The sequence below is a fragment of the Paramormyrops kingsleyae genome, chromosome 1 (genome assembly GCF_048594095.1).
Source record: "Paramormyrops kingsleyae isolate MSU_618 chromosome 1, PKINGS_0.4, whole genome shotgun sequence".
Classification (NCBI taxonomy): Eukaryota; Metazoa; Chordata; class Actinopteri; order Osteoglossiformes; family Mormyridae; genus Paramormyrops; species Paramormyrops kingsleyae.
In genome coordinates, this window is record NC_132797.1 from 60,590,927 (window position 1) to 60,725,597 (window position 134,671).

Sequence of the window (134,671 nt, forward strand, 5' to 3'; positions counted from 1 at the left end):
TCTGACCATGTCCATCCCTTTATGACCACCATGTACCCATCCTCTGATGGCTACTTCCAGCAGGATAATGCACCATGTCACAAAGCTCGAATCATTTCAAATTGGTTTCTTGAAAATGAAAATGAGTTCACTGTACTACAATGACCCCCACAGTCACCAGATCTCAACCCAATAGAGCATCTTTGGGATGTGGTGGAACGGGAGCTTCGTGCCCTGGATGTGCATCCCACAAATCTCCATCAACTGCAAGATGCTATCCTATCAATATGGGCCAACATTTCTAAAGAATGCTTTCAGCACCTTGTTGAATCAATGCCACGTAGAATTAAGGCAGTTCTGAAGGCGAAAGGGGGTCAAACACCGTATTGGTATGGTGTTCCTAATAATCCTTTAGGTGAGTGTACAAGACTCATTATCCCGCTAACTCAAACAAAATCATGTCATTTTGGTACACCTTACAAATTAACAAAAAAAATCTATCAGATAATGTAAAATATAATGTCAGATGACATAATTCAACAGATTACATGGCATGAATAGTAAAATCGCGGAATGTCGTCCGACGGAACGATCTTTTGGGAATCTGTTCCCACACGACGAACGTTCTTTGAGACAACGCTAAACTAAGCGAGACAGTGAGCCTGGGCCCGAGCAGACTTGTTCGGAGGTGCAAGTTACCATGGCAGCTCAGCGAGGATTCATTTAAGACACGTTTATGGAACGGAACTCTCACTTAAATAAGACAGACTTATAGAAATAAGGCAGACTTTCCCTTAATCCTGCTTCATGGAATACCCCCCAGGGCAACTAATAAAAGAAACCCAAACAAAAACCCTGTTCAATAACCATAAAACAGTGGCTGGTCTGGTCCTTTGCAGGAATGCTTAATGCCCTCGCAGCACAGTAAGACCAAGAAGACGCGTTCCAATGCTACAGATACAAAGAAACATAATCAACAAAGAAACAAACATAGACCTTGCTAAATCCCCCAATATAACCCAAGTTACCAGAGCCTCAATGTCTGTAGCCCAGCAGCTCGTTGGAGATCCAAACAACCAGAAACAGCTGATCACATGGGGATCCCACACGAGGTTAACATGGGGGCGTGGCACACGGAAGGTGCGGACGATCGGGGCGGGACAGGGGTAATGTTGGGATAAGATCTTTATCGTTTTGGAAGCCTTTAAGAAAAAAATGCTCTTCTTGTTTTATCCTGTTCATTTTGTGTTTAAATGCAAAAAAAAAAAAAAAAAAAACGGATTTAGGTGTAATTTTGGGGGGCCGGGAACCAATTAATTGGTTTTCCATTATTTCTTATGGGGAAAATTCGATTAGAACTGGAACTTTTTAGGATTCGATCCGGAGTCTGGAACGGATTAAGTTCGAGAACCGAGGTACCACTGTACTTAAAAAGTACTATTTCACAAAAAAAGGAAAAACTACTCTATTGCAGTAACGTGAATAAGTTAACTCCCCTGCGACCCTGTATAGGTCAAGTGGGAATGAAACAGGGATGAAGTGATTATCGCTTTGACATAAAAGCATTGCTGTAAGATGAATAAACAAGTTATAAAATGGTAATATTTCCATTTAAGTTTAAAATAAATACATAAAAGGCAGTCAAAAAACACAGCAAAATTGGTGTGACAAGCAAAACAGTAACATAAGACATCCTCTAATGCAGAGGAAAACTCTGATGAAATAGGAACAGCCACTGTTGTTAGCAAGACGTGCTTTCCTTTATGTGATTGCTAATCCAAGCTACTCTGAACTGCTCTCCAGAGAAACAGAGTATTCCCAGTTACAGCAGAGCCCTGATACCAATAGCACAGCAGAAATACCACCTCGATGGGGGGGGGCAGGATTACGCAGACCGGGACATGGTTATTTTAACAGCTGGTGGGTCGGCTTCAGAGCGAGTACAGAGCAGGTGACGGCAGGGGGGCAGCATTCCGTGATCAGGTTTGAGTACATCAACCAGCAGATTGGCATTTCAGCCACTGAAGGCTGCTGGGATTGCTGCACTGAGAGAGAGTGGTGTAACTAGATTGGAAAAGGACAGTTGCTCCTGAGCTTTGCTAGGTTGCCAGTCAGAGCTGGGAGGACATTTTCCACTTTTTCCCGCTCCAGCAGTAGTCTGTAAGGCAGGGGTGCCCAATCTTTTCCGCAAAGGGCCGGTGTGTATGCAGGTTTTCGCTCCAACTCCCTAATTAGATTACTAATTAGAGGACTAATTGGCTGAAGAGTCCTCACACCTGGGTTTGAACAGCTGACCTACAGGTTATCCCAAAAACCTGCATACACACCGGCCCTTTGCGGATAAGATTGGGCACCCCTGCTCAGGGACGGATTACGGACCGGGCCAGCAGGGCCACTGCCCAGGGGCCCCTGACCCTATAGGGCCTCTGATGGAAACATGGAGCGAACGTTTTGCCCAGGGGCCCACACAACCCATAATCTGTCCCTGCCCCTGCTGTAAGGGTTTTGTGGTTTTTCAGTCCCCCAAGAGCAACTTTGCTTCATTTTAGCTTTACATGGTTCAGTAGGAAGTTATTCTCTGGTAAGTAATAGTGAATTTGGTTATTTTAAAGGTTTAATTTTAAAGGTTTTATCTCTCTGACCCTATCAGATAATTAAAAAGTTCTGTTTCAACATAAGTTTTATTGTATTCTATTTAATTGCTTTATTGTACTCAGCACTTACGTTAATGAAATCAAGTAAAAGTTAAATACTTTATATAAGCTGGGAGTAAGGGACGGTGTTATAGTGAAATAGTTATGGGGCCAGCTCAGTGTTGTGATTGCAAGATGTTTGCCCTTCTGGATGCTTGTGTTCAGTCGGACTTCATCAGCGAGCGATGTCAACTGGTGGACTCACTCATGGTTAGTGTTCGTGACCTTGAGGAGCAACTGCCTTTCATACGACACAACAGTTAGAAGAGATAATAATACCCATTTTAGCAAGATAGTGTGTACACCACAAGCGGGGAGGGCGGAGAATGAAAAACAGAGAGGTCGAGAGAGCTGGGTGTCCGTATATCATAGAACAGGGGTGGCGAACCCGCGGCTCGCGAGCCGCTTGCGGCTCTTTCACTGCTCGCCTGCGGCTCTTCAATCTATCCATATGTTCTGTGTTTATGTCACGTTCGGCGGGTGAGCGAGCGGGTAAGCAGGCGAGTGGAGCCGGACTGACAGGCAAACGGGGTTTTTAATAGGGAAGAGGCAGACATCCATGAACACAATACGTCACAATACAATGCCGGATCTGGCAAACAGGGGGAGACGCGGACTAATATACACGAAACAAGCCGAAATAACAGGGAACAGCTGGCCACAATCGGGGAAGCACACGTGGATAATGAGGGGGCGTGGCACACTCGAGGATCGAACGGAGCCGGGCGTGACAGTTTACACTTGCAAATTATTTTTAAAATGTCAAAACATAAATTTTCAATAAAGGGGTATGTATTTAAATGATTTTTTTTTTTACACAACCTCTCGCGCGATTTAACATAGACTAACACGATTGACGTGAAGTTCGTTAGTAGCCTGTCAATCATCATGGCAGAGTCAGGGAAGCGTACAGCTAAGCGCAAATACGAAGATGAGCACAGAACATTTTTATCTGAATGGGAGGATTTATATTTTTTTTGTTGAAAGAAACGGAAAACCATTATGCCTGATATGCCAGACTTTGTCGTCGCATTTTAAGGCTTCAAATCTTGAGCGCCATTTCACTTCACTCCATTCTACCGTAGCATTCTACTTTTTTCGACACTGAAACAAGTGAAATCAAAGCATCGCTCTGTTCTTACTGACACACATGTAAAAGAGTTACTACGAGTAGCCACAACTGAATACAAGCCAGACCTAAAAAAGATTGTGGAAACCAAGGACTGTCAGGTGTCCCACTGAGTCAAATAAAAGGAGGTAGGCTGAATAAAATCCATGAAAACAATTCTGTTATGTAATTAAGTGTATAATTTGTGATACTGTTGTTTGCACATCTGTTGTGTGGCTCTTTGCAGCGATAAAGATTTTTTTTTGTCTCATTATGGCAGACAGGTTCGCCACCCCTGTCATAGACGTAAGAAAGGGTATACATACTTTACAGAGGTGGCATCACCAGAACCAGCTGTGTCAAACTGCTTTCAGGTGCTTCCAACCTAAGAGCCAGAAGAGACATGAGGAGGCAGGTGGGCACTTGGGTACCGAAGAATCCCCCCAGAAAGACAGAAGTTGTGGTAGTGGGGAATTCAATTACTCTAGGTATAGACAATTATGTGTGCCTATGTGATAGTGGGTACCGTACTGTGTCTTGCCTACCTGGTGACCAGGTAGGAGACCTTCTGGATCGATCGTGTGCACAGGCTTTTGACCTCAGCCTGGGTGGATCCAATAGTCATGGTGCATGTTGGTACCAACTACATAAGCAAGGATAGGAGGGCTATTCTGCAGGATAAATTTATAGAAGTCACAGATAAGCTTAGAAGCAGAATGTCCACCGTGGTATTCTCTTAAATACTTCCCATGCCACACACAAGCCAGTCTAAGTTGGCTGAGATAAGGAGATTAAACGCATAGCTAAAAGGGGTTCAGGTTTATGGGGCACTGGGGACCTGTTCAAGTCGGACGGGTTGCATCTGAACAGAGGGGAATCAGTGTATTGGGGAGGCATATCTGTAGATTAGTTAAGGAGTGTTTAAACTAGGGACTTGGGGGGCAAGGATACAAAAAACCCCAAATTATAATGAAAGTAGGCAAGGATAGGAAAGGCCTATCCTTTCCTGTCTGTACTTAAACCCTGGGAGAATTAGAAACTAAATTCATGATTTAGAGGCTTTTATTTAATCAGGTTCTTATGACATTATAGGAACAGCATAATGGCTGAGTGACAATGATGTGAAGAATATAATATGGATGGTTGCTGTAAATTAACTTTATATAGTGGAATTGGTACAGGATTGCTTTTTTTGCGAAAACCCCTACCACGTGAGAAGCCATTCTCAATCTTATTTTCTGTCATAACCAGGATAGCATTGGAAAATTTGAGGTTTTAGAACCACTTGACAGTAGTGATCATAACATGGTTAAATTCAAGCTTAATTTTAGTGTGCGAAGAGCAAAGTGTAAAACAAAAATATACAATGTCAACTTTAATGGCTAACTTTAATGGTATGAGAATTAGAAATGGAATTAGAAACTGTAAACTGGATGGAGTTAAACAACAGAACCGCTAAAGAAGCATGGGATTTTGCCACTTTATTGCAAGCGCAAGATGACTTCTAAGCAGATTCAAAGCAAAACTAAATGTAGGAAACTGCAACCATGGTGGTTCGCTACAGAAATTAAGAATACAGTCAGGAGGAAAAGGGCTCTGCTCCACATATGGAAAATAACTAATGATGTCGGAATAAAGCAGGACTATTTAATTCTACAGGTTGACGTAAAAAATACTATTAGACTTGTCAAGAGGAATGTCAAAAGGAAGATTACATCAGATAACAAAGTTTCTTTCAATATTTACCTCCAAAAGAGCTCTTAAAGCTGAAATCACTAATCTGCAGGATAATCATGGTCTTATAATTGAAAATTAAATTAATATTGTCAGGTTCAGCACCTGTCTGCCCGAGTCTTTCATGTTCTTCTCCCCATTTGGATAGCAGATGTTTCTGGTCAACCTGTCCTCGCCATTTTCAAAGTCTTCAGTGTGTTTCACCTACCCCCTCCAAATAATTACATGGCTCAATGAGCTGACTGTGTGGTTACCTGTAAACCCCTCAGTTGTGTGTTCAAATCCTGTCTCCTCTGTTTTTGTATTTTGTTCCTTAGTGTTTCATTTGTATCAGTTTTTCTAGTGTTTTGGTGACTTGTATTCTGTTTTAGTTTTTTGCTTTGTGCCTTGGTTTTGTTTTACCTGCCATCATTATTTTCCCAGTGTTAGATTCTGTTTCATTGTTAGTTTCTTAGTTTCCCTGATGATCTCACAGTTCTTTGACTTAATAATTAGTTTCACCTGTTGCTTGTTTCTCTTGTGCCAGTCCTTGTGTCTTCAACCTGATTGGTTGTTGCCCTGCACCCTCCCTGATTGACTGATTGTTTCCTGTCTCATTCCTCCTGTGTCGTTACCTGGTTCTGTTGTGTATTTAGGTTTCCTGCCTTAGTGGGTCATTATATTTCAGATGTGTATTGCAGAATGTTAGAAGTTACCTTATGTTGTTTTATTTTTGCACTTTGTCCCCTGCATACTCCTTGTTGCCTTGTTCCTGGACCTTGTTCCCTTGACTTTTTTTGTAGTTAGTCTTTGTTTATCCTATTTTGCTTTTTTACCCCTTGTGTTTCCTTTGTTTTGTAGTATTCCCAGTGTTTTAGTTCTTGTAATAAACCCCCCTGTTTCTCAGACCCACCAGTGAATCATCACCTCATTTACCCATGTGCACCATGCCTTGCCCCCTGAGTTTGTGACAGATATAGTTAATGAGTTTAATGATTGTTTGCACAGGTGTTCCCTGTAGGGGACACAAGTAACATACCGACTCTTATTCCTAATCCAGGATTGTCTATGAATAATATACACTCACCTAAAGGATTATTAGGAACACCTGTTCAATTTCTCATTAATGCAATTATCTAATCAACCAATCACATGGCAGTTGCTTCAATGCATTTAGGTGTGTGGTCCTGGTCAAGACAATCTCCTGAACTCCAAACTGAATGTCAGAATGGGAAAGAAAGGTGATTTAAGCAATTTTGAGCGTGGCATGGTTGTTGGTGCCAGACGGGCCGGTCTGAGTATTTCACAATCTGCTCAGTTACTGGGATTTTCACGCACAACCATTTCTAGGGTTTACAAAGAATGGTGTGCAAAGGGAAAAACATCCAGTATGCGGCAGTCCTGTGGGCGAAAATGCCTTGTTGATGCTAGAGGTCAGAGGAGAATGGGCCGACTGATTCAAGCTGATAGAAGAGCAACTTTGACTGAAATAACCACTCGTTACAACCGAGGTATGCAGCAAAGCATTTGTGAAGCCACAACACGCACAACCTTGAGGCGGATGGGCTACAACAGCAGAAGACCCCACCGGGTACCACTCATCTCCACTACAAATAGGAAAAAGAGGCTACAATTTGCACGAGCTCACCAAAATTGGACAGTTGAAGACTGGAAAAATGTTGCCTGGTCTGATGAGTCCCGATTTCTGTTGAGACATTCAAATGGTAGAGTCAGAATTTGGCATAAACAGAATAACATGGATCCATCATGCCTTGTTACCACTTTGCAGGCTGTTGGTGGTGGTGTAATAGTGTGGGGGATGTTTTCTTGGCACACTTTAGGCCCCTTAGTGCCAATTGGGCATCGTTTAAATGCCACGGCCTACCTGAGCATTGTTTGTGACCATGTCCATCCCTTTATGACCACCATGTACCCATCCTCTGATGGCTACTTCCAGCAGGATAATGCACCATGTCACAAAGCTCGAATCATTTCAAATTGGTTTCTTGAACATGACAATGAGTTCACTGCACTAAAATGGCCCCCACAGTCACCAGATCTCAACCCAATAGAGCATCTTTGGGATGTGGTGGAACGGGAGCTTCGTGCCCTGGATGTGCATCCCACAAATCTCCATCAACTGCAAGATGCTATCCTATCAATATGGGCCAACATTTCTAAAGAATGCCTTCAGCAGCTTGTTGAATCAATGCCACGTAGAATTAAGGCAGTTCTGAAGGCGAAAGGGGGTCAAACACCGTATTAGTATGGTGTTCCTAATAATCCTTTAGGTGAGTGTATGTATAACTGAAACTGATGTGATACAAAGCCTAGCTAAGTTCAAAATAAATAAATAAATCGCAGGGCCCTGAAGGCATTTTACCTATAGGTTTAAAAGAAATGAGGGATATTATTTGCTGACCTTTAACTTCACTAGTTCAGAAATCTGTATCTGCTGGTGTGGTACCTTCTGATTGGAAGCATGCTAATATAACACCAATATTCAAAAAGTGGGATAGAAGTAATCCATCAAACTATAGGCCAATCAGTTTAACTTGCATAACTGGAAAATGTAATAGAAGCTATAATCCAAGCAAAAATGGTAGATTACCTGGATTCAAATAACACTCTGAGGGATAGGCAACATGGATTTAATCTACTTGAGTTCTTTGAGGAAACTACAAGAGAAATTGATGTCAAAAAGGCCTACGATGTGATCTACTTTGATGACCATTAATGTTGATTTTGTCTCCCACAAACAGCTCCTGCTTAAGATCAAAGCAGCAGGGACTTTAGGAAACTAGCAGCTTGGATAGAAAACTGGTTAACAGACAGGAAGCAGCAGGTAATAGAGGCACAATGTCATAATGGGGTGCTGCAGGGTTCAATTTTAGGATCACTGTTATTCCTAATTTATGTTAACAATATTGACACCAATATATACAGTAAACTGGAAGAAACCAGAAAACACAGTGATGCAGGTAAAGGGTCATCTTAAAAACCTGGATTTCCTGAACTCCAGCTTATTATTCAATTTACACATCTAAACTGCACTTAAACCACTTGACTTAAACTAAACTGAACTGGACACTGCACATAGAAAAATGTATAAATGGAAAGTCCACACAGATAAGGGTGACAAGCAGTCAGCAATGACTGGGCATGAATTGCTGCCGGTAAACCAGTGCTGCAACATTGAAGCAATTTCAGCATTTTCAAAAAGGGAGAATATTAATGGTCCAGAATGACAGGGCCACATTGTAATATAACACAAAGTAAGAATTTAAACTATTGCAGCATGAAAAACAGCTTTTCCACATTTTTGTCACTGAAAAAATAAATACTGGAACACTGGGAGTCCAAGTGAAAAACATTGTGGTAAAATCATGATGTTATCACTATGCACAATTTTAAGTAGGTCTACTTCTCGAAAAAAAAAAAAAATAACAGGGAAACTGAGAGGCGGCCGAAAGCTGTCCCATCTGAGGCCTATCTGGCCTATAGGATTCAGCTCACACCTGGCACAACCATCCTTAACAGCAGAGCCACTCAGTAGCCAAGACACATAATTTCTTTAGCACTATTACATTTTAACAGACAGATATGGGGCCTAAGAGGAAGATGTCCCTCCAGAGTGTCTAATTTCCCCAGTGTCTGTGTCAACGTCCTTCCTGCATTTGTGCTGTTCCAAGCTGAGATTGGCCCCCGGTGTTTCCTGAGCGACCAGCCGTAGTGACAGACATCCCTGACCCCGGAAGGGACGCCCAAGGCTTATCGGCCTCTCTGCAGGCCTCGTCAGGGGGAAGTGTTGTGTGAGTGGAGAAACCACACAAGGAAAGGCAGAGAGGAGATGGCCATGGCTGCATAAAGTGTCACTTAAGTCATGCTGCATTTTACTGCTCTCACCACAAACTGGCATCTCAGAAATAGCCTCCTTTCAGTGATAAGACATCAGCTCAAGTAAAATATACTATTTTTTCTTTTTGGTTACAAAACTGTCATAATTTTGCAGTTGGGGATTAAGCAACCCATCTCAACTGGCCCCACCATGAGTGCCTCCTATAAACCTCTCAACCATATTCAGCTTAGCGGTTGCCAGCAGTTGCACCACAGGGGGGCAATTCTTAAAGAATCTCTCACTGGACCAGCACAACAGTGCAATATTATCGGTATTTGGAGAACCCTGTGTAGTTGTATTTATTATGAGAAATCAAACATCTACCAGGCAGGAATTATGTTGGAATATAGAGAAAAGCATGACATGCAACAAGCTGTTGTGAACATTAATCAAGATAGAGGAATGGGAGTTCTATAGAGCACATAATCACACTTCCACTGAAATCAGTAAGTATTTATCATCTCTGAACTACAAACACAATTCAAACTTTCACTGGGGTTTTGAAACGGGATTGTCCCAACAGTTTGCATTCAGAGCTAGTCATCAGTTACCCTGATATGCTACATTCCATATGGCTGAAACACCGTCTGACAGAGATATTCCCACTGATGCACAGTGTGTGCTTTTATATGAGCTCAGCCCATCTATAAGACAGAGCAGTACAGTGAGAAACAGTGCGAGGAAGGCAGAGATATAGCCCCTATATTCACACCCAAAACCCAAAGCTACCCTACTGGAGGAAAGCCTTCTTAGAGGCATGGCTTGGTTTGGATTCAACCATATGGGCTGTGCTCTTCCCATTTTGAAAATATGAGCAAAAATTATCATCATGTTTTTTTCTGAAAGTAGCTGTATAAACAATCGCAATTTTGTATTTATATTGCAAAACATATTTCAACAACTATTGAATTCGAATGGGCAGCTAGAGTCATCCGATGGTGGGACCAAATCATTGCATGTTTGTGTTTTGAAGGATTTCGTATGGCTAACATGTGCCTTTCTGGAGTGTGTGGGTGGTTTGAAATGGATTATTGCACCGACATTGCGTCATCGAGTGTGCACGAGTAGTGTGACTATGGAGGTACACCATCAGCTAGTCTGTCTCCCCTTTGTAAAGGTAGCCCTGCCTAGTCGTGACTGATTTCTTTCATTGTTTTGTGGAGATCTGCTTTTGTTTTGGGGGTCTGTAATTTTGTATTTAAGTTTTATCTGGTTGTTTATAAAGAATATTGTCATTTTGTATTTTGTGTTTTTAGATCTTGTGTTATTATTCTGTCATTTTTCTGATTTATGTAATTAAATGTGTGTAAGAGAATAAACACCTGCTGCTTAGTGCATTGGACTTGTGTGGGTGATCAACTGGAAATAGTCATGTTGTCCCCGGGGGGGTGGGGGGTTATGCTAACCGGCCTCAGGGGTGGCATAGTCGGGCTATTTGTGGGGGGGAGAATCATAGCGCCCCCCTTCTCCTTGTTGCTTTGCCACACTACTGAACATGATATATCCTTAATTTCACTACACACACACACACACACACACATTTGCAAGCATCACGATTACAATATTCCAGAATTTTAATCATTAAAAATTTATCATTAAAATTTAAAATGCCTAAAATAGTCAGTTTTACCACATGTACTATTTGACATTATCACCCATGGCCACACACACCACACCGTGGACCCCATCCGAGGCACAGCATAAGACATTGGCTTGCCCATGTCTGTCCTCATGCGCACTCTCACCCTGACTGTGTTAACTTTTATTCAGACAATTAGTTTACCTAGAAATCATTGATAAACCTGCTTTTTTCTGGATTACAAAGCTCATCCATAATACCAATCAATATTGCAATTTCACACAACATCTGACAATGAAGAAGATTAAACTGTGAAAAATCAGTTTGCAGTTCACATTTGCATGGTTAAATACAGATCTTGCACCATTTGCATGCTGCTTAAATTCAGATTCAGCTATATAGGTATAGTGACCTGCACCCAATCTGCTAGGAGAATATAAGAGGGAAAGTTAATACAGAAAGCCATATTCCACCCACCTTTTCCTTGGTTGAAATGCATACATACACATTTATGTAGCTATTAGCTTTTCCCACAGAAAGCTAACCTAAGTGGCCTGACTTTCCAAAGCACTAATATATACCCCTCAGAGCATTGTGATTAAAAGCTGTAGGCACAGTCTCTTTGGGTCAACTTACTCGCTTTGCTCTTCAGCTGTGAAGTACCTTGGCTCAGCTTCAGCCAAATGAAAGCCACATTGAGAACAAATAAAACTATTCTTTGTAATTTTGTATCATTTTACCTATTGGGGAAACACAGAAACACTTTTCAGTTGTAGGGATAACCCTTACCAAGAATATTAGGCTACCTGTCAAAGACTTCATTAATAACCTGTTTCCATAAAATGTCTGTAATTAAAATGGCAGAGGACAGGACCACCACCAAGCCAGGTTGTGGCATGGTGGTGAATAAACGTTACATATGACCAGAAGGATGCATGTTGAAGTGCCAGGAGGGGATCTGTCCTCATCACTGAACTAGTTCATTATTTCATAATATTTACCTGAATGTTTTTACTGATACTTCAGGGGGTTAAAGTGCAGAAAGTCAACCATGTCAGAGTGCATGTTTGTGTAGAACCACTACAAAGTCTAAGAACATGGGAGGGTTTGTTTTGGTACTTAACATCAAATGGTCTGCACATGATAGGTCCCCAGATCCTGGAGACTACTGATATCCTGATTTTTGTTCCAATCCATGGCACAGTATCATCACTGGTAAAATAAAAACAGCTGGTTTTATTTGCTATAAAAATTAAAACTCACTCATTTATGACTGATCATCTAATCCCTGCAAAGAACAATTTTCTTAATGTAAATTAATGTTACTAAAATCTTTATTACATTGTGTCACGCCCACGAGGGAGGTGTCAAGCAGGTGTAACACCACAGCCCAGGATTAGCTCTTCCTTAAAAGAAGAGCTCAGCCACCTTCTACTCGCAAAGTATTGAGCCGATGCAAAGAAGCCGAACCAAGCGTTTTTTTGTCTTTCGTCTCCCTGCTTTCCCGTACCTTACCTATTTGCCTTTTGTTGCGCCCTCACCTTTTGTGCCTTCCCTCCTCAGTCCCGATCCCGTTCCTGATCATCCTGCCCTGCTGAGTCTAGTACCTCCTGTCCTCCTCTCCTCTTGTGCTCCAGTCCCATGTTTCTCCGTTGGACTGACCCTCTGGCTGACGACCCACGCACCCGTACTATGACGACGATCCACGCCTACCGATTTCAAACCTGTTTGCCCGAGTGACATCTCTAGAGCTCCCTCCGGGGCTCTGTGTTATTGCTGAACACCCATGCTTACCTGTCAGCTTCATTAAAGCTCTGTTTATCCCGCATTACTGGATCTGTGCCTCTTTCACCAGCTCAGTGTAACACATTGAAATAAGCAAAAATGAAAAATATCTAGTTTTTTACAGATTGCCATGATATTCCAAACCACACTCAGTCAATCCAGTGATATCTAATTAGTCAGGAACGTATCATGAATGGAGGATTACAGGGCTGCATAAGGAGGAGGCTTCTTCAACCACACTGGTATCTCAGTCAGGGAGAGTACAGAGTTCACCTTGCTGGACGATAGGCATCATAACGGGCAGCACCGTGTGCTTGGGGCCCACTGCAGATATTATTTTTCAAGTGATGTTATCTCAACATTGGTACATGCTATACATACCTTTCAGAACAGGCCCCTCTTTGTAAGATGCATCTTCTCAAATCAAGTCAAATTACAGCAATAAGAATGACAGAAAAACATTCTGAGCATCTCCAAGGCTGCAGTCCTGTTGGACAAACCCCATGCTGGAAAAGAGCCCTTACCATACCCCTTGTTTATTGGAAAGATCTCAGACCTATAATCTGAGCTCTTGTCCCAAACAATACAGCATGGGGCTGATAAATGTTTTTCTCTCCAAACCGCAGCATCTATGTTTCACTGGTTGCCCTCTTTGCTGTTCTCCCTTGGCAGACTGTAACGACAACTTGACCGTTTGTGTAAACTTCCCTCTGCAGCCTGTTTACGACCTCCCACAGCACACCTAATGGGAAACAGCAGAGAATGCTACCTTCGCCAGCGTGGGTGGCCCAATGCCCACACTGCGTACAGTGTTGGTATGTCATGTTCAAAGATATTCAGAGACTCTTTTTTTAATTTGTGAAGTGTCCAAATGTGAAATCAGGTATGTCAGTGTAGAGCTTGTTTTGGGGAACATTGCCCTCTGTACTGCCTCAGAGATTAAGGCACAGCAATGTAGAATGATGCCCTGACCACTGCCAGGCTCTCTAAATCAATGACATGGATTCTCAGTTTTCAAAGGCCCACATTTCCTCTTCTCTTTGGAAAGTCTCACTTGTCACACAGACGTTTGAAGCTGTTTAGGTTTCATTTGTGAAGGAATCCACATTTTAAATGAAAGACCAAAATAGTTAAACTCTCTGAAATTCACAAAGACAAAGTGTTGGCTGAAATTACACTGATAGGTAATTCAGAACCTGTTTCAGTAACTTTTGTAAAGATATGTCAGCCCAGATTTCATTCTGTGCAAACTGTGCAGGCAAACCTGAGTTTCAGTTCCAATAGCATCACCTACTGGCATGCAACTCCTCAAGTTCAAAAACATAATCCTTTTTTAACTTAATGACTACTCACTAAATGGTATATGCACAAATAACCAATGAACACAATGTTTTAAATATTATACAACATAAATATTTGGCCTGAAGCACTATAAATTTGCAATGTATGTTTTGTATTAAAGCATAACATATGAGTTTTCAAATAACAAAACTTACCACATCAAAACAATAAATACCACAATTTCACGTAACAATCAGCATACCTTCCTGAACTTTGCTGACTTTTCTGTCTATGAGCAGCGCTGCTCTATAGTAGCAGTGTCAGAGTGGTGCGTGCATACAGTCACAGAAGCTCCCTGGGTGGCCTCCTTTAAAATGTTGTTTTCAGCCAACTGGCGGTGGTGACTTTAGTGGCCAAATTGCTCATTTTTGCATAGTAATTCACCCTGTATAAAGTGACCCCATACCCTGCAACTAATCAGGTGCTGACTTAGGCCTACAGAAGTAACTGCTTTCAGGTCCATGTTTGATTTACATTCATTCATAGAGAAATTACAGCACTATATACGATTTTAAATTCTGTGTGTGTTTGTGTGTGTGTGTGTTCATGTATATCAGAGCATGTGAGCGGAGTGGAGCGGAGCGTGAGCGAGGAGCGGAGCGGGCGAAATTTGGTCAGAGCACGGAGCGGTTTTTTAATTAAGGCTGGAGCGGTCGCTCTGTCTCGCTCCAATTTCGCTCCGATACAGCTCACACTACGACTCTGAGGCGTGCGCAAATCTTCCCAGAATTCATCTATACAACTATCAAGATTTAGATCCGCTTTGGAATCTAAAAAGACCTTTCTCGGAAACATGAGTGTGCTACGCGAACACGCGGAGGCCAGAGCAAAACTTGAGCAAGTTTTATATGGTTGTAGCATATTAAGTCTATAAAGTAAATAAAAGTATAAAAACCTATAATTTGGTAATCAAATAAATTAGTTTGTCATTCAAATTAGGTCTAATAGGATTTTTTAAATTCACGTAACGCTGTCAGTGAAATTTTATTTTATAGAGAGAGACGCAGCAGCAGCATCAACAGAAAATAACTGAGGAATTTAAAACGTGGATGCGCTTAGCCTGTATATTCTTTAGGCTATTAAGCCCACTGATTCCTTTATTTTTAAGCCTATTTTGTGTGGAATGCCATTGCCAAACCTGTCCATCGTTGCCTATATGTTGTTTAAAAATAAATATTTTCTGTTCTGAGTGCCGTTGCTCACATTTCTTTATGATATAAGGCATCGGTTTAAGGTGATATTTGTTAGGCATTCAGATTATTTGTCCCTCTTTTAAATTGGAGCGAGCGCGGAGCGATTTGACTGGAGCGGGTGGAAATTTTAGTGGAGCGAGGAGCGGTGTGGAGCGGAGCGACTTAGTGAGAATTAGAGCGGAGGAGCGGGCGGAGCCAACAGCCTCGTGAGCAGGAGCGGAAATTCTCATCGCTCCACTCCGCTCACATGCTCTGATGTATATATTACATTGTGGAGACTAAATGTCCCCACAATGTGATAAAAACCTGTTATTTTGACATTCTGGGGACCATGTATTCAGTCCCCACAATGAGAGACTCAATTTTATAAAAATCTGTGACTGCAATCAAAAAACTAAAAATGCCAAAAGTCTTGTATTTTATTTGGTTACTTGTGGTTAAGGTTTTCATTGTTGGAATGAAGATTTTTGTCATAGATATGAATGGATGGTCCCCACAAAGATATGAATACGAACATGTGTCTGATTATATATAATATTATGTGTACATATCTGCATACCAAAGGACTCCAGTGTTCTGGTCACTGGATAGGGTCCATGTCTTGCAGCCATACAGCAAGACAGGGAGTACCAGGATTATAAGGACTTGGGCCTTCGTCCTCTTACAAAGAGATCGGGAACGCCACATACTCCTTTCCAGCGATCTCAAGACCCCCCTAGCTCTCCCAATCTGTCTACTGACTTAACCAGAGTCATCAGACACATGAATGTCACTGCTGACATACAAGGTTGACAGACAGACAGACACAAATGTTGACAGCTGTGTCCAAGAGGTCATTAAAGGCCAGAATTTTAACTTTGATCCAGGACACTCGCAAACCCAGACACTAAGACTCCTCGCTCAGTCTCTGGAAAGCCCTGATCAGAGCCTGTTACGTGTGGAGCCTGTAGCTGCGCTCAATGTGCGGGTGTGTATCTGTCTGCGTGGGCTGTGCGCTCATTTTAACAGGGGACGGTCCTTAATTGTCTGGCAGCCAATCATCTCCAGCTCACTTTTATCGACCAATCATCGCGTTCATCTGATGACATCGTGCGTCTCCATCAGCCAACCATCGTGCTGGAGAGGAGGAGCTGCCGTTCTCTTCTTTTTGCGTGTGTTTTGTATTTGGTTAGTTTTCTGCCAGGTATTTCCGGTGAAATAAATGTCCTGTATTTACTTCCTGGCTGCAGAACTGAGTATGTGTGTGTGGACTATCTGTTTGGGGAGCACCTCCTACTGTCCGTCACTTAAGTGTTATTGATGCCCCTCCATCGCTAGATGTTATTCCAAGAGGGCTCGTAACAGAGCCTCCGTAAAAATCACACCATCATCAGCAAAGTCAAGATTAGTAAATATTTCAAGGACCCTGACCTTTTGCAAAGTCAACGAACATGAAGCCACTTTCATGGTTGCCAGATCTGAGTGATTTTGACAAGGGGCAATTTGTGATAGCTAGACTACTAGGTCAGATCATCTCCAAAATGGCTGGTCTTGTGGGGTGGTTCGAGTTTGCAGTGGTCAGTACCTACCAAAAAAGGTCCAAGGAAGGCCAACCATTAAACCGGTGATGTCATTGGTACGCAAGTCTCATTGATGTGCATTGGGTGCAAAGACTAGCCCATCTGGTTTGATCCCACTCCTGTATACACATTTCTGAAAAAGTTAATGCTGGCTATGAATAGATAGGTTTCAGAACAGTACATTGCAGCTTGCTACACATAGGGCTGCTTAGCCACAGACCAGTCAGAGTGCCTATGCTGGTCCCTGTCTACTGCTGAATGCACCTACAATGGGCACATGAGCATCAAAACTGGACTATGGAGCAATGGAAGAAGGTCTGATGAGTCACATTTTTTATTACATCATGTGGATGGCCAGGTCTGACAATAAAATGCCCACAGTTTAGGCTGGTTTAAATGAAATTTTTATTCCGGTACACATAATGTAAGAGTACACATACTGTAAATCAGTAAAGCCCACTTTCAACATTGAGGTAAAATTCAAGGATAAATGAGCAATATTTTGTGTTGATAATTATTTCAGCTAATTAAGGTAGTTAAGTAAGTTCTTAGGCTTACTCATGTCTGATTTTAGGGTGTCTACATAACCCATTAGCTTACAGTGGCCACATAAGCTATAGTTTGCATAATATTTACCTTGTGAATGCCTATATACATTCAAAATGAAAGTTAGCTTACAGCTTAAAATATAAGGTTAGCCTGAAACACAACAGTTCAGAATGATTCAGGCAGACATTTAGCCTACCAACCACATATCAGACTTTTCAAAAGTGTTTGACATTAGTGTTGTGCATGTGCTGAATGCCACTGGGATGAAACTGCTGTTCTGGAAATGCTGTTGTAAAACTGTGGCTGAGCTATCATTGGCGTGTGTGCGTCATTTACCTGGGGAAGAGATGGCACCAGGGTGTACACTGGGAAGAAGGCAAGCCGGCAGAGGCAGCGTGATGCATAAGCAATGTTCTGCTGGTAAACCTCGAGTCCTGGCATTCATATGGATGTTACTTTGACACTTGCCACCTACTTAAACATTCATGGCAATCGTATTCCCCAATAGCAGTAGTCTCTTTCAGCAAGATAATGGGCCCTGCTACACTGGAAAAATTGTTCAGGAATGGTTTGAGGAACATGAAAAAGAGTTCAAGATGTTGACTTGGCCTCCAATCGAGAATCTTTGGGATATGCTGGACAAAAAAGTATGATCCACTGAGGCCCTTCATACAGATTATAAAGTCAAGTAGGCTCACAAGAACATAAGAAAATTTCTATGCTCACAAGAACATAAGAAATTTACAAATGAGAGGAGGCCACTCGACCCATCAAGCTCGTTTGGGGAGAACTCAACTAATAGCTCATAGTTGTTAAAATCTTATCTAGCTCAGATATAAAGGAACCCAAGGTTTTAGCTTGCACTACACTAACAGGAAGACTATTCCACTATTCTACTCTAACTACACGCTGTGTAAAAAAATGCTTTCTTAAATACATTTTAAAATGTTCTCCCGCTAATTTCCACCTATGGCTACGAGTTCAGGTATTTAAACTAATATTGAATTAGCCATTTGGGTGAACAGCATCCAGACTGGTTAGACTCTTATATACCTGGATCATGTCCGTCCCCCCCCCCCTTAGTCTCCTTTGCTCAAGGCTTAACAGATTCAGCTCAGCTAACCTCTCCTAAGACATTCCTAAGTTGTTCCAGTTTGCAGTGGTCAGTACCTTCCTCAGTGGCATGAAATAACATCCTCTGTGCTTTTCTTTGAGTAACATTCAAACGCATAGCCATGAATATGTGTTGTAAATGTACTTCTTTAATGCATCTCCCATAGATGTCAAGTTTCTTTTACCATAATGGATTGTGTATTTGAATGCTCATAGTAATCTCACAGATGTAAGAAGTAAATCTCATGCTCCCCAACCAAATTACGACATGCTGCATTGTAGACGTGAAAATATCTGGTATGTCAGGTTTAAGATGAATCTGCCTCAAGGTGAATAATTCTGTTATTTGCATTTTTAGTGATAGATTTCAGGATAGACAAAGTTGTAATGGAGCACTTTGAGACTTCACACTACCTAGCTTTCTTTTCAAAATGGCCTAGTGATAACGAATGTTGCCCTGTCAAGTAAACTGGCGCAAAGTAATCTAACAGACAGCAAAAACAGTGCAAAGATACAAGACTAATATTACATCTCCAGTGTCTTTGATACTATCCCGCTAGAGTGGTAGACAAATTGTGAACAGACGTGGAATACAGTTAAACAAACACATGCAAAAACTCTGAACTAACCTTATCCGAAGAGGGAATGGTTAAGCTACTTAAAGTGTTAGCCTAGGCCCCCCTGAGAAATTAGTTCGCCCCTATCAATAAGATATTCAGTCGGCACCGGGATCACAGTAACTCTACTTGGGATATGGTGAAATGGATGGATGGATCATAGCCAGCTGTACCAGACTTTACTTAGCACTGGGTAAAAGCCTCCTTTCCACCCAGAGATTCATTTTGTTGTGTTTTGCAAAACACTGTGGAGAAACACTGTAAATAATGAGAGCTGGATGTAGGATCATGAGGAAAATGCAGACTTATTCTTCCTGAAAGAATTTGGCCCACAGAATTCCTTGTGAGGGAGGAAAGGGAACCAAAGGCTTTAGAAGACTTAAAGTTATCAGCACACCAGCTGAAATGTTCAGAGTGGAACACATAGAAAAACAGTAGGGCCTTAAGTTCAGGCTCACTCTTAATAATCAGTGCAAACACTGTGGTCTATACTGTTGTCTGCTGAGTAGCAGCTGGACAGTTCTTGGACTACTTTCATTTTTTGTACTCAGTGCAGATGATTATGGATACAGAGTACATCACAATTGACACATGTGAAACATTTAATATTTGTAATTACAGACGTTTCTTGACCCTGTACTGGATAAGCAGTTGAAAGATGAATAGAAGGAATTGCAGAAGTTACACAATGTCATTTTATGCAGTGAGTGAAATGGAATTATCCATGTGATATTTGACCTACCGTAACTTCCACACATTAGCAAACTGATTATGTTTTTACATCCATCCATCCATCCATTTTCTGTGCCCGCTCTTCCTATTAACTGGCATTAATTTAAAATAAGATCCAAGGTTTGGTTGAGCTTAAATAGTGAAAAAATCATTTAGCCAACAACTAATGAAAGCTCAGTCATCAGGAATGAAAACCAGTATGAACTGCAGACTCCTGACTGATACAAGACAAAGCTGTTTATATAAACAATTACCTACATATAGCAGTAGCTGTGCAAGGCAAAATGAAATTTTATGAGATACATTTTCAAAAGCAATTATCAAAAATATCAGTTAGTAACATGTATTATCCATAAAAATCACCTAAAATTCTGGGCTATAGGTCAAAATTCAAAAAGCTCAGCCAATTCACAATGTGCACCTGAGGCTGAAGCTGTACCAGCCAAACAATGTATCATAATTACACTGTATGAATCTGCTCATTTCTCTGTCCCAAACTATATCTAAGCAAGGTCATCATCTTAGAATGGTCCAGCAAAACATTAAACTTTTACAAAGGGGACAAGACATTAGACAAAAGGATTGCTAAAATAAATATAAAAAAATAAAAATTATTTAAAAAATAAAGGTAAAAAGATTTGTGTGAAGGCTCTCCTCAGGCCTCCAGGGGGGGCAGTAGCTCCTCCATCACATCTCCCTGGCACCTGTAGAGCGCCAGAACCACAACATTAGCCATCTTCTCGCTGCCTACTCCGAATATGATCTCCCTCATCTTCTTCTCTGCAGTTGGTTGTGCCCTTATATTGCTAGCCATCTCTGAATGGAGGAGACCTGTCTCAATAAGCTCATCCACAATCCTGTCCACGTTTTTCACATTTTTAACAAGCTTACTGATATGGGCCTTCAGGAATTCCCATTTATCTGAAAATAAAAATAAAAAAAACACATTATCAGTTAGTAAAATGTTTGTGTATATGAGAACATTGTGTGGGTCTGCATGGTCTGTTAAATACAGCCACTGACTGGGTATGGATGCAGCCCACTCTTCAGCTGACTTTGGTGAACCTGAGGACAAATGGCAGAGTGTTATAATTTGTTAAGTTGAAATTGCTGTAACTTTTTTAATTTGTTACCATTATGTATAAAATATTTTTCCTTAATGAGAACCTTGAAATTTTTTGTAATTATCTTTGATGAACCACTCTGGAGTTTTCTTTGGCAGACCTGAAGATAAAAAGTGATTTCGGTTCCATGGTTTGTGACTAGTTAATGATTGAAACACTAACAAACAGACATCTTGGCCACTTTAAAACATTAAAGAATAATTCTTGAAACACACCAAACACACTGTCAAAAAATTGTGATAGGAGATTTTAAATAAATACCTTGAGCTTCTGATGAGCCTGACTCCATTTTAATGTTTACACTGACACCATCAGATACATTTGCATGGTTAAAGACAGGGGCAAAAACGTTGCTTCCCCTAATGGCTCTCACACTTGAAGTGATGCCAGGCTGCACCTGCACAGAATCTGGAGGAAAGGCAGAGACAACACTCATGGAATCACTGTCTGCAGTCCTGCACATGACATGTGACCACATCCAGAGCACGTATACAATGAACAGCACAGCCTAGCGCATCCTGTAAACCTTGCATGCAACTGAAACTTACATGGTGGGGCTGTCTGTCCGCATGCTGAGTTATTCTGTGATTTCTGAGCATCCAATTGGTCTGAAGCCTTCAGGTCAGTGGGGGTTCTCAGGGTTACGTCCATGTTGAAAGGTCCAGTGTTGATATGGGAAACCAAGGGGGCGACCACATTACTTCCTTCTTCTGCACACACAAACTGGTAGCACTGTTCTGTTGACAGGTCAGAATAATGTAGAAACCCCAGACTTGAGGGCTGTACTGGAATTGGGTAAAGTAGTAATACTGTGGATATCAGTGGTAATTGATTTTGAATACAGAAGTAAATAAACATTTTCCCTGTGGTAACAGCGGGAATGGAGATGATCTTTACAGTATTCCCACGGGGAAGGTAATAAAATGTATTGTAAAACCACGGTAATGGTAATGAAATTGCTTGTTTATGCACATTTTTATCTGTGCTATTTTAATTATCCTTTAGTTCTGTTCAATTATTTGTTCTCACCCCAACACCACTTGGCAGTGTCAAGTGAGTAATTTAAGCACTGAGATACTTAAAGGAAAACACGCATGTTTTATACTGTATTGTTGGTATGAAGGTAGGGATGGTTTAGATGTTTTTGGGGACGGATGGAGATGGGGACAGATATTGTCCACGAGTAGCTCTCTATGCCAGACTTTTAATTAATAGCCACACAGATTTTAGCAAAGCTTACCTTGGCTGCTGGACTGGAGCAGCTTGGTAATTAGAGGACAGTGCTGCTGCATGATCTGAACAAACTCCTTACATTCTTCACTTGATTTTCTAATTATGGTGTTCAAGAGATTTCTGATCCGCACACTGTCATCTGTGACACCAATCAAAGTCTTGTATTCCCTTACAGTTAATATGCCTTCTGCCTTGTCTATGATGGTAAATGCGACATCAGAGAGCTGCTGACAAAGAACTTCCTTATTCTGCTTTAGCCACTGGCGAAGATCTTGATGATTCTGCTGCAACAGGTCCATTTGTCCTAAGAGGTTATAGTGAGATGAGTGAGACTCAGGCAGGCACGGTTGGGAAAAAGTCAGTACGCAATGCAGCTCACTTAAATTTACCAACAGACAGTTTTTGTTGTTTCAGGACGTTAGACTGAAGAGAAACGTTCACACGGAAGAGAGTGAGCTCTATATCGCAGAGATACACTGTCCGGTATGGACGGAACTACCGTATCAACTCTCCGGTCCCAAAAAACTGCCCACATACGAACATGCGTTTTTAAGTAACCACATGACATTACGAGAATAGCATCCAGATATATCCCGTGTATATTACATTTCATTTGCAGCTGTAAACCGACGTGGGGATTAAGAACAGCTGAATTTAACGATTAAAAGTTAATTAAAAGTGAATGCTATAGTTGAAAACTCACGAAGCAGCCACATTTACTGACATTAATACTAAATTTAAATTAAACTGGATTTAAAGAAGGAGGGGGAAATTACCGAGTGGCTTCTTGTCAATGAACAGTTTCACTTTTAAACTTAAAGAAAAAGGGCGGAAGTATGGCGTAAGACTTAACCATTTCCGACAAATGAGGTTGAAGTTGGCTCCTTATTCGCAGCTCCTTATTCGGATTTTCCGGTCCACCTTAAATGCTGAGCAGCCCAATGCAATGACGCGATTACGCCTGTAGGGGGCTCATTTAGCGAGGCTTACCCTCAGAACTTCATTTGGCTTTCGATTCGTATTAATTGAACACGATTCTACTGACTTGTTACCACTTTGAGGAAAGTACATATCTGGGCAGTTTCAGTAATAGTATGTGTGTATTTTATCAGAAAATGAGATAAACGCAAACGTCTTTCCACTCCTAATTAGGCCCGGGAAAATGCCCATGCACAATTGCAATCGGGCAAATATGAACTTCTCAGTACACGTCAGGTATCCCACAATATAGAAAAGGTGACATTGTCCTGGCCCAGACTGATTTAATACTTTAAAAATCAGATGGAAACAATACATGTCATACTATAGCACACAAAGGTATGAATGAGAAGCCAGGTTTCCATGCCCATTTTAATACCTTAAACCTCTCTGGGCCAGGCAAATATCAACTTCTCAGTACACACCAGGTAGCCAACTATATAGAAAAAGTGACATTGTCCTGGCCCAGACTGATTTAATGCTTTATAAATCAGATGCAAACAAGACATGTCATACTATAGCGCACAAAGGTGTGAATGAGAAGCCAGGTTTCCATATTTTATTTGAGTATTCAATTGTACCATATATATCTTTTTATAACATTACTATTTAAGACAGTGAAGTAACTAAACATTGAAGCAGATTACTTACATTACTCAAACAGGTTAAATAACAACTTAAAAATATACTTAAAACGGAAGTATCTGAAACACTGCTTAATTCCAGTAATACGAGTAATTCTAATTCATTACATGCACTCCCTATGCACAGAAAAAAAAAATATTTGGGTCATTTTTTCTACTTATACAATTCAATTATAAGAAATAACTTTCCATCAAACTAAATCGTATAAATACAAATAATATTAATAATTTAATATGCATATTAAGATTTACAAAATTTAAGACTTAAGTTGATTCAAATAAATCTTAATAAACCTAAACACTTAAACAAGCTGTCTTCATAAATCATAAATTAATGAAATGTATAAGCTTTAATTATGAAGACAGCTTAAGTGTTTAAAAAAATTAAGTTGATTAGTCAATATCCATCCATCCATTTACTTCCACTTATCCAAGGTCGGGTCGCGGGGGCAGCATTCTCAGCTGGGAAACCCAGACTTCCCTCTCCCCGGCCACTTCCTCCAGCTCCTCTGGGGGAATCCCGAGGCTTTCCCATGCCAGCCAAGAGACATAGTCCCTCTAGCGTGTCTTGGGTCTTCCCTGGGGCCTCCTCCCAGTGGGACTTGCCCGGAACACCTCACCAGGGAGGCGTCCAGGAGGCATCCTAAGCAGATGCCCGAGCCACCTCATCTGGCTCCTCTCAATGCAGAGGATCAGCGGCTCTACTCTGAGTCCCTCCCGAATGACCGAGCTCCTCACCCTCTCTCTAAAGGAGAGCCCAGTCACCCTGTGGAGAAAACTCATTTCGGCCAGTTGCACTCGTGATCTCGTTCTTTCGGTCACTACCCACTACCCACGTGACCATAGGTGAGGGTAGGAACATAGATCGACTGGTAAATCAAGAACTTTGCCTTTTGGCTCAGCTCCATCTTCACTATGACAGACCGATGCAGCGCCCGCATGACTGCTGACGCCGCACCGATCCGCCTGTCGATTTCCTCACTCATGAACAAGACCCCGAGATACTTAAACTCCTTCACTTGGGGAAGGACCTCCTCCCCGACCCGGAGAGAGCACTCCACCCTTTTCCGGCTGAGGACCATGGTCTTGGATTTAGAGGTGCTGATTTTCATTCCAGCCACTTCACGCTCAGCTGCGAACTGCTCCAGTGAGAGCCGAAGGTCACAGTCTGATGAGGCCAACAGAACCACATCATCTGCAAAAAGCAGAGACCTAATCCTGAGGTCACCAAACCGGATACCCTCAACGCCTTGGCTGCATAGGGGATTCCGCCAGATGTTCCCAGTAGACCCGCACTATATGCTTGGGTCTGCCAAGTCTGACCGGCTTCCTCCCCCACCCCTATGGCCCCTCCTACAGGTGGCCAACCAGGCCCCATGGGTGCAGGCCTGGCCACCAGACACTCTCCATCGAGCCCCACCCCCAGGCCTGGCTCCAGGGGGAGGCCCGGTGACCCGCATCCAGGCAAGGGAAATCGTGGATCCAATATTTTGTTCATCATTAGGGGTCTTGCGAGCTGCACTTCGTCTGGTTCCTCATCCAGGACCTGTTTGCCTTGGGTGACCCTACCAGGGGCATAAAGCCCCGGGCAACTTAGCTCCTGGGATCATTGGAACATGCAAACCCCTCCACCACGATAAGGTGTCGGCTCCAGGAGAGGTGATTAGTCAATATAAAAAATGTAAACTGCAAAAAGGTGACAACCATTGTCAAAAATTTTAAATGCACACCAGAACATTCAACACGGACAAGAACATTTAACTCAGCGTACGCTGTAACATATAGCCACTAATGTGACTCTGCTGACATGATTTAGTGCTCTTTGTGTCTACCAGCGCCTACTGCCCTGTTTGAAACACATCAGAGGTAATCTCTCATGGTATCTTCCACTTCTTTTTCAGAAGCTCTGGATGCTTTGAGGATGGCCTATGAAAACAATTAATATTACAGATATAAATCTGCAAAACACAAAATTACTTAGTGGGTGGTAATATACTGGTTGGTTTGCAATTGAAAGAGGACCTCCTCATCACACAGCAAGTTGCAGCTGTCCAGCACAACCTGTGATCACCCTGGAAACTGGCATGCTAGTCAGTCTCAGGGGAATGGCATGGAAGCACCTCATTTGGCAAAATGCGGGCAAAGAAATACACCGTCACGCTCCGCTCGTCCGCTCCTTCCGTATGCCATGCCCCCTCATCTACCCCGTGTGGATTCCCTGTGTTTACCAGCTGTTTCTTGTTGCTGTCATTAGTCTAATGTGTTTAAGTCTGCATTAGGTATGTTTTCCCCAGTTCGGTCATTAACGTTGTTTCCTGACTTTCCGACTCCTGTGCCTGATTCCATGGTTCGTGAGCGATTGTACATGACATACACCACCTGGGTGATGGGGTCAGTGGCCACACTAGCCATCCAGGAAATGGACCTGAGTTGACCCCACGCTTTCCCCTATAGGTAAAAACAGACAACAAACACATGATGCTCTCTCCTTCATCCCCCCACCACATGCCACCTCTTATCTCAGCTTAACTGCAATGTGTAGCAGTACCTTGCTGTGTTGCATTGTGAATAAGTAATAAAGGACTCTGGACACTCACGACCGATGGAGTGGCAATTTATTCTCTGTACAGGGCAGGTCAGGTCAGGTTGGAGAGCAGCGTGTTGCCGTACCCACCACACGGCAAAACTCCTTGGGATCCCGGCAGACCACAGTCCAGTCCCACCCTCTGAAAATGGCCATCCATCTGCCGCAGCCAGGTGTTACGTTGGTGTCCCTTTGGCCTTGTCCAGCCGTTTGGGTCCTCAGCAATGAGGATCCTGTGAGCCAGATCACTCTCAGGGAAATGCGTCACAATGCCATAGTGCCGTAACTGACGCTCTCTCACAATGCAGGTAATGTGCCTCATTTGGGACTCCTCTAGCAAACGCTCATTCGACACAAAGTCAAACCAGCGGTATCCAAGGATTCTCCAAAGAGACACAGTACTGAAGGATTCCAGTCTTCATCTCAGCTCACTGGATAGAATCACACAGTCATACTGCAAGACAGGGAGCACCAGGACTGCCCAGCTGTCATTTTGTGTACACTGTAACACATAGTCACTAAAGTGACTCTGCTGACATGATTTAGTGCTCATTGGAGATTTAGACCTTCATTCTCTTGCAAAGATATCAGGAGTGCCACACACCCCTTTCCAGTGACCTCATGACCCCCCATACTGTTCCAATCCATCTGCTGACTTCATAGGAAGAGTCACTAGAGACATCTGATCACCGCATTGTCAGCAAAGTCAAGATCAGTAAATCTTTCTTCACCAATGGACGCCCCACAGCTGCTGGACCCCACGACCCTGCCCAACACCCAGTCCATACAAGCACTGAACAGAGTAGGAGCAAGAACACACCCCTGGCGAACCCCAGAATCAACTGGGAAGAACGCAGAGGTTCTCCCTCCACTTTGCACAGCACTCATAGTACCGGTGTACAGGCTGGTCATGACGTCCAGAAACTTCTCAGGACGTCCCACAGGACAACTTGAACAATTGAGTCAAATGCGTTATGAAAATCAATAAAGGCTGCAAAGAACCTCTACTGATATTCGCTGCTGCACTCAATGTGAACCCTCAGTGCAAGGATACGGTCGATGGTAGACTTTTTAGGTATAAAATCAGACAGCTCCGGTCGCTGACAGGCAAGCAAGTGATCACGGATCCTGTTAAGGATTACCCAGGCAAGGACCTTACTTGGCACTGAAAGCAGTGTTATCCCCTTGTAGTTGCTGCAATCCAGGTGATCACTCTTCCTTTCCAGATAGGGACTATAAGTCCCATTTTCCAGTCAGTTGGGATGATGCCTGACTCCCAAATGGAAGCAAAGATAGCCTGTAATGCCAGGACGACAGCCTTACCACCAGCCTGGAGAAATTCACCCCGGACACCACAGATCCCTGCAGCCTCTCCTACCCCAAGCTGACTCCCCCCCGACTACCTGTGCAATCTCAGTGCGATTGGATGGTTCACAGCTGATCGGAGGATCAGTTTCGAGAACCGTGGACCCAGAGATGTCCAACATCCTAGCTGGAGGGTCAACTTTAAACAACTGCTCAGTCACTGGAGTGTCATCCGTAAGGACTGTTCCACAAACTATGTGTAATCACTCGTACCAGTGCAATTAAATCTTCGTACACCGACATTTTTACTGACCTATATGAATGAAATAGGAGCACTGTAGAGCCCTGATTCTGTGTCAGCAAGACAACAGTCCACCACTGTATTTACGCAGTGTGCATGTTTGTGTTTGCTGCATGAAATACACGGTCAGAGCTATTGCGTAAATGATGTTCTTTCTCGTGAAAAGTCTCCACCATAGTATTTTGCTATGACTTTGTGTCGACAAGGAATGTGTTAACCTGAACTTGAATTTCATTACCTGAATACCAGAACCTGAAATTGAATGCTTTTACCTGAACTTGAACTAAAGAATGCAAACTTGAATACATGAATTTATTGGTTGGTACATCGATGTTTTCAAGTTATTTGCACAAAATGCAATATTGCTAGTTGTTGTTCAGGTATAAAAGCAATCTGGGCCAGGATAATTTCAGTGTGTCCTTAGAATGGCCTAACTGCTGTTTACAATAAACTTCATATTTGCCTGGCCCTAGATGAATAAGATCTCCAAATACCACTTGGAATTCTGGCTTCTTATTCAAGTTAATTGCACAAAATGCAACACTGCCAGCTGTTTTTCTTCCAACCCGGGCCAGGCTAATTTCAGTGTATCCTTACAGTGGCCTAACTGCTGTTTACTATACACTTCATATTTGCCTGGCTCATGATGAATAAGACCACCAAATACCAACTGGAATTCTGGCTTCTTATTCAATTAATTGCTCAAAATACTATGTTGCCAGCTGTATTTTTTTAATTTGTATTATAAACTGTACAGCATGTTCCACTGCGAGCACATACCAGGCAATAACAAGCTTTTAACTTGGGCAGATTATGCATTGTTTGAGCAGTAGTTTTTACTGAAGGACTACCTGTTTCAAATGGCATTAAGTTGAAAAATGTACAGTGAAATATTGTTGAATACTAATAATATCTGAGAAATCAAACACACCGTACAACTCAGATTCCGATTTTAATTTATGTTATTTAAAAGACCAGCTTAATGTCAGATGGTCGTGTGACCAAAAACATGAAATGAAAAGCTGAAAGAATTTATGGAGCTTTCGGTGTATTGTACACACTGCCCTCTACAAGATTCTGTTGAAATCTCCCAGATTCTGCGAATAAGAAGCTGGCAATTAAGTAGCCAACTATTGCCTCGAGAGAAAATTTGGGTTGAGAAACAGGGAAAACATCCAGAATACTCAGAAAGCGCAAACTAGCATAGCTCTAATGGAGCATAATCCTGTCCAATCACAACCCAGCAAACAGCAATACATCCTTTGGTCACCCTTAGGATGTCCTATTTTGGTCCGATTGTCATCCTCAAAGGACATCCCATGGACATCCTAATAGAACATTAATAAGCAACGAAATACTTAAGATAAAATAATATATTTTAAATTCTATTCCTGGAAGCTGTCATAACAACTTGCTTTTGAAGGATTTCTTTATTTTTCACAGTAACACAGATGTCCTAAGGACATAATGAGGATTTTCCCAAAAAGGGGACGTATTGCAGACATACAGAGGACGTCCTCTGGCTGTCCGTTCTTTGCTGTGAAAACAGGTCACCAGTCATATGAGATGGGATTTTCTGCATCCACTACCTTAATACAGTGGCTGATAAACTCAGAAAACACTCATTCCAATAAACACATGCAAAACAAACAAAAAAATGTTGCAAATCTGGGTGGTATATCAAATGTATACAGCATATCGATATAAACCAGATAGTGACACAATACTGTTTATATGGATATACTTTTATCGTGCATTAAAATTGGGGCTCTTAAAGATTTTGAATAGGGGCTAATAGAATTCCTTCCTTCTTGTACGCAACGCGAGTGATGTGGTGGTGACGTTGCACAGAATCCTCATATTCACAACTAAAATCAAACCATTCAGTTAGTGTCTCACTCAGAAATAGATCGAGGGGATGAATCATTGTTACTTGGTTCATTGTGTTTTAATTATTGCCAAAGGGCATATCATATCATAATTTGCAATTATTGTGTTTTCTTCTGTTAAAATTAAGATTTTCCAGCTATTATGTACTCCTAAGGTTATCAGGCTTCTGTTTCAAGAGCCATTTGTGAAAAAGCTTTTAGATTTAGATTGTTTATGAACAAAGGTCTGTTGACATATTGGAGTGAAATGTTTTTAAGTTGTGGCTGCTCTATTTGACACAGACAACAGATATATGCATAATTTATTTTTTTCTTTGAGACTTCTGTTTCAAACAAAGAATATGTCTATACGGAATAGCTGTATATTTGTAAACAGGTAAGGAAGTCCTGTATTTGCATTTCGTTTTGATCACATATTGTTTTATTAAAAGTGTTTGGTTCTGATTTAAATCTGAACATTCAGCACACTTCATTGAAAATATCATTTATCTCTAATCTGCCTAAAAATAGCTAGATAATGTTTTTGGTCCATATCACCCAGTCCTATGGACCATACACCACAGATGAGGGACATGCAATTTCCCAAGGTGAACCATAGTTCTGAGTAGGGCTGAACGATTTATTGATTTCAAATCGAAATCACGATTTGAAACAAGGTTAGCAAATCACAAAGGCTGCGATTTAGGCACATCTAACATCGCAGGGCCCTGATGGCATCTTAAAAGAGATGAGGAATATTATTAGCCAACCTTTAACTTTAATATTCCAGAAATCGTTATCTGCGGGTGCGGTAGCTTCAGATTGGAAGCATGCTAATATAACACCCATATTCAAACAAGGGGATAGAAGTAATCCAGCAAACTATAGGTCAATCAGTTTAACTAGCATTACTGGAAAAATAATGGAAGCTATAATCCAAGTGAAAATGGTAGATTACCTGGATGCAAATAACATTCTGAGGGATAGCCAACATAGATTTAGGAGAGGTAGATCCTGTTTAACGAATCTACTTGACTTCTTTGAGGAAGCTACAAGTGAAATTGATCACAAAAAGGCCTACGATGTGATCTACTTAGATTTCCAGAACGCCTTTGATGTTGTCCCCCACAAACAGCTCTTGCTAAAGCTCAAAGCTGCAGGGATTTTAGGAACTGTGGCAGCTTGGATCAAAAACTGGTTAACTGACAGGAAGCAGCAAGTAGTTATTAGAGGCACAATGTCACAGTGGGCCTGCATTCATAGTGGGGTACTGCAGGGTTCAATTTTAGGACCACTATTTTTCCTAATTTACATTAATGATATTGATACCAATACATACAGTAAACTGGGTAAACTTGAAGACAACACCAAGGTGGGTGGTGTAGCAGATACTGATCTAGCAGCAGAGAGGCTACAACGGGATCTGGATTTAATTAGCGACTGGGCTGATACTTGGCAGATGAAATTTAACACAGATGAATGTAAGGTAAACCATGCAGTAAGCAGAAATATGAAGTACAGATATTTTATGGGTTCCACTGAAATAAAGGTAGCTGATTACGAGAAAGATCTCGGTGTGTATGTTGATCCTTCCATGTCCCACTCTCGCCAGTGTGGGGAAGCAATAAAAAAAGGCCAATAGAATGTTGGGTTATATCTCTAGGTGTGTGGAGTTTAAGTCAAGGGAGGTGATGTTATTTATATAATTCCTTGGTAAGACCCCACCTAGAATATTGCGTGCAGGTTTGGTCACCATACCTTAAGAAGGACATTGCTGCCTTAGAAAAGGTGCAACGGAGGGCTACAAGAATGATTCCTGGTCTTAGAGGATTGTCTTATGAGTAGAGGTTAGCTGAGCTGAATCTGTATAGCCTTGAGAAAAGGAGACTAAGGGGGGGACATGATCCAGGTCTATAAGATTCTAACAGGTCTGGATGCTGTTCAGCCAAATGGCTATTTCAATATTACTTTAAATACTAGAACTCGTGGCCATAAGTGGAAATTAGCGGGAGAACATTTTAAAACAAATTTGAGGAAGCACTTCTTTACACAGCGTGTAGTTAGAGTATGGAATAGTCTTCCTGCTAGTGTAGCGGAAGCTAAAACCCTGGATTCCTTTAAATCAGAGCTAAGATAAGAGATAAGATTTTAACAACTCTGAGCTATTAGTTAAGTTCTCCCCAAACGAGCCTGATGGGCTGAATGGCCTCTTTTCGTTTGTAAATTTCTTATGTTCTAACATATGGCTTAAAACTCTCGTGAGAACAGTTTTACACAGGGTTCTTACACCTTTTCCAACTTCAAATTCCAGCACTTTTCAAGCACTTTCAAGGTGCATTTTTATGCTTTTCCAGCACCTAACAACCGCGGTAAATTACGTTTATATATGCTGTATGTACTTTTTCACATTTAAATCCATTGTGCTATTAAAAAAAAACACAATATAACATTTCAACTTAAATTGTTGAATACTTTCGCGTGAATTACACGATCAATAACAAATTGGCAAGGAAGTGCCCTTTAGACTGTTATCGTGCATTCCATTTGCCCTAGGAACTCGGCTTCCGAGTTTCGAAGCCGGAAGTGATGACATGCGCGCTCCCATTTCTCGGAGATCCGAGAAATATCTCGGATAACGCAGAGGATCCCGAGTTCAGAATCGAAGATGGCTGCGCCCTTTATCAACAGAAGGGAAAGTTGTAGCTTTATGCTGTTTAAGCACTACTTCTCATTTGTGGCTCATTAAATCGGTCGCACACACTATATCGTCCAATTTATCTGTGGACGTGTTGCTACGGAGTTTTATACGTGAAGCACCGCGCGTAATGTGTTATCAAGTGATATTGGTAACAATGGCTACCAATTAACCGTTCTAGAATTGGATTTCATGATTAGTCGGATTATTTGTCGGATTTAAGGTAGTTCGGGCTAATTGTAAGTGAACGAAGATAAAGGCCATTTAAACTGAGGTACCTTAAATCCGACAAGTTGTCCGGCTAAGCAAAAAATCTTGCTTTTTCCATATGGATCCATGGTATTGCTACTATATCCGACTCGGTTTTCCCGAGTTTTTAGCGGATGTGACGTAATATCGAAATCCGAAAATCGGATCCCGAGGCAAATGGAATGCACGATTACACCACTACAGCCACAAGCGCGGACTCGAGCGGAGTTACGTGCAAAATGCATTTTTAGCTAAAAGGAAAACTACTCCGTAAGATAACGAATTATTATGAAAGCAATGCAATTTCAAATTCAAGCAGGTTCAAGCACATTGTCCAAAATCCAAGCACTTTTCTAACCTTGAAAACACTATATTAAAAATCAAGCATTTTCCAGGATTTCCAGCACCCGTACGAACCCTGTTTACAAATTAATGCCATGCTTCTTATATGATAGTCATTCTCACCAATCAGAAGTGCCATGCTCCTCGCCTGCAGTCATGATCACCAATCAGAAGTAGTCCCAGGCTACTGCGTATATGCCCACAAACAACAAACACCAGACTCAAGGAAAATGTTACATTCATGATGCAAAAAAATATTGATTCTGCTGCTGAGCTATAAGTGAAAAAGGCGGCGCCCACGGCCGAGGCGCAATCCCCAGCTCTGCCTCCTGAGGTTTCTGCTCCAGTTCCTGCTATGCCCCCTGAGGTTCCTGCTCTACCTTTTCAAGTCCCTGCCCCTGATCCCCCAGACCCTGCTCCCATGCCCACAGCTCTCATGACCCCAGTCCCTGAGGAGGTCCCGGACTATCAGACCACCACTCCTTCCCCCTTGGGTGGAGGAAGAGCTCGAATGGGACCCCTCAGGGATTTCCCTCCTCTGGCACCTCGTCAGTTGCCTGCCAGAGCTTCTGCTCCCTCACCCGGTGTCCCCTTCGTCTCCATCCTTGCCTTCTCCGGTGTCCCCTCCGGCTTCCTCCTCATCCCCTCTATCTTACTCCTCGCCCCTTTCAGTGTCCCCTTCGGCTCCAGCCTTGTCGTCGGCGATGGTCCCTCCTGCTCAGGTCTCACGGTCGCCCGTTGCCCCTGCAGCTTCCATCTTTTGCCTGCCGGGGTTCCCTCCAGCTCCCTGTTTCTCCTTGCCCCCTGCCTTTGTGCCCCCTGTGTTTGGTCCCCGTCCCAGTGCGCCTTTGTTCCCTTCTGGTCCCTGTCCTCCGTTCCTTGGTGTGTCCCCTGGAGTTGTTCATCCATTGTCCCTGTCCTTGGTGTCCCTGTTCGTGTCTGCCTGGTTCTCCTTGTTCCTGTGTCCCTGCTCTTCTCCGTGTTTTGTTGATGGTGTTCCTGCTATTGTTTTCCCCAGGTCCTGTGCAGTTCCCGGTCCCATCTCTTCGTTCCCATTAGGCGCACCCGGAGTGTACGGCTTTTGAGGGGGGGTTCTGTCATGCCCTTCTCATCCAACCCTCCTGTGTGCCATCCCCCCTCGTTAGAATCCCTGCATTTACCAGCTGTTTCCTGTGTATTTCAGTCCGCGGTCGAGTATGTTTCACCAGTCCTGTCATTGAAGTCTTGTGAAGTCGCTACCTGTGTTGCCTCGTGTGCCTTGCTGTTTTCCGTAAATAATTCCAAATTCTCTGTCTCCCTGCTCCTGCTTCCCCGCACCCAATGTGACAGTATAGATAAATTCAATGGAATCTGGAATAGTTAACTGCAAAACTGTCTTTACTGTGGTCACAAGATCATGTAAAATAATGATAATAATAATAATAATAATTATTAATGCTGTGAGATCTCGCGAGAGCTGTGTGTAATCCAAAATGGCAGCGTCCTACTTAAAAAAAAAAAAAAAAAAAAAAAAAAAAACTTACTTCGATAGCCAACTTAACCAAGCCAAAATATTAATAATAGTATTTATAGTACTTTATCGGATAAATAAGTTCACTCATTTACATCCTGGATGAAGAAACCTTGGAAAATTTACAGGATTACGTGGACGAGTGTTACGAACGACTCATCATGAAGAAGAACCAAGCGACTCCGTCCACGAAGAGAACCCGCTCGGACTGTACTTCAAACAGCCCCTCAAGCAGCCCTTCATCGCCGGATAAGGAATACGGAGATATCCTAGAGTCCATTAATAACAAACTTTCCAGTTTTGACGCCCGACTGGCACTTGTAGAAATCCTACACAAGGAATTTCAAGCATTACGGGAATCTCTGGAGTACAGTCAACAACAGGTGGAATCGCTAGCATCTGAAAACAAGATTCTCAGAGACTCCGTAACATCCCTCACGGAAGGTATGGCGAAACTCTCCACAGAAAATAAGTGCATGAAAGAGTCCCTGCTTGATATTCAAGCAAAAAGTATGCGGGACAATTTAGTGTTCGCCGGAATTCCGGAGCGCACAGAGGAAGACACAGAAGCTACCATCAGAAACTTCATGCAACAAGAACTTAAACTTCCTCGGGACACTGTCAACAACATCACGTTTCATCGGGTCCACCGCATAGGAGGGGTGAGGAAAGAAGCTCAGCGTCCAAGACCTATCGTGGCCAAGTTTGAACATTTCAATCAAAAGGAGCTGGTGAAAAGCCGAGGCAGGGAGCTCAGAGGAACGGACTTCAGCGTCAACGACCAATTTCCCAAAGAAATCCTGGATCGTCGCAGAATCCTGTTCCAGCTCAGGAAAAAATTCATTGCGGAGGGAGCCCGAGCTGTCATCGCAGTAGACAGACTGTATGTTAATGGACAACTATTTCACGACCAGAACACCACTGCTTGGTTCTACTGAAACCACTTCCGACTAAGGTAACACGCATTTAACAAACTAACTTTAAAGTTTGGCAGTTAATACAGGTTTTTAGCGCACGCCGCACACTAGACGGCTTTGTCTAAGGACTATTAAGGCTGGGTCACTTTATATCCCTTACTGTTCCTCAACCCCCTTGTTTAATGTCTCACTACAGTCGCAGTTGTTGTTGTTGTTGTTGTTATTGTTATGGCCATCATTGTCACTTTGGTTGTTATGGTAATTGTTGCATATCGATATTGACGCTCAAAAATGTTTTATCTGGAAGCAGTCTACTAGATACTATACACCCACACCGACACGTAGGTAGTCACACACTCGCATGCATACACGCACCCCCTCATCTTAACATCACACATGTATGCATTCATACACTCACATATACACATGCCCATTCAAGCTCAGACAGATCTCCTCACCTTAATAGCACAAATGGAGACAGTCACACATTGACATTTGCACACACACTCATCCTGAGACATTCACACTCATACACACACAGTCATTCACATACACACACAACCGTCCATTTTAACATTAGATTGTACTCAGGGGGTCTAAGTTAGGACAGCATGAACTCATTACGCTTTGTCACTTGGAACGTGCGTGGTATTGGCTCATTTGCTAAGAAACATAAAATCTTAGAATATCTAACAACATTACAGGCAGACATTGTCCTACTGCAGGAAACTCACTTAGCCAAAACAGGACAGTGTACATTAAATTCACCAGAATTTCCACACATATATACTCAGCAAAAAAAGAAACGTCCCTTTTTCAGGACTGTGTATTTCAACAATAGTGTTGTAAAAATCCAAATAACTTTACAGATCTTCATTGTAAAGGGTCTAAACAATGTTTTCCATGCATGTTCAATTAACCATAATCAATTAATTAACATGCACATCCGAATATCACACCTACGTGACAGGTACAGGATGGCCACAACAACTGCCCGAGTCACACCAGGAACACACAAGCCCTCAGTCCAGCCTCTCTCAGCCTATTGCGGACAGTCTGAGCACTGATGGAGGGATTGTGTGTTCCTGGTGTGACTCGGGCAGTTGTTGTGGCCATCCTGTACCTGTCACGCAGGTGTGATATTTGGATGTACCGATCCTGTGCAGGTGTTGTTACACGTGGTCTTCCACTGCGAGGATGATCAGCTGTCCTTCCTGTCTCCCTGTAGCGCTGTTTAGGCGTCTCACAGTGCGGACATGGCAATTTATTGCCCTAGCCACATCAGCAGTCCTCATGCCTCCCTGCAACATGCCTAATGCACGTTCACGCAGATGAGCAGGGACCCTGGGCATCTTTCTTTGGGTGTTTTTCACAGTCGGTAGACAAGTCTCTTTGTGTCCTGCGTTTTTAGAACTGTGACCTTAAATGCCTACTTTCTGTAAGCTGTTAAGGTCTTAACGACCATTCCACAGGTGCATGTTAATTAATTGATTATGGTTAATTGAACATGCATGGAAAACATTGTTTAAACCCTTTACAATGAAGATCTGTAAAGTTATTTGGATTTTTACAACATTATTGTTGAAATACACAGTCCTGAAAAAGGGACGTTTCTTTTTTTGCTGAGTATACTTAGCTAGTTATAATTCAAAGCAAAGAGGTGTAGCAATTTTAATCAACAAAAGAATATGTTTCAACTGTAAAGACACTATCGCAGACCCAGAAGGTAGATTCATAATTATTTAAATTTCAGCATATAACAAAGAGGTATGTATTGCCAATATATACGGTCCAAATAGTGATGACTCCTCCTTCTTCCACCACCTTTTTGCTGCAATATCATCACACTCGGACACAGAACTTATACTGGGAGGGGACTTCAACTTAGTACTTAATCCAGAATCTGACAGACGTAGTACAGCAGCTAGTTACCGTACTTGCCAGTCATCTGAAACAGTAAAACAATATATGAATGATTTTGGCCTATGTGATGTATGGCGTACTTTTCACACCACGCTCTGAGAATACACATCTTTCTCACCAGTCCATCATTCTTACTCCCGGATAGACTTTTTTCTTACCAGCAATACAGTTCTAAAAGATACACTCACCTAAAGGATTATTAGGAACACCTGTTCAATTTCTCATTAATGCAATTATCTAATCAACCAACCACATGGCAGTTGCTTCAATTCATTTAGGGGTGTGGTCCTGGTCAAGACAATCTCCTGAACTCCAAACTGAATGTCAGAATGGGAAAGAAAGGTGATTTAAGCAATTTTGAGCGTGGCATGGTTGTTGGTGCCAGACGGGCTGGTCTGAGTATTTCACAATCTGCTCAGTTACTGGGATTTTCATGCACAACCATTTCTAGGGTTTACAAAGAATGGTGTGCAAAGGGAAAAACATCCAGTATGCGGCAGTCCTGTGGGCGAAAATGCCTGGTTGATGCTAGAGGTCAGAGGAGAATGGGCCGACTGATTCAAGTTGATAGAAGAGCAACTTTGACTGAAATAACCACTCGTTACAACTGAGGTATGCAGCAAAGCATTTGTGAAGTCACAACACGCACAACCTTGAGGCGGATGGGCTACAACAGCAGAAGACCCGACCGGGTACCACTCATCTCCACTACTAATAGGAAAAAGAGGCTACAATTTGCACGAGCTCACCAAAATTGGACAGTTGAAGACTGGAAAAATGTTGCTTGGTCTGATGAGTCTCGATTTCTGTTGAGACATTCAAATGGTAGAGTCAGAATTTGGCGTAAACAGAATGAGAACATGGATCCATCATGCCTTGTTACCACTGTGCAGGCTGGTGGTGGTGGTGTAATGGTGTGGGGGATGTTTTCTTGGCACACTTTAGGCCCCTTAGTGCCAATTGGGCATCGTTTAAATGCCACGGCCTACCTGAGCATTTTTTCTGACCATGTCCATCCCTTTATGACCACCATGTACCCATCCTCTGATGGCTACTTTCAGCAGGATAATGCACCGTTTCACAAAGCTCGAATCATTTCAAATTGGTTTCTTGAACATGACAATGAGTTCACTGTACTACAATGGCCCCCACAGTCAACAGATCTCAACCAAATAGAGCATCTTTGGGATGTGGTGGAACGGGAGCTTCGTGCCCTGGATGTGCATCCCACAAATCTCCATCAACTGCAAGATGCTATCCTATCAATATGGGCCAACATTTCTAAAGAATGCTTTCAGCACCTTGTTGAATCAATGCCACGTAGAATTAAGGCAGTTCTGAAGGTGAAAGGGGGTCAAAAACCATATTAGAATGGTGTTCCTAATAATCCTTTAGGTGAGTGTATATGTGACACACAAATTCACCCTATAACAATCAGTGACCATGCACCTGTCACTATGACGGTCACTGTAAAAGTTAGTGCACCACCTTTTAAATGGTGGAGACTGAATACATCATTACTAACGGACTCAGAGTTTCTAGAAGTTATTAAAAAAGATTGGACAACATTTATTGAAACAAATGACCTGCCAGGTATCTCTGCGGGCATTCTCTGGGAGACAGCAAAGGCTGTAATGAGAGGCAGAATATTTTCATATTCAGTACATAAAAAGAAGAAAGAAAAAGCACTCGAAACAGAACTAGAACAGAAAATTAAAACTTTGGAATCAGCACATGTTGCCTCCCAAGAAAAACACCTTCTCAATGACATGAGAAAAAATACAATTAAATTGCAAGAATTAAGAGACAAAAAAACTTTTTTTTCTCTGTTTTATATACAGAGATTACGCTTGGACAATTTTGAACATAGTAATAAATCAAGTAAATTTTTAGCAAACCAACTAAAACAGAATAAAGAGAAAGTAGCTACCTCTTCAGTTACAGACCCCAATGGGAAGGCAACTCATAGCCTAGGAGAGATAAATAGGATATTTAGGGACTTCTATAAAAAATTATACTAACCTAATATTAATCCAACCAATTCTGAAATAGAAGAGTTCTTAAACAACATCCTACCAAAATTAAATAATGAACAAACAACGGCATTAGAGTTACCTCTCTCAATAGTGGAACTTCATGATGCACTACAATGTATGCCTAACGGGAAAGCCCCAGGTCCAGATGGATTTCCAGCAGAATTCTACAAAACATTTTGGCCTCTGCTAGCACCACTATTCCATAGAATGGTTATAGAAATTAAAGAAACTGGCAGCATCCCTCCAAATATGAATTGTGCAGACATTAACCTGCTCCTCAAACCTGACAAAGATCCTGCTCTCCCCTCTAGCTATCGACCAATATCACTTATAAATGCGGACCTAAAAATCATCAGCAAGGCACTGGCTAGTAGAATTGAAAAAGTGACACCTTATATTATACATCCAGATCAAACGGGTTTCATTAAAGGCAGACAGTCCACTAACAACATGAGGAGACTAATTGGCGTAATAGACTACTGCAACATTCAAAATAAGGAAGCCATAATCATGTCATTGGACGCAGAAAAGGCTTTTGACAGGGTCAACTGGAAATTTCTAATGGCAACCTTACTAAAATTTGGATTTCGTGAGAACTTCGTAACCTGGATTAAAATTTTATACAGTTCACCTAAAGCCTGCCTAAAAACGAATGATCAAATCTCCCCAAGCTTCATAAGAACATAAGAACATAAGAACTATACAAACGAGAGGAGGCCATTCGGCCCATTGAGCTCGCTTGGGGAGAACTTAACTAATAGCTCAGAGTTGTTAAAATCTTATCTAGCTCTGATTTAAAGGAACCCAAGGATTCAGCTTGCACTACGTTATCAGGAAGACTATTCCATACTCTGACTACACGCTGTGTAAAGAAGTGCTTCCTTAAATCCAGTTTGAAATGTTCTCCCGCTAATTTCCACCTATGGCCACGAGTTCTTGTATTTGAACTAATGCTGAAGTAACTATTTGGTTGAACAGCATCCAAACCTGTTAGAATCTTATAGACCTGGATCATGTCCCCCCTCAGTCTCCTTTGCTTGAGGCTGAACAGATGTAGCTCAACTAACCTTATGACATTCCTCTAAGACCAGGAATCATTCTTGTGGCCCTACGCTGCACCTTTTCTAAGGCCGCTATGTCCTTTTTAAGATATGGTGACCAAACCTGTACACAATATTCTAGGTGAGGTCTCACCAAGGAATTGTATAATCTTAGCATTACATCCCTTGACTTAAACTCCACACACCTGGAGATATACCCCAACATCCTATTGGCCTTTTTTATTGCTTCCCCGCACTGGCGAGAATGAGACATGGAAGCATCAACATACACACCAAGGTCTTTCTCATAATCAGCTACCTTTATTTCAGTAGGTCCCATAAAATACCTGTACTTTATATTTCTGCTCCCTACATGGAGTACCTTACATTTGTCTATGTTAAATTTCATCTGCCAGGTGTCAGCCCAGTCACTAATTAAATTAAGATCCCGCTGTAGCTACTGAGCCGCTAGTTCAGTATCTGCTACACCACCCACCTTGGTGTCATCTGCAAATTTCACCAGTTTACTGTATGTATTTGTGTCTATATCATTTATGTAAATTAGGAACAAAAGTGGTCCTAAAATTAAACCCTGCGGTACCCCACTATGAACGCAGGCCCACTGTGACATTGAGCCTCTTATAACTACTCGCTGCTTCCTATCCGTTAACCAGTTATCAATCCAGGTCGCTACAGTTCCTAAAATACCTGTCGCTTTGAGTTTAAGTGAGAGCCTCTTGTGGGGAACAACATCAAAAGCCTTTTGGAAATCTAAGTAGATGACATCATAGGCCTTCTTATCATCAACTTCCTGAGTAGCTTCCTCAAAAAACTCCAACAGATTTGTTAAACAGGATCTACCTCTCCCAAATCCATGCTGGCTATCCCTCAAAATGTTATTTGAGTCCAGGTAATCTACCATTTTCTCTTTGATTACAGCCTCCATAACTTTACCAGTTATACAAGTTAGACTGATTGGCCTATAGTTTGACAAATTACTTCTATCCCCTTTTTTGAAAATGGGCGTTATGTTGGCATGCTTCCAATCAGAAGGTACCACACCTTCAGATAAGGATTTTTGAAACAGTAATGTTAAGGGTCGGCAAATAATATCCCTCATCTCTTTTAACACTATAGGTAAGATGCCATCAGGGCCCTGTGATTTATTTATTTTGAGCTTAGCTAGGCTTTGCAAAACATCAGCTTCAGTTATATACATATTAGTTATAGACGATGTTGGATTAGTAATAAGAACTGGTAAGTTACTAGTGTCCTCAACAGTGAATACCCGTGCAAAACTATCATTGAACTCATTTACTATGTCAATGTCGTTTTCAATTATAAGACCCTTACTATCCTGCAGATTAGTAATTTCAGCTTTTAGAGCTCTTTTACAGTTAAAATACTGGAAGAAACTTTTACCGTCATCCTTAGCCTCCAATGCGGCCACTCTCAAAAGGGGCACTAGGCAAGGTTGTCCACTTTCTCCATCACTATTTGTTATATTTATTGAACCATTGGCAGCAGCAATTCGGAATAATAATAATATCAAAGGTATTCAAACAGCAAGTATAACCCATAAAATTAGTCTTTATGCAGATGATGTATTACTTTTTCTTCAAAATACACAGGGTTCCCTCACGGAGACGATAAGACTCATAGATAAGTTCTCCTCCATATCAGACTACTCTATTAATTGGAACAAGTTGACTACTCTTCCAATATCTTGAACTTCCAGTCCAATCCAACTATCCCACTTCAATCAGGGAACATTAGATATCTGGGTATTAACATTTCTGCCAAGCTGTCAGATCTGACGTGATTAAATTACAGTCCGCTGCTTAAAAAGATAGAAGATGACCTTGCACGGTGGAACAATCTACCCACATCACTTCTGGGAAGAGTAGCTACAATCAAAATGATGATCCTACCAAAAATTAACTACATGTTCTCTATGGTTCCGAGTCAACCTCCGCGGACTTGGTTTAAAATCACTGGACTCCTTAATTTCAAAATATCTATGGAAATCCAAACCACCTAGAATAAGTTTAAAAACTTTACAGAAATCCAAAAACTGTGTGGGTTTGGAGCTTCCCAATTTCTACAACTACTTTCTTGCCAATAGATTGATATATGTCCTAAAATGGACTACGCAAAATAACTTAGACCATAACTGGCTGGATATTGAGCAAACTTTCTAATGATATTTGGGTCCAGGACCTGCCATTTATCAGTCATATACTTAAATGACATTGCTGTTTTAAGAGCATCAACATCAGCACATCGCTGACAGCCTGGTGGGAATTTCTTAGAATGAACCAAACTTCAGTGGTCCCATGCAAACTGACACCCATCTGGAACAACCCTGACATCCTGTTAAATAAAAAAGTGATAAACTTCCTGGCTTGGCATAATAAAGGAATCAAGCGCCTCGAACATATAATCCAAGACAATTGCATGATATCATTTGACAAAATTACAGAAACTTATAACACTGAGAAAAACAAATACTTAGAATATCTTCAACTTAAATCAATAATACATAATAGATGGTGCCGTAAGCAATAAGATCTGGAGCTTTCACCTAAAATAACAAACTTCTTAATAACTCCAACTAAAAAACTACTGTCTAGGATTTACGTGCATCTAGCAGAATCTGACACAATGCTCTCACTCCCTACCTACAAATGGGAAAGGGATTTACTCATCAATCCAGGCACTAACTTCTGGAGGCAAATTTGCTTGAATACCTTTCGAATGAATCGGAACTCCAACCTGCAGCTATTACAGTACAAAATTTTACACAGAACACACTACACAGGGCAGAGGATGTTCCAGATGGGTATCAGAGATACTGACATATGCATAACTTGTAAGAAGGATGCACCAGATAATTACCTGCATGCTTTCTGGTATTGCACACCGGTCAACGAATTCTGGCAAAGGATTTGTGAAGACTTATCAACATACCTAGGGCATCCCATCCCACCCTCCCCCTCACTCTGCCTGCTTGGGGACCTCACTAACACTAATATGGACATGAATAAATCTTGCATGCTTCTCACAGTACTAACCATTGCTAAGAAAACAATCCTTCTGAACTGGAAGTCAAAAGAGAATTTAAACATAAATCTGTTCAAAAATCTACTCTTGGATTATGTTTCCATGGAGAGGATGTCTGCCTGTAAGAAAAATCATTTGATCGATTTGGACTCCAATAATGAATTTTTTAATGTAATGTCGTCAGGGGTGGTGGGGCCTTGCAGTCACCGTCCCGGGTTGGGGGGGCTGGGTTGTTGGGGTCCTCTGGTGTTTCTCTTGGCTGAGGGCGCGTGGTCAGTGTCTCTGGGTGGCCGCTGGCCTGGCCTGTTGGGGGCGGTGCGGGGGATGGGGGGTTCTGCCCCCGCGGGGTGGGTGGCGCGCTGGGGGGGGATCGGGGGATGGGGCCTCTGGGTTCCGCCTGGGCCGCTGCGCTGGGGTGCGTGGGTTTGGGGGCGTGGGCTCTATCTGCTGGGGCCGCTGCTCCGGCTCCCGGGCGGGTGGTCGCCCGCATGCTGGGGGGCCTGGTCTGCCCAGGCCCGTTGCCTGGTGGGGGCGGGTCGTTGTCTGCCGTTGGCGATTCCGGCGCGGGGCCCTCGGGCGCTGTGGGGTGGTTTGGGGGGGGGGGGCGGTGGGGGGAGCCTCTGCCTCGCCTGGGGGGGGGCCTGGGGTGGCCGGGGTCACCCCGCCTGGCTGGACCGGCTCCCCGTTTGCCGGGGGGGTCTGGGGTTGTCCCGTCCTTGGCTGCTAGCTGGGGTCTCATCGGGCGTGGTGGGGTGGGTCTCTCCCGGTCTGCGCCTGGGGGGGGGGGGGGTTCCCTGCTGCCGGGCTGCCTGTGGCGCCCCTGAACACCTCGGTTGGCCGTCCCTGCCGGCTGTGCGGGGTCAGGGATGGGGACTAATCGGGGCCAGTCGGGGATCTGGCTCCGGTGCCGGGGGGGGCCCACTCCTGGCACGCCCTTATTGCTCCCCTGGGCCCAACACCACATTTCACACAACACTAGGGCCTTGAGGGGCGGTGGGGAGGTGCGCCGAGACACTGCCCCTCAATTTTTACTTGCATGCTAGACACCACATGACACTAGGGCTGAGGAGGCAGGTGGGGCTCTGCAGTCTGCCAGCGGTGGGGTGCCCATGCCTCAACTGCTCGCCCACTTGTTGCACCTTAGTCATATACACTCACCTAAAGGATTAGGTAATTATCTGGTGCATCCTTCTTACAAGTTATGCATATGTCAGTATCTCTGATACCCATCTGGAACATCCTCTGCCCTGTGTAGTGTGTTCTGTGTAAATTAATTTTGACCAATCACATGGCAGTTGCTTCAATGCATTTAGGGGTGTGGTCCTGGTCAAGACAATCTCCTGAACTCCAAACTGAATGTCAGAATGGGAAAGAAAGGTGATTTAAGCAATTTTGAGCGTGGCATGGTTGTTGGTGCCAGACGGGCCGGTCTGAGTATTTCACAATCTGCTCAGTTACTGGGATTTTCGCGCACAACCATTTCTAGGGTTTACAAAGAATGGTGTGCAAAGGGAAAAACATCCAGTATGCAGCAGTCCTGTGGGCGAAAATGCCTTGTTGATGCTAGAGGTCAGAGGAGAATGGGCCGACTGATTCAAGCTGATAGAAGAGCAACTTTGACTGAAATAACCACTCGTTACAACCGAGGTATGCAGCAAAGCATTTGTGAAGCCACAACACGCACAACCTTGAGGCGGATGGGCTACAACAGCAGAAGACCCCACCGGGTACCACTCATCTCCACTACAAATAGGAAAAAGAGGCTACAATTTGCATAAGCTCACCAAAATTGGACAGTTGAAGACTGGAAAAATGTTGCTTGGTCTGATGAGTCTCGATTTCTGTTGAGACATTCAAATGGTAGAGTCAGAATTTGGCGTAAACAGAATGAGAACATGGATCCATCATGCCTTGTTACCACTGTGCAGGCTGGTGGTGGTGGTGTAATGGTGTGGGGGATGTTTTCTTGGCACACTTTAGGTCCCTTAGTGCCAATTGGGCATCGTTTAAATGCCACGGCCTACCTGAGTATTTTTTCTGACCGTGCCCATCCCTTTATGACCACCATGTACCCATCCTCTGATGGCTACTTCCAGCAGGATAATGCACCGTTTCACAAAGCTCGAATCATTTCAAATTGGTTTCTTGAACATGACAATGAGTTCACTGTACTACAATGGCCCCCACAGTCACCAGATCTCAACCAAATAGAGCATCTTTGGGATGTGGTGGAACGGGAGCTTCGTGCCCTGGATGTGCATCCCACAAATCTCCATCAACTGCAAGATGCTATCCTATCAATATGGGCCAACATTTCTAAAGAATGCTTTCAGCACCTTGTTGAATCAATGCCATGTAGAATTAAGGCAGTTCTGAAGGCAAAAGGGGGTCAAACACCGTATTAGTATGGTGTTCCTAATAATCCTTTAGGTGAGTGTATATACAAAATAATGTTATTTTACCCTGTTTTAATTACAACACAACATACCTTCAGACAGAGATGGTCCTGGTGTTTTCAGACTGTTGCAGTAATGAGATTTTTAAGGACTTGTTTTGGGAAATATGTTAAAAAATGTTTTACATTATGTGTAAATGATTTTAAATGTACCCTTAGAAACACTTCAGACCTTGTTATTAATAGCTAAAAAAGAAATTTGTTGATGCAAGTATTTTGAAAAACTTCATGTTTGAAGTCTTTGATACTAAGATTTCTTGAGAATCACCCTTCCGTGCTCGCTGCTCCACTTACTCCTAATACACATGATGGGCGCTCACTAGGGGTGGCACGGTTCACAAAACCCACGGTTCGGTTTGTATCACGGTTTTAGGGTCACGGTTTTCGGTTCTGTACGGTTCTTGTTATTTTTTCTTTTAATCTTTAACACTCCAGAAATGTACTTCAGCATATGATATATAGCTTAATTATCCACAATTTAGGATACAGTATTAAAAAAGTTATATCATGTAATCATGCATAAACTGAATTTGACTTGACTTAAAGCACATTATTAAAATTATTAAACATTATTAATCCCAGAACAGTAATAAAATAAAAGTCTTGCCTTAACATAAATGCTAAAAGAATAGATCGCTTTAATCGCTATTACAGTTGGGTATGGGCACGCGGTCTTATTTAGAAAACATACAAAAAGAGACGCATATAATGTTTAATCATTCGTTTTGTATTTGTCCGGTCCACGGGGTTAATTTAATTGGGGATCGTTAAAATGATAGATTACCTATCTCGATTAAGCCTGATTCGGTTCGTTATATATATATAAAAAATTGGTATTAATTATATTGAATGTTCTTGAGTAATCGATAAAATCAGTTTCTGTGTATGTACAAGACATCAATCTGTAATAGTGCAAAATATGTCCAGTTGATATGTCTAGTATGATCATCTGGCAATAGCCTGTAGGTCTGTGTGGTCAGACTGTGCAATAAACAGAATTTTTAGGAACATGGCAAATGTTCACATTGCAGCATGGAAGCAGGCTCACTGTTACAACGCTGACCGGGGAAGCAGAGGCGAGGAGACCTAGGATCGGGGGAATGCGGGGCTTAATGAGCAAAAGAAACACAGATGAGCGGTAAAGCAGAATTATAATATAATGACCGGACTGGAGAAAGAAACGGAAACGCGGACTAAATACAATGGAGTAATGACAAATTTGACAACAATCAGGAACAGCTGGTAAACACCGGGAATCCACACAGGGTTTAACAAAGTGCCTAACCGCACATTAAATAAAGTCACACAACAAAGGCGCACAACAGTGTTCAGATGTTGTGCTATCGGTTGGCTGAAATTTAAACGTTTTCTTCAGAGACAGGGTGGTAACGCCGAAAACACGAGCTAAACGCAGCAAACGAAAGGCTACCGGAAATTACTTAGCTGGCTGAACTTTTACCGGAACTACGTCACACCGCTCTGTGCATATAGCCTATTCTTTTTTTTTTTTTTTTTTTTTTTTATTTGTACAAACCATTATAAACAACATTATACAACCAATTACATAACATATGCCAGAAAAATAATTTCTTCTTAATCAAAAAATTGTGAATTTCTAAAAAAGTCCATAGGTCTTTATTGCTTTCTTGTTGATAATGTTTTCCAAACTGGTGCAGTAGTCCTTAATTTCTTGAAGGAAGTGACTAAAGTTAGGCTTGGATCCTGACCATTTCTTCTTATGAATGTGAAATTTTCCCAGAATAATAAGGAGTTGTACAAGTAAAATGAAGTTATTATCATTAATTTCATTAGAATAATACATGCATATATCAAAATTATTTAACATGAAAATAATATTTGTTTTCCTTCTAATAAAATTTTCCATATCCACCCAGAAAATCCTCGTGAATGCACAATTACAGAACAGATGGATAATAGATTCTTTTTCCCCCGAACAAAAATCACAAGAGTAATCAATTTCCAAATTAAATCTCTCTAATACACTTTTAGCTGGATATATACCATGTAAAATTTTAAATGTAACCTCTTTTACTTTATTGTTTAGCCAGAACATATCACAGACACGCCAGGCTTTATTCCAATCTATCTCTCCAAAGACACTGGTCCACTTTACACACTTATGAGTAATTGTATCTCCTGCTATAATATTTCTTAGAAATTTATTCGTATAACTTTGTTTAAGAATATCTATGCCTCCTAAAAAAAAACTTTCTTTAACATACATTACCTCAAAAGAATTACTTCCACAAGATCTTACAAACTGTATTACTGGGTGAGGTATGGCATCAAACACAATTGCATACTCTTTTGGAGTAACAGGAAAACCAAATTTTTCCAAAAATTCGTTATATGCTAATAAATTACCATTTGAATTCAAAAGTTGTTTAACAAACACAATATCATTTTCATACCAATTTTTATAGAAAAGAGATTCATTTTTATATTTAATACATCTATTATTCCAAATAATATATTTATTCGGGGAGAAATTGTGTTTATATACCAGCATCCAGGCCACATATAGCCTATTCTTTCGCGCGAAAGGGAAACACACTGACGTCACATACATTGCGCATGTCATGAACCGTCGAACCGTGCGACGCATGCATGCTCCGAACCGAGACAAGCGAACCGAACGGTTCGGTTTTTTTTCATGAACCGTGCCATCCCTAGCGCTCACACACACGCGCTACATACAACGATAAACATGAACCACTATACATGACATAACACACAGCACATTTATAACAAGACAAGTGACTACTAAGAACTATTTACAAAGCTGGCATCAGTCCAACATGCCGCACTGCCTGCTGGTACCTCCATGCTACAATATAATAATAATAATAATAATAATTCTATTGTAACATTATGGAGTACTCCCAATCCACTAATGCCCAGCAACAGGAATCTTAACGGTCACCCAAAGAAGGCTGGTACAAAAAAATAAAAATAATTTATTCAAGCATAAACCCTCACTAAAAGAGCATTGACAAAAGATACACTGCCTAATGACCCGCCATTATCCAACGGCCAGGCCTCAGTATCACACACACAATTAGAAGTTGTTTTGATGCAAACTTAGTCAACACACATATACAAACATCCACAACACAGCACAATATAACAACAAAAAAATACCACAAACAAATCCACAGCATTCGGTTATATTAGACAATGTTAATGGACAACATCTGATTATCTATGCCCTTGCAAAGACTATTCGCCCACCCCAAAAAAAAAGAAACGAAACAATGAAACAAAATACAAACCAACAAACTAACAATTCCCAATAAGATACAGTAGGAGATAGATTAACAAAGTGAAAAGAACAGGGGAAAAGCAGCACAATCATTCTGAAGTCTTCTGCAGTAAATCACAACCATATATCAGCACACAGACATTCCATCTTAAATTCATTATACCCCTTTCTTTTAACCCACATCATTTCATGATGTAACCAAGTAGATATAACTTTAAACATGGCTACCTTACACTACGAACTCCCATACAATGCTGTAATAGCTCCAATTACTGTCGCTCCAGAACATGGCTAGGACAAAGCGATATCACTTAGTTACACTACAGCTCAACAGATTACGCTAATAACCCCCTCCCCCCCCCGCAGATAGCATGTCGTTCAGCCAGCAAACCGCAACTACCTACCATCCGTCCACCAATATACACCCAAATACCCTCCACCAGTTAGCATAATTAAACAGCACTCACTCCGCCTGTCACGTCCTGGGCTAGCTGTAGAGAGTAAAAGTTTCGCCAGTCGTATTAGATTTTTGTCCAACTCGTAATACGATTGACTCAGCGTTCAGACTAACTTTCTCCCTTACCAACTGGACTCGCCAAACAATTTCTCCTTCCCGCTTTTATTTCCGTTTCAGTCCCCGCCCCTGCCATCCATTCCACATACTGTATGCCCCAACGGAAGTAATCCAGCTCACCTCCAGGCGAACCAGCTCCCTCTACAGGGCTGGAGTACGATAAGAACCAACCTACCTATCCTTTCTTCCATTTAAAGATGGCTATACTACACTCTGCCACACTCACCCCAGGTTTGAACACTCACCGTCCCGGTGCAGCTAACTCTCCCTCTAACTATAGCCATGGCCTGAATGCCACCTGCTGGAGGGCAATGGGGGGTGTTGGCCTACCCTCAATTAAATTAATTTGGCTCTCCTCAGCACAGGCAGTTCTCGGCAAATGGAATGGATTACCATGCTGACCTGCTGTGGCCCTTGCCGAACGCCTCACCACCATATCGCTACTCAAGGGGGGAGGGGGACTCTCTGCAATTTCCACCGGGGTTACAGCCCCGGCATCACCCTTTACCTGGGCTACAGTCCGACCAGTCACAATGGTACCTAACCTGGAGGGAGAGGGAATGGGCAGACTACCCACCACAGGTATACTTCCACCACCTTCTGCACCACATACTGATTCCACCAACATGACTCCATCCTCCTCCCTCTCCTCCACAGAATGTGCACCACTCCGTATATCGTCCCCATCTTGAGGACTCCCCCATAAACTAGTAGGTCTAATAGTAGCCGAGAAACCTGCATGTACACCAGTTGGAGTGACTCGTAGCTCGGCCCGATTGATGTTTCTTTCTGGTCCGACTCCATCCAATGGGCATATATTGTAGACCCTCCTATCTTGATCTAAAACTTTCTGTACTTTGTAAACTACTGAGTCCCAAAAATCCTGAATATTATGCTGGCCCAGAGGGTGGTTCCTTCTATGGACTAGTGTACCTGGAGTCAGAGGCTGGCTTGCAAAAGGGGCTACCTGTTGATTTCAGAGTGCCGCAGCCAAAGTCAACTGGTCCCGTGCATGTGTGTAGATCACCCTAAGGTTATCCTGATGTTGCTTCATCCAATCATGAGTGTGCACCGGTTGCATTTCATCCTCTGCATGACCCAGAAGAAAATCCACTGGCAGTCTCACCTTCTGCCCAAACATCAATTCAAAGGGAGAGTAACCAGTTGATGCATGCTGCGTGGTGTTATAAGCAAAGAGTATCTGAGGAAGTGCCTTTGGCCATTTACACTTCTGATGTGGGGGTAACGAGCGCAACAAATCATGTAATGTGCGATTAAACCTCTCACACTGCCCGTTACCCTCAGGATGATATGGGGTTGTTCTACTCTTTTCAATGTGATACAGCTGACACAACTGCTTCAAGAGATCACCCTTGAAATTTCTTCCCTGATCACTATGGAGTCACTTAGGTACCCCATATCGGTAAAACCACCCCTCTGTCAGTAGTCTAGCCACCGTGCTGGCTTTCTGATCACGGGCCGGATAGGCCTGTGTGAACTATGAAAAGACATCTGTCACAATTAGAACATTCTCATGCCCGTCTGTGGACTTCTCCAACACTGTAAAATCGATGGCTACCACATCAAGGGGGTCGAGCAGCCATCAGATTCCCCAGGAAAGCCCACACCTTCGGCCGGACAGCTTTCGCCACAACACAACGACCACACTCCTGACAATATTTCTCAATTTCTTGAGACATATCCGGCCAAAAGCACCACTCTCTAACAAGCCGGGTGGTTCGTTCTATGCCTTGATGCCCATGGTCATCATGAAGGGCGGTCAGAACTTCCTGTTTTAGGCACTGTGGCAAAAGCAGCTGAAACACCTCCCCACTTTCCCCTGGCAACCGAATGCTACGGTACAGAACCCCTTCCCGACACCGAATCCTAGACCACTCCTTAAGAAGTTTTTGAGTCCCTGGTGGCAAGAGCACCCGTTCTAATTTAGTGGGCAATGAACCTTGCTTCCAAAGATGACTAAACGGTCCAATATCCGGATCTGCCATCTGCAATACTTGCAAGTCAACCCTTGGCCGTATTGGTAAAACAGTGGTCTCTTGGCAACAAACTCTGGTTGAGGGCTCATTTGATCGCAATAGCGGGGGAGGAATAGTCAGGCCTGGGGCCACATCCTCAATGGAAACCGGATCGGGCAGCCTAGACAATGCATCCACATTTTTATTAGCAGAGCCTGGGCGATACCGAATTTCAAAATTAAACATCGCCAGCTCTGATGCCCACCGGTGCTCTGTAGCCCCCAATTTAGCTGTCTGTTGGACATATTTCTCTCAGTTGGACGCAAGCCCCTGCTAGCAAAAGCGATCGGTTTCCTATGTCCATTTTGCTCTTGGGCAAGAACAGCGCCCAGTCCACCATGGCTTGCGTCGATCTCCAAAATGAATGGTTTAGTTAAGTCCGAATAAGCCAAAACCGGTGCACAAATCAGCCGTTCATTTAAGCTTTGAAAGCTCTGCTGACACTCTGGAGTCCAGTTGTCTCCCAACATACTAGCCCAGCCTTTAGACTTAGCCTGCCCTGCCTCCAGTCTAGCAACCAATCGATGAAGTGGCGCAGCAATCCTCGCAAAACCCTCCACAAAGCGACGATAATATGAGGCAAATCCCAAAAAGGATCTCACCTCTTTTGTGGTGGTAGGTTGTTTCCATTCCTTCACTGCTCGTACTTTATCAGGATCTGTCACTACTCCGGCCGCAGATACTACGTGCCCTAAATATTTCACCTCCCCTTGGAAGAAGTGACATTTGGACAACTTCAATTTTAGATTGTTATCCTGCAACCGACTCAACACAAGTTCCAACCGTGTCAAGTGCTCCTCAAAGGAGGTGGAAAAGATAATTATATCATCCAAATACAAAAGAAGGGATTGCAAGCTTTGATCCGCAAAGATTCTCTCCATCAACCTCTGAAATGTACTTGCCACATTACAAAGGCCAAATGGCATACGATTGAACTCAAACAGCCCAAACGGTGTACAAAATGCTGTTTTATCCTTGTCAACCTCTGCCACCGGCACCTGATTGTAACCGCTCGCCAAATCCAAGGTCGAGAACCACTTTGCACCAGTCAGTGCATCCAGCGACTCTTCTATTCTAGGTAATGGGTACGCGTCCTTCCTTGTCTTAGCATTCAAGAGTCGATAATCCACACAAAGTCTCATATCCCCTCCCTTCTTTTGTACACTATAGGTGAAGAATAAGGGCTAGAACTAGACCGCACAATTCCCGCCTCCAACAACTGCTGGATATGAGTTTTCACCTGCTCATACTGGGAAGGAGGCAACCGACGATATCTCTGCCGAATGGGGACATCATCTGTGAGGTGGATTTTATGCTCCACCAAAGTGGTGCATCCTACATCACCTTCCCCTTGGCTAAAAACGTTACTGTGCTTCTGCAAAAGTACCTTTGCTCGCTGTTCCTGCTCCGCTGATAACGTAGGCCATGACAAATTAGAACAGTCAACCGAAGGGGTAGTGTGCACCTCTGCTGACTGAACGATAGCAACCTGTCCCCCACTGCCCCCATCCACAATATTCACTGAACATCCTACCGACATCACTTGGACAACATGAAGGTCACCCAAGACAGTGCGCGGTTGAAGCCATACATCTTGTGAACTTACATTAGTCACTGGTACCTCTAACACACCATTATTCACTGCCAATAGGGCCTTAGAAATCAATAACCCCATGGGCCACTGTGTTCCATCTATAGGAGGCTCTAGCAACACTGAATGCAGGGAGAGGCCAGCTGCACTAGGACAAACTAAGGGAATAAGCTTGAGGGACCCTGTAGGGATACACACTGCACTTTCCTGAACCCTAGCCTTTCCTAAATATCCTTTACTCCGAAGAGTCTCAATCGATTGACATGTGGTAAAAACCTGCCGCAGGGGTAGAATTACTTTGTTCGGGGGGCACAGCAATGTTTGCCTTTTATCCCCTCAAATATAGGAGGGCACTAAGGCATTTTCCCGTAGGTTCGGAGGGCACCAAGGCAATCAAGAATTACTGGCCAGGGCACTGAGGCAAAAAGGTATATAGCCGGACGCATTAAATATTTAGCATTCTGACATTTTCAAGGGCAATAAATGCATTAGCACCCTGTGAAATAGTGTTAGACTAGCTATTGAAAAAAAGATGCTGTTGCCTTCATTCACCTATTCAGTAATGACGAAATGTTTTATGAAAAAAAACAGAACCAGCTATTGTCAGTGATAAAAACTTTCATTTAATAAACATTTTTTTTACTGAGACATTGAACATTAACATGACTAACAGAACTTCAAAATAATGCATGAGTGACCATATTCAAGCCAACTAACTAACACTCGGCAACTGTCCCAAGCCACTCAAACACTGTCCCGAGACACTCAAACAGTCGCGAGCCACTCGCTAACTGTCCCGCCCAGTGCCGCGAGCCACTACGAACTGTCCCGCAACACTTCCGTGAGGCACTACAAACTGTCCCGTGACAGCAGCTGCAGGACAGTACAGTTTATGCTCTAACTCCTTCTCCGTTTTCACTTCAATTCAATGCACATCTGGTATCAATTATTTCAATCTTCTATGAATTATTACAGTCTATTATAAATTATTACAACATCAAGTAATGACAGATAATTTCCATAACAATAGATGCGGTATGATTGGGAAAGACATGCATAACCAGCGAAATTACCTAAAAAATGTGGTTATTTTCTGGGTCTTAGAAGCAGCGGCCGTCATCTCAGCTTGCTTTCTTTTTTTCACCCGATCTTTCGTAGGCATTTTAATTGGAACTTTGTGGCCTTATAACAGGTCCTTAAGTTTCCTTCAGATGTGAAGAGGAGACTTTCTTCAAGTTTTTAACTTTTACATGTATTCATCGATGTAAATCGATGATTGTTCACGTGCCAAAAATACCCCCAATACAGCCTCACTTTCAAAAGAACTTCTAAACCTTCTCACCCTCCCTATTCTATGAACATGTTGCTATTAGTTTCAGAGGGAGGTAAGCATCGGCTAGAATAGCCGCTCTGAATAATTTAACCATGGAGGCGTGGCTAATGTAAAATTATGGGATGCGCTTATCAACCCAGACATCATGGACATGGCGACAGAAGTAAAAAACAGAAGAACTTGTTCTTGATTTCATAAGTTTATTGACTTTATTATGATCTAAACATACACAATAGGGCACAAAGGCAGCTGAGGAAGAGGGCACTGCAAGTATCTGCCGGCAAGAACTTGTAAATATTCAGGGCAGCACGGCAAATTGCTAAGTCTTTTGCCGTCAATGCCGTCGATAAATTCGATCTCTGCTGCCGCCACACCCTACTGTCCCTTTCTCTTGGCGGTTGATCAAATATCCTCAAACAACTCTTGATAACAACCCTGGATGATATTCATCCCTAAGAGCCCAGGGACGACCTGCTTCTGTTGTCGAGTAATTGGATCAACTGGGTCACATACTACCAAAATACCCATGCTAGGAAAAGTTTTTCCCAACACAGTCACACCCACTTCCAACATAACCAGAATACGGGATTTCATAACCGTTGGCTGCCCGCAACTGCAGCCAAGTACATGGTTTAAGAGAGTCCATGCTCGATTGAAAATTTTCTAAAAAAAAAAGTTTGTTATTGTAGACACCATCGAACCTGTGTCCAAAAGACACGGAACCACCTTACCCCCCATGGAAATCTGAACCACCAGACACTGCACCACCACGCCGCCGGCAAGGGGTCAGTTGTGGGTAAATGACAAGAGCCTAGCACAGCCCCTCCTGGTGTTTGGCTCCCCACACCAGAGGGCGCTAGTTTTCCTGAGGCGGCAGAGGAGCAGACAGCTCCCCTGACTGACCATAAGTTGTAACCCTCTGCCCTAACCCCTGAATTGCTCCACTAGTCGGGCCCAAATCCATCGTACAATACTTTGCTATATGCCCAACTCGACTGCAGCGCATGCAAATTGGCTTGCCATCGTGCTGGAAACGATAACATTTAGAATTGGCCCCAACACCCCTCTGACTCACTTGTGGGCGCGATACGTTCAACTGTGACAAAATAACATCCAACTGCATCTGCTGCCGCCGGAGACATTCCTTGATCTCAGCCATTTCATTACTAGCCACCGATATTGCAGTAAAATCTGCAACTTGACCAACAACGGAAACATGCGTATCACACGAGAAAGCGCGATGTCTAGGCTTTATCACTTGCCTTCCCTCCTCCATCCATTAAATAGCTATACCACGAAGTGTAAGGAAACTAAGGCTAACTGTCTTTTTAACTCTCTTCTCAAGGTCTCATCATTAACATTTTCAGCAAACTGTTCACGCAACACTCGGTCAGAATTCCCAACTCCCCCCGGTGTTTTCTTAGCAACAACCTCCATTAAAGACTTTAATACATGAGAAAAGTCCCGCAGAGACTCCCCCTCTTTTTGATGCCGCTGAAAAAAACACAACTGTGCTGCCACATAAGACTGAGAGCAACTGAAATTTTCAACAAGGATTTAAAAAATCTTTTCAGCTGTATCTCTATCCGAAGCGTCATAAAAATCAACTTCTGCCTTTGCCCCCCCATCCAAATGGTCATACAAAAATAACACCTGTTCAGCTTGAGATGTAGGCCTTGCCGCCAAACATCTTCGGGTCTCCATAACCCATTGGTCTACAGTCAATAAATCAACTGTAAATTTAGAGCATTTACATTCTCGAGGGACATAAACATAACGTGTCTGGCCCCACGCCTCTGATGTATTACTGGGTATACCTTGTTCAACCCTAATACAGGGTTCTTGCAGGTTTCAGTAAGTTACATTTAAGACATTTTTAAGACCTTTTAAGACCATTATGAGTAAAATTTAAGACCAACACAATGTATTGCTAGAAACATTCGAATGATACCAGAAATTCTCATATTTTATGTCACCCATATCCTTAGCCCAACATCCACATATCATATGTGTTTACGAAGTGCGTTTTAATAAGTTCACATGTGTTTAAAGCATGTGGGTGGGGTATTTTAAGGCTTAACTATATATGTATTAAAAAAAAGTTTATGTATATGGTCATTCTATATCGCGGATTTTCACCTATCACTGATGGGTTTTTTTTATTATTTTTTTTTATTGTTTGTAGGTAGGTTGGTTCTTATCGTACTCCGGCCCTGTAGAGGGAGCTGGTTCGCCTGGAGGTGAGCTGGATTACTGGGCATCCAGTATGGTTTTACGCCCTTGACCCTTACGCACAGAGATTGTTCCAGATTCTCTGAATCTTCGGATGATGTTATGCACAGTTGATGATGATAACTGCAAAGTCTTTGCAATTTTTCGCTGGGTAACACCTTTCTGATATTGCTCCACTATCTTTCTGCGCAACATTGTGGGAATTGGAGATCCTCTACCCATCTTGGCTTCTGAGAGACACTGCCACTCTGAGAAGCTCTTTTTATACCCAATCATGTTGCCAATTGACCTAATTAGTGTTAATTGGTCTTCCAGCTCTTCGTTATGCTCAAATTTACTTTTTCCAGCCTCTTATTGCTACTTGTCCCAACTTTTTTGGGATTTGTTGACACCGTGAAATTTTGAATCACCATATTTTTCCCTTAAAATGATACATTTTCTCAGTTTAAACTTATGCTCCGTGATTTATGTTCTATTCTGAATAAAATATTGACATTTTCCATCTCCACATCATTGCATTCAGTTTTTATTCACAATTTGTTTAGTGTCCCAACTTTTTTGGAATCCGGTTTGTACACACACACACACATACTATATATGTTATATTCAGCCAGCAAACCACAACTACCTACCATCCGTCCACCAATTATACACCCAAATACCCTCCACCAGTTAGCATAATTAAACGGCACTCACCTCGCCTGTCACGTCCTGGGCTAGCTGTAGAGAGTAAAAGTTTCGCCAGTCGTATTAGATTTTTGTCCAACTCGTAACACAATTGACTCAGCGTTCAGACTAACTTTCTCCCTTACCAACTGGACTCGCCAAACAATTTCTCCTTTCCTCCCCTTGCGTTGATTCAGATGGCTAAATCCAGTTTAATTTATTCTTTCTCTATAATTCGTGAACCGTCCTTAATAATTGGTGATTGTCAATTTAAAGAGAAGACATGTAATAATACTTTTTTAAGGAAAACTCTCACTAAACAACTTTTCCCTTCTCAACTAAAGAGAAAACATATGTTCAGAGATTATAGCTCGAAGATTTTGACTGAATATCTTTCTTTTCCAATTTCACCCAAAGCAAAAGAAAATCACTTTAAAATTTTAAATGATATATATCCGTCCAAGGACTATCTCCACAAGACATTTATTGTAGATACGAATGCATGCACTTTCTGCAATACTGACGTTGAAACTACAGAGCATCTTTTCTATTCATGTGAATATTCCAAATCTTTTTGGGATTATTTTCAGTACTGGTTAACCTCTAAAAACATTGACTGCCCTTCTTTAACTTTTCAAGTAGCTAAATTTGGCCTACAAACAGTAAATAAAAAAATAGAATTTGGGATTAACAACTTATTCATAGTTGCAAAATTTTACATTCACAAATGCCGCTTCTTGAAGATCACTCCGTTTTTTGTTGGCTTTAAGAATGAAGTTCTCCTGTGGATGACATCATTAGACAAATGTGACTTAATTGTGACTCACACCTTACTTGAATTTTTGATGCTGCTTTTCGATTGAGGTAACGAGATTGTATGTGCGTATTTATATCCTTATATGATAGGTCACTTTATTGTACTTGTATGCTGCCTTGTGGTGTTCCTGACCTATACTATTCTTTTGATGCTTTTTTTTTTTTTTTTGACAACTGCTTTGTTCTTGGCCATTTATTCTTGTGTACTGCGATTTGTTGTATTGTAAATGCACTATATTGTTATCTTGTTTGAGAAGTTAAACAATAAAAAAAAAAAAAAGTTCAAAAAAAAAAAAAAAAAAAATTCTCCTTTCCACGTTTATTTCCGTTTCAGTCCCCGCCCCTGCCATCCATTCCACATATGCCCCAAAGGAAGTAATCCAGCTCACCTCCAGGCGAACCAGCTCCCTCTACAGGGCCGGAGTACGATAAGAACCAACCTACCTACAAACAATTAAAAAAAAAAAAAACAACCTACCTACCCTTTCTTCCATTTAAAGATGGCTATACTACACTCTGCCACACTATATTAATTCGTTTTATAGACTCAAGGGTAGGGATGGGAATTGGTAAGATTTTCACGATTCCAATTCCATTTTTGATTCTGTTTAACAATTCGATTATCGATTCTCTTATCAATTCTTATTTTTTAAAAAGGAGAACACACAGGTTGATTAGATTAGAACTTTGATTTATATCTTATCTTTGAACAAGATAGAAATTTAGGAGTAGCATGACCTTACAAAACCAACAGTGAAATCTTAAGAGATCCACAGCATACGGCTCCTCGATGGGGTGCCACGGGGTCCCCAGAAAAAAAAATTGTAAATGTAAAATAATAAAATAAATATTCTTCTGTAGCAATAACAAAGTATAACATAAATTATTCTGTGGCAATTACACAAGAATGTCCAGTAACATTTAAACTCTCCTTTTTAAAAGTATATAAATCAACTAACATAATATGCATAATATGTTAGTTGATTAGTTACCTGCCGTATTAACAGGAGAGGACGTGCAAACGTTACCGCTGCTGCTGGGTTGAGATTCACTAGTCCGGAGTGGATCAAAAACACGACATTCATTTAAGGTTATCGCGTGTTTTGTGAGCAAATGCTTTTGCATATTCGTAGTGTTTCCTCCCTTTTATGAAATATCTACTTTGCAAGTATTGCAAGTTGCCCTGTTGTCATCCTTTCTCATAAAGTATAACCAAACCTTTGAGCGTTTGTGCAACTTAGGCGCCATGTTTGTCAGGACTGTTGTGCTGCACCGGGACTGCTTCGCGTCGTACCAGCCCCTGGCCCACTCGGAGTATCCCAGCAACAGGATTGGGGGGCCCATGACCACAGGAGACTCACCGCTGCCAGGAGCACTTCCAGGACTTTATGGGGGTTCTGGGATGGATGACCCCCTGGGGGGGGTCAGTGTAGCATGGAGGTACTGGTAGAGCAGTATGGCAGGTTGGACTGATGCCAACCCTGTAAATAGTTCTCCATAGTCGTTTGTTTTGTAGGTAAATGTGCTGTTTCATGTCACGTATAGTGTTGAATGTTTGAATTGTTGTACATAGCGTGTTGGTTGGTGTGTGTGTGTGTGTGTGCGTGCCCGTCTCCCTGCTTACTCCTATAATACGCACGGTGGGCAGTGTGACATTGTCAGTACAAGTGGCATGGATGCAATAAACGCCACTTATACACTTCGTTTATCTAGTAGAGATGCGCAATTGCTTTAAATAACTTTAAATCTCTGCCTGTTCATTGCAAGCAATATGGCTTGGCGACACTTTTACAATATTAATCTAAAATTGGCTACATCAAAAGCAATGAGGTCTCATGATACTTTTAAGCCTTGTGTCAGACGTGCCTAAATCACAACCTTTGCCATTTGCTAATCGCGTTTTGATTTATTTGAAATAGATAAATCGTTCAGCCCTAATTGATATGCTTTTTGAAGAAGTAGCCAATCATAATTGATATGCTTTTTAGGGAAGGTTAGAAAAGGTATATAAACTTGTAGTTTGGTTTGTCGCCACCTTGATATGGGGAAACAGTGTTTCAATTTGAATATCTTCCAAGAATATCAGCAAGTATTCCAGTAAGGGACATTGGTCGTTTGAGTAGCTTCCACAAAAGCTATCCAATTTTAGACTGAAATGCCCCAAAACACCTCTTCATAAAAATGGGAAATCTGCTAAATCAATGCATGAATTAAGCCATGAACAAATCAGGAATTGAACCATCACCTAATGAAGTTTTGATGTTCTGAAGTGCCTGTGCTCTAGCTTGTTGTAAAACACCACAGTCGTCGACGGTGTCTTCCTGCTCCTCAAATATTTAAAGAAAAGAGAAGGAATTAAATGTCAGAATGCATTAAAACTGATCGAAGTACAAGGACAGGATTGCTGACTAAATCTACAGTGTATGATGTTTTGAACAGTGCGTATAACTCTATAGATACCTAGTTAGAAAAAAATGAAAGCAGGGCAATCACATTAAAAGCCACTCATAACAGTTTCTTGCATCACTCGCCTATTGTACAAAAGAGGGTGAGGGGCGTGTGAAAGAGCGCTGCCGCTTTTGCGAAGATTTCAGTCCTTTAGGTGTATCGGTAATGTAGTTCGGCTCCCTATCTCATCCTTTAGCGTAGTACAATAATTGACTACATTTCCCAAGATTCTTTAGGGGTAACTCGCTCTCGAAATGGACAAGGTCACCGGAGTGTTTGTTTCGCCACGTGTTTCACGTGAGCGAACCTTCGGGATCCGTCTTTCCTATATGTCTGCGGGTACACGCGTTGGCTGGTTCGCCATCCAACGGTTTATCTCTACAGACGTCGCTGCGATGTGCTTATGTTTACGTACAGTAGCTATATGCTGACATTAATTGCTGGACGACTTGTGGCTCAGTATTACATCGAAACTGTTCTGGAACTGACTATATCTACAACTGACTGATCTGCCAGCTAGGTAATATACTACTACTACTACTAATAATAAATCTTTATTCGAGGGAGAATGTTCGCATATTTGCCCTGTGCATGCATATCAGTGTTGCAGTACTTCTCTGTTAATACTAAGAACCGTTTCCTAACAATTGTCAAGTTTTCTGAAATCTGCCTTCATTTCGAGTCACACTCCCGCCGAGTCACCCTCACAACACGCCCTATGCACTTAAACTGAAGGAAATTGTCACAAGAAAGATTTGAGAGAGACTTGCCCTCGCAGCGCCTTTTTACAGTCTTCTTTACCGGAAAGAGGAAATGCATTACGTAGTGATTTGACCAAATGGATCCATCAAGAAGCTGTATTGTATTTTCTTTAATGACATATCAGTTATTTTAAAAAAGCACAAAGTTTAACTAATGCGAGAAAACGACGGCTACGTCGTCTTATTGCACTGAGTAATTTTAAAGTATGTACACGTGTCATATTCACGATTGTACAATTTATACCATAGCTAACTTAGTTTACACGCATAAAACATTACGCATTACTTCTGTACCAAATACCAGATCAGATCTGTAGAGGAAAAAAAACAGGCAAATATGAAACATAAATTGTTATTGCTGGTGTATGTGATGTTGATCGAGTTTGCGTACTAATGTTTCTTCGCGTGGTTTCTAGTTTGAAAAGTACACAAAATCTCTCGTAATCGGATCACGATAAAATCTATCTGTACTGACCAGCTACAAATAACTGCTTTCCAAATTTTTTTCTGCAGTGATGAATTATAACATGCAACATAGACTTTCTATGTGTATTTCACTGTGCTGTTAGAATCCAATTATTAAATTATCGCGCTATTCTGTTTCCTGTGCGCTAGGAATTGTGGGATATGGAAGTGGTAGTGGAATCGCGCGAGCAACCATCGTTGCTGACTCGCTAAAGGAGGGCATAATCGACCACTCCCCCTTAGCCCTTGCTGCTTTGAGACACACTTCAACATGGCGACGGGTCTCGGGAACGCGCAAACGGAGGCGGAGTGGTGAGGCGGAGTGTGTAGGGACCGGTTTGGGATTGGGCCATGGTTACACCTACCGAAAATGTAACTTCCGCTACTACGCATGCGCACGCTTGCGACTTCTGGAAGGAGGCGTGCTATTTTTACGGCATCGCGTCACATTTCATCGTCTGTTGATTTTTGATAAGATTGTCGACAGCGAGAAGAAAGAGAAGATTTAACCGGATAATGATGGAGTCCTTCGACTTTAAAAGATTTTATTTCGCATAGGCCTTTAATGCCCAATGTGCTTCAGAAGGAGCAACGTAAAATACAGGGTATGGCCATCAATTTTACAGTCAAAGGTGACATTACTTTAATGTTACCATTATGTACTACTCCCAGTTCGATGTGCTGTGAAGTTACTTAAACTAAGCCTGCTTTTTTTCTCCTTAGTCATTTCATTTCTTAATTGTATCAGTGTAATTACCATACACTCGTGTCAGTTATGGCAGCTGTGTCTTGTGGTGCTAAATAAAGCAAATTATATTTGTTTCTGACAGACGACCGATTGTTTTTTCTTGGGCCAAACCGCACTAAAGTTCTTAACTATTATTTTGGTGTGATTTTTTTTTTTTTTATTTAGAAAATGCTGTACATATATCACATCCCCTTGATAAGCAATATGGGTACACAAGATTGATATACACCCCAATTTTATTACGTTTTCTAAAGAAAAGGCATCTATTCAGCAATACCCTTGGGAAAAACCTTATGTAAGATTACTGTCAGGCACTACAAACAACGCGCACACAGATGCAAATATTACAATCGGCAAAGCAATATGGTTTAAATACCACACTAAAGTGACGGCTGAACTACAAATATAAACATCAATGACCCATCTCACAATACGTGACTAATGAATGATGATACACGACGTCCACGCTCTGAATCACGCAATCACAGTCTGCCGCAAAATGTGAATACATGCGCAGTATCGGGTTTGTTTTTATTCTCCTCTATGAGAGTTTGTATATGTTTGTATTGTGTCTTTTCTTGCAATAAAAAAAAAAAAAAACATGCGCAGTATCGGGCGTGTGGAAGTGTACATTACTCATGCGTAATAAAGAAGTGCCAGAAAATGTGGTTTCGTGGACGCATGTGTGATGAATGTGCGCATGCGTAGTAGCGGAAGTTACATTTTCGGTAGGTGTAACATTTTCGGTAGTGACAAAGGGTCCAGCTGCAGACGCCTGTATAGTGGAGAAGGGTCCAGCTGCAGACGCCTGTAGAGTGGAGCTCCACGCTGCAGACGCCGGTAGAGTGGAGCTCCACCGGAAATACGTCACCTCCACAGGAAATACGTGATTTTAAGGGGCGTAAAGTGGATCTCATCTTTACGGACGTAAAGTGGAGGTCCACAGGAATCACGTGACCAAACTGTGTGTTACAGCGGAATTTATATATATATATTAATATATATATACACTAGGGGTTGCACGGTTCACGAAACCCACGGTTCGGTTTGTATCACGGTTTTAGGGTCACGGTTTTCGGTTCTGTACGGTTCTTGTTATTTTTTCTTTTAATCTTTAACACTCCAGAAATGTACTTCAGCATATGATATATAGCTTAATTATCCACAATTTAGGATACAGTATTAAAAAAGTTATATCATGTAATCATGCATAAACTGAATTTGACTTGACTTAAAGCACATTATAAAAATTATTAAACATTATTAATCCCAGAACAGTAATAAAATAAAAGTCTTGCCTTAACATAAATGCTAAAAGAATAGATCGCTTTAATCGCTATTACAGTTGGGTATGGGCACGCGGCCTTATTTAGAAAAAATACAAAAAGAGACGCATATAATGTTTAATCATTCGTTTTGTATTTGTCCGGTCCACGGGGTTAATTTAATTGGGGATCGTTAAAATGATAGATTACCTATCTCGATTAAGCCTGATTCGGTTCGTTATATATATATAAAAAATTGGTATTAATTATATTGAATGTTCTTGAGTAATCGATAAAATCAGTTTCTGTGTATGTACAAGACATCAATCTGTAATAGTGCAAAATATGTCCAGTTGATATGTCTAGTATGATCATCTGGCAATGGTCTGTGTGGTCAGACACTGTGCAATAAACAGAATTTTTGGGAACATGGCAAATGTTCACATTGCAGCATGGAAGCAGGCTCACTGTTACAACGCCGGGAAAGCAGAGGCGAGACCTAGGATCGGGGGAATGCGGGGTTTAATGAGCAAAAGGAACACAGACGAGCGGTAAAGCAGAATTACAATATAATGACCGGACTGGAGAAAGAAACGGAAACGCGGACTAAATACAATGGAGTAATGACAAATTTGATAACAATCAGGAACAGCTGGTAAACACGGGGAATCCACACAGGGTTAACGAGGGGGCGTGGCACACGGAAAGAGCGGACGATCAAGGCATGACACTCACTGGAGTGCTTTGTCACAGATAACTTAATTTTCATTAACAAAGTGCCTAACCGCACATTAAATAAAGTCACACAACAAAGGCGCACAACAGTGTTCAGATGTTGTGCTATCGGTTGGCTGAAATTTAAACGTTTTCTTCAGAGACAGGGTGGTAACGCCGAAAACACAAGCTAAACGCAGCAAACGAAAGGCTACCGGAAATTACTTAGCTTGCTGAACTTTTACCGGAACTACGTCACACCGCTCTGTGCATATAGCCTATTCTTTCGCGCGAAAGGGAAACACACTGACGTCACATACGGGGCACGAGGCTACATTGCGCATGTCATGAACCGTCGAACCGTGCGACGTATGCATGCTCCGAACCGAAACAAGCGAACCGAACGGGTTCGGTTTTTTTTCATGAACCGTGCCATCCCTAATATATACACACACACACACACACACACACATATATCTGGTCTGATCTAGTTTGTGGAATATATATATTGGTCATAAGATGAGCAGTTATAAACATACCATACATAAGCAATTGCTATTATGTTACTTTCCATACACATTACTAATATATATATTGGTCTTGCCTTAACTGTTATAAACATACACTCACCTAAAGGATTATTAGGAACACCATACTAATACGGTGTTTGACCCCCTTTTGCCTTCAGAACTGCCTTAATTCTACGTGGCATTGATTCAACAAGGTGCTGAAAGCATTCTTTAGAAATGTTGGCCCATATTGATAGGATAGCATCTTGCAGTTGATGGAGATTTGTGGGATGCACATCCAGGGCACGAAGCTCCCGTTCCACCACATCCCAAAGATGCTCTATTGGGTTGAGATCTGGTGACTGTGGGGGCCATTGTAGTACAGTGAACTCATTGTCATGTTCAAGAAACCAATTTGAAATGATTCAAGCTTTGTGACATGGTGCATTATCCTGCTGGAAGTAGCCATCAGAGGATGGGTACATGGTGGTCATAAAGGGATGGAAATGGTCAGAAACAATGCTCAGGTAGGCCGTGGCATTTAAACGATGCCCAATTGGCACTAAGGGGCCTAAAGTGTGCCAAGAAAACATCCCCCACACCATTACACCACCACCACCAGCCTGCACAGTGGTAACAAGGCATGATGGATCCATGTTCTCATTCTGTTTACGCCAAATTCTGACTCTACCATTTGAATGTCTCAACAGAAATCGAGACTCATCAGACCAGGCAACATTTTTCCAGTCTTCAACTGTCCAATTTTGGTGAGCTCGTGCAAATTGTAGCCTCTTTTTCCTATTTGTAGTGGAGATGAGTGGTACCCGGTGGGGTCTTCTGCTGTTGTAGCCCATCCGCCTCAAGGTTGTGCGGGCTTCACAAATGCTTTGCTGCATACCTCGGTTGTAACGAGTGGTTATCAGTCAAAGTTGCTCTTCTATCAGCTTGAATCAGTCGGCCCATTCTCCTCTGACCTCTAGCATCAACAAGGCATTTTCGCCCACAGGACTGCCGCATACTGGATGTTTTTCCCTTTGCACACCATTCTTTGTAAACCCTAGAAATGGTTGTGCGTGAAAATCCCAGTAACTGAGCAGATTGTGAAATACTCAGACCGCTCAAAATTGCCTAAATCACCTTTCTTTCCCATTCTGACATTCAGTTTGGAGTTCAGGAGATTGTCTTGACCAGGACCACACCCCTAAATGCATTGAAGCAACTGCAATGTGATTGGTTGATTAGATAATTGCATTAATGAGAAATTGAACAGGTGTTCCTAATAATCCTTTAGGTGAGTGTATACTATATGTTTATGGATTTTTTATTTAATTTTGTTTTTAATGACCCGCCCCAACCCACCCCGCAAATAAAGTGAGAATTTCTTTACCCGCCCCAACCCGACCCGCGGGTTATTGTGAGATGGGTCATTTATGTTTATATTTGTAGTTCAGCCGTCACTTTATTGTGGTATTTAAACCATATTGCTTTGCCGATTGTAATATTTGCATCTGTGTGCACGTTGCATTTAGTGCCTGACAGTAATCTTGCATAAGGTTTTTCCTAATGGTATTGCTGAATAGATGCCTTTTCTTTAGAAAACGTAATAAAATTTGGATGTATATCAATCTTGTGTACCCATATTGCTTATCAAGGGGCTGTGATATATGTACAGCATTTTCTAAAAAAAAAAAAAATCACACCAAAATAATAGTTAAGAACTTTCATTTGCACAGCATAAACAATGTTTATGTAAAATGTATTTAATATTGAACAATATAAAGGGATTATGAATATGACAAAAAAGACTAAGTATATCACTTATACGTTCATTCTTTTGTTCGTCACTTACATTTGTCACTTTTGCGTTCGTAGACTTCCTTCTGGTGCCGAGAACACCCGAATGGCCGAGTACCTGGTCGTCGTGAGACACGGTTGCTGTATAAGTAAAGGGAGATACGGTCTCTAACTCGGTGACTCCAAAAAACCCGAGAATCTGTTCGATGAACGAATCGAACTTACGATTTTCAGACACTCGGTCGGTGACTAAAACGAATGGTTTGCGAATTGATCCTAAGAGCCATTGCGGCGTTCACTGCGGAAATGCTGCTATGCTGATGAATAGGGTAAAATAATCTATTGCCGATTTATGACAGCAGTAATACAATGAATGCAATCAACAATGTAAAAACAGATAATACTTAAACAAGGCATATGTCCTGTAATTATTTTATTTGTGCTATTATTATTATTATTATTATTCCTGTGGTTCAGTCACTTATACTCGCGCAAAACATGCTTGCAAATATTTTAAAAACAAATTATCACAAGTATAGGCCTATATTCTTATATTAACATAATAAAGTAATACTAAACAATAATATATAGTGACAAATAAAACACTTTTGAATTTGAATGCTTTCAAATTTATTTACATGTTTTTTCTGCAGAAATGTGGATTAATGCAGTGAAAACTTTTCGTCTTTATTATTTGGGTGCTTTTCCACATCTGCTCACGACCCCCAAAATAACTGTGCCAGTGACTCGTGACCCCTACTATCCTCGGAAGTGGTTAAAATATACAAATGTTGCTCGCAACGGTGCACATGTGCCAGTAGGCCTATCCAAACATGAGCATGACAACACAAAAGAACACAACCATATAATTTTTTTTAATAGTAATTTACTCATTTGTTTAATTTCAACAAAATATCCTATCCAAACAAGAGCATGACAACACAAAAGAACACAACGCTCTAACAACCATATAACTTTTTTAAAAATGATTTACTCATTCGTTTCATTTCAACAAAAATAATACCCTAAGCATAAAGCGATGAAAATTACCTACACGTTACGTACACATGTCGGAATGTTTAACATGGTGCTGTAAATTCTGCTGCAGCTGACGCTATTGATGTGTCGTTAAACTGTCGTAATCAGGGGTCTCGATCAAACGGAAAGAAATTTGAAAGGCTGATGGCTTTTTAATTTGCATGTTTTTTTTAAATGTAACTATTAACTAATAGTTTTTATCTTTTGTTAGTTATGGATAAAATGTTAATATAAAATGTTAAAATGTTGATAAAATGTTATTTCTAATAGTTAAAAAAAAATTATTTGATTTCTTGGAAATCATCTCGCGACCCCCCCCCCCCCCCTCAATGTCTCACGACCCCCCAGAGGGTCGCGACCCCTACTTTGGGAACCACTGCACTAAGTCATAGTCTTCCTTCATGTCCTGATGTGTTCCGAGAACGACCAAGCGCCTGATTTGTCGTGAGACTCTGTTGCTGTATTAGTCTATTGATATACGGTCTCAGCAACTCCCAGAGAACCCGTTAGAAGAACGAATCGCACTTGCGGTTTTCTGACACTCAGTGACTTGGTGAATCGATCCCAAGAACCCCCGCGGCGTTTACTGTGGAAATCAGTTACGCTGTTAAAAGGAGAAAAATAAATGCAGCTGTTCATCATTTATCACTGTGAGGAATCCACTTGCAGAGTCTCCGCAGTTTCAGCAAAATGGTGGTTTATTGAACAGTAAAAATAATATAATGTAATACAGTGTAGACATACACCAGGTACTGAAAGGCAGCTCAAATACAAATTAAGGGCAGTTCTTCACCCCCCTTTATACCCCAAAAGACCCTCCCTGCCAAGGTGCTGTGTGTAGGTGTTGTGAGTGAATTTACATATAAAGAGTGACCCCCTGGACTTTGTGGAGCCTGGGGCATGGATGGGGCAGGACAGGATGGAGACTTTCTGATCATTGTAATTCAGTCATCTTCCTTATCACCCTAGTGGTGCCGACTGGAACCCCCATTCTCTCCCTGGCTTCCCCTTTGATCATTCCCCCTTGATCATTAATAGCTAACACTGTCTGTATTCACATGATCAACCAAGAACATTGGGACATCTTTATTACTTTTCCTTAAAATCATTACAGTAAATTATTGCATTTCTGTATAATAAAAGTATATGTCTTTCATCAAAAAACAAAGATGTTTATTAACTGACGTTTACACAACAACGTATGCAAGTTTACTCATGCTCATTGTATGTGTATGTGTGATTGTATTGGTAATATTGCAGTTGTTCTTAACTGTGATGTAGTCCTTGATACTCATGCACATGAATTTGGCTTAAGTAAAGAAAATAAGAACTATATATACAAGTGTGTTTATTCAGCATCAACACCCTTTCTGCTTTTTATATATTGTTTTTTTTATTGTGAATAGTCAAGCTGAACATTTTTGTTGAACACTAGCGCCATCTTTCAGTCAAATAACATAACCTTGTTAAAAAGTGAATCATAGAATCGATTCATTACAACGGACAGTTCGAAAGAATTGAATCAGTTAATTGAGTCGAACTTCCCATCACTACACGGTGTTACTGGTCACCGTTGGTGTAGTTTTGAATTCTTCATATCTTGCCAGACTAATTCTCTGTCCTGCTGCGTTGAAAAACATGTTCCTGGCCTGTCTCCACCTGCAACTTTTGTAGCTTCTGGCAAATAAGCATGGAAGACGCAAAGGGTTGTGTGTTAAACTTAACACATAATTTTAAACAAAACAAATAGGATGAACAAGTCATTTTGTAAGTTATTAGGTAGTTATTGGGGGGGGGGGTGGTCAGGCAGGTTTCTGAAAACCTCCATCTAATAGCTGTATTTTGACAACTGTGGGTGTTTGCAAGTCGGGATAGAAGATCTAACCAGTCACCTCCACCAAGCAGCAGGTTTCACGGGTGTTTTAGTTTGTCCAGATATTCCTGGATACGCCACTTTTGCTTTGTAAAAGTATAGCTCACACTGCTGTAAAAAAGGTTGGAGACCACTGCTGTACATTGTGTTCATTTGTTTTTCCTGTAAAGCAAAATGCATATTGGGTTAAAATTAATTTTAAATGCTTGTATTTACATGGCATAGCAGATGTTCATTTTAGACAGCCTTTATGAGGGGTGACGTATTACTTCGTATGTTTTCTTGTCTTTCACAGGTGGAGATCTGCATCAGCTTGTGTCAAAGTGCATGAGGCAGTGTGAGGGTAAGCATGCCACAATGGCTTCCTGTTGCACTCCCCTGTTGTTTTGATACCACTCATAGTTTAACAGAAGCAAAATACCACCATAACCAAACCATACCACAATTATGACAATGACCCACAAGCAAAGGAGCCAGGGGAAGCAAGCCTGTTGGTGAAGTTCTCACAAATAATTGCTAGTTCTCATCTGGAAACCTAGGCAGACGAAGAACGGAACACCCCCCACTGAGGGACCCTGTTGAAAGGCCGTGGCAGTGAGCATCATGGTGGAGCTGGTATCTGGCCAGGAGGGCGGCCTACTCCCCAAAACCCAAGAGTCACAGCGATGGAGGTGGCCAGTGGCTCTGCTCTGCTTTTACGGCTTCATGGTGCAACTAAAGCCTGGGGAGCCCTTCATTACGCCCTACCTGCTCAGCCCTGAAAAGAACTTCACCCAGGAGCAGGTTATTGTTGTACCTAGTCTGTCAATTCTGGGAGGTGGATTGATCCCTCAGTGAAAGACAGGAACATCCCCAAGCAGGATATGGGATATGAGGTTTAGGGGGTGCCATAAAGAAGCCCAAGTCACCTGATCTGGTGTGATGAGAATCTTGTCCAGATGCACCCTGGGAGTTTAGTACAGTCTTCATGGGAAACTTGCATTACGTGTTTTAACTATCATCAGCACAATAAGTAAAAGTTTGTCTTTGCCCATACTATGTGATTGTGTGTTTGTCCAGGGTGTACCCCAGCCTGGTGCCTGGGACAGGCTCCAAGCCCTGACCAGGATAAGATATTGGAAGATGGGTAGATAAAATAAGCATCAGCTGGTCCAAGTTTACAAGGGAATTTTTAAGAACCAGATTATTTGTTATAACAGTGTTTTCTCCCTCCTGGCTTCCATCTAAGAGATTAGAACCTGCTTTATTGGGGCACAGTTGACATTCTCTCCCCCAGGAGACTAGTGATGATATTAAAGCCTGATAGAGTTGATCATGCTAGAAAAAAAGCATTTGACAGAACCAGTGAAATAGCAGTATGTCTCTGCTGTACTGCAATATGCCCACAATAAACAGGAGGTCATTTTAAAACATTAAAATATAATTTATGCTACTTTGGCTAACATGTATCATGCCACTCATAACTAAATTATTTCCATGCTATCATGCCAAAACCAAACCAAAATCTAAACCAGAAACTGAGCTGTACCTTGAACTGGTGGCCTGGGAGGTTCTTTTCAAACAGAAATGAGTAACATTGAGGCGACTTAAGAGGTCCTTTTCCCACCTGCAGGTGACCAATGAGATCAACCCGGTGCTGTCCTACTCCTATATGGCAGTTTTGGTTCCAGTCTTCCTGTTGACAGACTTCCTGCGCTACAAGCCGGTTCTGGTCCTGCAGAGCCTGAGTCACATTTCCATCTGGCTACTGCTGCTTCTGGGCACCACCCTGCTGCAGATGCAGTTGATGGAGTTCTTCTACGGCATCACCATGGCGGCGCGTGTAGCCTACTCCTCCTACATCTTCTCACTGGTGCCTTCTGAGTTGTACCAGCGGGTGGCGGGGTACTCGCGCTCTGCGGTCCTGCTTGGTGTCTTTTCCAGCTCAGTGCTGGGCCAGCTATGTGTATCTCTGGCCGGCCTGTCCTTCCGGACACTAAGTTCCATTTCCCTGGCCTTTGTCAGCTTCAGCCTGCTTCTGGCTGTCTCCCTCCCCTGGCCTCATCGCAGCATGTACTTCAACATGGCAAAGTGCGAAGCCAGGCCAAAGCTGGCCCCAGTGAATCCCGGCAGCCCTGCTCCTGCCTCCGCCTGCTCCCCGCTGTCATGCTTCAGGAGCTCCATGCTCTTCCAGATGCTGAAGGAGCTCCGTAATGTGGTCAGGGTGCCAGGCCTGCGACTCTGGTGCCTCTGGTGGATCTTCAATTCTACTGGGTATTACCTGGTGCTGTTTTACGCACATGTCCTGTGGAACAAGGTGTACCCGGCTACTGAGAACACGAAAGTCTACAATGGTGCGGTGGAGGCAGCCTCTACCCTGCTTGGTGGGTGCTGTGTGCTGCTGGGCAACGATCTGAGTGGATTCTGAAAAAGCCATTAGCTAGTATTTTTATTGAAAGGTAGTCCAGAGAGTGGCTGATTTACATAAGGATATTGATCAGGGATAGCTACCTCTAGCATGACAGCCATTCTGAGAAATGTCAGATGAAACCCACAGTCCGCAGGGAACATTCTGTTCCAGTCTTCACCTCTCCTGTAATGGTTTGGGTCTGTAGTATTAAGGAAGACAATGGCGATAATTGGCCATTGTGGGTAAATATATTTTAAAAGTAACTGGGAAGTGTATTTAATAGCCTGATCTCATCGTTAGAGCAACCTGTCCATCTCTTTTCAAGCTGTTTGCTGATGTTTTTGTTAACCATACAAAGAGGCTAAAATGCAAACTTTCTGGGCTCGCCCTATCACCTAGGGGCCATGACATCCTTTGTGGCCAGTTTTGTGAAGATCCGATGGAGCCTGTGGTCGGAGCTGGTGATTGGCATCATCACGGCCTTGCAGGCCAGCCTGCTGTTTCTTATGGGCACTACAGACAGTATTTGGGCCTGCTACATTGCCTACACACTCTTCAGGGGCTTCTACCAGTTCCTGGTGCCCATTGCTATGTGAGTGGGGGTCACGCAGGGCTCGGGTAATTGGGTTTAGTGGGCATGGGATCCGACCTGTGACCCAGAGGCTGCTGGTTCAGACCTGCTGTTTTCCCACTTATAATGATACTGTTTTTTGCCATTCATAAACATAGATGGACATGGGAATCCTTTGGTTTCTACATATCCCAGAATTCTCTCCTATGAGACACATACACGTACAGGTGAGCTTGGGGTCAGAGCGCAGGGTCAGGTGATTTTATGGTGCCCTGGAACAGTTTTTTTTTGGAGGCTTGCTCAAGGGCCCACAGTGAAATAATTAGAAGCCATAGGATATGAACCAGCAACCTTCTGGCCATATGGTTCCCAGGCTTGTAAGCCTCTCACTGTCTCTGCAGCTTCCAAATCGCCTCAGCTCTCTCCAAAGAGCTGTGTGCCCTAGTGTTTGGAGTGAACACCTTTCTGGGAACCATCTTGAAGACCATCATCACCATCATCGTGGTGGACAAGCGGGGGCTTGGACTGGCTGTTCATCCCCAGGTATGGCCACTACCCCCTCTCTTGGTAACAGTGATGAGATGCTTGTTAACTTGCTCAAAAGTGGAAAATTTAGCTATTACATCTTCTCCACACAGAAAATCATGATTAAAACATTCTAATGGTCTCCTTCTTGTTTGCAGTTCATGGTTTATTTTTTTTACTTCGCCCTACTCACCTTGGTCTACTTGACCTGTGCTGCCTGGGTCATTGCCAAACACAAATGTGAGTGGAGAGAGGGCAGGGCCACTGCTGAGGCCATGCCCACTGAGCTGACCCCCATGGAGACCATTGCCATAGACTAAGATCCACTGCCCAGTGTGCCGAAGAACCGAGACGCCTGGGGATCCAGTGGATAGTGATCTCAATTGCCTTAAGAGTACTATTGCCCACAGGATATCGCTGATAAGTTTTTAAGGTTAATCCTTGAATAACCTGTAAAAAGCACTGCTCTTGTCAACAGAAACATAATCTAAGAGTAGTACAAAGTGTTCAGCTGACAGGTTGAAATAACTAGATAGTGTAGTATAAAAGTGTTAAGGAGTGTTGTGTCTCCTCCTGTTACTTAGTTATAAAAATGAAATCAGATTAGGTTTATAATGCAACATCTATGCTTTTGATGTGTGGGGATTAAAATCAGTAATGAAAGTGACATTTTGAATGTTATTTTATTGTAGTATGTTTTACCTTGTGAATACTTGGAGCTGGCAGTACAGTTCACCTTGCTTGCATCGGCCGAGAGAATTTCACAAACCGTGATACTCAGCACCATGTACCAAGGACCATGTACAGTGACAACCCTGATGCGCAAACTGGAATCTTTGGCCAAATTCTAGGTCATCATGCTTATCCATTTCATTTGACAGCTGTTGCTAATAGTACACATTAGTTGAATATATGTTATGAGCCATTGGAGGGACATTTCTGCTAATATTCAAGCTGCTGGCTGAACCTGTACTACTGTAGGTCACCAGAAATGAGCAATTAGAAGTATTCTTAGAGACGGTGTTTGGTTCTGACTTGCTCAGCCCTGATGATACAGCAAGTGTCAAAGGACAGTGGACACCTGTACTGAGGTGCCCACTATAGTGTGATCGTGCTATCAGCAGAAAGGTATATATTACTGTGTGAGCAATTGGAAAGCTGCTGGGTACGCTGACAGAGAGCTTTCTCAATTTTATGGTTTTAAAATGTTTCTGCACTCATAAATAACGAACCACTTCTGCTGTTTTTTTTATAATTTGGTGTGACAAATAAAATATATTTTTTCCAGTAAATCAGAACTTCAGGAGTCTATTTCAGATTACCAAACACAGAAATGTTGTAAACAGAGAGCCTCTGCTCTTGGATTTAGTGAGTATGTCACTGCTATGAGATGCAGTCTGTGACAGATGGCTGCAATATATGAACACTGCTTCATCCATACACACTTCCACCTTAATTGTGAATCTATACTTAATAGTGGTGCAACGGATCACTGTTGATCCTTGATCCGAACCGATCCCCCTCCATGGTTCGGCACGCACGTGATCCGAAGATTCGGGGGAAAAAAGTTCCACCGTATGGTGCGTGTGGTCAGTCTGTCAAGCGATGGTCATGGCCAGCGGTAGCGGTCCAAGTGGAGGAGCAGAGGAGCTCGAGAAACCTCCAGCATCACTTAAATCTCATGTGTGGGAGCATTTTGGCTTCCCCGTTAAATATATTGATGGGAAAAGGGTGGTGGATAAAACCACCACAGTTTGTCGACAGTGTGGCACGAGGAAGCCCTTTGAGACTGGCAACACATCGGGCATGGCTGCTCATTTGAAACGACATCACCCTTGTGTGACAGGAGCTAAGACAAAGACTGCGCAACAACCGCTGATATCCGCGGCATTTAAGCAGCTCTTTGCTGCCCAATCCGACCGGGCTAAAGCTATTACAAAAGCTATTGGGGTGTTTATAGCTGTTACAAGCTCACGTCTGCTTTGCTTTCTTTCTTCTTTTTTGATGATGTGGACATAAGCTAGTTTTTGTTTCATTCTCCATGTTCAAAGTAAGAAGCAATGATACCTTAAACTGCATTTTAAGTTGTTTTTGATTGTGTCCACATTAAAGGAAATAATTATCATGGCCTACTGTATATTGCACCTTAATTTGTTTTTATATAATTGCATGGAATGAGTCTTGAGTTGAATGTTTTTTAATGGGCAAAAAATACTTAAATAAATAAATGGAGAGTTAAATTTGTCTTGTCTTTTCTTTTTTTGCTGATCCGAAAATTGATCCGATCCGTGACTTAAAACCATGATCCGAACCGTGAGTTTTTTGATCCATTGCACCACTAGTACTTAACACGGTGGCAGTAAAAGTGCCTGTTTTCTACACAGCTATGGTCATTCTTTATTGAAAGAGGGAGAAATGCACAAGCAGTAAAGTCATCTTCTGCACCTCTTTAAAATCACAACCCCAGTAACTTTAAAAGCAAATTTATTCTGTGCCTTGTAAACTCAGTACATGTAAAAGTAATAGCGATCCACAAGTTCTGACCGGATCAGTAACACATGAGTAACCCTGAATTAATCAGAATTTCAGTCAAGGAGGCCCCCACAGTCATAAGCTCTTTGAGTAAAACGTATTGTAAATCCAGCCGAGGCTTGACCCACGGCCCGTCCTGGTGTTCAGCTGCCATTAGCACTATGCTCAGTTAGTGGTGGGGGGGCTCATACCCACTTAGTGCTGATCTCCAGATGCCATTAAACCAGTGCCTCCCCAACAGCAGATGGAGTGGGAGGTTAAAATGCCCTAGGTCTGTCAGCATCTGACATCACATTGTAAATCATGCATATACGTTAAAATTAAAGATGTGTCAAACTTTTTGTTTTAATGTAATATTTCTTAATATTAAGTTAAATATGTTATCCTCACCGTGTCTGATCAGAACATTGTTCTGTCATGTCTTTGAATTGCTACATTTTTATCGTGTAACAACACTCCTGTGTAGTCGGACAAGATAATCCTTCATTTGGAAACTTATCTCAAACTTGGAAAAAAAAAAAATGAAAATGGAAAAATATTTGAATTGAAATAAAAATATCTGAAAGGTTGCAACAGTCAATATTCCACAGTTCATGGTGGGATTAACTTACAAAAGATTGGTTAAATGAATGCGGTTGGTTAAATCTGGCAATTATGATGACATTTTTTGGCTTTATAGATGGGGAGGAAGCTATTCTGCATGCCATGAGGCACATACTTTCTAAAAGGGGCACAATACCGTCTTAAAGGGACACTCCTCCTTTTCGTGGAGTGTTGTATGTAGGTTATACTGAAAGTACCAAGTGAGCGAGGCCCCTTGTCTATCTCTTAGCCTGCGGCACATAGCTGTTCTCCATGCACAGCACTAAATAAGAGCTAGAGCAGCTGGTGGGGACCTGCTGGAGAAGCTCCCCCACCAACAGAGACGAAGCCATGCCCACGGCCTCCTGGGCATCCGTCCTCCAGGAGTCACAGTAGCTGTCTTCCTGCCGCTGGCCCTGAGCATTTGAGCCATGCCACACCATCTTGTTGGGCCTTGGTGACCAATCAGGAAATGGTGGTCATGCAAAGCTTCCTCAGTTCACAAATCGACAGTATATTGCAGCATATATGTGTAAGGGCTCAGAGTGACTTACCAAGCCGAGTCCCTGAGGATGTCCCGACCGTCAAAGGAGTAAATGGGCACACCGTCTTTCACCTTTGACTCAGAGTCGCCAAAGAGAGATTCCCAGCTGTCAAACAGTACTTGGTCCTAGAAAGTATCAAGTCAATAAAATCCTGACACTGAAAAGCACAGAGAAGCTTAAAACGTCAAGGAGGTACAGGACAGTTTTAAGCCAAAAGGTGCCAAATTCAAAATTAAGCAGCAACAAAAGTGCATTTGGTTTAGGGTTGAGTCTCAGTGATGGTCCTTTGGATTTCAACTATTTGACCCCCAAGCTAGGTAACATGATTTCAGAATCAGCAGATGCAGAGGTAGGTTCAAAACCCCATGCTTTGAGCATTCTGAAAGTCTGAGGTTGGATGCACTAGTGCGGGAGCAATGCAAACACACCTTGATGTTGATTATGGCCAGACTGTCCCTGTCAGACTTGCGCACAATACTGTGGATGTCCTGAAGCCTAGACGACAAGAAGGCCCGGAAGGTTCCCTGGAGCCCTGCAGCCTGGGCTTGCTGGAAGCACAGGAGATCAATCCCCCTGATGCCATGCATGTTGCCCCTTTGTGGCGCATTGAGGGCGACCAAGTGTAGCTGGGGAACAGAGCCACCACATGTCTTTATGAAAATCTTTAAAACAACAATTAATTTAAAAACAGTCCATTTTCAGTTACACTTGAGTATGTTACTTGGCATCTGCATTTGGTTCATTTCACAGAAAGTGCATTCACACCGCAGGAACTTCTTTCAGGGACCACAACCTTTTTCCAGAACCAGGGACTTTTGTTGTGTTCACACCACAGTAAATCAACCTAATTGTAGTTCCTCGGAAGCTGTTTCTGAACCCTTTTGAGTACCTACTCCAGACTAGGTACTTTTGTTTGAACGCGAACTACTGGGGAGGCACTTACAGTGATAGCTTACTGATCGGTTGACCACAAGCACCACAGCTAACTTGGAAGTTATGCAGAAGTGCAGAAAAAAAGACAGAAGTAGCGGAGCAGAACTTGAGCAGATGGAATTACTTTTGTACTTCAATTACATTAAATGCATCAATTAATATATTTTTGGCTTAAGTCTCAATATTTCTGCATTCTGAATATTCTGGAGAATTGGACTGATAACCATTATACACCGGTGCTGGCGGTGAAACTTGCCAGTGCTTATTAGGATTACGTTAAATCATTTTTTTATTCAGTGGAAAAAGAAAACTCAGTGTGCTGGTCAGATTTAATAAGAACCAAATGTGTCACAGGTTGTATACGTAAACTATAATAAAGGCCACGTCCCATTTTGATCATGATCAATCCCCCCAATAACTAACAAAATGACTTATTTATCCTGTCATTGTTTTGGTGTGGTGGTGTGGTTTTGTATGAAATTATGAGTGAAATTTCACCTATGAGCTTTTTGCATCTCACATGCTTATTTAGCGTAAAGGTCTCAGTTCCTGTTGTCTGGTGTGAAGGTGACACACGAAACTAGCCAAGAGTTTCAAAAGTTCCAGGTCAAGACAGCTTTTGAGCTTGTAAACCAGGACCATGTCCCAGAACTTCGGTGTGAAAGTGCCTAAAAGCATCCCTGGACATACAAAAGCACTTGATACAGACAGCTAAGCAGAAAAGACAGCTCCCCATAACTGACATCTTACTCTTACCCCCGGTCCTGACATATGGGCGTGACTCGGGACAGGCTGAGATATTGGATGACTGGGATACCGCTGAGGTGTGCTGGGGTACCGACTGTCAGGCCAGACTGCATAGCGGGGGTCTAGTGGGACGTGATAATGGTTGTCAGGCAGCCCCGGGTGGTATCTGGAATCAGGCTTCCAACTGTCCGGCTGTGTGGACTCCACAGCTGTGTGGGTAGAGCGTCCTGGAGAGGACTGAACATCTGTGGTGGTCTGGGTTGCTGCCAGGTCATTGTCCTGCATAGCAGTATAGATCAATAGTGAGATTAGCACAGTGTCACAAGGATATCAGAGATGACACCGAATATTACTCACCTGGTCTCTGTAGATTGGCCTGTACTCGCCCAGCTGGAAGTAGACAAGAGGGAGTTTTGGAGGTTAGACAGAGGTCTGGTCAAATATTCAAATCATAAAACAGTATTAAATGATATCTGCACTGCAGACTGAGAGAGTCTCACTGTATGGAGTATGCACAACAGTGAGGTAGAGCTGTAAATCCACATTGTCTAGATAGGAAAATGCCCTGTAATTCCCCATTTCCTGTGTGCAGTCCATTCATCTTAATTCATGGAATGGACCAGAAGCCTTTTTCATGTTCTACCATGACTTGGCGGAAGCCGGCCCCGACTCGAACATAGAGGTCAGTCTGATCCATAAGGTATACAAGTGTTCCCTCTGGACGCTGCTGTGCAGATGACACCATTGCATCATATGACCTCATCACAGTCACCTGTGGTGTCAACAAAAGGATTCCAAAGGTCATACTAATAAAATTCACACAGCATAAAAATACATTACAGTACATCTTAAAATTTAAACCATATACAATAACTAGTAATCCCCTTCATCCAATAGTGCCAGTCAGCACTTGTCATGGACTCAGGAGGTTCTGGCACGGGGGCAAGGCATCGTGCAGGCGGCTCACAGGACGAACAGGGTTTATTAACAGAACTGAAAACACTGGGAACACTAGTAAACAAACAAACAGACCACGAGGGGTCAAAAAGCAAAATAGGGAAAAGCAAAGACTAACTACAAATGGGTCAGGGCAACAAGGAGCGAAGAGGCAGGCAAAGTACAAATAATACAACACAGGGTAAGACTCTGAAACACCTAAATGAGATAACAAGACATCCAACAATGACCCACTGGGGAACTGAACTAAGGCAGGAACAAGAATAACGCAGGATACGTGAAAACAATTAACAAGAGCTGGGAAAACAGGCAACAGGTGATTCTAATAAAACTAAACCATGAAACTCAAACTAGGAAATAGAATCTATCATAAGGGGAATAACAAAGACAGGTAAAACACAACCACGGACACAAAGCAAAAAAACAAAAACCAAACACAGGAACTAGAAAAACTGATGCAAATGAAACACTAGAAAACAAAATCTACAAAAAAACAGTGGAGGCAGGACTTGAACGCACAACAGAGGAGGGAGTGGCCACACACTCAGCTCACTGAGCCATGCAGGGGAAACACACAAAGGACTTTGACAACAGGGAGGACAGGATGGTCAGCGACACCTGCTGGCCAAACAGGGAGAAGACACTAAAGACTTGGACAGACGGGTGCTGACCCTGACAGCACTTACCCCAGAGGGTACTCCAGGACGTCCAGGGGGACCAGGGGGGCCTGGGGGCCCAGGTTGCCCTAGGATATTGAAAACACAGAAGGGGCAGCCAAACTTAAACTTCCTGCCACAGCTCTTGGTTTGTGGGTTTAAATCTCGCCTTAACTCTGCATATGCAATAAGCCGTTAGAAGATGTATAGATGGATGAATGGATGCTATATATATATATATATATATATATATATATATATATATATATATATATATATATACACACACACATATGAAATATACAGTATGTGTGTATGGTGTGTGTGTGCGTGTGTATGCATGCATATACACCCACATGTGTGTCTAGGGGTTATGTACATATATTGTGGGGATATTTGGTCCCAACAATGTGACAAGAACCTGTTATTAAGACATTTTGCGGACTGAATTTCATGGTTAAAATTAGGGCCGTTTCTTGGTCCCGATATGGGAAAACTCTATTTTATAAAAATCTGTGACTGCAATGAAAACACTAAAAATGCAAAAACTCTTGCATTTTGTTTGGTTACTTATGGTTATGGTTAGGGCTGGGTAGCGGTTAAGGTTGTCATAGTTAGCATTAGCATTTTTCCCATAGAAATAAGTGAGCTGTCCCCAAAAAGATGTGATTACACGACTCTGTGTGCGTGTGTGTGTGTGTGTGTGTGTTTGGATAACTGGCTTCTGAAGAACAAATGCTTTGGGCCAAATAAATGACTCACCATGTATAGGTCTGTAAGCCCCTGGCAATGACAGGGATCCTGGTGGTCCGGGGAGACCTGGAGGCCCAGGATATCCAGGTGGCCCATTATGGCCGATTCCAGGTGCCCCTGGTGGACCCTCAGGACCAGGGGGCCCTCTGATAGATTCTCCTTCTGGCCCCTTTCAAACAGTAAAAATGATAGAGAACTCAGGGCGTGGAGCCGGTTGCACAAAGCACTTCAATTTTTCCCTTAAGTGTAACACTTAAGGTTTAACTTATACTTAGTAGAGTGATTTATTTAAGGGTGTTACAAAGAACAAAGAATCCTTTAAAATGTTTTCTTAGTTAAGAAAAAACCTTAAGGGATTTACTGCATTGAAAGATTTTATTTACAGCAGTAAAATTTTAATTTTTAATTTTATTGGACTTGCACCTGCTTGTGTTACTTATTGCCTCACATAGTTGGCCAATAGTAAAAAACAAAAAAAGGGAAGAAAAGAAGACAATAAAACCAAATTAAGAACATAAGAAAGAACATAAATTTACAAATGAAAAGAGGCCATTCTGCCTATCAAGCTTCTTTGGGGAGAACTCAACTAATAGCTCAGAGTTCTTAAAATCTTATCTAGCTCTGATTTAAGGGAACCCAAGGTTTTAGCTTGCACTACACTAATAGGAATACTTTTCCATACTCTAAGTACACGCTGTGTAAATATTTGCTTTTTCAAATCAATTTTTAAATGTTCTCCCGCTAATTTCCACCTATGGCTACGAGTTCATGTATTCAAGCTAATATTGAAGTAAGTACTTGTAACAACACAATATTCTAGGTGGGGTCTTACCACGGAATTGTAATATCTTAGCATCACCTCCTTTGACTTAAACTCCACACACCTAGAGATGTAACCCAACATCCTATTGGCCTTTTTAATTGCTTCCCCACACTGGTGAGAGTGGCACATGGAAGTGTCAACATACACACCGAGGTATTTCTCATAATCCGCTACCTTTATTTCAATGGAACCCATAAAAGATCTCTACTTTGAGAGGTCACGTGACCCGGAGCAAGACACTTGAAGGTTTGCTCCGCTCAGGGCATTAACCAAACTTGAACTTTTCTTCAAATTGCTTAGGCATTGTCACTTAAAACGTGTTAGTAATATGTCTAATATGTTCACAAAGAGACAAGCATTTTCCACTTTTCTCATCAACCCGCTCCCAATCTGGGAAGAAAATTACAACGCCGCAAGTAGTTAATGAGATCCAAGCTACCGAGGATAATTCAGCGCAGACAACTAGCCTAGCAACCTTGGAGCAAATTTTGTCGGAAGTCAAGTCTGTGGCTAGTCGTCTAAGCTGCATGGAAGAATCTGTTGCTACTCGTCTAGACAGCATAGACGGCTCCCTAAACGACATAAAAACTTCGGTTTCCTCATTGGAAAACTCCTTCTCAAATCTACAAAACCAAGTGACCGATGTAGAGACGTGCATAGAGGAAGCCAAGAGCAGAATTTCCTGCATGGAGGATAACTGCGACTGTGGTAACTTATGAATAAATAAACCACAAATGAAACAAGGAAATCCGAGAAACTCTTTTATCTATAAATAATCCTAGCAAAATCAAACGGGCTGCGCAGAGCCAGAAAGCACATGCTCTATACTAGAAAACTCAGGCGTTCCTCTCTACCATAGAAGAAGCACACACCCATTCTCTTTAAGGCACAGGAGCACCCCCTAGCGGTAAATGCCAAACAACTTTACTTTTAACATTAACATTATAACAGCGACCACCACAATATCCAGCTAACTACCATGCAGAAAACGAGCTGCTGTTAAAAGTTGATAACCTAGAGAATCGGGGATACCACAAGAATTTGAAGATTATCAATCTTGATGAGAAAGCCGAAAGTACTACGCCTCTCGTGGAATTTCTTAAATCAATGATTCCGACCTGGGTCGGACTCCTGGCATAGTTCCCCCTGCTTGAAATCGAACAAGCACATCGAATCCTGGCTCCCACACCGACTCCGAATCGGCCACCATGTAGGATCATTGTGCGCTTTGTACGTTTCACTCGAGAGGCCGTTCTTAGAGCAGCGCTGAAAAAGCATGACATCGTTCATGTAGGATCTAAACTTCGTTTCTTCCCAGATCTGTCTGCAGGTGTTGTAGGGAGGAAAAACGATTTCGACAGCGTGGGTAAGGCGATGATTCGTATGAACATCTACCAGGGCTTGGCCTACCCTGCACGTCTCAGGTGCCTTCATGATGGTCGGATCCGTCTTTTTGACACTCCCGAATCTGCAGCGGCTTTTCTAGAAACGATTAAGTGACTTGCCTCGTTTGCTTTCGTAAGTTGATATGGAGAACGCTGTGTTTGCATTGTGCCCTAATGGCTCGTTACTTACTATTTTTCTGCACTATTACATTTATTGTATAGTTTATTTTTGGGACAAAAGAAAAGAAAAGTGGCTATTTTGCTCACAGAGTTGGATCGACCTCGGGCAACCAGATTGTAGTTGTGGGTTGTCCTACTTTGTTAGAAGAGTTCCTGTTTAAGTGTTTAGGTGATGTCATTTGGGTTTTTACTACCCTGTTATTTGGGAACAAGGTCAACTTGATTTTACACACTCAATGTTTGATTTTATTGTGAATATTTGGAGGTACAATGGTTCCTCGGTTCTCAAACTCACTAGAACTCGAATTTCTTGAAAGCCAAACAAACCAGTTTGACCTAGAACTCGATTTGAATATCAGAAGTTGAACCGTGAACGCTGACCTAATATAAATTGTACGTGCCAGGAAATGAGTCATACTACAATGCAATTCTTACTTGAATGCCTTCTTCACAGACTGGACGATTAACCAAATAAAGCAGCGCAACATTACAGTAAACAATAAATAAACCACTAACTTACGTGTACTATTAGAGCATTTATTTTACCAGGTAAATTAACTGAAAACCAGTTCTCACTGCTTTACGTGATATTCGGGAGAAATAGCAGATTATGCATCAAAACTGCCTGGGATACAAACGTCATGCGTGTAACTAAACTCTTCAGCCAATAAGGGCAAAGGTGTGTCGTCACGGAGACGGTTCCAGTTTGTGCAGCCGGGTGAGAGGTCGCAATGCATCTAACCGTAATGCATTGCATCAGGATCAGAATGAGTTGCTTTAAGCCAGCGCTGTAAACAAGTCGAACACACCCAATGACCGGACTGGGGAAACAAACTGAAACTTAATATAGAGGACTAATGACAACAACCAGAAACAGCTGATCATATGGGGATCCCACATGAGGTTATTAAGCCATTAAGAAAAAAATGCTCTTCTTGTTTTAGGGGATTGATAATGTAATAAAAAGGAAAAAGATTTTAACTAATCTGAAAAAGCAAAAGATAGCTATAGCATTTCCCCAGGAAACTAGGTTATCAAATGTTGAACATTTAAAGCTTAAAAGAGATTGGGTTGGCCAAATTTACTTTTCTTCGCATAAACAAAACAAGAAGGGCACAGCCATTCTTATACATAAAAACTTCCCCTTTGTTCTGTAAAAGGAAGAGAAAGATCCAGAAGGAAGATTTATTTTGATTACTGGCTCAATCTTTAGTCAATATATGTAGTCAATAACAATGTTGAACGTGTATGCACCTACTGTAATTGTGATTCACCTAAATTTGCGATTTGCCTGTTCAAGCTTGTTTTATGCTTCTCAACATATAGATGTTCAAATATCTGTGAAAATCTACTTCAGTTTTGGCTTGATAATCAATATTCTCCAGTAACCATATGGGATGCAGTTAAGGCCACTCTACGTGGCCATCTTATTTCTTGCATTTCGTATCAGAAAAAAGTTTTGGAAAGTAATAGGAAAGCTCTTGAAAACGAAGTAAAGAGGTTTGTACAACTGCATAAACAATTACCTACTACAGCAAGTTTCAAATTATTAATAAATGCTAGGACTAAACTAAATTTGGACCATACTCGCCATACCCAGTAATTATAACTTTTTTTTCAGACAAAAATATTATGAATTTGGTAACCAATCTAGCCGCCTACTTGTCTACCAGCTTAGGAATCAGAGCAGGAGTAGTTCCATTACTATGATAAAGACACCTCAAGGGGATATATCTTACGACCCATTGACCATTAATAAAATATTTAGAGATTTCTATCAATCTCTTTATAGCTCCGATATATCAGACTCTTGGAAAATATGCGTCAGTAAGTTTATTATTAAAGAAAGATAAAAATCCCATGTAGACTATAAAATAGTTACAAAAGTATTAACCCGTAGACTGGAGACTTTGCTTCCTAACATAATTAAGCCAGACCAAACTGGTTTTGTGAGGTCAAGATACGGTACTGATAATGTACGTCGAGCACTCAATGTAATTCAATACCTTAATACTCACAAAAGCCCAGCTTTAATAGTTTCATTAGATGCTGAAAAAGCATTTGATCATGTAGAATGGCCTTTTTTTATTTGCAGTATTAGAAAAAATTGGTCTTGGCCCAAATTTCATCCATATAGTTAAAACACTCTATTCCAACCCAGTCGCAACTGTTAATACAAATGGCCTTATGTCTGAGTTTTGTTCTGTACATAGAGGCTGTAGTAGAGCTGGGCGGTATGACCAAAAATTTAATCACGGTATTTCTCAAAGTTATATCGGTTTCACGGTATGTGGAGGTATTTTTTTTTAAAGTATGATTGGGTGTTTACCACATTTTATACAATTTTACAGGACACATTTTTGTTTTACATTTTTGCATTGTTCCCACATTAACTATATTATTTTATTATTAGCCACTGTGCCTATCCACTACATTAATGATAGCATACGGCTAACGTGTTTGTTGGCTAACTGCTTATAGATCAGGGGTGGCGAACCTGTTTGCCATAATGAGCCAAAAAAAAATCTTTATCGCTGCAAAGAGCCACACAACAGATGTGCAAACAACAGTATCACAAATTATACACTTAATTACATAACAGAATTGTTTTCATGGATTTTATTCAGCCTACCTCCTTTTATTTGACTCAGTGGGACACCTGACAGTCCTTGGTTTCCACAATCTTTTTTAGGTCTGGCTTGTATTCAGTTGTGGCTACTCGTAGTAACTGTTTTACATGTGTGTCAGTAAGAACAGAGCGATGCTTTGATTTCACTTGTTTCAGTGTCGAAAAAAGTAGAATGCTACGGTAGAATGGAGTGAAGTGAAATGAGGCTCAAGATTTGAAGCCATAAAATGCGACAACAAAGTCTGGCATATCAAGAAGAATGGCTTTCCGTTTCTTTCAACAAAAAAAATATAAATCCTCCCATTCAGATAAAAATGTTCTGTGCTCATCTTCGTATTTGCGCTTAGCTGTACGCTTCCCTGACTCTGCCATGATGATTGACAGGCTACTAACGAACTTCACGTCAATCGTGTTAGTCTATGTTAAATCGCGCGAGAGGTTGTGTAAAAAAAAATCATTTAAATACATACCCCTTTATTGAAAATTTATGTTTTGACATTTTAAAAATAGTTTGCAAGTGTAAACTGTCACGCCCGGCTCCGTTCGATCCTCGAGTGTGCCACGCCCCCTCATTATCCACGTGTGCTTCCCCGATTGTGCCAAGCTGTTCCCTGTTATTTCGGCTTTTTTCGTGTATATTAGTCCGCGTCTCCCCCTGTTTGCCAGATTCGGCATTGTATTGTGATGTATTGTGTTCATGGATATCTGCCTCTTCCCTATTAAAAACCCCGTTTGCCTGTCAGTCCGGCTCCACTCGCCTGCTTACCCGCTCGCTCACCCGCCGAACGTGACATAAACATAGAACATGTGGATATATTGAAGAGCCGCAGGCGAGCAGTGAAAGAGCCGCAAGCGGCTCGCGAGCCGCGGGTTCGCCACCCCTGTATTGGAGCCTCTGCAGGCTCTTGCTAGGAATCCGAAAGAAAAATGCATTACAGTAGTCCAGTCTAGAGGAGATAAAGGCATCTGATAGGGAAAGAATGGGGCAAAGTTTGGAAATATTACGAAAATGGTAGAAGGAGGTCTTACAGAGGTGGTTGATATGGGGTTCAAAGGTGAGTTGGGGATCCATTTTTACACCAAGATTTGTGACTATTGATGAGAGAGATATTAGAGCCAGAAAAGATGATGCTGGTTATGCGTGATAATTTGGTCTGGTGAGGAGTGCCGACTAGGATGGCCTCGGTTTTGGAGCTGTTGAGGTGAAGGAAATTGTGTTCCATCCATACCTTTATCTCCTCCAGACAGATGGTGAGCTGAGAGGGGGATGATGGTGATGATGAGAGTGGTGTTGTAGCTGTAGCATTTACATAGAGCTGTGTGTCATCAGCGTAGCAGTGGAAGGAAAATACATAGCGGCTGATGACCTGACCGAGAGGAGTAAGGTAGAGGATGAAGAGCATGGGGCCAAGAACTGACCCCTGGGCAACGCCACAGGAGACTGTGTGTGGATTTGAGGTGGAGTCATCCATAGCAAGGTATTCTATTTGTAAGGTATGATTGGAACCAACTGAGGGCAACGTCAGTGAGTCCAACGGTGGAATGGAGCCAGTTTAATAAGATGTCATGATCAACTGTATCAAATGCAGCAGATATGTCCAGGAGGATAAGCAAGCAGGGAGAGCCAGCATCGGATGACATCAGAAGATCATTTGTGACTCTTACGATGGCCTCCTCTCGTTTGTAAATTTCTTATGTTCTTATGTTCTTACGAGTGCAGTTTCTGTGCTGTGAGTTGACCGGAAACCAGACTGGAATTTTTCATAGAGGTTGTTAAGTTTTAGGTGGTTCTGCAGCTGGATGGGAACTACTTTCTCAAGCACTTTGGATATGAAGGGGAGATTGGAGATGGACCTATAATTGGAAAGGACTTCTGGGTCAAGGTTGTGTTTTTTGTGAAGTGGTCTTATAATGGCTTTCGTTAAGACAGAAGGGATGTGACCAGTTTGAAGAGAGTGATTTATAACAGAGGTGATAAGGGGACTTAAGATAGTGATATAGGTCTGCACCAGGGAGGTTGTAAAAGAGTCTAAGGCACAGGTGGAGGGTTTCATCTTCCTGATGATGTTCTGTACCTCTTCTGACGAAGCCAGAGAAAAGCAGTTTAGAGGCTGAGAGATAGCACATGTTGAGGGAATGGTTTAGATCTGAGGAGGGGAAAGGGCAGAGTGAATGTGTGTAATCTTGGAAGTGAAATAATCCATGAAATGATTGCACTGCTCTGCTGTGGTGCCAGTAAGTGGGAGGAGGGGTTGTGGTTTGAGAAGATGGTTAACAGTGGAGAAAAGCTGTTTGGATTTTCTGATGGCATTAGAGAAAAATTGCGACCTTGCCTCTATAAGAGGCTTTGAATATTTTTGTTGGTGCTCCCGGTAGGCTTTCTTGTGAACAATAAGGCCAGATGTTTTATAGTGCCGCTCAAGGACCTGCCCTGCTGTCTTAATTTTCCGAAGCCCATCTGTGAACCAGGGCGCTGTGCATGAGAAGGTCATAGCTCTGGTTTTAACAGGGGCATGGTGGTCCAGGAGGCTACTCAAATGGCTGTTGTAGTAGTCCACTGCTTCATCGGCTGATGAGAAATGTGTGGAAAGATGTTGAAAGTCTGCTGTCAAGTGTTCTGGGTTAATGTTTTTGAGGTTTCTAAAGCAGATATAGCGTTTAGGCTAGGAGAGGCTAAAAGAGGATGGCAACTCCATAGAAATGGCCTAGGTCATACACCTGCAGATTGGTGAGATAAGCATAGTTTGTGATGACCAGGTCCAAGGTGTGCCCCCTGATGTGTGTAGGGACATCGACAAGTTGTTTTAAATTAAAGCAGTTGAGCAATTGAAGAAATTCAGCAGGAAAGCAACAAGGGGGGTGTCAGCATGGATGTTCATATCACCTAAAATGACAAATGATCTGTCGATATCATTTGATCATGATATAGTCGTGTATAAGGCAAGATTTGTTTGTGATAGAATTAACAGTTCAATTTTGCTGCTGGATGAAGCAACAAATCTTTGCAGTGGTCGTAGCAGAGTGGAATCCACACCACGTTTTCCGTCTGTCTCCCAGAGAGGTGTTGTCATAGAGACGCCCAAACTACTTATCCAGTAGGGGACACTGCTCTGATGACGTGTGTGAGGAGGGACAGGTCGCGTGGTTGACCAGAGAGCCGGGATGGTGGAATTTGTCTGTGAGTAGAGGAACTTTCTTCGGGAACTTCTGTGGATATAACGCGGTCGGCGAAGAAGTCCAAGTTGTTTAATCACTCTTATGCATGGTGGAATGAAGAAACTGTTGAGATTCATCAGCTGGTTGGCAAAGTAACTCAACATAGTGGTAGCAGCAGTGGCATGAAAGGAAAATGCACAGCAAATTGTTTTTCGTTGCATGGCTGCTTGCCCGAAATACAACACGGACTTTCAGCTATGCAACTGCGATGGCGATGAGTGGCAACAAGCTACTGATACAGATCAAGGGAGTCTCCAGGCGATGTTGCGCTATCAGCAACAGATAGACAAAGACAACTCAGGAGCTCAAACATGACTATTTTTCCCACTGGTCTTAGGGCTGGGCAATATGATATCTATATTATATCGCGCATGCGCAATAATCACTAGGGCTTCAGATGACAGGCGCACAATTTGGCCATGCGCAAGCTTTTCGGTGCTATATGGACATTTATTCACGCTCACAATTTAAGCAGTTTAGTAGTATGGCTAAAATATTAATGAGGCTTTGTATGACGTCCAAAAGTCATTATTAGTATAAATACGGCATATCCTTATGTTTAATAAATGTGTCAGACTTTGAATTGCAAAAAGTACCACCACAGCGCCGACGTCTTTTTACGTTGTTTATCCACAAGATCTCCTCTTTTAAAAACACTGACCCAAATCGATATTGGATCAGATCGGAACAGATTGGATCGAATCGTGATAATCGATTCTAAATCTTGAGAATCGGAATAGAATCAATTCTTGAAATTTGAATCAATACCCAGCACTAACCAGCAGATAAGGATTTCTAAACTAGTGAAGTTAAAGGTCAGCAAATAATATCCCTCATCTCTTTTAAAACTATAATTAAGATGCCATCAGGGCCCTGCAATTTATTAATTTTGAGCTTAGTTAGGCTTTATAGCACATCAGCCTCAGTTATACATATATTGGTCATAGACAACACTGGATTAGTATTAAGAGTTTGTAAGATACTTGTGTCCACTATAGTGAATACCTGTGTAAAACAACCATTAAAGTCATTTACTATATCAACTTAATTTTCAATTATAAGACCCTTACTGATTTCAGCTTTTAGAGCTATTTTGGAGATAAAATATTGGAAGAAACTTTTAATGTCATTCTTAGCCTCCAATGCAGTCTTCCTTTCAACATTCCTCTTAGCGAGTCTAATGTTACTTTTTAACTGAACCTGTAGACTTAGATACTCCTGCTTTATTCCAAAATCATTGGTTATTTTCCATTTCTGGAACAGAGCCATTTTCCTCTTGACTTTATTCTTTATTCTTAGAATACCACCGTGGACGTTCTGCTTCTAAGCGTATGTGTGACTTCTATAATTTTTTCCTGCAGAACAGCCGTCATTGGTGCCAACATGTACCAGGACCACTGGATCCACCCCAGCTGGGGCCAAAAGCCTGTGCAGTCGATCCGGAAGGTTCCCAAGATACAGGCAGGCAAGATACAGCATGGGACCCTCTATCACAGGTGTCTACACCTCTAATAATTGAATCCCCTATTACCACAAGCTCCCTCTTCCTGGGCGGAGGGAGCTCCTCGGTTCCCAAGGGCCCATCTGCCTCCTCAGTCCCTTCCAGCTCTTAAGCTGGAAACACCTGAAAGCGGTTTGACACAGTCACTTCAGGTGATATCGCCTCCGTAAACTGTGTATGCCCTTTCTTACATCTACAGTATGACCTACGGTCACCCAGCTCTCTTGACTTCTCTGCCCTTCATTCTCCCCCCTCCCTGCTTGTGACGTACACACTGTCTCCCTAAAAGGCATATTTACTCCTCTAACTCCGTATCGTGTCGGATGAGAGCCAGTTGCTCCTCAAGGTCACGAACCTTGACCATGAGTGAGTCCACTAACTTACATCGCTCGCAGATGAAGTCCAACTGGATGCAAATGTCCTTGCAAACACCATGCAAACAGGCCCCATAATGAACTAATTCACTATGACTCCGTCCCTTACTCCCAGTCAAATAGCATATTTAATTTAACTGAACTTTAACTGAACTTTTAAAATAACCAAGGTAACTCTTACTTACCAGACAATAACTTCCTACTGAACCACATATAACTAAAATAAAGCAATGCTGCTGTAGGAAGGTCGAAAAACCACAAAAAACCCTCTCACAGCAGGCCTGGAATATGTCCTCCCATCTCCGATTGGCGACCAAGCAAAGCTCAGGAGCAATTGTCCTTTTCCCATGCTAATACCATTAACGATGTTAGATAATATTACCCCGCGGGTTATGTGATCAGAAATGCTGCTCACGTGGAACCTACAGCTGCAACCCTATCACTGTCGATTACACTCGTGCTGTTTATTAACAAAGGACATACAAGCACTCACGCCGACCAAAAAAAAAAAAAAAACAAATAAAATATGAAAACAGCCACTCACATAAACTGTACTGGCACACAAACACTCAAATATACTCAAATGTACTTCCAAACAATCCCAATCAATCACTGCAACACACGCACAAAACAAGAGTACATTGTGTCTACACCACTCTCTCTCTCAGTGCAGCAATCCCAGCAGCCTCTGACTGGTCAGAGGTCATTATACTTCTGGAGGAATACAATAAAAGAAAGCAAAAAATACAACACTTGTCTTTTCTAGCCAAAGAAAAACATAACTAATTACAGGACGGAATCCAACAAAACTGGATATGACACTTTCGTGCATACTGTGGCTCAATATGGTGGTTCTTACTGGTGGCCCAGGGATTCCCGGAGGTCCTGGTGGCCCCTGGACCCCACCTGGCTCTCCCTTTTCCCCCTTGGAGCCCATGTCTCCTTTGTCTCCTTTAAGATGACTCTGTGCAGAAAGACATCCATGTGCCATAAAACGGATCTAATCCCAACCTCACTCACTAACAGGGGCATAACTTACCTGAATTGTGTGGTAGTCAAGACCTGGGGATATGGAAGAAAAAAACCCTTTAACTCAGTACAATGGTAGGGAAGTGTAAGGATGGAGAGGTGTAGACACCTGGAAACAGGACAAGCTTTTCATAGCAGCCTTAATGAGGTTTTGCTACCATCATTGGAGGTCGTGCTAACTTTATTAGGATAAAGTCTGTCATAGGTGCTGCAGGTGAACATAATCCCCATGCTATTAGGGGACACTTACTCACTTACTAAGTAACACAATTACTACCTACTGCTACACCAAAGATGACATGTGGTTTACCTGGTGTTCCAGAAACACCTGGAGGTCCACGATCTCCCTTCTCCCCTTTCAGCTCTAGCAAAGGGGAATAAAACACCAAATAAGAAACACTGCTCTGCACATGCACCACAGCCGCAGAGGTTCTAAGTTGATAATGATGAATATAGCTGATGTATGGCCAAATATACACTCACCTAAAGGATTATTAGGAACACCATACTAATACGGTGTTTGACCCCCTTTCGCCTTCAGAACTGCCTTAATTCTACGTGGCATTGATTCAACAAGGTGCTGAAAGCATTCTTTAGAAATGTTGGCCCATATTGATAGGATAGCATCTTGCAGTTGATGGAAATTTGTGGGATGCACATCCAGGGCACGAAGCTCCCGTTCCACCACATCCCAAAGATGCTCTATTGGGTTGAGATCCGGTGACTGTGGGGGCCATTTTAGTACAGTGAACTCATTGTCATGTTCAAGAAACCAATTTGAAATGATTTGAGCTTTGTGACATGGTGCATTATCCTGCTGGAAGTAGCCATCAGAGGATGGGTACATGGTGGTCATAAAGGGATGGACATGGTCAGAAACAATGCTCAGGTAGGCCGTGGCATTTAAACGATGCCCAATTGGCACTAAGGGGCCTAAGATGTGCCAAGAAAACATCCCCCACACCATTACACCACTACCACCAGCCTGCACAGTGGTAACAAGGCATGATGGATCCATGTTCTCATTCTGTTTACACCAAATTCTGACTCTACCATTTGAATGTCTCAACAGAAATCGGGACTCATCAGACCAGGCAACATTTTTCCAGTCTTCAACTGTCCAATTTTGGTGAGCTCGTGCAAATTGTAGCCTCTTTTTCCTATTTGTAGTGGAGATGAGTGGTACCCGGTGGGGTCTTCTGCTGTTGTAGCCCATCCGCCTCAAGGTTGTGCGTGTTGTGCGGGCTTCACAAATGCTTTGCTGCATACCTCGGTTGTAACGAGTGGTTATTTCAGTCAAAGTTGCTCTTCTATCAGCTTATAATAATAATAATAAATAATACATTTAATTTATAATGCACTTTATATTTGAAAGCAAATCTCAAAGTGCTACAAAATTCATTCGACCCGAAAAGCTCTGTTAAAAAGATAAGTTTTAAGACCAGATTTAAAAGCATCAACAGTCTGTGGCGTCCTCAGATACTCAGGAAGAGCATTCCACAGTCTAGGTGCAGCTGCGCAAAAGGCTCGATCTCCCATGCTCTGAAGTTTAGTCTTAGGAGTTTTCAAAAGATGTAATGATACAGAACGGAGGTTTCGTGAGGACGAATGTTGGGCGACAAGTTCTTTGAGGTAGGGAGGGGCGTCCCCATAAATACACTGGTAGGTAAGAAGGGCAACCTTGTAATCAATTCTAAATGAAACAGGGAGCCAGTGAAGAGATTTAAGAATGGGCGTAATATGATCGTATTTACGCCTTCCCATCAGGATCCTAGCAGCACTGTTTTGAATATACTGCAGCTTTTGAAGAGTTTTTCCAGTAGTCCCAATGAGCAGTGCATTGCAGAAGTCCAGCCTGGAGGAGACAAAGGCATGGACTAGCTTTTCTGCGTCAGCAAACGTGAGTGCTGGACGCAGTTTTGCTATATTCCTGAGGTGGAAATAAGATGTTTTACACAGATGTTTGACATGAGCCTCATACGACAAATGAGTGTCCATTTTAACCCCAAGGTTTATAACAGATGTTGACAATGGGATATCCTCACCAGAAAAGGTAATACTGGTGATGTTAGAGGCCCTAACCTGGTGTGGGGTGCCTACTAACATAGCTTCAGTTTTAGAGCTGTTCAGCTGCAGGAAATTTTGCTTCATCCATGACTTTATCTCCTCCAAACAAATTGTCAAAGTGGATGATGATAAAGTAGACGAGGACGTTGAATTTATTTTGAGGTAAAGCTGCGTGTCATCAGCATAGCAATGAAATGAAATACCATGATTGCTGATGATACAGCCCAGGGAAAGCATATACAATATAAACAAAATGGGACCGAGCACAGAGCCCTGTGGAACACCACAGGTGACATTGTGTATAGCAGATTTAGCCTCTCCCAGGGCAACATGCTCCGTTCTTTCAGTAAGATAAGAGGAGAACCAATTGTAAACAGAGTTAGACAGTCCTACAGTATGACATAATCTGTGAAGCAGAATGTTGTGATCAACAGTATCAAAGGCCGAATCAGTCGGCCCATTCTCCTCTGACCTCTAGCATCAACAAGGCATTTTCGCCCACAGGACTGCCGCATACTGGATGTTTTTCCCTTTGCACACCATTCTTTGTAAACCCTAGAAATGGTTGTGCGTGAAAATCCCAGTAACTGAGCAGATTGTGAAATACTCAGACCGGCCCGTCTGGCACCAACAACCATGCCACGCTAAAAATTGCTTAAATCACCTTTCTTTCCCACTCTGACATTCAGTTTGGAGTTCAGGAGATTGTCTTGACCAGGACCACACCCCTAAATGCATTGAAGCAACTGCCATGTGATTGGTTGATTAGATAATTGCATTAATGAGAAATTGAACAGGTGTTCCTAATAATCCTTTAGGTGAGTGTACATTAGCCTTGCTGTGGCAATAGATATTCTTATTTTATCATCTACAGTACCTCTAGTAGATCTGCAGCTGTCTGTCAGCCAATTCCCTGGTTTAAGAGTGAAGAGTAAAGTGCAGAGACTGATCATACTGTACCTCGCCATATTGGATGCAGTTGTGAGGCACCATCATCCTGGCGTGACAGAAAAGGAACAAATCAATGAAGGATAACCAGGCTTACTAGCTACTGGCACATCATTTTACTGTCGGCCCCAAAAGGACCTCATTAACTGAGCTAAATATATCACCAAAGTTATAGATGCATTCACAAAAAATAACATCAATTTTCAAAATTAAATCATACATTAACAGTACAAATGTACTATAATTCGGGCTTTGAACAATTGAATATAATTATCATCAATTATTAATGAAAACACAATTTTAAGAGGAATAAATAAACAAAAAGGACAAAGTAATATGTCAGGTCATGTATCAGTGCAGGTAGTTGAGTGTGTTTCCTAGTATAAATCAAGTCTTGGTAAGCTTCACCTACTCCCAGAATAGTGAGGAATCACCCTACTCACATCTATTCTGCTTGGGGAGAGCAGGGGTCCAGGGGGGCCGGGGGGGCCAGGACGCCCAGGGGGACCCTAAAATCAATAAACATTTTAAAGTACAATGAATATTTATGACAAATGATTAGCCATTGTTATGATACTGAGGTAATTAGTTGCCATGATTAATTTTCTTCATCATCATTAGAAGTCAGACAGTGGAAACTTGAAATACACAATAAATTTTGCTCATTTACACACAGGTAACGTGCTACAGGGACCATACAAAGGGCCCACGTGGAGCACAGCCGAAAAAAGACACCCCTTCGAGTCTGTGACCCCTCTGTCATTAATGCAAGTGTCCTTTATGAACATCAGACTTACAGGGTTACCATATTTCGTGCCACTGGCTGGCTCTCCTTTTTCTCCTTTTGAGCCATTCACTCCTGGACGACCCTGGAATGCACAGGAAGGGTTAGAGGAAGATAGTGTGCTAAGTGTTAGTGCTAGAGGAAGACTGTATGCTAAGGGTTAGAGTTACAGGAAGATTGTGTGCTCAGTGTTAGGGTTACAGGAAGTGTTAGAGTCAGAGGGAGGCAGTGTGCTAAGGGCAAGGGGGAAGACGTTGTGCTAAGGGTTAGGGTTAGAGGAAGACTGTGAACTAAGAAGGTACAAATATTCAGATACTCACTGCTCGTCCTGGCATCCCAATTTCACCCTTGGAGCCCCGCAGCCCCTAAAAAATATTAGTCAAATAACGATAAGCTAGTGAATACTCACACACATCCTGTAGTCTGCAATCCAATCCGACCAGCCAGGATACATTTGGATGTTTCACTGAAGCATAGACTTTGAGGGCACAATAAGTTCAGGAGACACATTCAGTTCCATCACTGCTACAAATTCACCACATCATGTCCTGTCTTTATTGGAGAGGTTCCCAGCAGGTAGAGTACATAAATAATGTAGTCTTCATTCTCTGGGGATTTCCTGCTGAATTGTGGACTCTTTGCAGGTCTTAAATACATTTCATGCATCAGATTTTGATGTTCAAGGATGAAATGTTTCTTACAGGAGGTCCAGCTGGTCCCATAGGTCCAAGAGGTCCAAGGTCACCCTGCCAAAAGTAAAGATCTCAATGAGATCTGGTGTAAACATTATGTGTGATTAGTGAAAGTGATGCTGTCACCTTTTGTCCCATCAGTGCTTCCAAGTTCATGGGTTTGCCATCTGGTCTAATTGTCAGGCCTGGGATTCCCTTCTCTCCCTGGATAGAGGGGGGATTGAACATCCACTTACTGAAACTGTTAAATTCTACGTGACATATTCTGAATTGCCACAATGACTTTTTATAAGATGCTCCAGAGGACAACAGGTAAAGAAATAAGTGCATTGTGGTACTATGGAGCTGCAGTCCACAGAACACTATGCACATCTTCACGCCCCAGCATCTCCAACCTTTATAGAAATTCCTGGAGGTCCGGGTTCACCTTGGTTCCCCTTAGGTCCCATAGGTCCCTGTCAAGGACAAACCAAGTGTTACCGGACCTTCTAAATGCCATATGGGCAGATTTACAACAGGCATATGCTACATCCCCTTCAGCAGACCGCAATCAACACCTACAGGGAATCCTGCTCGACCAGGAAGACCAAGTACACCCTGAAAAATCAGACATTACAAATTAGTTTGTTATATTTAATTAAAAAGTACAATATGTGAAAACTGATCTACTGTACGTAGGGAGCGACATATTTCTGGAGAAGAGCTTTGGGGTCACACTTACGTTGTCCGAGACTTGATATATTATCTGCCCTGGGGGGCCAGGAACACCAGGTGGCCCTGGGATACCTTTGCCATCTTGACCTGGCACACCCTACAGGAATGAATTACTTACAGCCAGAAAAACCATCACAGGGCCAAGAGAAACCTGAAGTATTACACCGACATGTGATGAAAATTAAGGAAATCTAAATACACTCACTCTTTCTCCCTTGTCACCTTTTGTACCTTTTGGTCCCTGTGGATCAAGAGATTAAGATAAAAAAATGATTACAATGTGGTACAAGAGCTTTCCATTAACCTAAACTTTAGTTCAAGAATCAAGACTTTATTGGTCAGGTGCAGCAGATGCATTGCTTACTCGTTCAGCATCACTCAATTAAAAAGAGAATTTTTTATGCACTAGAATTCCCCCCAGTGATCAATAAAGTTTATCCTATTTTAAGCAATACAAGACAGTGCAAAACTAGATATTATGCAATCAATGCATAATAAAGTGCAGGTCGTCTGCGTTATGCTGGGGAGGCGTGTGGCTCAACCATCTGTATCAATGATTAGAAGGCCACCAGTTCAAATCCCAGGTCTGCTATAGTGTTTTCACTACTGGAACCCTGAGCAAAACCCTTAACTCCCAACTGCTCCAACAACCATCTAACTATGATTTCTCTCAAAAATATATGTGACCATAACTAAATAAATGTAACTATTTCTTCATGGGATAACCTTATACACGCTACATGAATGTTACCATAGAATGTTTTATTATTAGAAATAATAATAAATAGTAAATTAAGCAGTATTACCATAGTAACGTTTGGCAGTGAAATTCACACACTGCTGTTTGAGGACAGTGTGACAGCCCTGAATTAGGATCAACTGATGTTGGGGAAGGACATCTCAGCAGCCTTCAGAACTCACCGGAGGTCCGGGGAATCCACCCAGTCCAGGCTGGCCTTCCTTTCCAGGGAGACCCTCACTGCCCTTCTCCCCTGGGAGGCCGGGGCTGCCCTGTGGAAAGGTGAACCTGCCATCACACTATAGTGCTGCCTAGTTATGTATTATCACAAGGAATATAGCACATTCACAGGGAGTGAGTGACTCCTACAGGCGGGTCTCACCGGTATACCAGGACTTCCAGGAGGACCCAGAAAACAAACAAGCAAAGCGTAAGAACCCAACTTCCAGGAACACAGGGCTTCACAGGGCTGTGCTGAGCAGGTGACACCCACCTTCTGGCCTGGTGGGCCTCTGGGGCCTAAATCTCCCGCTGTCCCATCCATGCCAGAACCATCCACGTGGTCCTAGACAAAGGGAAGCAAGGTAAGAGCATAACGGAATTTCCAGGAAGACTGCAAGCACACTTCACATTCATTGCTGGACATTCATCTCCTTCTCTTTTTTCTACACATCTGCCTATCTCTGAAGTGAATAAGTAGAATGTGCAGCTCTCTAACAACTACGTGACCAGCTGCCCTTGTGGGGACAGTCATCCAGTATATTGCAAAATCATACTCACAACATTTCCATTGTAATCTGGTCCTGGAGGGCCAGGCAGACCAGGTGGACCAGAAGCTCCCATTGGTCCAGGACGTCCATCTTCTCCTGGCCTACCTGGTGCACCCTGGGAACCCTGGGAGAAGATGGGAGGAATGACAGAATCCATGTGTATCATACACAGACACTCAAACCAATGATAGCATATTAGGTTTCAGCAGATTACACCTAAATACTGCACACCCAGCCACCCAGCGTGCCCTTCAAAGCTTTGAAGAGGAATGAGGAGGAGGCAGAATGCAAGAAGATCCACCAGGTGGTGACACTGATACCTGGGAGCTTCAGACCAGGCCCTGGACTTTAACCGTTCACATCGTTCATCAGTGCAAAAGAGCTGCTATTCAAATTGACCATATATCCATAATAAAACTTTTATATACTTTGATTGAATTTGATGTATTCCAGCTCTCCGTTCACATTCAACATCGAATTTTGTTTCTGAATGCTCTGCTTTGGAGTGACTCACATGATCATTGTGGTATCTAGGTAAGAGTTCAGCCCAGAGTATGCTCCAGAGACTGGGAGGATGCTCTACACACAGCGAGGCCCCTTAGTGGATATCCCATCTTCCCACCAAACTGTTACCTTCTGCCCAACTGCCCCAGGGAGGCCCCGGTCCCCTGCATCCCCCTGCAGAATGAGAAAGGGAGCTTTGACCGGACTGAAGAGCCCGTTGCCATCTCTGCATGTCTAGATCTTCTGATGGAATACATGGACAGCCAGTGAATGCTAATTCAGGTTCAGCTCATCAAATACATTTTCTTTTCCTTTCAAGTAAAGCTGGGGGACAGCTGTCACCTTTTCTCCTCTGGGTCCCGGGGCTCCTGAATGACCATCTCTGCCAGGGGGACCCTGAAACAAAAAACGTTTCATTAGAGAAGAAAAATGATAGACCAAAATGTGACAAAACACACAAATGCACATTCACAGACATACATACACACAGGCATGTGCATCCACAGGCATGCACATATGCAGGCATCAGTGGCAGCTGGTGGTCCTTCAAACAGGGAAAGCACATTTTAGGCCTAACAAAATCTGTCAGCTAGCTGGCTGGCTAGTCCCTCCCTTCACGACCTAGTTTGAAATAAACTAATCTACTTATGAACGAACCTTACTAACAAAACAAGGAGCAAATTCAAGAATACTATATTTATGTTTTGTACTTACAGTAGGATATGTACAAATGACAATCGAAAGATGAAAAGACTTCATTTGTCCAAAATCCGCATAGGATTGAACTTGAAATGTTCCAAAGCTGAAGTATAATTAAAAAACACTGTCAATCAAAAAGAGGTCCAGCCACTTTGACAGTTCCTCCAATCATCACGGCCTGCCCACTGCCCCATTTACTCCCAGAGATGCTGAGCTTCCCAATAAATGAAGTTTTGAAGCATTTGTTCAATGAACGTCTATCTTTGCTGCACTGGAAACAGAAGTGCCATTGAAGTCCAGCTTTTACTGGGTCGTGCTGTCACAGGAATGTAATGTCAGAGAAAAAAAAATCACATTGGACGCCCTGTGAGAAATTATTGCTGATTCTGACCAAACTAGCCATAGTTGACCACGTTCTAGCATGCCTTTTGTAATAGCACTGTAAATACAACAGTAAATATTTGACAAAATTTTTCATTACATTTTTGAGGAGGCGGAGCTTTCCTTGTAGTCTTAGGGCAGTCGCCACTGGCAGGCATGCACATACAAAGGCATGGACATATACAGATATGGACATTCACAGTCATGCACTGGCATACACATGTACAGGCATGCACATTCACAGACATGCACATGCACCCATGACTACTGGCCTTTCATGAACCCCTGTGGTAAGCACCTGCAAGCCAAGGGCGCTGTCCTTTTCTAGAGGGCCTGTGGGTCCAAATAAAGGTATTCCATGTGGCCCCACAGATGTGGGGGGTCCTGGGGGCCCTGGTGGACCAGGAGGGCCTGGTGGACCCTAGAAGCAGACCCAATAATGGTTAATGGTTTTGCACTTTATAGAGATATGATGGGACAACTGCTGACTATGAGGCAAAATTATACTCCTGTTTCATGGTGTACAAATCTGTGCAAATACTGTGTTCTGTCCAATATTGGCCCAGATAAGCCATAAAATGAAGTGCTGGTTATTCTAGAGTGTACAACACAGGCTCACTTGTGATATCTATGACCCTTGTAAGGTCGTAGAAAGGGAGGCCTGAGCCACAGTCAGTTTGAGAGACTCTTTATGCAGTTTGCAGACTTACACGTAAACTCTCCAGATCGAGAAGTCCAGAGCCCTCCATGTCTGCAAACGTCTTAAAATTGAAAACATTCATCAATAACACACACTGTCACATATGACACATCACATGTAAATAATTTATGTCAAATAAAAGCTATAAACACATGTGTTACACCATGCTCACAGGTGTACATTTAGCAGAGAAGTTTTGCTCATGTAACTCAGCTTACTTCCAACATCCCTATAGAGGCTGAGCACAGGTCCAAAAACCACTTGGCTGGCTCACCGATTTGTCATACAGAAGCTGTCCCGGCAGTCCTGGGGGCCCTGATGGTCCTGTGGGGCCAGGCCACCCCTCTCCTGGTTCTCCCTAAAGGTAGATGAGTGCATAAGATCACGGAGCAGCTTGACAGAGGCTTTCAACCCACACCTGAGGTCTACCGAGTATTTCAATTGCAGAAAGATTTCTCCACATTAAGCCTGACAAATACTAACATACATAAGTCTCCTTACCTTTTGACCTTTGACTCCTGGACTGCCTGGGTTTCCTGGGAAGCCCTGAGGTCCCACAGGGCTCTGGAGGAAACACACATGAAAGAGGGTTTCTGTGACATAATTTTTCAGTTCAATTCAATTTTATTTGTTTAGCACATTTTCACAACATTACATTGTCTCAAAAAAAAATACTCCCCAGAAGGGAAAAACCAGTCTCAATTAGGAAGCCCATCCTCCAGGAGCCAAGTCAAAAGTCATCAAATGAACAAGATGGCAAAATCCTAATTTACACAGTCCAAATTCTAAGATTCAAGTCTAAATGTGGAGGGCAAATAGGTGATAGCAGGTAGGATTAACAGTGGTACAGCAGTAGGGCTGGCCAGAAGGACATCACAGGTAGTAGAGGCATCACAGGCAGCTGGGTAGGCAGAATATCCTGATTTTTTTGAGGGGTCTCCAAGCAGCACACCCCATGAATGGTGGGGGCAGGGGCGGTTCTAGGGGGTGGCCAGGGGAGGCCAGTGCCCCCGTGACAACTTACACGCCCCCCTGTGGTCCCGCTAAATACACATGGTACTTGGGTCTGAAATAAACATATTATTATTATTATTGCTATTATATGCATTGAGGCAGCAACAGAGTACCATAAACCTAGCAAGAATAAGCAAGATTAATGAATGAAGTACCTCCATTATCATGGTTATTGTCAGGATCGCGTACGGGGAAGCAGGAGCAAGGAGACAGAGAGTCAGGAATTAGGGGTTTATTCAAGAAAACAGCAGTACGAGGAACAAGACTTCAATGACAGACCTAGGGAAACGTACTCGAACGTGGACTGAAATACACAGGACTAATCGGAATAACACGAAACAGCTGGTAATTGTGGGGATTCCACACTAGGTTAATGAGGGAGCGTAGCACACAGGAGGATCGGACGAGCAGGGCATGACAGTTATAACAAAAGTATTTTTCAAAGTAAGAACTTCTACGCTCTGCAATATCAATGTGATTTGCAGCTTTGTGAGATACATCCAGATTTTGCTGTGTTTCTCATAGCGAAAGCAAATTCCTTTCAGCCTCATTGGTGGATAGAAGATAAAAATAATACAGTGGTACCTCAGAACTCGAACTTAATCCGTTCAGAACTACGGATCACATCCTAAGAAGTTTGAGTTCTGATCGAATTTTCCCCATAAGAAATAATGGAAAACCAATTAATTGGTTCCCGGCCCCAAAAAATTACACCAAAATATGTTTTTTTAGCATTTAAACACAAAATGAACCGGATAAAACAAGAAGAGCATATACTGTACTAAACACATCTAAGCACATTTATCAAAACAGTAATTTTTAAAGTAAGAAAATAAATGTATCCGAACAATGTGCCCTGCCCTGATCGTCCACTCCTTCCATGTGTCACGCCCCCTTGTTAACCCCATTTGTAATCCCCCTGCGATCAGCTGTTTCTGGTTGTTGTCATTAGTCTTCTTTATTTAGTCCGTGTTTCAGTTTGTTTCCTCAGTCTGGTCATTGTATTGTCCGTCTGTGTTTTGCCTGCCTTATCTGTAATTAAACCCCGTATTCCCCGATACCCTGGAGTCTGCGCCTTTGTCTCCTTTCCGTTCCCTGCTGGGTACGACAATATTATTATAATTAAATGTATTAATGGTTTATTATTAATTATAATAATTACTGTTACTGTCTATCATTGTCTAAATGTATTTTTACTGTCTAAATATATATATTCAGCTAGTGTAAACATGCACGATGCTATCACAGCGAATGTGAGGCTGAGACTGAAGTGTTACCCTTTGTTTCCGCTGAGAGATGTGCCGCGTGACTCCTTTCCCCGCGTGTTCAAGTTATCTTAGGTCTGCGTTCACGGTTTGACTTCTGAGATTCAGAGCGAGTTCTAGGTAAATTTTTTTCGAACTGGTTGGTTTGACTTTTAAGAAATCTTAAAGTTTTTAAGAAACTGAGGTACCATTGTATCATATATTTTTACATATTTATATCAGTTATAAAATTTGCTTATTCATGTCATGCCCCGATCGTCCGCTCCTCTCGTGTGTCACGCCCCCTCGTTAACCCCGTGTGGATTAACTGTGTTTATCAGCTGTTCCCGATCGTTGTCAATTAGTCCATCGTATTTAGTCCGCGTTTCCGTTTGTTTCCCCAGTCCGGTCATTGTAATGTTACCCAGTGTTTTGCCTGTCCCTATCGTTGCTGTTCCTATTAAACCCTGTGTTCGCCTCGACTTCTTGCTTCCTGCGCTTCTGTCAAATGCTCCGTGCTCCCTGAAGCATGAAAATAAATTTTTCCATAAAAATAACTTAACTAATAAATACTGTATATTTCATCCTTATTTGTAAATTATATCTGAAGCTGGGACATCCCTTCAGATTTGTTCCCCTTGGGGGGGAACTATATATAATATCCAGCAAACTTCTTGGTGACACAGTTACAGAATGTATTTGAGTAGGACTGAAGCTGGCTCAAAACATCAGATTTGTATTATGCATATACACTCACCTAAAGGATTATTAGGAACACCATACTAATACGGTGTTTGACCCCCTTTCGCCTTCAGAACTGCCTTAATTCTATGTGGCATTGATTGAACAAGGTGCTGAAAGCATTCTTTAGAAATGTTGGCCCATATTGATAGGATAGCATCTTGCAGTTGATGGAGATTTGTGGGATGCACATCCAGGGCACGAAGCTCCCGTTCCACCACATCCCAAAGATGCTCTATTGGGTTGAGATCCGGTGACTGTGGGGGCCATTTTAGTACAGTGAACTCATTGTCATGTTCAAGAAACCAATTTGAAATGATTCGAGCTTTGTGACATGGTGCATTATCCTGCTGGAAGTAGCCATCAGAGGATGGGTACATGGTGGTCATAAAGGGATGGACATGGTCAGAAACAATGCTCAGGTAGGCCGTGGCATTTAAACGATGCCCAATTGGCACTAAGGGGCCTAAAGTGTGCCAAGAAAACATCCCCCACACCATTACACCACCACCACCAGCCTGCACAGTGGTAACAAGGCATGATGGATCCATGTTCTCATTCTGTTTACACCAAATTCTGACTCTACCATTTGAATGTCTCAACAGAAATCGAGACTCATCAGATCAGGCAACATTTTTCCAGTCTTCAACTGTCCAATTTTGGTGAGCTCGTGCAAATTGTAGCCTCTTTTTCCTATTTGTAGTGGAGATGAGTGGTACCCGGTGGGGTCTTCTGCTGTTGTAGCCCATCTGCCTCAAGGTTGTGCGTGTTCTGGCTTCACAAATGCTTTGCTGCATACCTCGGTTGTAACGAGTGGTTATTTCAGTCAAAGTTGCTCTTCTATCAGCTTGAATCAGTCGGCCCATTCTCCTCTGACCTCTAGCATCAACAAGGCATTTTCGCCCACAGGACTGCCGCATACTGGATGTTTTTCCTTTGCACACCATTCTTTGTAAACCGTAGAAATGGTTGTGTGTGAAAATCCCAGTAACTGAGCAGATTGTGAAATACTCAGACCGGCCCGTCTGGCACCAACAACCATGCCATGCTCAAAATTGCTTAAATCACCTTTCTTTCCCATTCTGACATTCAGTTTGGAGTTCAGGAGATTGTCTTGACCAGGACCACACCCCTAAATGCATTGAAGCAATTGCCATGTGATTGGTTGATTAGATAATTGCATTAATGAGAAATTGAACAGGTGTTCCTAATAATCCTTTAGGTGAGTGTATATTTGACCTTTGTGAAATGTTAAAAACCTATGTGAAATCAGGCTTAATTTCACACTGGGGGGACTATGTTTAAAACCCAGCAATCTTTTTGCTGACTCATATATCTGGGACGTATTTTTTTTTCAAGTGGAGTTCCTAGAATATTTTCATGTAGGTTTGAAGTTGGCACAATCCTTTATTTATTTTTATGCAAGTACATTTGACCTTTGTTAAATATCATAGGCTAATTTTGCCATGGGGCGGTATGTTTAAACCCTAACAAACTTTCTGCTGATGCTTATTTGAAGTATGGGTTCCCATGCAAAGCTTAAAATAATGGATTTATTAAAATAAAGACTTTAACCGTGCACAAGGGTTAAATGCATTAATCGCATATGAAAACCTAACCTTTTCTTTTACACAATAAGCGGATATCTCACCCTTCCTGTTCAGCCTGTACACTTCTGACTTCCGTTATAATTCAGACCAGTGCCACCTACAAAAGTTCTCGGATGATACAGCCATCATCGGATGCGTATCAGACAGGAACGATCAGGAATACAGGGGGGTCATCAGTGACTTTGTCGGCTGGTGCGAGACTAATGCTCTCCAAATCAACGCCAGCAAGACGAAGGAGATGGTCATAGATTTTAGGAGGAAGGCACCCCCTCCAACAACGGTGAGCATCCAGGGAAAAGTCATTGAGGTAGTGGACTCTTACAAGTACCTGGGTGTTCACCTCACCAATAAACTGGACTGGACAACAAATACAGACGTCCTGTATAAGAAGGGCCAGAGTCGACTCTACCTGCTGAGGAGACTGAGGTCCTTCGGAGTATGCAGGACCCTGTTAAGGACATTCTACGATTCTGTGGTAGCATCCGCCCTTTTCTATGCAGTGGCCTGCTGGGGGAGCGGATGCACGGAAAGGGACAGAAGCAGGATTAACAAATTGGTGCGGAAGTCTAGCTCTGTGCTGGGATGCCCTCTGGAGACTGTGGAGGTGGTGGGTGAGAGGAGGATGTTAGCAAAGCTGACATCCATCATGAACAACCCACATCACCCTCTGCACGAGACTGTGAGTGTGCTGAGCAGCTCCTTCAGTCAGAGACTGATACACCCTCGCTGCAGAAAGGAGCGCTTTCGCAGATCATTCATCCCGACAGCAGTTAGACTCTATAACATATCATGATGTCATAAGTCACCCAGATACTTACCTCTATGGTCACCACTACTTACCACTTCATACATAAGGCACCTTATAGTGAAATAGTTATTTATTATTACTTGCACTTTTTCCCACAACCCACTATCCATATATTACATACTGTGTATGGGTGTACATAGGCACTACTGCTGTATTTAGTGTTGATCTTATTGTATTTTTTATTATTTATTTTTTCTTTTTTTCTTGTATTCTTATTCTGTGTAGAGCTCTGGTAACGCACAAATTTCCCCACTGTGGGATCAATAAAGTCCTATCTATCTATCTATCTATCTATATAGCAACCAAAAGTGTCCCCCTTATTCTTGCCAGCTTCACACTGATCAGCAAGGGATTAATGGTAGGTTGTTGAATTAGTACAGCATCAGCATCACCCCCCTCTTCACACATGTGTGAAAATGAATAGCAATTGCATTAGAGAAATATAGGCATACAATAAAATCCATTTATAACGGACTTCAAGGGACCTGGCAAAACAGTCCGTTATATCCAAAGTCCGTTATATCCAGAGTTGCTCTATGCCCAGAACACAACTATAGGACACCATTTACTCATGCCACACCCCAGCAGACACACTTGTCGTATAGATTATTATATTGTACATGTAGTAATCCAACTTTACCTGACCAGATGCGTGACTATTAATAATCCCGATTATGTATCTGCGCTGGATATGGCAAGCCATTATAACATTTAATCGCTAGACTGGATATGTATTGCAGATATCTCTAATTCAATTCTTCCTAGTCAAAAAGAATATTTCAGATATCCACAATGACATTCTTCCTATCCACAATTGTCATTTCAGATATCCACATCGTCATTCTTCCTAGGAGAAATTACTTTTGCCATCCATGTCTATTGGGCTTTTAATTTCAGATATCCACAATTATATTTCAGATATCCAGAATGTTCATTCTGGATATCTGCAATTCAATTAATTCTTACTAGGAAAAACTCCCATTTCAGGTATTTACAATCCAATTGTTACTAGTCATAATATTAATTTCAGATATCCGAAAGGATACCACCATTTTAGATATCCATAATGTAATTTCGAATATCCGAAATACATTGTGACTATCAAAAATGTCTTTACGGATATACAGAATTCATATTATGAGTAGTAAAAATGCAATTTCAGATATCTACAATTAGAATTATGCCAAATTGTTTGTCCATTATAAGCGAAATTCCGTTATATGCGAGTCCGCTATATCCGATATATTGAGTTAGCCATCAATCCATGTTTAGGATTCTGGCCTCCTGTCCTCAGTCAGGAGGCTGACAGTGCAAGAGGCAGGTTATCTTAGGTGAGATCAATAGCCGATTTGATGGTAAGGGAACAAAATGAAGTGGTTTGGGAAATGAAAGCCACAAAATCAAATTTCAGCAATTAGCATTATGTTAGGAATCTATGTTCTCTAAATTATTTGCATTGTCGATATAGTCACTTAATGTGGATTTATGCCCCTTAAAATTTCTGGGTGAAGCAGACAAGATTTAGCTCTTACAGTGTAAAAGCTGGAGTTGAAGCGAGTGAATAAGTGATTGTCATTTTCAATAACAGCGCAACTAATTGACATGAAAAAAATAAATAAATATATATATATAATGTATATATATATATATAGTATTTACTCTAATATAAAGTTTACTTAGATTACTTAGCCACAGAAATCATTCAGTGAAGTTTTAAAATAATCAATCCTTCCAGTCTTTGAACATATGTTAAATTACAGAAAATTGCATCATTACCTATTTTTGTCTGCCACGCACAATGTAATTGGGCCCCCTCAGAATACTGACGCCCCTGTGTATAACTTTGAGTTCTCAGCATAGCAATAAAACCACACCATGATTTCTAATAATGCTACCAAGTGATAGCATATATGAATTGAACAACAACCGCTGTGAGAGTGAAGCAATTCTGAACATTATGCCTTGATTGCGAACATTAAAATATATATACTTACAGGCCTGACATTTCTTCCACAGCTACCCTATAAATGAGGGAAATCATTTTAAGAAAAGAAAACTATTTTATAATTACCATCACTTATTAAATATTACACAACACATCTTATATATATAACACAATTTTCATCGAGCAATACAAATTCACTCAGTTGCTGTGACTTGTCCCAGCTTTTACAAACAAACATCTTATGAACCAAGTATTTTCTTTCCTAAAATTGGGGGGCAGGCAACACACCAATGACCTTGATAGGTAAGGGGTGGGGAGGGGTATTGCACTCACTGGCCGTCCGTCCATTCCAGGAGGCCCAGCTGGACCCGGGAGTCCGGGTGGTCCCGGTGGGCCCCTGGGTCCTGGTTGGACCACAGAGCTGTTCCCATGAATCTCCATAATGGGCCCTGGTGGGCCAGAGGGCCCTGGAGGACCGGGGGGCCCAGGGTCACCCTTCAAACCTTTAATGAAGTGATCAAAGCAAATGAGCCCAACTAGAGCAAAAATGAGTCAAAGTAATGCTTAGTATCACCTTTACTGGGCTGGAAATGTAAGTGAACATAAGTCATGCAATATAAATAGCAATACTAAATTTCAATAAATGCTTCAAAATTCTTAAGTAAAATGTAGAAAAAAGGGGACCTTTTGGCAGAATGACATGATATTTTTCTTTAGTTCACTGGAGCCTTTGAATACACATGCTCAACCTAAACACATTTAATTCTGGCAGGTTTCATTAAAGTAAAAAGGTGGAAAGGCTGAACCACCAAAGGGCAAATTATATTAGTGTGTTTAAAATAAAGTCCTATACATATATCCACTAGAGGGAGCTGACTGTGATCCTGTGCCACACAAACGAAAGGACACTTATTAGCAGTCATCTTCATGTTCTTTTTCCTTAGAGCAGCTAGATGACCTCATGGCATATTCCATCACCACAGGGACAACCTGAGCCTAACCTCTCTCTTTGAGTCTGGCTTTTTCTTCTTGACAATGTACCAGTGTCAGTGGTAGCTGCTGAATGGTATGCAGAGGTGAAGGTGTTGTCTATATAGAGAAAACGAGAACAAAGACAAAGTAAGCAAGGCATACTTTGGCCACACATCTGAGCTGATATTACATTGTGTCCCTGCTCTCCTCAAAGCTCTCCAGGAACAGGAAGGAACAGCTCCTTCACCCAGGCTCTATAATCAGGGGCCAGGCAGCTGGAGGGTCACTCCCAGTGGAGGAAATGCTTTTGTACCTTGGAGCTGGTCATGTATCCTGTGGGGTAAACCACAAATGTGCTCCTTATACTTGTATCATCTATGGATGGATGAAACAATATTATGTTACACTGGAATGCATCGGAGCTGCCGTTTGTCATGCACTCCCAGCCAGGCATTAAACATGCCAGCCCCGAGTGCCCTGAACATATGGCTCTGAGAACACTGAATACCCCAGCTCTGAGTGCCCTGAACACCCTAGCCCTGATTGCCCTGAAAATTCCAGCTCTGAAAGCGCTGAACATGCTGGCTCTGAGTGTGCAGAATGCATCAACACTAAAAGCACTGAGCATTCCAGCCCTGAGTGCACTGAGGAGTCCTAGAAAAGCTGGAAGCTTTAAAAAAAAATCACTAATAAAAATAATCGATGAGGCTCCACAACAGAAACAATAAGAAGGCATTTATAACATGGAGTGAAACTCTGTATGTGACCATGTCCTGTCCCTTGCTTCCAGGGGTATCAGGCACCCAGAGCATCACAAGCCATGCTCAGTACTGCAGTTAATACAATAACTGGGCTGGACTGGAAAGATGTGCCTGGGGCCAGGGGCCAAACTGTGAGAAGAGCCCAGTTACAGGATTCATTCTAAATACATTAATAATAGGGAAAATGCACCAAATGAGCAAGTAGAAATGTGATGTCTCCATAACAGTAAAGTTCTCTCTCCACTAAGGAGGCAGTACCATTTCCATCTGAGCCATGTTCCCATCACCACTTCCGGATTCACCAGAGGCCTGCAACGCAAGGGAAAAATACAGCACTTAGAAGATTATATTAAAAGCAAACACAGAAGGACACCAGAGCAAAGGTAAGCCCCTCACCATATCTGAATCATCCTCATCCTCACAGTACCGCTGGGCTGCCTGTGGATTTCCCACTAGCCTCAGGTCCTCGATCAAACCCTGGAAGCATGTTATTTTCAACCATCAGCACCAAAGATATCCTATTTGATCGTCAGCACACAGAGATCCACCTCTTGACTGACAATCAGCATGCCGAAATCCACCACATAACTGACCATAAGCATGCAAAGATGCCCCAATTGGCTGACTGTCAGCACACAGAGATCCACCACTTAACCAACTGTCTGCATGCAGAGGTCCACCACTTCATCCACAGATTGTGATGCATTTTAAACTTTCTGTAAATAAATGTGAGATTTCCTCTGATAATTTTCTAATTTCTAACAAACATACATATGTTTTGTATTCAATTAATGTGTTTGGTGCAGACTGTTCCCTATCAAAGATCAGAGAGGCTCTTCCAGGACTAGCCAGTGTAATTAAATCTGCTGGGTGTCTGGATTTCCAGAGTTACCCACCGCTTTTCTCAAAGGCACAAAGTAATCTTTCAGCCCCTCTGATGAATTCTACCCCATACCAGACTCTGCCATGATTGTTTGCAGGAATTTCCGAGCGACAGCTCACAGTATTTTCTCTGTGTCTGTCTGGACTAAATTCACAGTCCTGCCCCCCCAGGACAGTCAGTGGGCCCTTCTGTGGTGGCTTAATGTGACCTTTGTGTCCCCTTGATGCCTACCAGGGATGGGTCCACATACCATTAAATCTGTTATTTCCCCCCAGTGCCCAACCATCTCAGTAACCGATGTAAGGTACGTACCACAAAGTTGTCAGGGTCCACCCTCCCAGCGCTTCCCACAAATATACTGGCACAGGCCTTCAACTTGATGGTACCAGGGCCACGCTTGAAGTGTCTTGTGATGGGCTCTGGATCACAGTTGACATAGAGTACAGCCTGGTTTCCAACTACAGCAAGTGCCAGGCGGGTCCAGCTGTCAGTAGGCACAGGCAGAGGGAAGCTGGCAGCAAGGTGGGAGGCATCAGACCCTGGCTGCGTGTAGAAAAACTGCAGCTGGCGAGTTTCATTTTGCACGGCTGACAGCTTGAGCCCCACCAGCAGGAGGTGCTGGCCAGAATCTGTGACTGAGAAGACCACGCCTGCCTTGGGTGATGTTGGCCGAAGGTGAAGAAGCAGGGAGAAGTCGCGGTAGAAAGTGCCAGGCAAGTAAGAGCGTGCCAGATGACTCATGGGCATCTTCGGGCCAAACACAGGGCTGAGGGCACACGTGACCGCAGACATGCCCATTATTAGCTGCAGTAGGGACACGCCAGTGTTACCTGTGGGGGAGTGGGGAAAGCAAGACTTCAGCTGGGATGTGGAGTTTTGGGGAGTGATAGAAAACCTTAATAGATACCACTGCTATATAGATAGATACCACATCTTAAATAAAAAGTTTCTCAGAGCTAGGTGAGTAAAATGTACACTATCATTTCATTTAACATGAGATCAAAATATCCTCCAGAAACAAAAACATGTCCATGATTAATCATGCCCTGGCATCTGTATAAAACTGCAGATTTCGTTCACCAGCCAATTATGTCCAGGAGTTTATGCATTTCTGCACATCAGGCCACATGCTTCTCCAGCTGTTAGAGGCTCACGGCTCACTGTAACTGACACCCATGTGAACCAGAGCTACGTAGAATGTATATTTTGAGAAGAGCCATCCACGTACTGATGCCATTTGGCTGAGCTGCTCTTATCTAGCCCCCTCGTGCCCACTGCCAACTCTCTGCACTTGCAGTTTCATCACAGCACCCAGGGCCAATTGATGTTCATCACACACTCCCACACGAATGGCCATTTTCTTGCATCGCCAGACACTGCTGCTCTGTTCGATATACCCTGCCATTGCCAGTCTAACATATTTGATGTCACAACCTGTGAAAATCCCCTCCACTCTACTCAGAAATGCAGCCATGGGCTCATACAATATCATGAAAAGCCAGTGCTGATGTTGACAGAGGCAGCAAGGTACTTTCATTCTACACAGTCTCAACAGTGTCAGGATGTCAAACTCAGTGTAGATGGAGTGCAGCATACCTGACTATGCTCCCTTGAGATCTAACAATATGGGAAAATGTATTTTTGGTCAAGATCCAGAAGTCCAATTCTAGTAGTTAGGTGGGAAAGTGACAGTTGACTTGGAGATAGTATCAGTCTTCTGACACAGCTGTGCCATTATCCATGGGAAAGGGCAACATCTGGAGAAACCCAGATGTACACTGTAGATGTTCGGTCCCCAAGGCAATCCTCGCTCACTTACCAACCAAAAATGGTCTCTAAGACCATATGACGAATTTCTAGTCTCTACTGGAGCTTACTGAATCTCCACCGGACACTTTAAGCAGACATCCTTACCCAGGAGCTGACATTTACCCTTGTTTGTATAAACAACAAAAAACTTTAGCTCTGAAAATGGCATTGAGTCCACCTTGTAGGGAAGCAAGTTTGTGAACTTCTTATGTTGTTATGCCTTTTATCACCTACTCATGTCTTTTCTGTACTTATGAAGTACTTTAGCATTTGGCTCTTTGGTTCACATTTTCACTGGTGACACTATTTTTAAGGTTCAGTCAGTTCAAATTGAGTTTTTCCACTAACGGACATACAGATCATGTCCTTGGGGTGGTTATATAAATGACACAGAGCAGCGGTTCACACGCTGCCCACTGAGACACTGAGAGGTCAATGCGACAGGAAACAGCTCCCAGACACAGAATCACTCCTACTATTGGAGCGTGAATGTGAGCGTGACACAGAGAAGAAGCCCCCAGCAGCTCTATTTGTTCTGATAGTAGTGCCCACGGCCCACACCCCAGTAGAAAAAAGTCTTTCATCCAATTTACTGTTCAACCAGTGTTTACTGAAAGCACTGAACAAGGGTCTGCAGGCAGGCAAACACTAAGTGAGGTATAAGGGATAAAGTATAAGAGAAAGCAACTGTACTGCATATAGGACCAGAAAATGACACCATTAACTGGAGATAACATACACCCCAAGGCAAGGGGACAGCTCAAAAAAACCACTCAGTGTAAGGAAAGAGAGACAGCCAGCATACCACACTGAATGAGGGCCAAAGCCAGTGACTCGCACTTCCTGACAGACAAAGGCGTCTTTCTTATGAGCCCATTGCTGCTTTTAAGATTAGAGATCCTTCTATGAATAAGTAGATCATGGTAACCCGAGGTCATCTGGCAGCAGCTTTCTTTACAAAAGTAGGGTTTCCAAACCTTTTGATGTTTGTGGAGTGTTTTACATTTTACAAAAATGTCATAGACCAGTAAAACGGTTGGGGGGGGTGGTAACCAGTGGGTTGATTAACCACTTCCAATTTTTCTGAGAGGAGACCAGACTGATAAAACCTGATTCACTGCCTGCAGTATCATTCAGGAAACATTGGAAAATACCACTGGATATTTTCAAATCAATGATGAAACTATTCAGCTGATATTCAGATATTATGCGGAGTATTGAACCTGGGGAATGTCAAACCCACACACACACACACACACACACATAGACCTGAATGTCCATTCATTTCTATGGGCAGATCCCTAATCCCAACAATGACAACTTTAACCCCTACCCAGTCCTAACCTTAACCATAAGTAACCAAACAAAATAGAAGTCATTTGGCATTTTTACTTTCTTGATTGTAGATCTTTATAAAACTGAATTGTGGGTACTGAAAAAATGGTCCTCACAACATCAAAATAACAGGTTTTTTATCACATTGTGGGGACATTTGGACATTCTTAAGCCTTAGTAACAGGGAGAAAACAAATGCATCTTGATTTTGCATGTAACCGCACATTAAAGGCATGCAAATGATTGATGAGAGGGTTACATTAGACCAGGAACTTTCTGGAATATGCAATGCCATGGCGATTAAACAAAGGAATTAAACTAAGGAAAAACACAAGGCTTTGGTAGAGGTATTTACCAGTGTGATTCTGCATCGCTGTGGTGTCAGGCTTGTCTGCAGTAATTTGGGAGAAGTTAGTCTTCTCCAGGCTGAGCTCCTCTACCTGTTTCTCAGCAGCAAAGCTGCTTACAAACCTCACATGGCCCGAAGCACCACCAGGGATAGGTGTGCTGTGCTGCATCTCTGTCCGTGAGAACACAGACTCAGATCCAAAAGCAGAACCAGGCTCAGACAATCCCCAGCTACTGGATACACCCTGCACTAATGACATATTATCAGCCAGGTGAAGTCCTTCTGCTATGGTCCACGGTTGACTGGTAACACTTTCTTGTCTGATAGAAGAAACTGTGCCCCTGTCAGTCAATTGTTCATGTCTCTCCCCTTTAGGTTTGATGGTTGTGCTCTGATTGTTCTCTGGTTGTGGGGTTACTGCAGAGGTTGCGGCCAGGTCAGTCAGGTTTCCGTCTTCTTCCCCTTTAAGAGTGATGGTTGTGATCTGATTGTTTTCTGGTTGCTGAGTTACTGCAGACGTTGTGACCAGGTCAGTCACGTTTCCAAGGCCTTCCCCTTTAAGAGTAATGCTTGTGCTCTGATTGTACTCTGGTTGAGGAGTTACCTCAGAGATTGTGGCCAGGTCAGTCAGGTCTCCATCTCCTTCCCCTTTAAGAGTGATGGTTGTGATCTGATTGTTCTCTGGTTGCTGAGTTACTGCAGACATTTTGACCAGGGCAGTCACATTTTCAATGCCTTCCCCTTGAAGATTAATGGTTGTGCTCTGATTGTTCTCTGGTTGTGGAGTTACCGCAAAGGGTTTGGCCATGTCAGTCAGGACTCCATCTTCTTCCCCTCTAAGAGTGATGGTTGTGATCAGATTGTTGTCTGGTTGTTGAGTTACCAAAGAGGCTGTAACCAGGTCAGTCAGGTTTCCAACACCTTCCCCTTTAAGAGTGATGGCTGTGCTCTGATTTTTCTCCGGTGGCCAAGTTACTGCAGCAATTGTGACCAGGTCAGTCAAGTTTCCATCTCCTTCCCCATTAAGAGTGATGGCTGTCCTCTGATTGTTCTCCGGTTGCTGCATTACTGCAGAGGTTGTGATGAGGTGAACCAGGTGTTCCTCTTCTTCATCTTTAAGAGTGATGGTTGTGTTCTGATTGATCTCTGGTTGCTGAGTTACCAAAGTGGTTGTAACCAGGTCAGTCAGGTTTCCATCCTCTTCTCCTTTAAGAGTTATGGTTGGGCTCTGATTGTTCTCTGGTTGCTGACCTACCACAGAGGTTATGACCAGGTCAGTTAGGTTTCCATCTTCTTCACCTTTAAGAGGGATGGTTGTGCTCTGATTATTTTCTGTTTGCCGAGTTACTGCAGTGGGTGTGTCAAAGTCAGTCTGGGAAACGGTGACAGCCATACCTGAGTCAATCATATGACCATCATCTGGTTGCCCAGTAACAGAAACCTGTGTGCCCTGGTCCTTCAGATGCCCACCTCCTCTCACTTGACGAGTGATGGATACATGATCACCTCCTGCTTGAGAAGTGGCTCGGGCAGCATCACTCTCAGGTGTCTCCAGGTCCCATTTCCTTACAAAGTCTTGAATCCCATTGGCCACATTCATGATCTCCTTCCCTACACTGGACAGACTCTCCCCATCCTGCCCGGTACCAGGACGGTCCTCCGCAGTAGGCGTCTTTGGAACCTCGGTGGCAGGTGGTGGCCAAAACAAGACAGCAGCAATAATCTGCATGTAGCACATCCAGAAGGCAAGGCCCAGGCAGAACCCACATCTCAACATGGCGTGCACACATATGCACATGCACTCACACACACTCAGTGGCAGGTCACTTGGCGGCTTTCTCGGCCCACCAGAAACACACACGTCGCTGCTTCACCCGCCTTAGTGTCTCTCCCAGCCCTCTGCCAATACTCCACACTCTAAAGGCAGGGCTTCAGAGACAGGCATGGGGAGGAGCCTAACACCACGGCATATCCTTATTTGTCACTGCTAGTTGTTTCTCCCATGGCTTCTTTGCATGTGCCCTAAATAGACATTTTTACAAAGTACAATCTCTTCTATTCTCTCTTTCTCAGTAGAAATCTTGCTTCTTTTGAGGGCTTGATATAATTCCATAAACTTATGCTCCTGGATATGCTGTTTTTGTATTTAAGTTCAAGAATGTACAAGAGTAATGGAACATACACAACAGAACAAAGAACCAGGGATGCCAGGTGTACATACACACTGTGTGCCTTTTGCTACTCTGCTATGTTAAAATCGGAGTGTCATTTCTAAGCCCTAACGGGCCAGCACATGCTGCCCAGCTTTCTGACTGGAAACTCCTCAGAATGCATGAATAATGCAGGGAATTAAAGTGGGTGTGTCACATGGGGACAGTGGGGGCTTCCCTTAGTCTGTATAAAGAGTCAGAACATAATCCCTCTGTGTGTTGGCCAGGATGGAAGAAACCGGAACTCAGTAAATCCAGAGGGCTAACATCTGGAGAGGAGCAGTGGAGCGGATATCACTGGCTTGTAAGGAAATGTTCCCTTTTTATGGGAGTGACGCTGACAGGAGGCATTCTCCCAGCAGCACAGAAGCCGCGCTCCTACTGCCAGAGCGGGCTGGCATTCGGTGGTCCCATACACACGATCCCACATAGTGTGAGAAAAACCAGCATTGGAGATACAGGGTTTCCCACCATGCTCATCGGGGATTATCCCACATTGGGAATTTTCCACTGATTTTGTGATGGTTATGAACCATAGTGGGAATAACATGCAGAAATATGTTTAATCACAGGGCACCTGGGGTCAGGGCCTTCGAGGTCTGATTAGAGCACTGCTGCTTTGTTGGTGCTGGGGTGGGATACAAGAGCCTGAGCCATTGATATTTACTTTCTCTCAAAAAAAGAGGCACAAAATATATAATTAAAGCTTCTAATATACTTACCTATAATTTACATAGTTCAAAAAGATCTTGTATCTAAAACACAGAAACCACAGCTTGTTTTTATTTTCCTTCTGATTCATTCTGTTTTCCCAGTGTTGCTCAAAGAAAAAGCTGCCATGCAGTCAGTTTGATCTGATAGTTCATGTTTTGTTCCTTCAGCTGCTAATTTAGAACACACAAAAATAACATGCATGCATCCCTTCAATTTTTATTTATCCACAACGCTAAGCTGCCAGTTTCTACATGAAAACCCCTCTGGGCCTTAATGTCATTGCAGATACAACCAACACGTGATGTTATACCACTGACTCAGGACAGCCCTTCATGCCCATCTCCCTCATGCCAACCATCTGGCTGGTCACAATCAGAAAGCCATTTAAACAATAAACAAATCTTCAGATAGATGAAACAAATACAGTGTTACATCCGTAACAGAAGATGAACTGAATTAGTGACCATGCCCTAAACATTTAGTCATGCAACCAATGTGAACACTGAAATCAGCTTTTAAATAGCATATGGCATATTTCACGACAGGCCCGCATGGAGGTGAGTCAGGTGCTCGACTGGGGGCTGTGAGCTGGTGACAGATTAACGCTCCCCGCCCGTCCCCGCCCTCCTGCAGGGCCTGTGCTACAGCACTCCCTCACACAATAATCATGGGGTGCGAATGGCTGGTGTTCACATGGAAACACAGAGAAGTGTGGGTAGTGAGGAGGAGGACACATCTTAATGGTTGTGACATGACATCACTCGTATCAAATGGAAGACTTTTGAACAGATGTGAGCATCTGTCTCTTGTGAAATTGCCTTGGTGAAAGAGAACCATTTTCCATGCCCCCACCCAGAGCTCCGGGGGCTAGCTGCCCCAGTACCAGCAACTCCTAGCAGCTGTATGTGATACTAATGCCAGACCTTCCACTCCCTGGCAGTGGCCTGCCATGTTTGAACATTAACAGGCCATATACAGTCAAAGTAAAAAGTTTGTGAACCCGTTGGAATTTACTATATTCATGTGTAATTCCCATATAAAACATGGTCGTCGTATCTCCATGTAAGTCACAATAATGAACAAACACAGTCTCTTATAACTAAAGATACACATATTTTCAGAAAATCATATTGAATAATTAATTTAAACTGTGAAACTGAAGGTTGGAAAAAGTGAACCCTAAGCTGACGACTCATTGAGGGGAAAATGAATTCCCAAGTTTATCAACAAATTATCCAGGATGATGTGAAGGTGTCTGTTCATCAACTGAAGCTGAGAAGAGGCTGGGTGATGGAACAGGACAATGACCAAAAACATCGCAGCAAATTCATAGCACAATGGTTTCAGAAGAACAAAATCCGCCTCTGGAGTGGCCCAGTCAGAGCCCAGATCTCAGTCCTATTGAGATGCTGTGGAATTAATTGAAGAGAGCCATACACAGAAGACAACCAAGGAATATGGAAGAGTTAAGGCAGTTCTGTGGGGAAGAATGGGCTAAAATTCCCCCTGCATGGATGTGCAGGTCTGACCTGCAGTTACAGGAAGCGCCTCGGTTGAGGTCATTGCTGCCAAAGGAGGGTCAACAAGTTATTAAATCCAGAGGTTCACTTACTTTTTCCAGTACCACTGTGAACGTTGAATGTGTTTCTATAATAAAGACATGAAAGAGTAGAATTTTTTGTCGATTATTCGCTTAAGCTCATTGTGTATATCAGTACCTGTGACTTAGATGAAGATCAGATCACTTTTTATGACCAACTCATGCAGAAAACCAGATAAGTCCAAAGGGTTCAAAAACTTTTTACTTTGACTGTAACAGCTCTGAAAGGAGCTCTCAGGAAACAATAGAGGGAATACTCTTAATGAAGACGAACATGACTGATGATATACAGCCAAATAACCATCCATCCTTTTTCCAGTCTCAATTGTCCTATAAAGGGTTGTGGGGGTCCAGGACCTAAGCTACAAGCACAAGGCAGGGAATAACACACGCACGCGCATGCGCGCGCACGCACAAAATTCACAAACACCTTAGCCTGTTTTTTGACTGTGGGGTGGATACCAGAGTATCCAGAGGAAGCCCCATAGCGACACAGGGGAACATGCAAACTCTACACATGCAGAGCTGGGGTTGAGACTCAAACTCTGGTCTCCAGAGGTGTGAGGCAACAGTGTATAATAAAAATAAAACTAAATTATTCATCATTGATATTACATAGCCAGAAAGTGGCAGACATTTATGCCTCTTTCAGTTTGGAAACAGCTTTATAAGGTTAGTGCTCCATTTATGTTGAAGGCTCCGAAAGTATCTTGCACAGCCAGAAAGTATCTGGGCTTCAGCCCGTAAATTTGGTTGAACAAAATAGCGGAAATGGCACCCTCACCTGGCAGCACTGTTGTACTTCAGCAGGCAGATGACATAAGAATATACTGCTAAAGCACCTCTGTCAATTTCTGTTCAAATTCCAGAGAAATGGCGTCTCACAGAAAGGCCCGTGTGTGTGTGTGGAAAAGCACAAAAACACCCACAGTCACGTTCACTAATCATGCAAAACTAAGGACATGCCAGCCCTGGCATCAAGCAGGTCATTGTGGGAAGGCTGTGCTGCACGCTGCTGTTCAGCCTGGCTGGTTTGCTATGCTGTCTCTTCGGAGAAATCACTGCATTTTTTCATGCTGTTTCTCTTCATGACAGGTATTAAAACCTGGTATTAAAAAAGACCCAGAGAAAGTCACGAAAACAAATATATAATGTGCACTGGTAAGTTAAGGCATATATTTATTGGGCATAAAATATATAATATGTCAATGCACATCTCAAAAGCTAGAAAGCTTTACTTTCTAGTGGGGGGGTAAGAAACACAAGTTAAATGCAGGGTGTTTTCACAGGACCTTTTCACAGGGAGTTTAACCTGTGACATCACATGCATGTCAACCCACCGATCCAAACCAATGATGCCCATATGCCAGGTCATAAGAGACCAAAATGTCATGCTGCCTGATGACCAATAAGCAGTGAATCCAAGAAAAACAAAAGGTGTACAGCATATGAAGTGTTACCATAGTTCCTCAGCAGTGTCACCAGACTCTGTACAGGTGTGGCCAGGGGGAGATGACATCCTACCAAAAGAATGCAAAGCGTTCACATTTACTGCGTTGTCATGATGCACCTTTTCACTTCCAGTCCAGTCGAAATTAAATGAACCGTCTAACATGTATACTGTATTGGTACGAACACAAAAGCAAGAGGGAGAATATAATTAACCATGACATTAAAGACGCCCTATTCAGCAGGATCTGCTGGGTTAAGTTTTAACAGTATATGTTTAAAGTTCACCCCACGAATTTGGATGTATTAAATAAAGGTCCCCTCCTGGAGCCGACACCTTATCGTGGTGGAGTGGTTTGCGTGTTCCAGTGATCCCAGGAGCTAAGTTGCCCGGGGCTTTATGCCCCTGGTAAGGTCACCCAAGGCAAACAGGTCCTGGGTGAGGAACCAGACGAAGTGCGGCTCAAAAGACCCCTTATGAAGAAAAACAATATGGAAACACGTTTTCCCTTTCCCGGACGCGGGTCACCGGGGCCCCCCCCAGGAGCCAGGCCTGGGGGTGGGACTCGATGGTGAGCACCTGGTGGCCAGGCCTATACCCATGGGGCCTGGTCGGGCACAGCCTAAACAAGGTACGTGGGTCCCCCCTCCAATGGGCTCACCACCCATAGGAGGGGCCATAGGGGTCGGGTGCGTTGTGAGCTGGGCAGTGGCCAAAGGCGGGGACCTTGGCGGTCCGATCCTCGGCTGCACAAGCTAGCTCTTGGCACATGGAAAGTCACATCTCTGATGGGGATGGAGCCTGAGCTGGTGCGCGAGGTTGTGAAGTTCCGGCTAGACATAGTCGGGCTCACCTCGGCGCACAGCTTGGGCTCTGGAACCAGTCTCCTCGAAGGGGGTTGGACCCTCTTCCACTCTGGAGTTGCCTGCAGGGAGAGGCGCCGAGCGGGGGTGGGCATACTTATTGCCCCCTGGCTGGGCGCCTGTACATTGGGGTTTACCACAGTGGACGAGAGGGTAGCCTCCCTTCGCCTTCGGGTGGGGGGACGGGTTCTGACTGTTGTTTGCGCTTATGCGCCAAGCGGCAGTTCAGAGTACCCACCCTTTTTACAGTCCCTGGAAGGGGTGTTGGAGAGCACTCATTCTTGGGACTCTCTTGTTCTGCTGGGGGACTTCAATGCTAACGTGGGCAATGACAGTGAGACCTGGAGTGGCGTGATTGGGAGGAACGGCCCCCCTGATCTGAACCTGAGTGGTGTTCTGTTGTTGGATTGTCCATAATGAACACCATGTTCAGGCATAAGGGTGTTCATATGTGCACTCGGCACTGGGACACCCTAGGCCGCAGTTCGATGATCGACTTTGTAGTCGTGTCATCGGACTTGCGGCCGCATGTCTTGGACACTCGGGTGAAGAGAGGGGTGGAGCTGTCAACTAATCACTACCTGGTGGTGGGTTGGCTCCGCTGGTGGGGGAGGAAGCCGGCCAGGCCTGGCAGGCCCAAGCGTATAGTGCGGGTCTGCTGGGAACGTCTGCCGGAATCCCCTGTCAGGAGGAGTTTCAACTTCTACCTCCGGCAGAACTTCTCCCATGTCCCGGGGGAGGCGGGGGACATTGAGTCCGAATGGGCCATGTTCCGCGCCTCCATTGTGGAGGCGGCTGACTGGAGCTGTGGCCGTAAGGTGGTCAGTGCCTCTCGCAGCGGCAATCTGCGAACCCGCTGGTGGACACCAGTGGTGAGGGATGCCGTCAAGCTGAAGGAGTCCTATCGGGCCTTTTTAGCCTGTGGGACTCCAGAGGCAGCTGACAGGTACCAGCAGGCCAAGCGGGATGTGGCTTCGACGGTCACTGAGGCAAAAACTCGGGTTTGGGAGGAGTTTGGTGAGGCCATGGAAAACGACTTCCGGACGGCTTTGAGGCGATTCTGGTCCACCATCCGGCGGCTCCGGGCGGGAAAGCGGTGCAACATCAACACTGTTTATGGTGGGGATGGGGTGCTGCTGACCTCAACCCGGGACGTTTCGGGTCGCTGGAAGGAGTACTTCAAAGACCTCAAACCCACCGACTAGGGTGACCACCTGCTAATAAGCCCAAGGGGGGACAAGGGGTATGTTTCTGAGGGACAATGTGGGACACTGCCTGGCGCGGCGGTGCCCCCACCCCACGGGCAGACTCACTGATAGTGGTTTACCCATTTCTAGCACATACCACCTTAAATGGTATATTAATGATGCCCTATTCCCCTAAACATGTGTAATTGCTGATGTATGCTCATGAATAGGCCAACCAATGTGTATTTTTTTTCTAAATAAAGATTCATAATATTTTGAACATTCAATGAGTTGACTGATGCACTTCCACTTACGATTTACTTTAGCTATTTAATTTTATTTATTTTTCATTACAATTTATTCACTTTAAATAAATTAGAATATAAAATGTAGGATTAACAGGAATTGTAGTTGCTCAACACCACAGGAACAGTTGAGAAAAAAAAAAAAGTCTTAACTCACAACTCCAGAGGTTCACGGAATGAGAAGGGGGAGGAAGGATGGTGAACTTGCATGTTAGTAAAGGCAGGAGCAGGAAAAAAAACTGTTCAGTGTTCTGGGGACACCTTTAGGACTCAAACCTTTTCACCAGCATCTGAATCAAATAAGTAAGAAAGATAAGAGACAGAATTAAAGCAACATTCATTTTTATGATAAGCTTCCAAATGGTTTTCCAGTATAGACAGAGGAGTGCAAACCCATCACCATCAGGTGACAATAATACAAAAAGGTGCCAAGATACAATCCTATGCAAAATAATGACATATTTTGACCTAAAAAGCTACTGTTTCCTAAAAGTGACACATTTGCACCCCTGTGGACAGTCTACCAATGTTCAAAATAAATCAAACATCATCTTAGACAAATGGGGTCTTACATAACTAGGTTTCTTACCTTCAGGTTTCTTCTTGAACTTGTATTTCTTGTTGGATCGTACAGCATTGAGGAGAAGCTTCTCTTTCACTACATAAGTGTAGAAGTCCTTGCAACTGAATGTGAAGTTGCTCTTCACCTGGATTTCTGACTTGATGAGGTTTACCGAACATCTGTTCCTTGTGTCCGTCCAGCATCCTGTCATCAATGAAAAGACCCTCTCCACTGAAGCATTGGTGATTGGTACACTCAAAAGGAAAGAAGCTAATGCTGTCATGTTTGGGGTGTGTGTGTGCTTGAGTAAGGTGGCTCACTTCTCCACGACTGTAGCTCCAGACTGCACGATGGCCTGTTGGTGTGGCAGAACGACACAATACTCATCATATAGCGCATCCATGTCCAACTTCTTGCTTAGCTGCAGGACCTCTACAACTTCACAGAGATGGGAGAAGTTGAATGGGCTCTTCTTTAGTGCCAGGCTAGCCACTTTCTTCTGGTAGTTGGAGTCTGAGAAGTCATAGCGCTGCTCCAGATAGGTGAGAGAGGACTGGTAGAAGTTGCACATGTCCTCTCTGAGCACAGCTGCCTGTCTGTCTGGAAACTGCTGGAGGAGTATACCTGTCTGGGTCCCAAAGAAACCATCACTCTGTCGTTGCTGTAGCTTGGTTTTTAGGGTGAACATCATATCGTAGAGCTCACAGACAGTCCCATCTTCTCGCTCCAGCACCCGCACAGTGTCGTGGAAAATCTTCAGTGCATTGCTGAGGAAGGACAGGTAAACCTACAAGTAGTAAGGAGAGTCAATGATCCTGTGTGCTGGCACTGTTTACACTATCATCATTTCACTAATCCCTGTTTCATGTAATAATATTTAGATGGAAAAAAAAGTTGAGTGCAATTAAAATTAATTACCTGTAGATCAAGGGGGTTGCCCTCACCATCCTGGTCATCCTTGAACAGCTGCCATAGTGACTTTGGGCACTGGTCCTCTCCCAATGAGAGAAAGTAGGTCTTGATAGGAGCCCAGCTGTCATGAAGCCTCTTCACTGCAGGCCACAAGCTCAGCCATCTTGTGGGCACATGTCTAAGCAGGGACTGGTACTCTATCTCCACAAAGGTGTGAATTGACTTAAGTTCCTCAATGCGTTTGGCAGATGAGGAGAAGTGGCTAAAGGTCTTGTTGACGACATTATCTATGTCGATATTTAGCCGATCTCCTGCGTGTTTTGCACTGTTGTGAATGATGTGGGCCACACAGTTTGCCTTCAAAATGCAATTGTTGTTCTCTTTCAGTTTCTGGAAGACAGAGTTGTATCTCCCATAATTCAGACTAGCATTGTCAGCAGAATACGCAGATATCATGTCTAGTCCCAGTCCATTTTCCTCCAGCTTGGTGACTATCTGGTTGTGGATCGCGGCAGATGTTTCATCACTGTCATCATAGAAATCAAGTACCTTCGTCTGTACTCCCAAGTCTGGCGTCCAGTAACGCACTGACAGTGGGAAGAGCTTGGTGGTCCCATGATTGGAGGCATCTGAAGCCACTGAGAAGAATGACGTGTGGGCTGTGGAGACACACACAGATGGGATGAACTTAAAAGAGATTCTCTAAAAACAGATTATTATAAAAAATACAATATACTGCTTTACTGTTTTGATCATTATTGATTTTATATAAATATTATTTATAGAAATATTTATACCTTTTCAAAAATTATAGTTGCTTTTGCATGTTTAGTTTGGGAGATAACGAATAGTGAAATGTTGCTCACAAGTTGCTCATGTAAGGATACACAGAGCCTGGTTTCACGAAGGCACGGATGAGCAGCATTATGTTAGCTAACGTTAGCTTCTGATGCAATTTCAGTGAACTGAAGGAAAAATTGACTTTTAACATACCAGTAGAATAAGATAATTAGCTAACATTAGCTAGCTAACATTAGACAAATAGCTAACACACAACGTTACATCCATGAACATAACTTTAACTTTACCTTTGGTTGTTGCCTCTCGTTGCTCATTTAGTGGTCTTCTGAGGACTTTCAAGCAATCTTCGACAGAGGCGGGAGCAAGCACATCCGTGACAATGGCTTCTGCCTTTGTCCGACCACAGGCCATCCTCTTGGCAATGTCCGAGTCCGGATAAATCGTCGGGGCTAGCTTTGTGCCACAATCTCCTGCTCGATATGATGTAGTGTGTTGGACAGTGTGATACACACTCGTCAACTCTGCAGCAGTCACTTTGTCAGCTAGAAAGTCATTTTTAGGTCGGAGAAAAGCATCCATAGATTTGGATGTCTCTTTCTGTTGGACACGTTTCTTGTGAGTCTCCGTGAGTCTGTGTCGTTTGACATCATATTCCCCTCCATGTCCGATTGAGAAGGACGTTTTGCAAAGGTCACAAAAAGCCCTCTCGGTATCCCCCTCAACACATTTCAGCCACAAATATTAATTTTCCCAGTCTTTATTGTACCCACACCTTCTCTTTTTAATTGATGATGGCGGTGCCTCTTTCTCCATTTTTCGAATTGGAAAGCGCGCATCTAAAAGTTCCTTCCCAGTGTGTCTGGTATGCACGTGAGAGCGCTGTCATGACAACAACGAAAAAGTTGACAACAACCTAGTCAGCAGTTCAAGTTAGGGGTGGGTGTGGCAACAGTAGCGTGCTGAACTGTCAAGTAATGTTCGTTTGGCTGCCTGGGGCTCGAGGATATAGAGTGACCAACTTTTTTTTTGAGCAAGCATTGATTATGCGTGACACGGTCTCAATTTGCGGGACGCATGAATTGGGCTTCAAACGCTGTGCGCGCACGCGCTACGCGGGACGGGTGGTCACCCTACCACCGACACACCTTCCAATGTGGAAGCAGAGTATGGGGACTCGGGGTGGAGGTCACTGAGGTGGTTAAAAAGCTCCTCAGTGGCCGAGCCCCGGGGGTGGATGAGATCCGCCCGGAGTTCCTTAAGGCTCTGGATGCTGTGGGGCTGTCCTGGTTGGCACGCATCTTCAGCATCGCGTGGACATCGGGGGCAGTGCCTCTGGACTGGCAGACCGGGGTGGTGGTCCCCCTCTTTAAGAAGGGGGACCAGAGGGTGTGCTCCAACTATAGGAGGATCACATTCCTCAGCCTCCCTGGTAAGGTCTATTCGGGGGTTCTGGAGAGGAGGGTCCGCCGGATTGTCGAACCTCGGATTCAGGTGGAGCAGTGTGGTTTTCGCCCCGGCAGTGGAACAATGGACCAGCTATATACTATCCGCAGGGTTCTGGAGGGTTCATGGGAGTTTGTCCAACCAGTCTATATGTGTTTTGTGGACTTGGAGAAGGCATTCCTGTGGGGGGTGCTCCGGGAGTATGGGGTGCTCACGATTTACCAGTCGATTTACGTTCCTACCCTCACCTATGGTCACGAGCTGTGGGTAGTGACCAAAAGAACGAGATTGCGAGTGCAAGCGGCCGAAATGAGTTTCCTCCGCAGGGTGGCTGGGCTCTCCCTTAGAGATAAGGTAAGGAGCTCGGACATTTGGGAGGGACTCCTCCGCATTGAGAGGAGTCAGATGAGGTGACTCGGGCATCTGATTAGGATGCCTCCTGGACGCCTCCCTGGTGAGGTATTCCGGGCATGTCCCACTGGGAGGAGGCCCCGGGGAAGACCCAGGACACGCTGGAGGGACTATGTCTCTCGGCTGGCCTGGGAACGCCTCGGGATTCCCCCAGAGGAGCTGGATGAAGTGGCCGGGGAGAGGGAAGTCTGGGTTTCCCTGCTGAGACTGCTGCCCCCGCGACCCGACCTCGGATAAGCGGGAGACAATGGATGGATGGATGGATATTGTATAAAGCGCTATAACTACAATAATGATAATAATAATAATTATTATTATTATTATTTAACAGACTTACCTGAACTATGAGGTCTGGGAGGTCGGCCATCATATTGGAGAGGCCCTCCTTCAGTGCCAAGATTTTGGCCATCAGGATTTCAAGGGTAGGTTGAAAGGTGCCGTAGAAACAGTCATCTTCACCTTGAAGTATATCCAATGCCATACAGACAGGTTTCAGAACCTTGCAGTATTCTTTTAGGAACTGATATTCTCTCTCTGTAATGCATCTGATGTCCAGGCGAGTGCAAAGTTGATTGAGGTCTACTAATGGGATGTCTGTGACTCTGCTAAGCGCATCATGAAACGAGTTCCACCTTGTAGTTGCAGGGACCAGCAACTTTCTTTTGCTGAATTCCACCAGAATCTCTGATGCCACAGTTGATCGACTAACTTTTGACCACAAAGCTGAACACTTTCCAGTTGCACTCCTGTACAAGGCTTTGCAATCTGCCTTCGCCGTCAAAAATTTAATGACATCATTCGTGCATATAAGGTTAAGGGTGTGGGATGCACAACGGTGATGTGGAGGGAGAATATACCTTTCGCTGGTCTCACTGTCATCCCGTAAGACGTCGTGCAAGTCCGTAAAGATGACCTCGTCTTCATTATTTTCTGCTTCAACATCATTATCATCAGCTTGAAACATTCTGAATGCTTTAACAAAGTTCGCGACATTGTCCGTGACAGTGGCAGTTATCTTACCACAAAGAGCAAATGAGTTGTGAATTTGCTCTATCTCCGCTGCAATGGCATCATATGTGTGTCTCCCACGAAATCGTCTGCAGGCGATTGCAGCTTTTCGGCGATGCAAACTAGCAGGGTCGATCCAGTGTACAGTAATGCCCAGAAAACTTTTATTCTGAGCAGTCCATAGATCTGCGGTGGTGGAAACATATTCTAGGTCGGCAAAAGTTTTCTTTAGTTCGGTCTCCATTTCCATATATGCATTGTCCAAAAAGTTTGTAAAGGTTTTGCGATCAGGCAGCACGCCCCTCGTCATTTTGCCTGTCACTGAGATCTTGTTGATGATATTACGAAATGTAGGTGCCTCCACAGTGGACATTGGCTGCATCTCCTCAACAATAAAAGCAGCAACCAATTTGTTGAGTTCAGTCGAACTTATTGTTTTACCTGGTGGTGAACTGAAATCAAGCTTCTGTTGTTTAGCTTGAGGCAGGGTGCAGGTATCATTCGGCTCTTTCTCGTGCAACTCTGTTGTGCTGTGCTTTGCATGCAGATGTTTTTTTAAATTTGAAGTGGTGTTTTTTGCAGTTGACAAGAATTTTTCACCAACACATAATCTACACTTAACGACAACCCCCTTCTCCTTTTCTTCGACGAGTTCAAAATAATGAGAATACTTCCACCGCAGAAATGTACAATTGTGGCCTGTCATCTCCCTAACTGTGTTCCCGCTCATGCACTGAGTGCGTGATTCTACGTGACTACGTTAGTTTTAATTAAATATTTTTTTAAGCAAATTAATTAAAATAAAAAAGTAACTCGCGCTACTTTTTAAAAAAAAGTAACTCAAATATTAATGTGTAAATTTATAAAGTAATGCGTTATATTACTCGTTACTTAAGAAAAGTAATATTATTACGTAATGCACGTTACTTGTAACGCGTTACCCCCAACACTGGTTATGGGCCTTGCTCAAGGCCCCACTGAGACACCAAGTCCAGGCTTGAACTAGCAACCTTTTCATCATAGGCACAGAGGCTTAGCCCACTGAGCCACACTCTGTCCCCAACTAAAACTTTCAGTTTAAATGATTTTGTTCATTTTCTGTTAATTACCTGCACATCATTAATACCATCATTCTCATGCTCAAAAGTGTCTCCCAAGTCAAATCCTCTACATTGTAGAGTCTACAATATTGATGGTTATGCCTTAAATTTTAAAGTGTATATGTAACTCTGCTAAGCAGCACAATAAAATCACAGTGTTAGAAAAGCAGGACCAACACTCAGGACTAGATAGAAGCCATAAACAATGCTGTACTGACCAGACCCTGACCAGGGTGCCCTGCCAAATGCTATTAATGAACACACTCATTGGTGAACCCAAAAACTTGTAAACACCATAAACCTGGTTAGCTGACAAACTACTACTCTGAGGGTGTTTGAAGGCTTTAGGGACCAAATATCTAAGTATGGTTGGTAAAAAAACTGGATGATCTGATGAAACCAACATTTGGACAAAAGAATACTAATGAACATTTGGCTTACCTGTGCTCAAAAAATAAGCACCCATGTAGTGACCAGGCAAAAAAAATCACCCAGATGAAAATGCAACTTTATCCAAGTCAGTAAAATGTATATATTAAGTGTAAATACTTTGGCTAAAGTGTTTTCTTTGGGTATGTTTGAAATCATCCAGGAGAGCAGAGCTACTGCCCTCTTATACTGTTAAAAATGGTTTAAAATGTGTACTTTTGCTTGTCACTGGGGCTGTACTTTTGTAATTGAACCTTTAAAGGTACAGAAATGGACTCCACGGAACATCCAAAAAGTACAAACAGCATTAATGTACCATCAATGGTACAGAAATGTCCCTCAGAGTCCATTTCTGCACCTTAAAAGGTAGAATTGCCTACTGCTACGGTCATTGCAACGGCGGTGTATATCCCACCTCAAGCAGACACAGGTACGGCTTTGTCTCAACTACATGATGTGCTAAATGCGACTCAAAACAAACACCCGGACGCAGCGCTCATCATAGTGGGGGATTTTAATAAAGCCAATCTCAGGCAAGTCATGCCGAACTTTCACCAACATGTTACGTGTCCGACTAGGGGTGCTAACATTCTGGACCACTGCTACACTCCATTTAAGCTAGCTTATAAAGCCGTGTTACAGCCCGCTTTCGGCAAATCCGATCACTCAGCCATTTTTCTCATACCGGAATACAAACAAAAGCTCCTCCAGCAAGCCCCGGCCTTGAGGGCCAGTAAGAGCAGCCTCAGTGTAAGGGTATGATGGACAGAGGAAGTCTTTAACCAGACAGCAAGATTCCCAAAATGATTCATCCATTCCCAGCAGAGGCACAGACCCACAGAGACCAAAAAGCCTGGTGTCACCCTCTCTGGTATGTGTCTGCATGAGGGTTTCATTGAGCCATGTGCTGATAGGTGAGGCCCCACCTTCCCACCCAGATCCAGTATCTGTGCTCATTCTCTCGCTCATCCTCCACACCACCTCCAGGAGCAACCATAAAGATTATCTCACCACCCCACATACAGTACCCAAGAAAATACAAACATGCTAAACTAGCATAATCTGCCAAAGGTCACAGGGTGGGCACAGCCAGGGTTAGGAGTTTAACAACAACCCAAACAAAGTCAATCAGAGACGTGCCAGAGACAACATCACAGAGTATGTGGGCTTCAGAGAGGAACCAGTGGCACCGGGAAGGCTGCTACAAAAACAGCAAAACACACAGAGACCCCATAATGCTCATTCAAACACTTAATAGCAAAGTATTTCACACCCAGTTTTGGGGAAGGTACTTTTAAATTGTAGCTTTTCAAGCTACAAGCTGTAGGAATTATTAGCTCAAATTAATTTTAATATTCTCCACCAATATGTTTGAATTAATTAAAGTTTAATTAATTATTATTTAATGCCGATTATTAATCAATTGTTATGCCGAATGGTCGGCTCCTCCAAACTCGATTGTGGTATCCCCGTGAGTCTGTTAATGTGAGACTTAAATGGGATTCACTAATTACCAGTATCACTTAGTAACCTGGGTTAGAAGGCTCGTCCACCGAGCTGCGTCACCAGGTAATGTAAACAATTGGTAGCGAAGCCCCCCTCACGGCCGATGAGAGAGAGTCTCGCGACGTTTCAGGCGAGTTTGAGGTTCAGAGCGTGTAGCAAGATCGCACAAAGGCAGGAACTTATTATGAGACACTCAATGACGGAGGCTAAAATTGTGTAAAAGACATGCATTTATTCCTAGCTAACACTACAACTAACATAAGACAGACATTACACCTAACACAACAACAAACACGAAATAACGGAATAAAACAAACAATGTAATTATGAAAATGCAATGACCGGATTTAAATGAGTAACCTTAAATGGGAAATACTGTTCTGCAAAGCAAGCACAGTTTGTGGAAACACGACCCTAAAGTCTTATAGCAGGTTAACAGAACAGCTTAAGTTGTTAGAATGAAAGGAAGTTGGTTTACTTGGTTGAAGAGTGGGGGGGGGGGGTCTTGGCAGTTGATGGCAGAGCTGCTGAGCCGATGGCACTCAGGAAGGCGCGGTGTTTGGAGTAGTGGAGTGGAGTCCCTTTAGATTCTCTCTCCTGGTGAAGCTTTGTCTGGGGTGCTGTTCTCTGTTCAGCTGGGCCTTCACCGGAGGGTTTCTTGTGGGTTTCTCTTCTCCCGGGCTGATGTTCTCCTTCGGGCGGATGGTTTTCTCTGCGCTGCTGCTGGTTGTTCTCTGCGCTGGTTGGCGGTTGTTCTGCGCGCCTTTGTTCTGAGGTGCCAGGATTTTTATGGTCTAAAGTTCATGAATAGGGATGACCAGGAATTCGACTCCTGGCCCAATGGCTGGCCATCCATTTGGCGGGCTTTCGGAAGGGGGTCTGTATCAGTCCTTTTGGGATTTATGGCCCGCCTGATTCTACCTTTACTGATGGTTTTCATTAAGCTGCTATAACTTTTGATACATCCACTTTTATGGTAATCACTGACCAGATTCGGAATCAGGGGTGATTAACAATCAGTTTAATACCAAACATGCCATACCAGCTTCACAGGTACATACCTCATACCATCTGCATTAATTGATTAAACAATTAATTATTTTATCTATGTGATTCATTCACATCAGTATGGGATACAGGTGTTTTTGGTTGCACCTCAACAGATGTTACACTTTGTGCAGATATTACATCAAATATTCATATTACAAACAGCACATCTTATCCATAGATAGGCGTGGCCGTTAGTTTGTGGTAATAACAATATAAGTTGCACATCTGGAACCAACATATTTTGTTTGGTGTGGCTTATGCCAATTCATCTTCTCCAGAATGGATAAGATACACCTAAATTCAGTTCTTTTAACATAGCATGGTAGAAACAAAGAAACTTGGTGACTGTCCACCAAGATCAGATAAGGACCGCAAAGGAATGTTGGAAGAGAAGGGGGGGGATTTTAACCAAGAAGACTCTAGTTAGGACACATTGGTTACATTCACTTTCCAGATTCTTCTGGTATACCATGAGAACATATATACAATGGTAGCTATACCAATCTATTTATTTAAATTTATATGTGTTCAAGTGCAAAGGGGTGAAATAGGTGATACTCCGTGAACATGGTTATAAGGGTGGCACACAAAACACTAAGATTGTCTAAGGACACATACAAACATAACGTATCGGTATATTGAGACTAGTAGTCGTGAGTAAATCAATATACAGGGTATACAAAAGCAACTTTAAATGAAATTTCCTTTAGGGTGTTCGTCTGTTGGGTGAGTGAGATGTAAGGCAGAGTGTATGGGGAGGGGGTTGTGTGCCAAGTCGAGGGACCCCTGTCCGTGAAGTCCACTCTGCTTGTCTGTAGGTCCCTAAATCTTTGGGCAATAAAAGTTGGAGTGCTAGCCTCCCTGGTTATCTGTGTGTGTGTGTTTGTGTGTGTAACCCCCCTTTGGTGCCTCTCGTACCAGGCTCGGCCTTGTCTCAGGCCACCTGGAATTTTGGCCCTGTGATATGTGCATGTGTGATCCTACAAAGCTACTTTTGATTAAAAGTAGCTAAGCTACAGCCAAACTATGGTCTTAACATAGTAGTTAGCTACACTACAAGCTACAGAGAAAAAGTAGCTGACTACATCAAAGCTATTTCATCCAGTAGATAAGAAATTTACAAACGAGAGGAGGCCATTCGGCCCATCAAGCTCGTTTGGGGAGAACTTAACTAATAACTTAGAGTTGTTAAAATCTTATCTAGCTCTGATTTAAAGGAACCCAGGGTTTTAGCTTCCGCTACACTAGCAGGAAGACTATTCCATACTCTAACTACACGCTGTGTAAAGAAGTGCTTCCTCAAATTTGTTTTTAAATGTTCTCCTGTTAATTTCCACTTATGGCCACGAGTTCTAGTATTTAAACTAATATTGAAATAACCATTTGGCTGAACAGCATCGAGACCTGTTAGAATCTTATAGACCTGGATCATGTCCCCCCTTAGTCTCCTTTGCTCAAGGCTAAACAGATTCAGCTCAGCTAACCTCTCCTCATAAGACATTCCTCTAAGACCAGGAATCATTCTCGTAGCCCTCCGTTGCACCTTTTCTAAGGCAGCAATGTCCTTCTTAAGGTACACTGGCGAGAATGGGACATGGAAGCATCAACATACACACCAAGATCTTTCTCATAATCAGCTACCTTTATTTCAATGGAACCCATAAAATATCTGTACTTTATATTTCTGCTCCCTGCATGGATTACCTTACATTTATCTGTGTTAAATTTCATCTGCCAAGTATCAGCTAATTAAATCCAGTAATACTTAACATTTGTGCTGTTTTAAAGCAAATATATATACACTCACCTAAAGGATTATTTGGAACACCTGTTCAATTTCTCATTAATGCAATTATCTAATCAACCAATCACATGGCAGTTGCTTCAATGCATTTAGGGGTGTGGTCCTGGTCAAGACAATCTCCTGAACTCCAAACTGAATGTCAGAATGGGAAAGAAAGGTGATTTAAGCAATTTTGAGCGTGGCATGGTTGTTGGTGCCAGACGGGCCGGTCTGAGTATTTCACAATCTGCTCAGTTACTGGGATTTTC

General features: G+C 42.8%; 3 protein-coding genes across 15 annotated transcripts; 1 reads left to right on the forward strand and 2 right to left on the reverse strand.

The window, feature by feature from the left end:
• Positions 1-18,637: 18,637 nt before the first annotated feature.
• On the reverse strand, positions 18,638-58,003 carry LOC111832789 (uncharacterized). Of its 11 annotated transcripts, XM_023790481.2 has the most exons (7): positions 22,993-23,150; positions 22,224-22,520; positions 21,532-21,768; positions 21,245-21,391; positions 21,027-21,083; positions 20,883-20,924; positions 18,638-20,780 (listed from the first exon to the last, which is right to left on the reverse strand). In XM_023790481.2, exons 2-7 carry the CDS (start codon positions 22,513-22,515, stop codon positions 20,515-20,517), a joined length of 1,041 nt encoding a protein of 346 aa, XP_023646249.2. In that variant the 5' UTR covers positions 22,516-22,520; positions 22,993-23,150; the 3' UTR covers positions 18,638-20,514. The 11 variants fall into 11 exon arrangements, 7 of the variants coding, with proteins under 7 accessions (XP_023646249.2, XP_072573106.1, XP_072573110.1 ...); XM_072717005.1 differs by lacking the exon at positions 22,993-23,150 and adding an exon at positions 57,872-58,003 and having other exon boundaries at positions 18,638-20,924; XM_072717009.1 differs by having other exon boundaries at positions 18,638-20,924; positions 21,532-21,720.
• A 3,343-nt stretch (positions 58,004-61,346) lies between these two features.
• On the forward strand, positions 61,347-75,997 carry LOC111842909 (reduced folate transporter-like). 3 transcript variants are annotated; one of them, XM_023810012.2, is made up of 7 exons: positions 61,347-61,625; positions 70,568-70,615; positions 70,812-71,055; positions 71,885-72,635; positions 73,061-73,253; positions 73,391-73,459; positions 73,634-73,759. In XM_023810012.2, exons 3-6 carry the CDS (start codon positions 70,876-70,878, stop codon positions 73,440-73,442), a joined length of 1,176 nt encoding a protein of 391 aa, XP_023665780.1. In that variant the 5' UTR covers positions 61,347-61,625; positions 70,568-70,615; positions 70,812-70,875; the 3' UTR covers positions 73,443-73,459; positions 73,634-73,759. The 3 variants fall into 3 exon arrangements, with proteins under 3 accessions (XP_023665780.1, XP_023665779.1, XP_023665778.1); XM_023810010.2 differs by lacking the exon at positions 73,391-73,459 and adding an exon at positions 73,916-75,997 and having other exon boundaries at positions 61,350-61,625; positions 73,634-73,775; XM_023810011.2 differs by having other exon boundaries at positions 73,391-73,761.
• Positions 75,998-76,224: 227 nt separating this feature from the next.
• LOC111842908 (uncharacterized) lies at positions 76,225-116,982 on the reverse strand. Its single transcript, XM_023810008.2, has 37 exons — positions 115,075-116,982; positions 111,888-112,405; positions 111,089-111,169; positions 110,951-111,001; positions 109,961-110,048; positions 109,293-109,462; positions 109,009-109,035; positions 102,099-102,161; positions 101,872-101,955; positions 101,608-101,658; positions 101,196-101,318; positions 100,160-100,213; positions 99,947-99,991; positions 99,324-99,437; positions 99,037-99,108; positions 98,726-98,815; positions 98,010-98,045; positions 97,812-97,901; positions 97,652-97,687; positions 97,486-97,545; positions 97,217-97,294; positions 97,100-97,144; positions 96,719-96,763; positions 96,412-96,483; positions 96,058-96,123; positions 95,627-95,663; positions 92,910-92,963; positions 92,610-92,632; positions 92,430-92,534; positions 81,472-81,631; positions 80,740-80,798; positions 79,740-79,868; positions 79,454-79,486; positions 79,106-79,375; positions 77,845-78,042; positions 77,426-77,541; positions 76,225-77,324 (listed from the first exon to the last, which is right to left on the reverse strand). The coding sequence occupies exons 1-37, from the start codon at positions 116,864-116,866 to the stop codon at positions 77,111-77,113; spliced, it is 5,349 nt and encodes a 1,782-aa protein (XP_023665776.2). The 5' UTR covers positions 116,867-116,982; the 3' UTR covers positions 76,225-77,110.
• Between the last annotated feature and the right edge of the window lie 17,689 nt (positions 116,983-134,671).

Coding starts and splice junctions, on each gene's coding strand:
- LOC111832789 (XM_072717005.1), bottom strand. CDS start 22,515: ATGGACCTGTTGCAGCAGAATCATCAAGATCTTCGCCAGTGGCTAAAG. Junction 21,769..22,223: donor GCTCCAGTCCAGCAGCCAAG/GTAAGCTTTGCT, acceptor ACCCAATTCCAG/TACAGCCCTCAAGTCTGGGG. Junction 20,925..21,026: donor TAATTACAAAAAATTTCAAG/GTTCTCATTAAG, acceptor ATTTGTCCTCAG/GTTCACCAAAGTCAGCTGAA.
- LOC111842909 (XM_023810010.2), top strand. CDS start 70,876: ATGGTGGAGCTGGTATCTGGCCAGGAGGGCGGCCTACTCCCCAAAACC. Junction 71,056..71,884: donor AGAACTTCACCCAGGAGCAG/GTTATTGTTGTA, acceptor TCCCACCTGCAG/GTGACCAATGAGATCAACCC. Junction 73,776..73,915: donor GACTGGCTGTTCATCCCCAG/GTATGGCCACTA, acceptor TCTTGTTTGCAG/TTCATGGTTTATTTTTTTTA.
- LOC111842908 (XM_023810008.2), bottom strand. CDS start 116,866: ATGTGCATATGTGTGCACGCCATGTTGAGATGTGGGTTCTGCCTGGGC. Junction 100,214..101,195: donor ACAGCGCCCTTGGCTTGCAG/GTGCTTACCACA, acceptor TTTTTGTTTCAG/GGTCCCCCTGGCAGAGATGG. Junction 80,799..81,471: donor GGCTTACAGACCTATACATG/GTGAGTCATTTA, acceptor TCAATATCCTAG/GGCAACCTGGGCCCCCAGGC.